The sequence below is a fragment of the Camelus dromedarius genome, chromosome X (genome assembly GCF_036321535.1).
Source record: "Camelus dromedarius isolate mCamDro1 chromosome X, mCamDro1.pat, whole genome shotgun sequence".
Classification (NCBI taxonomy): domain Eukaryota; kingdom Metazoa; phylum Chordata; class Mammalia; order Artiodactyla; family Camelidae; genus Camelus; species Camelus dromedarius.
The window spans coordinates 55,904,376-56,015,303 of NC_087472.1; the positions used below are offsets into that span (position 1 = coordinate 55,904,376).

At 34.8% G+C, this 110,928-nt stretch overlaps 1 protein-coding gene across 2 annotated transcripts; it reads right to left on the bottom strand.

Annotated features, from left to right (window-relative positions):
* Positions 1–407: 407 nt before the first annotated feature.
* On the bottom strand, positions 408–72,343 carry ATP7A (ATPase copper transporting alpha). 2 transcript variants are annotated; one of them, XM_064483015.1, is made up of 24 exons: positions 72,143–72,343; positions 69,771–69,911; positions 62,379–62,441; positions 51,417–51,903; positions 50,167–50,892; positions 44,293–44,499; positions 41,423–41,586; positions 36,691–36,852; positions 34,884–34,960; positions 34,464–34,689; positions 33,332–33,565; positions 32,073–32,164; positions 30,625–30,752; positions 29,462–29,616; positions 29,110–29,244; positions 26,886–27,080; positions 25,132–25,314; positions 23,033–23,234; positions 11,039–11,185; positions 7,887–8,029; positions 6,468–6,671; positions 5,842–5,959; positions 4,547–4,649; positions 408–4,167 (listed from the first exon to the last, which is right to left on the bottom strand). In XM_064483015.1, the coding sequence occupies exons 1-24, from the start codon at positions 72,167–72,169 to the stop codon at positions 3,891–3,893; spliced, it is 4,596 nt and encodes a 1,531-aa protein (XP_064339085.1). In that variant the 5' UTR covers positions 72,170–72,343; the 3' UTR covers positions 408–3,890. The 2 variants fall into 2 exon arrangements, with proteins under 2 accessions (XP_064339085.1, XP_064339086.1); XM_064483016.1 differs by lacking the exon at positions 62,379–62,441 and having other exon boundaries at positions 72,143–72,342.
* Between the last annotated feature and the right edge of the window lie 38,585 nt (positions 72,344–110,928).

Genomic DNA, 110,928 nt, shown 5'->3' on the forward strand with positions numbered 1-110,928 from the left:
TTTCCTTACAAATAGGTTTAAAACCCTTTCCTTAACTCTAAGTGTTTGGTGTGGGAATCTCATACACATTGTATAGGGCTCCCCAAATGCAAGGAAAGCTCTTGTCTCCATTTAGCTCATTGGGGTAGACAATCTATAAAGAACGCTTCATAGACTATAAAAGAAAGGACAACAATTATATTCCTTTTTCTGTTTCTCATCCTCACTAAAAGATACAGCAGGTGGAGTGAAGTTTGAAGGAAAATAGATTTCTTCCCTCTCACTCTTAGTGAATGCATGGTGCCGCTTCCAATCCTGCCCCATTTTTTATTAAAAAAATAACATCTAAAAGCACATGGTAGCTTGGAACTGCTGGTAGAGGAATTGGATGATTTAACAAAAGAGACACTGACAAAAACACATTTTTTTTTTACAATACTATAATTATAAAGTTGAAGGCACATCCTTGGCAGAATATGATCAATTACATGCTTATGGAAAAACAAACTACTGAATATTTTGACTACAGTAGATGATTATTGCACAACATCGTCCACTGCTGTTTTGGGTATCAAACAATGTTTAACAATGGTTAGTTAGACATTTCTTTAACTAAAAGCCTAAGGTTGAGACGCCTGGTTTTGGCCACAAAAGGCATTTATTATCAATGCCATTACAGAAGCTCTTTTAATTGAAGAACAAGAATTCACGCTTTTGTGCTTTATCTGGTTATTCATGCCAGATAAACTTTCAGAAGGACTACAGAAAGTTCGTGTAAAAACAGCTAATAATTTGGCATGAATCTATATTTTTTATATTTGGTAAAATAATATTTTTTAATATAGAAAAGTAAGAAACAAAAAAATCCAAAAGGAGTGATTTTAGGAATGTTTCTATTCTTATGAAAATAACCAGTAATCAAATGCCTCACCCAAAGAAAATTACAAAATAGAGCAAAATAAATATTAAGAAAACAAATTTTAAAGCAAGATCCACATGTAATGGGAAAAAAATCTCTAAGAACATACATTCTTGATTTTTAAGCTGTGTACATAAAGGATATGCTTTAAATTTTTGGAAACATCTTGTCTACACTGCTATTTTAAGCATTCTGAACAAAGAATATGTCCGATAAAAGAGTAACTTTTAAAAAGTTTAAAGCACAATATAAAATTATTTGTTCACAAGGCATCAAATCTAACACTCTAAAATGCTGATACTAAACTAGGAAAAATAACATTTCTATTTTCACAAATGACAACCATACTTCTTTAGACTATAACACTAAATAGTTACATTTTAACCTTTGAAATTTAAAAGGCATCTTTGGATATTTAAGATAAAAGGCGCCCCTTATTTGAGTCTAAGTCAGCACTCAATACAAAAACGTTTTTGTTATCTTTCAGACTGAGGGCATGGTTGCTGAGTGAATACAGAAGAGTGACAATGGAACAACAAACAAAAACCTTCAAATATAAAATTCATATATAAGTCCATTTTCCTTCTATATGGGATTTGTGTATATACGTCATGATATGAATAAACATAGACACATATGCACACATTGATCAAATTTGTTCTCACTAGTAACTCATTACTAAAAGCCAGTTACTAACTGAAAGCAATGTTTTTGATCCCCTCTATATATCACCTCTCTCTCATGTGAATTCAGCTGCTCTATGATGCTAATGGGAGTTTAGAATTGCATGAGATTTGTGGAAGAGAATTCAAAGATGGTTATAGATATTTAAAGCAGGATTCTTCCTAAGGAGCATGTTTTCTGTTCTGGTAGTAAGGGCTGAAATTACATCCTTGATTTTTCCCAGATTATATAGGATCCTTTTCTTATTGCCCTATGCCATGTGTGGTCCATTGGCATGTGGGGCCAAGAGGACAACTCTAACACACACAATAATAAAAGTAGTAACTGGCTATATTTAAGTGCTTCAGAGAAAGAGATAGAGTGAGAATGAGGGGAAGAGGGAAGGGAAAGGAGGGAAGTGGGTAGAAAGAGAGAAAGGTATTTCTTTTTTCAGAAGTCTATATTATGCATTTGTTGTATTAGCTATTTCTTCTAGAAGAAACAAGTTGTGGTATGACAGGCCACTGGAATTAAAATAAGAAACAAATATTAAAATTCAAACTGAAAACACAGACGATGGCATAGGCATTGGCTAGACACACAAACTCATTCATATTTCATAAAAATGGGTTTACTTTTCTTTATCAAGTTTCAGTTCTCTCATTAAGATAGTTGAGATAAAAATGACATCTTTTCCAACTCTGAAAAGTTAGCATGGAATTATGTTATAAACTTTCTTGTGTATGTATGAAAGGACAAGAGAAAAGGTAGGAGAGGAAGACACTCATCCTCCACTCCCAACTGATTTCAGACTCTGCCCTGATAAAATGATTTTTAGTATTTATTAGTGATCTCAAAGGGAAATAAGAACTATCATTTACTGAGTACAAATCTTATGTGCCAGGCATTGTGCTAGCAGCTTAATCTATGGCATGGGAACAAAATATTACGAATTTATTTATGAGTTTTCTTCACTTACATAATTCTGTACATGAAATCCATCTCACAGTTAACAAGGATTTTAAATAGTGATACAAGCACCAGATCTCTGGCCAGTGTATTAATTCCCAGGCACTCACAGGGGAACTTCTAAATTTATATGACAAGGAGAACAAGCCCCTGAATTTGTTGACCACACTAGCTAGCAAGTGCAAATGTTTTAAACTAGAGAAAGTATAGATTTGCCTAAAAGGTATTACAACCTAGGGAAATTTTCATTTTTGTATTACAACTTATTGTGTTTTTGGTAAGAGCAGCTTTGAGTAATAACATTATTTTAAAGTCATTTTGAGAGATTATCTAAAACACTAAAAGATAATGAAAATCTATTAAATTATAAATACCAGCTAAGGTCTTGCATCCTCTCCAAAAAAGGGCAAATTTAGTGAATCCACGTAATTTTATATGACCCGTACATGTTAAAGATGGTAGTGTCAAGCTTTGAAAAAAATCAATTGTAGAAGAGGCTCACAATCTTAAGCTTCTGGACTGAGGCTGACAGACTACGCTAAGAACAACTTACAGCTGAACAACTCAGCAGGAGTGAATTGAAAGCTTGTGCAGAGCTAGGGAGTCACTGAAGGAAGAATCTGATATATTCCTTACAACAATGGGAAGATGGGAAGCATGGAACCCTATGGACCCTTATGGTCTTTTGAGCTACAAGATAAAGAAACGAACAAGATACTGGAAAAGTGTAAGTTATTTCTGTCAATGAGAAACCATTTATACTTAGCTCACTCGAAAGAAGATAACAACAACAAACAACATACTGGGGCATCTAAGAGAGCAACTGCAAAGACAAAGATGCAGGAAGAATGGAGGCAGGGTGAAGAAAGCCTGTAATAAATAAGGCACACCTATTTTGAAGTAGTTTCTACTGTTTTCCTTCTAAAACTAGATGCTTCAGTGCTTTGAAAGCCATTGCTTCCAATCTGGCAGGGCTAGGGCTCAAGAATCTCCTCAAGATTATGTGCTCAAATCTTCAAATTTTTAATTATCTTTTTCTTGAACTTTATTTTGGTCAGAAAATTATCATTTTAGCAGCAAGTCAGCAATCTTCAATTATAGGACTGGTAAACCTCACTGGTCTATCTTATCTGTTGCTAGTGAAAACAAGAAATGCTGGAAATTCATTTTCAATAAAGCTAGGTTCTGAGCTGGTGCCCTGAAAAAGATATTTTTGCCATTAGACACATGCAATTCAAATAGATACCCTAACATAAGAGCATGAGATCAACATAAAATTCTGCAATATTGTAAAAAGCTAAGGTGACCATGAATGCTGTGTCAGTGCAGAACAACTTCATCAAGCAGCACTCTGTGTCTATTACAATGCACTGTCATCATCTTCCCTGAAGTCTCCCACCAGGAGGGAGTGCTTATCAGGTTCACTGGTACCAACGCTGTTTAGTGACCGTTTATCAGACAGTAGTGAGTTTATGGAGGCTCTGCTGTAATTAACAATCCGGTCCAGCAAACCCAGTTTAGGAGAATTTCTTGAGGTATCATCTATTCCAACATGAACGCTTATTTCTGAAGGGCTTTTCTGTCCCATCTGGCTTCGAGCATGCAGTTCATAATTCTCGTAAATTGGTTTCCTGTAACTGGAAAGATGCAAAAGTACACTCGTTTGAAATAACCAAATGTGAAAGAAGCACTTGTTACATTCAAAAATGAAAAGAGATTTGCCTGGTGTGAAATGTATAAAGGTGATCCCTGCTAGGAAAGCAGCTCAAAAGGAGTTGTGTGGGGTCACGTGATCAGAAATCCTACTTCTCAGAGCCAGTGTACTAGATTTCACCCCACTCAGTGCTTGTGGTTGCTATATTTAGACTACATAAGGTGATAATTGCATAGTTAATATTTATTATTAAGAACAGTTTAGGCTTATCATTGATTGCTACAAGAATAAAATCTAGCAAGACTGACTATGGATAAAAGAAGGACTATAAAATAGAAATGTGAGCAAACCATCATACTTACAGTTTAAGGAAGAGAGAAGAAAGTACTACTGAAACAGATGAAGCAGCCATTGCAGCAGATCCCATCCAGGGCTGCAAAATCAAACCAATGGGCATAAAAACCCCTAGGAAACAAGTTTGGATTAGTTAGAGCAGACAGTACTAAACAGATTACCAATGTGTTCCTAATACATATACAGAAATCATTTCCTTGTTTGATATTTATTCAGCAATTTACCCTCCTGTTGGTGGAGATTTATGTCGTTGCCAATTTTCACTAATAGAATGTTGCTGTGAATATGTGAACTGTGTCTCCCAGTCCATGTGTTTGAGAATTTTGCTAGGGTACATACCTAGAAGTGAAACAGCTGAGTTGTAACACAGGCACACCTTCAACTTTAGGTAGATATCCCTCAGTTGCTCTCCAAAGTGTCTGTACCAGATCTTAATCCCTCCAATAGTATATGAGGGTTCATATTCTACAACCTCATCCACACTTGGTTTTGACAGACATTTTAAAATTCGCTCGTATGATGGGGATGAAGATAGACTTACTATACTTTAAATTTTTATGTGCTTATCTATATTTTCTACTTTTTCTACAGTGATCATATATTACTTGTATAATTATTTAAAAATAACTCGTTCTGTGAATTAATCTCTCTGGACTTAATTCTTTTATACTTTGTCCTCTCAGCATCTGTGTGTCCCTGTTGATAAACAGTTCTGTCATTTTTCTCATGTCATTCCATGTCTTTGTCTCTTAAACAAGAGAAAAGAAGAAAGTGATAACTATTTCTCTTATGTTATTACTAATGCCTACCAAGCTCCTAAGTAATGGGGATGATCAGATGCTGATTAAACAATTTTAAACTGCTTTTTCTTGGTCATATTCCCTTGTTCATTTTCTCTCTCTCTCTTATCTGGTACCCAAACTTAAGAAAAAAACTGCTGGCTATTAGCATGTTAAGAAAAGTCTCTGTATGCTATAATTACAACTATGTAACAAGACAAAAACTGATACAGAGTAATTATATCATTTTTCCTTGTTTATGTAGGTTTTAAATTTTTCAAAATACGTAATTGGAGGAAAAAAATAAGGTAAAATAAAATAAACCTGTCAGAATGCATATATATTCTAGGCCATGATGAACATACTGAAAATTTAAATTATTGATTTTAATATTACCTCTTACCATACCAGCAGGCTACATAAAAAGCTGAGCTCAAAACTAATAATAAGAAGACTAAAACTTCCAATATGACAGGTCTCTAATGACTTCAGAAAAAAAGCAATACAAGTTAACTGTCACATACCAGCAGCTATGGGAATTCCAATCAGATTATAAATTAGAGCAAAGACAAAATTTATCCGAATCCTCTTGACTGTCTTCCTTGATAAGTCAATACTCGCCACAACATCCAGAAGATCATTCTGAGAACAGAAATATGTGATATTAGCAAGAGACTCTACTTATATTTGATACTATATATACTGAAGATGATGTGTACCTTAGCATAATATGTGAATTAACTACAAATTTCAGATATTGTCAAAAATTTGAGTCAGCCTTCAAAGATGTTTGTCAGGAATTTTTCTCAGGGCTCTGAAAACACTTTTAGGGTTGTATGCTGGTATAGGGACTAAATCTCATTAGAATAACCTCAGCAAGTATTTGTTGAAGATAATTTTATTGTAAGTATATCCCCAAATCTTATTCACTTTAGAAGCTTGTCATTCTCACTTGCTTCACTGAACTGAGAAGGACTGGAAGTATTAGTAAGACCTCTCAAACTCCCATCTTGAATTCTCCCCATTTCTATGGCTGGGAGCATGGGAATTAGAAGGACAGAATCATTGTGTTCAATATACTTTACGACACTGTCCCTGACCATGTAGATAGCAGTCTCACACTCCTCAAAGTTCAGGCCACAAGACTTACCCTTATCAAAACCACATCAGCTGCTTCAATGGCTACATCTGTGCCTGTGCCAATGGCAATCCCAACATTAGCCATCGCCAGAGCTGGGGAGTCATTTATTCCATCTCCTACCATTGCTACCTGTTTCCCTTCCTCCTGAAGTTGCTTCACCTTAGCAACCTTGTGGGAAGGTAGAACTTCAGCAAACACCTTAGTAATGCCAACCTATGTGAGGAAAAATAAACTCCATTAATTTCAAGAAATATTATTGAGTACCTGAAATATAACTCAGCAATAATGAGCCATCATTTTCCACCTATCAGATGTCCAAATTTTAAAAGACTAATAATATCCAGTGATAACAAGGATATGGGGAGATGAGTTCTCTTATACACTGCTGGTGGGTGTGTAAATTGGTACTGTCTTTTTGGAGGGCATTTGGCAGCATCTATCAAAGTGCACAGATCATTTGGTTCAAGTAATTCCACTTCTAGTTATAGTTTGGACATACATGTGCATATATAAAAGGATGTATATCCAAGGGTGTGTATTACTGCCTTATTTGTAACAATAACATTTCCAAAACCATATAAATGCCCCATTATTAGAGGAATGGTTAAGTAAATTATGATATATCCATACCATGGAATTCAGTGCAACAATGGACAAAGCTCTGAGGCATATATGCTGTTATCTAAAAAAAAGCAAACTGCTGAACAATTTGTACAAAGTGATCCAATTTATGTTGAAAATACCAGAACTATACATTTGTATATGAACATATATGCATATGAAAAAGTATAAAGGGTAGGGCTGGACAGGGAGCTTGGGAAAAGGGTGACTTCAACTTTTTACTTTATAGCCTTCTGTATTTTCATACAAGAATCTATTTATATATTATTTGTGTTATTTAATGGAAGAGGGGAGAAGGCATTCCAAAGTAGAAAAGACCAATATGAGAAAAGTTTTAGAGGTAAGGCAAATGAGTGGGTCAGTAGCAGAAAAATGCTATCAGAGTGATACATTAGGAAGATGGTTCCATCAGTGGTACTTGGGATGGACCAGAGAGAGATGTGCATGGAGCTACGGTAGTATTTCAGGCATGAGAGGATGAAAGCCTGGATAGGGCTGGCAGCACTGGTGAAGACTGTGAGCAACATTTCAAAAGAAGCATCAACAGAAACTGTGTATGATGTCATGCAAGCATCTCATGAACTAATAAGCAAATAGCTTTTTATTTATAACAGTAGAGACAAACCCCAAAGTCCTTCCTGCGCAGTGTGCCAGTTCTTCTTTAAGGAACCAGCTATGGCTACTCAGGGACAACGAAAATAATAGGTAATATAAATTTTTTAGCACTTGAAGGCAAGAAAGAAAATATACATGAAGAAATAGAAGTTAACACAAACTCCCACCCCAACAACTAAGTAAACCCATTACCTGAGAAGCAATAGATCTAGCTGTTTTACTGTTGTCTCCAGTCATCAGAACTACTTCTAAGCCCATAGACTTCAGAATATGGACAGCCAATTCTGCTTCAGGCTTCACTGTATCAGCAATAGCTATCAAGCCACACAGCTCATCTAATATAGGAACACCAGAAAACAGAATTTGGAATATGGTGAAAGCAGAATAATATTCTGACTTAAAATTTCAGAAAGAAATGAATTTTAAGTGAAGTTGTTCAGGGGTTGGCTTAACTCAAAATATCCCCCAAATCACATGAACTTTATACCACAAACCCTGCTGCAAACCTCCATATTTGGTTGTGAAAATTTCACAGAGTGAGGTAGTGATTACTAATGAAGGTAATAGTAAGAAAACAAAAAGAGAGACTTTACTGGATACTAAAAAACTCATTTTCTTTCTCTTTCTTTTCTTTCTTTCTTTCTTTCTTTCTTTCTTTCTTTCTTTCTTTCTTTCTTTCTTTCTTTCTTTCTTTCTTTTTACATTTTTTATTGATTTATAATCATTTTACACTGTTGTGTCAAATTCCAGTGTAGAGCACAATTTTTCAGTTATACATGAGCATATATATATTCATTGTCGCATTTTTTTCTCTGTGAGCTACCATAAGATCTTGTGTATATTTCCCTGTGCTATACAGTATAATCTTGTTTACCTATTCTACAATTTTGAAATCCCATCTATCCCTTCCCACCCTCCGCCCCCTTGGCAAGTACAAGTTTGTATTCTATGTCTATGAGTCTGTTTCTGTTTTGTATTTATGCTTTGTTTTTTTGTTTTTGTTTTTTAGATTCCACATATGAGCGATCTCATATGATATTTTTCTTTCTCTTTCTGGCTTACTTCACTTAGAATGACATTCTCCAGGAGCATCCATGTTGCTGCAAATGGCATTATGTTGTCAGTTTTTATGGCTGAATAGTATTCCATTGTATAAATATACATGTTCTTTATCCAGTCATCCACTGATGGACATTTAGGCTGTTTCCATGTCTTGGCTATTGTATCATTTTCTTTCTTTAGAGAAGTATTAGCCAAAAGCCCCAAACACTTCAGCTAATTTAAAGGCAAATGAAACTGAAAACTAATTAATTTTTTTTTTGTTTTTCTTTTTACGGTGAAGGGGTGGATGGAAACAAAACTGGTATTTTATACCGGGAGAAAAAAATCACTGCAAGGAATTATTTTACATTAAAAACAAAAGTAAATGGTATTTTCTACTTCTTCCTGGACCTAAAAAGCCCATAGTAAGATACTGCCTTCATATTTAGCAAGAATTATAAATGTTGACTAATTAATCTCACAGCTGGAAATTTATCCTAAGAAATAATTTAACAAAAGAAAGCACCTAAAATCTCAAGGATGTTTATTGTAGTGTTATTTACAATAATAAAACATTAGGAATAGCTTAAATTTCCAAGGGAATTATTAAACTAATTATAGTATATAAGTCTGATAAAGTATACTGCATTAAAATAGAATTGGAAAATTATTATTAAATAAAATAAGGTAAAATAAAGTAGTATGTGTACAAGGGATTAAATTTTATTCAATTTTATTGAGGGAAAATTAATATACAATATAGTGCATCCATTTAAAAACAGTATATGTATTAAAGGGGAAAGGGAAGGGAGGGATAAATTAGGAGCTTGGGATTAACAGATACAAACTACTATATATAAAACAGATAAACAACTAGGTCCTAATGTATAGCACAGGGAACTACATTCAATATCTTATAATAACCTATAATGAAAAAAATATGAAAAAGAATATACATATATGTGTATAACTGAATCACTATGCTGTACACCAGAAACGAATACAACATTGAAAATCAATTATACTTCAATAAAAAAATTAAAATAAAAATAGTATATGTACTAATATTGTAATTCTGTACATGTGCATGTATATATACCCAGAAATGGAATATGTGCAATTAAAACTGACCTTGTTAGGATGATGAGATTATGAGTATTTTTTACTTTGCTATAAATTTTAAACTTTGTTGTTTTTTTTTTTAATTTTTAAAATTTTGTTTTTCTTTGTTTTGGGGGAAGGTAATTAGGTTTCTTTTTTAACGGAGGTACCGAGGATGGAACCCAGTACCCTGTGCATGCTAAGCGCTCTGTCACTGAGCTATACCCTCCCCCTGCTATAACTTTAATGTTACATTATTTTTAGGTTGAAAAAAATTCTTGATTAGCCTTTTTTAAAAACATAGCCTATATGAGACTGAACACTGAATAAACCTGACTTGATTGCCTTGGAGTCACCATCTTCCCGCACAGCTTTGCTGGGTGAGAGAAGACGATGGTGGTGGCAAACTCAATGACATGACGCTTGGCACACATTCCTAAACTCTTTGATTGCCCAAGGGCATACAGCACGGCCTTGGATAAGTACAGATTGAACTAAGGACTGTGCTTTCTTAGTTTCTTGCCAAAATTGGCTGTCTTTTGAAAAAGACTATAAATGTAGGAATCTGAAGTCCCTACTACCATTAAATCTTCCACAAAGAGCACCTTTAACTGGAAGGCTTACTGAGGATTTCATTTTAATACTCTGGTTGCCAATTTTGAAGGAGAGAGGAAAAGTAGAATTGGAAATTGATGAAGGAATTCTGATTGAGGAAAGGAGAGGAGGAAGGGCAGGAGAACCTTGATGAGTGATGACATAATTAATATACTTCAGCCTTTGTTTTCTCTAGTGAAGATTCTATGTTCTCCATTGTTTATATTTGGGCATAATTTTAATTAAATAAAGCATAGTCTTTAACTATTGTAAGGGCTGCAGGGCTACAATAAGCAAATTCTGCTCCCAAAGTTCACAGAGTGCAGGCAGCTGGGTACTACTTTGAAAGTCATCAAAAATGTGGAGAATAAAATACTTAAGACCAAAAAACAAAAAAAAAAACAAACGCTATAAAGGAAAATAACAAAACCAGGCAAATGCAAGAGAATTTTAAACTAATCAGTAACAATTATGTATTGCTGATATTTTACTTTGCATTCAGGCTACTTTTGAATAACCCTCATAGTTCAGACGTCTCTCAAAAATACACATAAAACAATAACTGAGATCACGACATTGAGTCATAGTGTACTTATGGAAAACCTTACCATCAATTGCCACCAATACAGCAGTCCGACCTTTTCTCTCATGTTCAGTCATGGACCCATCTACATCATTATTAATGACAAGACCATTTCTAATCATCCACTCCCGGTTACCAATGAGAACTTTGTACTGCTGAGCATTAAGAGCATCTGAAAGAAAGTACAGAAGTAACATTTAGTGAGCTTGTTCAATACTTATAACAACCCTGTGAGGGACATTCCTCCCGTCTAAACTTGCACACTCAGTACATCGGTTTGTTTGTTTGTTTGTTTTGGTAGAACACAGCCTATGACAGTAATTTTCAAATGTTCAAGGAATATACTCTGCTCTTCCATGCCTCTGAGTGTTTAACAAACTCCATTATAGTCTTCAGGAGCCAATTCAAATGTTTCTTTCTTGGTGAAGCTTTCCATTTGATCTTTCACAGCAACTGAATTAAATTCAAAATAATTACTGTGTATCCGTACAACCATCAATAGTTAGACAAGAACACAGAACCATACTGATGTCTCATTTTAAATGTGTGACCACTAGCTTTAACTGGGCTCTTAGTGTTATCTGGCAATTCTACTACATTCTCCTAGTCCATTCATTCTCCATTCCTTCCAGATGGCTATTTAGATCTTCTCTTTTCCCATTCTCATACCACATGACGACTCTGCTTCCTACTTCAGGAAGAAAATAAAAGCCATCGGAAGAGAACTTCCACAAACTCTCACTGCCACATCTACCCAACTACCTGTGCCTGTGTACACACTGATCTAGCTTCTCTGCCTCTACTCCTATTTAAGGCCAACTTCTCTGCTTGTGTACTACATCCCCCTCCTTTGCCTATTTTAGAACATCTTTCTAACAATTCTCCCCTCTACAGCATAATCATATTTTCTGTTTCTGCTATACATAGCCTTATCTTTAGAAAGGAAAACAAAACAACCCTCTCTTGATCTCACTGACCTCTCTAGCTCCTGCCCCATTTCTCTGCTTCCGTAACAGCAAAACTTCTTGACAGTCATCCTTATTGGCTGCTTCCAATTCATACGTTCCCATTCTCTCGAGAACCCACTCCAATAAGGCCTTTGTCTCTATTACTCCAAAGAATCGTTCACACAGTCCACCAGTGATCTTTAATAAATCTAATGACTGATTCTTAGTCCTCAGCTTACTTGCCCTATCAGCAACATTTAACACAGTTGATCATTCCCTCCTTGAAATACTTTCTTTGCTTGGCTTCTGGATCACCACAGTTTTAGAGTCATCTTCTCACTCACCACCTTTCAGTCTTCTTTGCTGACCCTTCCTCATCTCCCTGACCTCTTAATTTGTAGTGTTACAGGGCTCAGTACTGAAACCTTTTTTCCCCTCTATCTACTCTCACTCCTTGGTGATCTTATCCAGTCTCGTGGCTTTAAATACCATCTATAACAGTGCTGTCCAGTAGAACTTTTTGTGATGATGGAAATGTTCTATATCTGCTCTGTTTAATACAATAGCCACTAACAACATGCAGCCACTGAGCACTGAAATGTGGCTAGTATGGTTAAAGGCTGAATTTTAAATTCAGTTCAATTTTAATTAATTTAAATTTAAATAGTCACATATAAATAGTGGTTACCATATTGGACAGCACAGATCTATAAATGGATGACTCCCAAGTCATTACCTCCAACCCAGTTTGTTTCCTTGGAACTCCAGACTTGTGCAGCCAACTGCCTACTTGATATTTCCATTTATATGACATCTCCAACTGAGTATCTAACAGGCTCTCAAACTTAACATGTCAAAAACTGAACTCCTGATCAATTTTCCTCAATATTGCCCCTCCTGTGATCTCCCCCATCTTGTAACCATCCTCCTAAATTGCTTAGGCCACAAACGTTGGCCTAATTCTTGACTCCTGTTTCTCTTATACCCCATTTCCAATCTGTGAGCTTAATCTGTCAGCCAGCTCTCCCCACAAGATACACTCAGAATTTGACCACTTCTTAGCACCTCTACTGTTACCACACTGGTCCAAGCCACCAATGTCTTTCACCTAGATTACGGCAACAGCCCATTAACTCATCTCCCTGCTTCTGCCCTTGTTCCTACCCACTGCAACATTGTATTTTTACTAGACCAGCCCAAGTAATATTTCTTAAACATTAAGTCAGATTCTGTCACACCTATACTCAAAACCCTCCAGGGGTTAGGGTATAGCTCAAATGGTAGAGCACTTGCTTAGTACACACAAGGTCCTGAGTTCAATCCCCAGTACCTCCTCTAAAACTAAATAAGTAAACCTAACTATCTCCCCAACACAAAAATAAATTAAATTTAAAAAAAAACTCTCCAGTGGCTTTCCATCTCAGGGTAAAAACCAAAGTCCTTTCAATGTCCTTACAAGATTTACTCCTGTGCTACCTACCTTTCTGACCTTGTCTCTTACCCTCTTCCTATTTATTTACTCTGTTGTAGCTATACTGTTCTTCTTACTGTTCCTCAAACTAATAAAGCACACTTCTGACTCAAGGCTTTTGTACTTAACATTCCTCCTGCCTGGAATGCTCTTGTCACAGACATGCACATGGCTTTCCCCCGCCCCCTCCTCAGGTTTTTGCTCAGAAATAGCATTCTCAATGAGCCCTACCCTGATCGGCCTAGATAAAATAGGAAGCATTCCCTATACCCCTTGCGATTCTTTTTTTTTTTTATAGCACTATCTCCATCAGACGGACTATATTTTCTTCTTTATTTGTTCACTGTCTTGTGTTCTCCCACCAGAAATGTAAAGTCCATGAGATAGGGACTTGGTCTATTCTGCTCACTGCTGATTCTTTAGTGTTTTGAACAGTGCTTAATAAAAATTGTCAGCTGAACAAAATTACTATGTGTCAGTGTGCCTGATACTAGTTTATAGACAAATAATAAAGAAATCATAGTTTAGTAGAATCAGGTAGGTAAATGAAGAATCATCATGCACTGTGCCTAGTACCTCCAGAGATTAAGTAGAGTTATGACTAAGAAAGAAGAGAAAATATCTCTGCCTATGTATGTCAGTCACTGAAGGCTTCACTGAAGAGAGATGTGAGCTGAGTCTTCAAAGATGAGAAACCAGTAATATGCATGAAATAATGCACTGTAAGTAGAAACTCTAAGTAGTTCCATATGGATGGAACACAGGTTACATGGGTGGCAGTGGAAAAAGGCAAGATGCAGGGAGGCAGAAGACATATCATGGGGAACAGATCTTGAACAAAGTCCAGAGAGGACTGGATTCTATCCTGTAGGAGACAGAAAGCCTGTAAAGCCAGGATCCTTAACAGATTTCCATGGAGGAGCTTTAAGTTATATACAAACCTCCAAAACATAAATTTTCTGAGGGGTGGGCATGGCTTTTACCATATTCCTCCAAAGGTTCATGACTCAAAAATAGGTTATAAACTACTGCAATAACAAGTTATTGGTCAAAAAGTGATATAATCAGGTTTGCATGTTAACAAAAACACTCAAGCACAAATGGGTGGGGAGGTCCAAGTACATTTAGATGTGCATATCATGTTTTTGGTTAGGTGAATAAACCAACAAGAAACCTGAGAAACAGGCCTTGGCTAGAAGAGATGGATTTTAGAGTGGCAGTGGAAACCTACAGGTGGTAGAATAAACAATGAGCATGAATGAGATTGTACACAGAGAGTATGTAAAATGAGAAAAAGACAAAGAACAAAACCCTGAGGACACCCAACATTTGAGAGCAGAAGAAAAGAGGACTCAGAGGAGGATTAGAAAGAACAGCCAGGTAAGGTTCGAGGAGAATCTAGAGAAAGCAGGATCATGGAATCAAGGGAGAAAAAGTTTTTTTAGGAAATTAGAAATGGTTACCATTGTCAAATATCTTAGCGTGGTCATGCATCAATGAAGACTGAAAAGTGACCACTGGAGAGGGGAATAAATGAGGTCATCAGTGGACTTAGAATAGTTTCACTAGTATGAATGGGGCAGAAGCCAGACTGTGCAAGGAAGAAGTGGATTCAGCAAGCCTAGACTACTCTTTCTAGAAGCTTGAATATAAAGGAAAAGAAAGACAGATAAAATCTAGACAGGCATACAGTGATTTTGATGGAAGGAATATTTACACGTTAAGGAGAAAGAGCTACTACAGAGAGCTGTAAAATGAAGGAAGCAAGGGGACATAAGAAAGTGAAGTCCTTGAGGAATCAAGAGAGGATGGAATCGAGATTGGCCAAGATGGTGGAGTAGAGGGACGCTCGTAGCTTACCCTCTCCCACAAATACACCAAAACTCACATCCACGGACCCATCCAGCCAACCAGAGCACCTGCAGAACTCTGACAGAACATCGCCCTCTTCAAAAGATAAAGACGCCAAAAAAAAAAAAAAAAAAAGACAAAGATACCAAGAATCTGGTAGGAGAAAAGGAAAAAAAGAAAGAAGAAAAAGCAGAACAGTGTGGGACCGGTCTCGTGGGTAGGGAGCAGCAAAGGAGGCATAGCATTCATTTGCTGAATCTCCCCATCTCCAACGGAGAGGTCAGTGGGACAGAGGAGGAGCCTCTGAGGCTCGGATCCGTATGGAGCAGCCCTTGACCAACAGAACTAAGTTAAACGAGCACAGAGGGTCTCCGCAACCACCAGCCCTAGAGGCAAAGAGGCAGGTGGGGGATGGGACAGGCTACCCGAGCTGGGTAGAGGACTGGGGCAGGCTGCACAGAGGCAACCCCGGGGGACTGCATGGTACTGCATGCTGTGGATGAGTGGGTACACAGAGCAAAACAACCTGGGCCCTCCATAAAACAACACGGCTGATGTGCCCTGGGGTGCCATAACCCCTAGCTCTGAAAACCTGCAGAAGGTTTTCAGGAGAAGAGAGGTGGGTGTCAGCCACAGTTGACATATCCTTCAGTGCTTAGCACCCAGGCAGAGGTGAGGTCGAAACCTGAATCCGTACCTAAGGGCTTAGCAGCCTCATAGGCGAGATGGAGACTTGTTTACAGCCCAAGGCAGATAGGCCCTTTCTGCCCTGGTACCTCTGAGAACTCTTGCCTCCAATACAAATGAACGAGGAGCTGAGTTCTGCCACAGAGCAGGTGCGGGGCTATTCTGCCATCTTCCCAGAGCCTGCCTAGGGAGCACGGACTGGAGGTGGAGAAGGCAGCTGCACAGAGCAGGGGAGCAATCAGCACCAGGAGAGGGCAGGTTGCCACCCACCTTCCTGGCATGAGTGCAGCACCTGACCATGATGCTGGGACAGGGAGTGACTTGCCCGCCTACCTTGCCTGAGCACAGCATCTGACAGCAGCAATGGGAGAGGAAGTAACACGCCTCCTACCGTACTGCTGGGAGGGGGCGCAACCTGCCTGCCTACCCTATGGGACCACGGCATTAAGGGTGGCGTGACCCACCAGGAAAAAACGTAAGAGCACAGCACCTGACCAGTGTTGGGAGGTTGTGTGATCTGCTTGCCAACCTGCACTGGGAGCAGCACAGACCAGGGGCGCTAATGGAGGGCCTCTAGAAGGAGCAAGCGGAGTTCACGCAGCAGGGCAAAGACAGAAAGATCTCTCGATAAAATCATAAAGAGCACACAGTCTCCACAAGAACACATCCTCCTTTTTCTTTTCTTTTTTCTTTATCGGTTCTATTTTCTATTACTTTTTAATTTTTAGTTTTTAAACAATTGTATATGTCTCCAGTTTTAATCCCTTTAAATTTTTTCTTTTAAAATACTTTTATTATTATTGTTTTTTAAAATCCACCTCATTTCATTTTTATTTCTCTTGGTTTTGATCTCCTGTTATTGATTATACTCAGGTTTCAATTTTTTTTCTATTTTTTTTAAGGTTTTTAAAAGACGTCTCAACTCGATTGCTATTTTGCTTCAACTTGCTGTTCTGTTATTGATTATACACTATTTCAAACCTTTTTTTCCTCCCTTCTTTTCAAATTCTTTCTCACTCTTTTTAACTTTTATTCCTGCATAGGCTTTAGATAGATAAATAAATAAACTCCTTAAGGACCATAATAGATAACTGATACTCCATAAGCCACAGTGCCAGAGACATATGAACAAGATGATGAAGCAGAGGAACTGCTCCCAATTAAAAGAGCAGGAGAAATCCCCTGAAAGAACGATCAATGAAACACACATTGATGGCCTACTGGATCAAGATTTCAAAAAAGGAGTGATCAAAGGACTGAAGGAACTAAAAGAGATAGTGTTTAGAGTATAAAATATGTCAAAAAGGAAACTGAAGGTATAAAGAAGAGCCAAGTAGAATTGGTAAACTCATTTGCAGAGATTAGAGCTGATCTAAAGGCTGTACAGAGCAGGCTAGATAATGCAGAGGAATCAATAAGTGACCTAGAAGACAGGACAACAAAAAGCACCCAATCAGAACAGCTGAGGGAAAAACAAATAAAAACAATGAAAACAATATAAGGGATCTATCGGATAATATAAAGTGTGCCAATCTATGCATAATAGGGGTTCCAGAAGGAGAAGAAAGAGCAAAGCAGATTGAAAAGGTTTTTGAAGAAATCATGACTGAAAACTTCCCAAACCTAAAGAAGGAATCGGATATCCAAGTACAGGAAGTTCAGAGGGTCTCAAACAGGAAGAACCCAAACAGACCCACACCAAGACATGTTATAATCAAGACGGCCAGAGTCAAGGATAAGGAAATGATCCGAAAGGCAGCAAGAGAAAAACAAAGAGTGAGTTATAAGGGAACCCCCATAAGGCTCTCAGCTGATTTCTCTATACAAACACTATAGGCCAGAAGGGAGTGGCAAGATATATTCAAAGTCCTGAATGAAAAAAAGATGCAGCCTAGGATACTTTGTCCAGCAAGGTTATCCTTTAGAATAGAAGGAGAGAGAAAGAACTTCACAGACAAGCAAAAACTAGAAGAGTTTAGCAACACTAAACCCATGCTAAAAGAAATATTGAAAGGTCTACTCTAAATAGAAACGAAATGAGAAAATCATAACTGGAAAGTTGAAAACTACCATGAATTACAAACAGAATAAACATGAAATTGTAAAAGAAGACATCTAAATCATTAAGAGTGGGAGAGGGAAGCAAGAAAATATAGTTTTATTTTCTTTGTTAAATTTTTTGTTCTCAGCAGGATGGGTTTGAGCTTATATTACTATCTGTATAATGCAAACAGTTACAGCAGTGGGTTAAAGACTTACAAAAAAGGGTAACCACAAGCCAAAAACTTACAAGTGAGTCACAAAAACTAAATAAAATCCAAGATAATACAAAGGAAATTTATCAAAACACAAAAGGAAGAAGAAGGAACAAAGGGGAAATACCAAATCAACTGCAAAAATAAGTTCAAAATGGCAATAAACACACATCTATCATTAATTACTGTAAATGTTAATGGACTAAATGCTCCAATCAAAAGACATAGAGTGGCAGACTGGATAATAAAGCAAAAACCTTCAATATGCTGCATACAAGAGACCTGTTTTAGGGAGAAAGTCATATAGATTGAGAGTGAAAGGACGGAAAAGGATATTCCACGCAAATGGAAAAATTAAAAAAGCAGATGTAGCAATACTGATTTCAGACAAAATACACTTTAAAACAAAGGCCATAAGGAAAGATTAAGAACGACATTTTATAATGATTAAAGGAGTAATACAAGATGAGGATATTACACTCGTTAATATATATGCACCCAATATAGGAGCACCTAAGTACATAAAACAATTACTAACAGAAAGTAAGGGGGAAATTGATTGGAATACAACCATTGTTGAAGATTTTAACACTGCATTAACATATTAGACAGATCTTCCAGACAGAAAATAAATAAGGCAACAGAGAAATTAAATGATACAATAGAAAAATTAGATTTGGTGGATATTTTCAGAGCAATACACCCCCCCAAATAGGATATACATTCTTTTCAAGTGCACATGGAACATTTTCTAGGATTGCTCATGTACTTGGACACAAAAAAGCCTCAACAATTTTAAGAAGATAGAAATTATCTCAAGCATCTTTACTGACCACAATGCCATGAAACTAGAAATCAACAACAGAGAAACAAAGGAGAAAAAAAGGAAAGCATGGAGGTTAAACAACATGCTATTAAAAAACCAATGGGTCAATGAGGAAATCAAAGTTGAAGTTAAAAAATACCTTAAGACAAATGAAAATGAAAACACAACCACACAAAATTTATGGGACGCAGCAAAGGCAGTGCTAAGAGGGAAGTTTACAGTGATACAGGCCTTCCTCAAGAAAAGAGAACAATCTCAAATAAACAATCTAAGCCACAAGCTAAAAGAATTAGAAAAAGAAGAACAAAAAACCCCAAAAGGCAGCAGAAGGAAGGAAATAATAAAGATCAGGGAGGAAATAAATAAAATAGAGATTAAAAAAACAGAAAAAAAAATCAAACAAAAAGCTGGTTTTTTGAAAGAGTAAATAAAGTCGTCAAACCTCTGGCCAAATTCACAAAGAAGAAAAAAGAGAGAGCACAAATAAGCAAAATAAGAAAGGACAATGGAGAAATTACAACCAATAACATAGAAATATAGAATATCATAGGAGAATACTATGAAAAACTATATGGAACCAAAATGGATAACCTAGAGGAGATGGACAAGTTTCTGGAAACATACAGTCCACCAAGACTGAACCAAGAATAAAATGACCACTTGAACAAAACGATCACTAGCAATGAAATCGAATTAGCAATAAAAAACCTCCCTACAAATAAAAGTCCAGGACTGGATGGCTTCACTGGGGAATTCTACCAAACATACAAAGAAGAACTCATACCAGTCCTTCTCAAACTCTTCCAGAAGATTGAAAAGGAGGGAATACTCCCAAACTCATTCTGTGAAGCCACCATCACCCTGATACCAAAACCAGGCAAAGACACTACAAAAAAGAGAATTATAGGCCAATATTACTGATGAACATAGACGCCAAAATCCTTACCAAAATGTTAGCAAGTAGAATCCAACAGCACATAAAAAAGATTATACATCATGACCAAGTGGGGTTCATCCCAGGGACAGAAGAGTGGTTCAACATACGCAAATCAATCAATGTAATACATCACATCAACAAGAGAAAGGACAAAAAGCACATGATCATCTCAATAGATGCAGAAAAAGCATTTGATAAAAATCAACATCCCAAGGGGGTGGGGTGTGGGAAGGGACAGACATGGATTTTAAAATGCAGAATATTTAAACAAGATTATATTGCATAGCACAGGGAAATAAAAGCAAGATCTTGTGGTAGCTCATACGAAAATAAAATGTGACAATGAATATATATATGTTCATGTGTGGCTGAAAAATTGTGCTCTACATTAGAATTTGACACAACATTGTAAAATGACTATTACTCAATAAAAAAGTTAAAAAAAATTCAACACCCATTTATGGTAAAAATTCTCACCAAAGTAGGTATAGAGGGAATACACCTCAACATAATAAAAGCTATATACAACAAACCTACAGCCAGCATAGTACTCAACGGTGAAAAACTCAAAAGCTTCCTACTAAAATCTGGGCAAGACAAGGCTGACCATTATCACCACTCCTATTCAACATAGTCTTGGAAGTCCTAGCCACAGTAATCAGGCAAGAGAGAGAAATAAAAGGGATCCAAATTGGAAAAGAAGAGGTAAAAGTGTCACTATATGCCGACGACATGATACTATATATAGAAAACCCTAAAAGGTCCACACAAAAACTACTATAGCTGATCGAAGAATTCAGCAAGATAGAAGGTTACAAGGTTAACGTATAAAAATCAGTTGCATTTCTTTACACTAACGATGAATTAACAGGAAAAAAAAGAAAGAAACAATCCCCTTTAAAATAGCACCCAAAGTAATAAAATACCAAGGAATAGATCTAATCAAGGAGGTGAAAGACTTACACACGGAAAACCATAAACCACTGATAAAGGAAATTAAAGAAGACTTAAAGAAATGGAAAGATATCCCATGCTCCTGGATTGGAAGAATCAGTATTGTTAAAATGGTCACACTGCCCAAGGCAATCTACAGATTTAATGCAATCCCTATCAAATTACCCAGGACATATTTCTTCAGCAAATGGTGATGGGAAAACTGGACAGCAGCATGTAAATCAATGAAGCTAAAACACTCCCTTACATCATACATAAAAAATAAACTCAAAATAGATCAAAGACTGAAACATAAGACAAGATACAAAAACACCTCTTAGAAGAAAATATAGGCAAAACATTATCTGACATATATCTCAAAAATGTTCTCCTAGAACAGTCTACCCAAGCAATAGAAATAAAAGCAAGAATAAATAAATGGGACCTAATGAAACTTACAAGCTTCTGCACAGCAAAGGAAACCATAAACAAAACAAAACGACGGCGTATGGAATGGGAGACAATTTTTGCAAACGATGAAACCAACAAAGGCTTGATCTCCAGAATATATAAGCAGCTCATACAACTTAATAAGAAAAAAACAAACAATATATTCCAAAAATTGGTGGAAAACCTAGAGAAGCAATTCTACAAGGAAGAAATACAAATGATCAATAGGCACATGAAAAAATGCTCAGTATCACTAATTATCAGAGAAATGCTAATCAAAACTACGATGAGGCATCACCTCACACCAGTCAGAATGGCCACCATTGAAAAATCCACAAATGACAAATGCTGGAGAGGCTGTGGAGAAAAGGGAATCGTCCTACACTGCTGGTGGGAATGCAGTTTGGTGCAGCCATTGTGGAAAACAGTATGAAGATTCCTCAAAAGACTAGGAATAGACTTACCATATGACCCAGTCATCCCGCTCCTGGGCACATATCCAGAAGGAACCCCACTTCAAAAAGACACCTGCGCCCTAATGTTCAAAGTAGCACTATTTACAATAGCCAAGACATGGAAACAGCCTAAATGTCCATCAACAGATGACTGGATAAAGAAGAGGTGGTATATTTATACAATTAATACTCTTCAGCCATAACAACCAACAACATAACACCATTTGCAGCAACATGGATGTCCTGGAGAATGTCCTTCTAAGTGAAGTAAGCCAGAAAAAGAAAGAAAAATACCATATGAGATCTCTCATATGTGGAATCTAAAAAAAAAAAAAAGAAAAAGAACATAAATACAAAACAGAAATAGATTCTTAGACACAGAATACAAACTTGTGTTTGCCAAGGAGGGGTGGTAGGAAGGGACAGACTGGGAGTTCAAAATTTGCAGATACTGAGAGGCATATGCAGAATAGATAAACAAGATTATACTGTATAGCACAGGGAAATATATATAAGATCTTGTGGTAGCTCACAGAGAAAAAGTGTGACAATGAATATATGTATGTTCATGTATAACTGAAAAATTGTACTCTACAATGGAAATTAATACAACATTGTAAACTGACCACACTCAATAAAAAATTAAACATCATAATTTGTATCAATTATAGACTGATTACAAACAAAATATTATAATTAAAAAATAAACACACACCAAAAAAAAAAAGAGGATGGGCTCTAGAGCAAAGATGAGGGGATTCATTGGGCAAGATGAGGGATTCTTCTTCCCCTGAAAATGGAAATATTCTCGGAGGGGGAAAAAACTTGAAAGAACACATGTCTTAGAACCTTCAATTTCTGTGTCAAAAGTAAGCCAGGTAATTCACTTAGGGAAGTAGAGGGAAGGCCATAGGAGATTGTGAAGGATACAGAAGGTTTGGAGCAACTGTAGCGAGAAATAAAAGAAGGACAGCTGAACTAAGATGGAAGATCAGTTAAGGCTAGACTTCATCACCTTATATTAGAATCATGGAGCACAATTGGAAACTGTTCTTGAGTAACCTGAGTGAAATAATTAGAAGGCCTACAGTAAACAGCTTTGAGAGAATAAAACCATGATGCCAATTTTTGTTTCTTATGTAAGAGTTCAGAATTACATATGTTAATAACTGTCTCATAATTGGCACTACAAAGAAAATTAGCTTACTTGAGAGCTGAGCATCAATGATCATGGTAGACGAAGGTGATGACTGTTCATTACTTGCATCTATTTGAATAATGTTATTTTCCTCTATCTTCCAGTTATTCTTATGTAGGAAGCCTTCAATATTGGTGACTTTACAGCTAATACCACAGCCTGGCACAACCTGGAAATCTGTACAGGTACCCAAGGTTTCAGTGTCCAGCTCCTAATAAATAAACAGAAGAATTTCCTCTGCTGTACTGATAATCCAAGGTCATCATTAGCAAGATCAAAGATTACTGCTGGTTAATTCTAAATGTTTAGACACATGCTACATGCCTGGTTAATTCTAAATGTTTAGAATAAAACTTCACTCATCATTGCCTATTTGACAGTAGATTTCGATAAGGATGAAGGAACAGAGCATTGAGTATAATGTTGAAAATTACAGGAGAACCTCAGAATCCTTTGTTTTAATCTGACTCTGTGAGATTTATATCAAGTTTAGGGAAAGAAAATGTGGAAAGTTAATCAATATTCTCTGTCCTTTCCAGCAGAGAATTACAAGTTAAATATATAATTCTACTCTCAGGTCAGTACAGGGCAAAGTGTAACAAAGAATGGGGCCTTTAGTTGCCAGAAGGCCTTTCTAGTACGACTCTGTGTCCTTAGTTAGCCAAAGAATTTTGGTGACCATCATTGTTTCCTGGCTCTTTAGATCTTAATCCTCTCAGTTGTTTGATTTGGGTGTAAAAAAGCCAGGTTAGTAATAGGCAATAGGTAAAAAGGAAAGAACAAATAAAGAAATGGCAGCATCGATGGTAGAAATTGCCAGTTTAACTATAAAATTAGGTGAGATGATTTACAAAAAATTTATATACAAATCAATGAGAAAAAGGTAAACAATCTTATGAAAAAATAGGCAAAGGTTGCCAGCATACAGAATATAGAAAAAGAAATTCAAATGGCCAATATACATGAGAAAAGATGCTCAACCTCATTCATAATTTAAAAAATGCAAAGTAAAACATTAGGCACTATATATAAAAATAGATTAAAAACCCCCAAATTTCTTCTGTATAGCACTGGGAACTACATTCAATATCTTGTAATAACCTTTAATGAAAAAGAATATGAAAATGAATATATGTATGTATATGCATGACTGGGACATTACGCTATACACCAGAAATTGACACATAGTAACTGATGGTACTTCAATTTAAAAAATGCAAAGTAAACCATTAATGAATAAATAATTTTTACTTACTAAATTGAAAAAAAAAGTATTAGTAAGAATGTGGGGAAATGGGCATTCAACTTCAGGTGAAAGTATAAAATGGTACAGCCTTCTGTGTGGGTGTTGGTAATATGTGTCATTGTGAGCACTGGTAATATTTATCAAAATGTAACTGCATGTATCCTTTGATCTAGCAATTGCATTGGCAGGCATTTAACATAGAGATAAACTTGCAAAACCTGACAAGAATGTTAACTGTACATTGTAAGAGCCAAAAAACCAATCATACAATGGAATACAATATAGTCGTTAAAAACAATGAGGCAGATCTATATGCCCTGAAATGGAAAAATCAGTTGATAATTTTTTAAAAGGTACCAAAGGTTGGTCATTGTATAACCTTTCCATAAAGTCTAAAAATTAATAAATGCTGGTATATGTACTAGAAATGGTTAACAGGTACACACTTCTGTGAGTATATGAAAAATTATTGAATTGTACACTTTACAAGGGTGAACTTTATAGTATGTGAATTTTATCTCAATAAAGCAGTTATTTAAAAAGACTCTTATCAGGTTACCACTTGTTAAGCTTTGGAGAAAGGAATTACGGAAGCAGGCAGGGAATAAGGCTTTCGTTTTTCATCATGTAATTCTGAACTATCTGAACTTTCGTACCATAAATATGCATTGCCTCTATTTTAATTTTTTAGTCAACAGGGGTTTATCTGTGTGGTAGGATTATAGTTAATTTCTGTTTTCATCTTTATCCTTTCCTCTATGAAAAAATTAAAACATATAAAATAAAATGAGAAAACACAAGTCTCTCTAACCTCATGTCAACTATATACGTAAATCATTAATAAACAAGGAAGAAATTGTACCTGCTTGCAGTATTTGGTTATGGCAGCTCCTAGAGGATGTTCACTGTTACTTTCAGCAGTTCCCACAATGGCCAGGATCTTATTGCGTGATATTCTGTTACTTTCCACTAGAACCTTTACTTGATTCACTACAGGGGTTCCATGTGTAATGGTTCCAGTCTTATCAAATACTACTACCTTTACCTGTAAGAAAATTAAAATACAATGCACCTATATGACTTGATAATCCTTAATATAAGCTTTCCAGAAATGAGAAAAAAGTTTACTTTGACAAACAGATTACTATTTTGTTTCTCAATAAACTGACTTTTCATTTAATTGGACTTAATAAATTGTCTTTGGGAGAATAATAGGAAAAAAGAATAAGGAAAGAAATACCCTTAGTTACACCTAAAAGCCCTCCCTTGCAAATGTACTGTCGATGTATGTTAAACAACTAGAACTAATTGTTAAGGGATGACTGTTAATAGGTAATTAAAAGATGCCTCTAGTGCCTCTAGGAAAAGAGAAAGGCTTTCAATACTAATAAATTCTAGATCTGTAGGGGAAATCCGGGCAGTAGGCAGATGATTATAAGAGAAAGGTAAGTAATTAAGTGTAAGTATGCACCAGAAAAGACCTGCTTGGTTGCTCTGACTTTATTGGATTTAGATGAGAAGCTTGGCCTGGGAAGAGACAGCTCAGGGAACCAATGAGAGAAACAGCCAAGACAGGAAAAAGGAAGAGTCTGGAATTAGAGAACAGTCACCTCACAGTAAACTCGGAAAACAAACCTTGAGAAATGAATAGCTTAAAGAACTGAGGTGAAAAGAGATATGACAACGAAATGCAAAGCATGATTCTGGACAAGAGAAAAAACAGCTATAACGGATACTATAGAGTCAGCTGAGGAAGCTGGAATGTGAACAATAGATTAGACGAAAGTATTACATCAATATCAATTTTTTGATTCTGATCTTTGTACTGTGGTTATGTAAGAGACTCCTTGTTCTTAGGAAAGGAGCCTCGTATTTCAGTAAAGGGCATATAAGAGTTCTTTAAACTATTCTTGCAACTTTTATTTAAGTTTGAAATTATATAAAAATTAAAAATTACTATAAAAATTAATAGCCTGTATTCATAGGCTAGATGAGGTTTCAAATCTGTTCTAAGTTGGATTCTGTGTTTACTACATGCATCTGTATATAGTTTAAATTCTCCTAATAAGAACATACTAAAAGAAACATAGTTTTAGTTGAAGTCAAGTAGCCTTGATTGAGATTGTGATGGAAATTCTAATATTAGAGAGGTCAGGGGCAGAATTATATTCCTGAAGTCATAGTTGCAAACTGTCAGCTGGTGGCAGCAAAAGCAGAGAAACTACAATGTAACTACAAGCACTATCTAACAGCAAAGAAAACAAAACACGGAGTCATGCACAAATAGGTTAGAAGTCTGACAGATTTGGACAAATTTTCCTGAGCAAATACCTGTTGTGTCTTCCTGCCCTAAAGGCTGATCTAGTCTGAGCTGGAATAGGACTTCAGGTTTTTTACATCTTTAGAGCAGACCTTAGAGTACCTTTAGAGCTTTTAGATAACTAAGGCCAAGTCAGAGCAGAACCAAAATAACACCTTATCTCAACCCTCAAAATAGTGTCAGAAGAGGCTCAGCTTATGAACTGTGTAGAAATAATTTAGGATTCTGTGTTTCTCAATAGGGGTGCTATTGCCAGTTTGGATGGGACAACTCTTAGTTCTGGAGGACTACCTTACCTTATGAGCCATCTCCAATGGCTCACCACCTTTGATTAGTATGCCATTTTGAGCGCCTACTCCTGTACCCACCATCACGGCAGTTGGAGTGGCCAGTCCCAGTGAACAGGGGCATGCGATGCACAGAACTGTGATCGAGGCTTGGAAAGCAAAGCGTATTATCGTTTCTGTTCGGGAGATACTTCTGTTGTAGCCCTTGAGAAGAAAGGCATGGATTTGGATTATTGACTTAGAGCTGTATAAAACAAAAGGAACAAAGCTTAACTCTATTTACATAAAACTATAGTTTTGGAGTCACACATAATTCTACTTAACTAACTGCAAACATGTTTTAGTTACTAATAAGAAAGTACTTTTTTTCTTTTATGGTATAAAAAGTTGTGACATAACTGGGCAAACAAGTCACAGTCCTAAAATCAAGATTTCAGTTTTGCTGATTCAAGAATTACAAAACTATGGAGTGAATATGAGGAACATAAAAGTCAGCTTCTCCCACCCATATTGAGAATAAGCTTTTTCATTAGGGACTTTCAAAAATAGCTGCAAACATGGGACCTAATTCTCAACAAGTGTGATCCTGAACAAAAAGAATTCTGTATTTCTATATACACTAAGACCATATCTCTGTCCTTCACACTATTCTTTAAAGACAATGGAAAAAATCACCCAGCTTGAAAAGGTTGCTTAATCATATTTCAATAAAATTCTTTTGGACAAAACAAGGTGAACTGAGTATCTGGTAGTATAGCTCTTAGTGACATTGAATATTTGCTTGTGTGGGTAAATATGATTGACAGTATTAGGGGAAATCTCCTCAGACCCCCTGAACTCATAAGAAAAATTTCTGAAGGATACACATTCCAAAATGCTTTCAGCAATCCTCTTGTTCAATGAGTACTTAACCAATGTGAAACATTTATAGAAACTTTTTTATATTATGGCATAGATACATAGTTGTTACAGTTCTACCTTTTCTTTAATTGAAGGGACAAACAGCATGAAACAGTATACAGCATGGCATTTTTAAAAGAAACACAACAAAGTAAGACTTTCTTAGTAATAATGGTTTTACAGTGCTAGGTTCTTACTAAGTTCTCAAATACTTTAAGTGTTCACCTAAGAGTTTTATACACACACACACACATACATAGAAACAGATTTGGAAGGGATTTTCAGACATCTAAGCTTATGCTTTCATATATGTCATTATGTGTATGTTTTCACCTACACTAATTTCAATCCTGAAATTTAGGTATTATTATCACTATACTGCAGATGACAAAACTGGGGTTAAGAGAAGTTAAGTGACTTCAAGGTTTTATCTCTAATATGAAGCACAGTCAAGATCTACTTTACCACTTTATGTATGACATCATACTTTAGAGACTATCACAGAACTAGAATGAAGAAGACACTAATATTTATAAAGCATTTAATAAATTATAAAGTGTTTCTAATATGATCATCTTATTTAACCTTCACAATGACTGCAAGCTATGTTGGATGTGAATTATTAAAATCTCACTTTACAGATGAGGAAATTGAAGCTCAAGGAGAAATTAAGTTGACCTAAGATCACACTGATGATATGTGGCAGAGCTGAGATCCCAAGGTTTCTCTCAATATTTCTATAGTCCTTTGTGAAAGCAAAATCATGCTGGGACTGAGACTAAATATAAAACGTGAAAGTTCAGTACAGGAATACCTCAGAGATATTGTGGGTTCAGTTCCAGACCACCAAAATAAAGTAAATATTCCAATAAAGTGAGTTACATGAATTTTTAGGTTTCCCAGTGAATATAAAAGTTACGTTTACACTATATTGTAGTCTAGTAAGTGTGCAATAGCATTATGTCTAAAAAAAACAATGTATATATCTTAATTAAAAAATAATGCTGTTGGAAAAATGGCATCAATAGATTTGCTCAACACAGGGTTGCCACAAAACCTTCAATTTGTAAAAAACACAACATCTGCAAAGCGCAATCAAGCAAAATGAAATAAAATGAGGTATTCCTGTACTTCTTTTTGGAAAATCACAAGTCATAATGAAAAAAATCTTTCCAAAAGGAAATCTTTTCTATTTACAGAGATGCTAATGTTTTTCTTTCACTCCAGTCTGTTAAAGATACTAGTCATTACTAAAGTTATTTTCCAATTAATTACTTATGCAAAAGATTCACAAACTGTTTTACATGACAAAGAGGTGTTATAAGTCACTTACAGGAAAGTAGGTTTCCACAATTTCAAAATTCAGAAATCCAATTATAATCCAAACCAAAAGGGTAACAATGGAAATGATAACAATAAAAGGAACAAAGTAGCCACTGAGTTTGTCTGCAAACTGCTGGATAGGAGCCTAAAATTAAAAAAAAAAATAATGATAATAATATGTATATCAAAGTCTCCTTTTTTGATAATGAATACAGGGTATAGTATTGAGCACAAACAAATACTTTAATGAACTTCATATTAATACAACTAGAAATAAAGGAAATTATAAAAACTAGATCAAGATTGATACTGAGTGAGCTTTAAAGCAAATACTTTATGTTTCTCCTAGGGAGTTAAATTACCTTTGATGTTTGTGCCTCCTCCACAAGTTTGACAATTTGAGAAAGGGTTGTGTCTGCTCCAACATGGGTTGCACGGATAAGGAGTGACCCATTCTGGTTAATGGAACCAGCAATCACTGTGCTGCCAGATTTCTTAGCCACAGGCATTGCCTCCCCTATACAAGAAGTAAAGATAGATTTAGGGAGCATAAATAAATACTATCTTGAAATATACCATTATTTGTTTATCGTCAAAAAATATCTCGATAGGAGATTCTTACCTCATGAAATAGAATCTGGACAAATGCCTACGTGAAAGTTGCCCTTTCTTTTTCCTTATGTTAGTTCTGGGCCAAACCCAGGGATGTATATTTTAAACCAGAAAGACCTAATGTGTTAGCTCTTAGTGGCAGGTACTTTTGGAGCTTCACCCTAGTCTTAGAGCACTGGTTTTCAACCTGTTTCCAAGGAGCATTTAGAAATGTAGGAGAGAGTTCTCATTTGTACTAATTACTGGTGGGGCATGGGGTGCTGCTACTCCAATTTAGTGGGTCAGGGACACTAAATGCACCACGTGTACAACAGTCCCACAGAACTACGAACTGTCCCCAACCAAACTGGCAATAGTACCCCTATTGAGAAACACAGAATCCTAAATTATTTCCACACGGTTCATAAGCTGAGCCTCTTCGGCACTATCCTGAGGGTTGAGGTAGGAAAGGTGTTATTTTGGTTCTGCTCTGGCTTGGCCTTAGTCATCTAGGAGCTCTAAAACTACTCTAGACCTACTCTCTTTAGAGCAGGACTTAATGTAGAAAACCTGAAGTCCTAGCCCAGCTCAGACTAGATTGATCTTTAAAGCGGGAAGACACAATAGGTATTTGCTCAGGAAAATCTGCCAAAGTCTACTGGGCTCTACAGCAAAATGAGACAACTTCCTCTGGTCATACATTGCTAGTAACTAACAATGTTGAGTGAAAAGAGCCTTCAATAGCATAACTAAAACCACAAGGTAAATCTACCGAAACTGATTTAATACAGTCTTAAAAAGAAACCATATTCTCTTTGCATATTATTTATTCATTTCATAGTTTCTACAAAAGCTTTTCAACTTTCATGCCTATTCTTAATTAACACTTTGGATTAACTTCACTTTCATGTCATGATCCTCTGAAAGAACATACCTGTGATGAGGGACTCATCCACCATAGAATGGCCTTCAATAACACGACCATCCACTGGAAATTTGCCTCCTGGAACCACTTTAATGATGTCTCCACGTTGTACAAGTTCCACATCCACTTGTTCTTCACTGGATATGAGTAAAAATAAAAAGCATCATGACAATATGCTTCTCCTTCTGATCTTTCCATGTAAGCTTTTTAGTTCATATCAAGCTTGTGGCTCCATAATTGCTACCAATGGAAGTTAGAACCAACATTTAAGCCAGGAACTACAATGGCCGTCCTTTTCACTGTTGGGGAATAGCTCAGTGCCTGGCACAAAGTAGCACTCTAAATACTTGTTGAATGGTCAATGGACAAATAAGTGAAACCTTTATAAATAATATAATGAGTTTTATTTAATAAAACAATTTACTTGTTGTGTAAAATTGCCTAAATCATCTTGTGAGGAAAGAAATGAGAAACACAAAACAATGAAATCTAATCAAGCTTTAGCTCTAACTTCCAGTTTACAGATAGTTACAGGAGTTATAGAACAAGTTAAATGATTCCAGAAGGAAGCAGAGATAAATTCAGACTGTGGGATATTCTACAGGACAATTGATAGATGTTTCTGTAACAAGTCAATTGTATGAAGAGGGAGGAATGGGGTAGGAAGGAGGGACGGAGAACTGGAGGGAGGAGCTGTTCTAGATCAAAACAAACATGTCAGGAGAAAGACAAATACTGTATGATATGACTTACATATAGAGTATAAAAATACAACAAACTAGTGAATATAACAAAAAAGAAGCAGAATCACAGACATAGAGAACAAACTAGTGGTTACCAGTGGAGAGATGGAAAGGGGGAAGGGCACTATAGAGTTAGGGAGTTAAGAGGTACAAACTATTATGTATAAAAAAAGCTATAAGGATTTATTGTACAGCACAGGGAATATAGCCAATATTTTACAATAACTGTAAATGAATTATAACCATTGAAAATTGTTAATCACTATATTGTACACCTGCAACTTATATAATATTGTACATCAACTATAATGCAATACAAATACAGTGATGCAGGGACCTTGTTTGAATTCCATTTCAAACAAAGAAACATTTTGGAGACAACAGAAGAAATGTGAATATGACTGTGTATTAGATCATACTAAAGAATTATTGTTCATTTTATTAAATGTGATATGGTAAGAATATCTCCTTTTTTAGAAATACTATGGGAATATCTGTAGTAAAATCATATGACTGGGATGTACTTTAAAATACTATTGCTACAAATAAAAGAAAGACAGGAATGCATAGATGAAGCAAAGTGTGGCAAAATGTGAATAATTGTTAAATCTGGAAGATAGATTATGTGGATTCATTATAACCTCTCTATCTCTGTGCATATTTTATATTTTTCATAAGAAGTTTAAAAAGAGGAGGGAGAATGAAGATAAATACCTCAAGAGGATATTATCAGAGCCAAGAGTAACAATAGTTGCTTCTGTAGCTTGTAATGAAATTAGTTTGGCAAGAGCCTCTGATGTTTTGCCCTATGAATTTAAAGAAACATGTTAACAATGCTAAGGAAGAAAAAGGCTTATGTAAAATAAAGATACAATCTTTAACATTTACCTAAAAGACAGCTTTAGGAATGTTAATTCATTCAAATTAGAAAATTTTTCACTTCAAAAATAAGAAGTACACAAAATATAAAATGTATTATTAGGTATAATTTATAAATAAATAATGTAAATTAATAAGAAAAACATCACGAACCCAAAAGATACATGGGCAAAGGACATAAATGGGCAACTCATTTAAGAAGAAATATAATACCTGATACATGGAAAAATGTTTATCCCTGCTATTAATGGAAGAAGTGCAAACTAAAGCAACTCTACGATGCCATTTAATGCCTACTAATTTAGCAAGAATTTAGATAAGAGTCAGTGCTGATGGATGAAGTTGTAGCAAAACTACTTCACTAACATACCTGTAATGGCAAAAATTAAGATTAGTAGCATGAGCCATAGAAAGATTTATGCCCTTTATAAATATCCTTATATCCTTTGTAATTTATCCTAAGATACTAATTCAACAGAAATAACTATTAAACATGAATATGTTTAATGCAGGATTATCTAAACTTATACAGTGGAATCAATCTAACTGAGAATAAAACCAGAACAGTTTAGTAAATTAAAGCACACTGATTTGAGAGAATAGTATTCAGAAATACTGAATAATTATCTAGACTGCAAAAATGGGAGGAAAACTTTATAGTGTTAAGGGTACAAAGTGGTAGGTATACAGTGTTTGCCACTCTGTAAAATATAAAGGTATGTGGAACAGGATTAGAAAGTAATTTCCATTACAGCATGGGATAATGGGTAAATTATTTCCCATCATTATTATAAATCTTGTGGGCACACTAATTGTTCCATTAATAATGTGATATAAATAAAACAAGTACTTCTCAAATGTCTCTCCCTTAAAAATAAACATGGACATACTGTACAATCTACAGTACAAATTCCATAAATTTGGTGAATCTTCTAAAGGAATATTTAACCTAAAATACTGCCAAAACAAAAATGTTTCTTTCAGTACATGGTTAACTACATAAATGGATGTATATTTCCAATAATTGGTCTAGAATATACTACCGTCATTTATCCACCCAAGATTTGAACAAATGTCAATCTTTCTCACTTTACCTTTGCTATATGTTCCAGCCACCGGCCTAGTGCAATAAACACAAATAGCATAGGAGGAGTATCAAAGAAAGTAACAGGGTTCACTTTGGCTCTCTCATACATTGCAACCAGAAGAATAAACAAAGAATAAGCAAATGCAATGGTGGTTGCCAGCACAATCAGTACATCCATATTTGCAGTCTTATGCTTCAGTGCTTTGTAGGCCTGAATGTAGAAGTGCCAGCCTCCAAAAAACTGTAATATAGAAACAGTAATCATTGCTTTTTTAAAAATGCTGAAATTCACATATATACCTTAATAACTAAGATATAGTATCAATGGTAACTTCCTTTAGCTTTTATCTAATCCATAAACAATAAGGAGAGATTTTAAGCTGAAACAATAATGTTTGTATTTTAGTAGATATGTGTGTGTAGGGATTCAAATGGCTGTATAAGCCCTTGGCAGCTGTCATCTGTGATCCAATGGATATTCCATAATATAAAGGAAGTTAAATAGTTCTTGGATTTTTCCTTTTAAAGCTAGGAAAAACAAGAACTAGGAAAATAATTCCAATCTTTTAAAAATGATTTTTTTATATAAAACTCACCTCCTTCTTTTCAAAATTCAACCTAAGTGGTGTATCACAACCTATTGGATCTATTCACTGTTTTTGTTGAGAAACATAACTGAAAAGCTTATTTTTCATTAGTACAGAGAAATGTACTAAGATGTTTTTAAAATCTTTATTGCTTTTTATAAGGATCAGAAAAGGGAATATATCTATTAGATGGAAGTGTTCCACAGTAAAAGTTTACCTCAGAAGAAGGGCTGAAAACATACAGAGACTAATGAACTTAAGTGCCATAGAAAAATAACAAAAATAATAATATAATAATTATTATGGTTATTTTATAGAATAAATTAATTATAAATACCTTAAAATAGAATTTATTTATAATATAATTAATATAAATATAATGGAATTTATTATCTACTTTAACCACTCAGTTTAAGGTTCTTTTTGTAAAGCATCCAGCATAAAATGATCATACTTCTGGGTAGTATTTGTTTTGCAACTAAAATAGCCCCACCTGCCACATTTTAGCTATTTTTCATTAGTAACAAATATACTTGCTAACATTTCACTTGCCTGTACAGGTACACACAATAAAAAAGATAGCAAATTCATAATGGACAATCCTGGCAGGATCTGGCGCTCCAGGAACATAGAAGAATGAATGCTGATCATTTCTTCTTGGCTCATGTTCTGATTATGGTGAAAAGTTGCAAGGTGGTGGTCCATAACCATCATATATATCATCAGCCCCATTACAGGAATACAGAAAAACAGGCTCACAAGAAAGGCCCGTCGCCATCTTATAGAAAAGAAAAATCATTTGAGTAGGTAGCTAATGGTTAAAGATCCTATGTACTATAGGGAAATACAAATTGTGACCAATTCCCACCCAGTGTAAGGATGATATTGTAAACATTGACATGCTAACAGAATGTTAAACTTGTAACGAGGGGTCAAAAATCTGCTTTTTGCTGACATTCCAAAAGTACTTACTGTCTTATTTCTCGTTTATGGTCTAGGTGGCTTGCAGACCGGTCCTTCTTAACCAAAGAAGCTTCAAAACCTAAGCTCTAAGGAAATTCATAAGAGAACAATTATTTCACTGAATGTATCAATATCATGTACAGAAATTCTAAGCCATGGTATTGTCATTGAGGACAATGCAATTCAATTACTGAGTGTAAATACCCTGGGGAATACAAAGATGAAGTTGTGCTTCCTTCTCTTAATTACCTTTGTTCCTAATCTTTCATCTAAGAAATAAATATTTCCTCAACTCTAGCTAATGTCTATCCTACTGTTCTCAAACTATTGATCTAATTCAAGTGCTGTTGTTCTCTGGAGAGATTCTTATTATATCAAAAAGTAAATGAAAGCCTCCAATAAGTAATTTTGGAAAAAAGCTGAATCTATAACTTGGTCAGGCTGACAGAGTTTTTGATGATGTAATAAAGGAAGAATTTATCAGTAAAATCATAAATTTTGCTCTTAGACAAGCATCTACTAGTACTGATGAATATTTATCACTTTATTTTTAATTTTAGTTTTGACATCTACCCATCCATCCCCTGAACAAGTACAGAAAACTGAATACTAGGCCATAAAAGCTATCACCATACTAAATATATTATACAAGAATTTGCAGTCTTTACTCTTGTTCTATCAGAAAAAAGGACACAAATGAAAAATTTCCTCAATAAAACAAAACGTTGAAAGAAAGTTACACCTAAGCAAGACTTATATGAGCATAGACAGTAACATACACTATTATTTTGAACTGCTAGGGAAAATGCTGCCATCTTACATTTGTTGGTCATGTAGCACAGTGAAAAGAACAAGCTTGAGCACTAGAGTTAGAAAGATTAGGCTCAGATTCCAGCTATGACACTTACTGGCTATGAGACTTTGGGTAAGTAACTTAACATCTCTTAACCTGAGTTTCCTCCAAATGAAGATGACAGCACTGTTGTGAGAATTAAATCAAGAGTTGAAGCTTTGCAATCTTGGTAACTGGCACATAGTAAATACTCACTAACACTACAGCTTCACAAAGATGTTAATGGTATTACGATCTACATTAACAGGCTCTTATCTGAACTATTAATATGCTTTTTAGATCATCAGAACACCAAATGCTATACCACACTGAAACTTTTAAAACACTTTCACATGTATTACCTCTAAGATTTACTGAAGAATACAGAATGAATTTGTCACAAAGAAAAAGGTTTGGTCTTTTAAATTTCTTACTTTAAATTAAAAAGATACCATTTGTGACAGGGAGGGTATAAGCTCAAGTGGCAGAGCACATGCTTAGCATACACAAAAGTCCTGGGTTCAATCTGTAGTACATCCTCTAAAAATAAATAAATAAGTAAACCTAACTATCTCCCCCTCAAAAATTTTATATAAATAAATAAGAAAAAAATATATCATTTGCTTTGACCTAACAAACAATAAAGCATCTGGCAGGATGCTTTACTTTCTTAGTGATTAATATGAATTTTACTCCTAACAAACTGTACTTTATTCACATTTTCTAGTTTTAAATGATCTGTGGTTCTACCTTAAGTCTGCTCCTGATTAACAGTGCTAATGTGCCTCTGCCTAACTCTTCCTGACAAAGACCAAAAAAAAAAGGACAGACATATTTACATTAAACTTCAAGACAGATATTCTCCACAGAGTAACAAAATAGTCAGATTTTTTCATTGTCTCTATCTGACACAAACCAGAAGTGATTCAAGGGAGTGCTGACTGAATAGGTGAGAACACAGAAATGCAAAGTGTTGGGACTTACTTCAATTGTATGAATAATATCTCTGGGACCAATAATTTCTGGATCATATTTAATATGTGCTTTGTTGGTTGCCAGGGCCACAGAGCAGTAGAAGATCCCTCTGTGTTTTGTGAGGGTAGACTCTATTTTATGTACACAGGAGGCACACGTCATTCCTCTCACCTGTTAAAGACAAAGGCTTTGTTATTTAGAAACATACTTTTTCCCTCTATTAAGTTTGTTATTACTTTAAACTAAAAGAACTCTTGTAAACATGAGATTAAGATACAAGATCTTATCTGCACACTATTAATATGCTTTAAATTTGATTATTAGATCACTGTTTTTATATCACATTAAATAAATCTGCTCCCAGCTGCAAAAGGTTAAATAGAAGAGGATCTCATTAAAAGTCTCCCTCTTCTTGTTACCACTCAGTGATAGAGGACTTGACACCTATCATTGTTTCTTGTATTCAATGTCTTGCTTCCCTCTAAACTTCTTTCATATTGCTAAAGTATAAATATATACATGTGTGTGTATGTATATGTATATATATATATATATATATACACACATATATATATCCTTTAATATTACTTCTGTTGATGGATGACAAAAGTGTTTTCTTTTGTTCAAAAATGTATTTTGCCCTATGTCTTGAATGCGGTTATACTTCAGTTGGGTATTAAATTCTAAAATGAAGAGGCAGGACTTCTGGAGTGAGGAACTCCTCACACAGCAAATCCTTTCCCCAAAGAATGATAAAACTGGCAAAGGTTTCAAAAACAACCATTGAAATACTATGGGAAATAACCAAAAAGAGTATATAGCAAATTACAAAGTATTTATTCAAGAATATCTACCTAAAGGATATCATTAATGGTGGAGTAAGGATTTCTGAAAATTCTCTCCTCCATAAAAGCAATGAAAAAACTGGCAAAAATTGTCAGAACCAAGTTTTTCAGGAAAGTTGAAAAAGAGGGAACCCTGTACACTGTTAGTGGGAATGTAAACTGGTGCAGCCACTGCAGAAAACAGTATGGACATTCTTTAAAAAACTAAAAATAGAACTGCCATATGATCCGTTAATTCCAATTCTGGGTATATATATCCAAAGAAAACAAAAACACTAATTCAAAAAGATACATGTACCTCCATGTTCATAGCAGTATTATTTACAACTGCCAAGACATGGAAGCAACCTAAGTTCTATCAACAGATAAATGGATAAAGAAGATATTATACACACACACACACACACACACTCACACACACAATGGAATACTACTCAGGCATAAAAAAGAATGAAATAATGCCACTTGGAACAACATGGATGATTTGGAAGGTATTATGCTTAGTGAAATAAATCAGAGAAAGACACTGTATCTTAATCATTTATATGTGGAATCTAAAAATAAAACAAATAGATGAATATAATAAACAGAAACAGACTCAGAGAATAAACTGGTGATTACCAATGGGGAGAGGGAAGGGGGAGGGGCAAGACAGGGACAGGGATTAAAAGGTACAAACTACTATGTATAAAATAAATAAGCTACAAGATAAATAACAAGGTCCTACTATATAGCACAGGGAACTATATTCAGTATCTTATAGTAACCTATAATGAAAAAGAATATATATGCGTACAACTGAATCACTATGCTGTACACGAGACCAACACAACATTGTAAATCAACTATACTTCAATTTAAAAAATTATAGGGGGAGGATAATAGCTCAATGGTAGAGCACATGCGCTTAGCATGCATGAGGTCCTGGGTTAAACCCTCAGTACCTACATTAAAAAAATTTATCCTACCATCAAATAAATAAATAAGCTACAAGGATTTATAGTACAGCACAGGAAATATAGCCAATATTTTATAATAACTTTAAATGGAATATAATCTATAAGAATGTTGAATCGCTATGTTGCACACCAGAAACTAATATATTATAAATAAACTATACCTCAATTTTTAAAAATTGATTTAAAAAGAAATCTGAAAATTAAACAAAAATAAAGCATAAATATAGGACAGAAATAGACTCATAGAGAATACAGACTTGTGGTTGCCAGGGGGGTGGAGGGTGGGAAGGGACAGACTGGGATTTCAAAATTGTAGAATAGATAAACAAGATTATACTGTATAGCACAGGGAAATATACACAAAATGTTATGATAACTCACAGAGAAAAAAATGTGACAATGAGTGTGTATATGTCCATGAATGACTGAAAAATTGTGCTGAACACTGGAATTTGACACAACATTGTAAAATGATTATAAACCTATAAAAAATGTTAAAAAAAAAAAGCTTGCAGCAATGCAGGAAGCATTTATTCAGGAAAATCAGATGAATCCCAATAAAACAACAAACTATATGGCATTATAATTTGCCTTATTCCCATCCCCTCTCCTCCAGCTGTGGTAGCTATGAAGACCAACAGGCCATAATCAGGGTGGAAAACAGCATCAAGGAAGCCATCAGAGAGGACAGAAAATGAGTGGAGTGACTTCAAAGCCTCATTCCCAGAGAACTGTCATTATTTGACCTGTCTGATGGTTCTCTAAAATATCCCACTTGCAAAGATGTCTGTGTTTGTCCTGACTGGAGCTCAGTGAGTACAAAAAGGCTTTTCCTCAGGCGAATCTGTCAAAAACAATTAAAGGAAATTATTTAACCTTGTGGCTACCTGAGCCAATGGAAAACAGCTGGGGCAAACAACAGGCTAGCAAAAAAGCCTAAAAAGGAAAGCTGGGCAGCAGATGTCCGTAAGAGCTCCAACATATTCCTAGGAGTCTAGAAGGCCATGCACATGCATAAGGTTGTGCCCATGTCCAGGGCTACGTGCACATTCAGGAAAGAACTGAAAAAGCTTTAACTTCTCACCTCAGGCTGATTTAGGCTCTGTAGAAGCAGGAATTGAAAGCCAAAGTAAAACTGACAACTGCATGGCTGAGTGTTCAAGGCATGCCTCAACATTTACACAGAGCTCTTTAGCAAAGACTGGGGTACTAACTTGTTCCAGATATTTAAGAAAATCACTGTCCACTCATTAGCTGACCACTGTGCAAACCAAGCAGAGACTTCAGTGGCCATAAACAACAAAAAACATAGTTTTTATAGAATTAGTTCAGGAGTCACTAAACAAACAATAATGGCAAACAGCAACAAAGAACAAATCTTGAGGAGAGGGAAAGAATGTTATTTCCAGAGCTGCCACATTATATTTTCAACAAAAAACTGTGAGACATGCAATGAAACAAGAAAGTATGGTCCCTATACAGGAAATTAAGTTTTAGAAGTCTTTAAAAAACCAATCCATTCTTTTTAATAGCTGCTTAGTATCCTATGGTATGGACACTTGGGTTATTTCCCATCTTTTGCTATTACAAATGATACTATAATGCACACATGTCATCTCATACATTTTCAAATATATCAGCTGGATAATTTCCTACAAGTGGAACTTCTGAGGCAAAGGCTATGTGAAATTTTACTTTTGATAGATATTGCCAAATTCCTGTTAAAAGTTTATATCATTCGACATTCCACCAGCAATATATGAGAGATCAAACACAGTGTTACAATTGCTTCTTACCTTTACCAATCTACTAGGTGAAAAAATGGCATTTCAGTGCAGTTTTAATCTGCTTTACTCTTATTATAAGTGAGCCCGAATATCTTTTCATATGTTTAAAGAGGTACTGTTCTGGCTTTTCTGTGAACTGCCACTTCATATCCTTTGCCAGCTTTCTTTTGGGTTGCTGGCTCTTACTGATTTACAACAGTTCTTCATATATTAAGAAAATTAACCTCTACTTATGACATGAATTACAATTATTTTACTTGCCTTTTGACTTTACTTATGGTGTTTTTTCTCCCAAGAAGTTTTTATGTACCTGAATTTATCAATCTTGGCTTTTATGGGTTTTGTATGGTATTTAAAAAGACTCTTTCAACTCTAATATTATTTTTTAAATCATAGATTAGATGTCATCATCAGAAAAAGCTGAGAAGAGGCTACATGGAAGTTCTCTGTACTATTTTTGCAACTTCTTTGTGAGTTTAAAACTATTTCCACAATGGACTGATGTATGATAAAACAAGTACAGTACAATGTTAATTGTAGAATCTAGGCCGTGTGTATAAATGTCCAACTATACAACTGACTTTTCTGATGTCTGAAATTTTTATAGTAATATAGTGAGAAAAAGCTCCAAATATTTCTCCTAGTAATTTTATAGTATCATTTTTTATATTCAAGTTTTTGTTTGAGTTGGAACTTATTTTGGTACAGAGTTAAATTTTTTTGGTTTGTTTTCATTGCTTAAGTTATACAAATAAAACCTGATTTGCTGGGTTGGACAAAATTACCATTTTAAACCAATATGCCTTTCACCTGGCTTTATGACTTCATTTATAAAATTTAAGTCTTTAATTTGTCTGGAATTTATTCTTTTACATGCTACTAGGTAGAAATCATAGTATATTTTAAAATTTGGTTTTCTTTTGTTCATTCAAACCCAATCCTTGTTTTTTGGTTCTTAATAGAGGTATGACAATTATCTTTTACATTCCATGCTTGATAGCCACCATTAAGTTACATCTTATCCTTCCATTTTCCAGTTTCCTTAATTTTCATTTTATGTCTTATTTTATCAACATTTAATTATCTTTGGAACTCTTTTCTGATTCCTCACCAAGTTTTTCTTGGAAATCACACTAGAATTCCTACTTACAATAAGTTCCAAAACACCATCCCCTTCATCGGCATTTTCTATCACAGTAGCTCCAAATCCAAGCTCTCGGATGAACTCAGCTATCATTGGGGGTTCTATAACAGCAGGGTTATATCTTACTTCTGCCTTGCCAGCCATCAGAGCCACAAGCACAGAATGTATTCCTAGAAACATTGATAAGAAAAAAAAAATTCAGATAACATTCTTCATAAAAAGAGTAATCTTATAACAGTTTTAGTAGTTTTTTTAATCGTGAAAGGATTAAAGTGAATGAAGAAATTTATTAACTTTTTAAAAAATTTTGTTTGTGTTTATTATTTGTTTTGAGGGGGAGGTAAATAGGTTTATTTATTTATTTAATGGAGGCACTGGGGACTGAACCAAAGAGAGAACAGCAGAATAAATAGGATGAACTCAGCTCTCAGCTTCGACAATTATCAATAATACTGGGCTGATCTTGTTTCATATGTATTCCTAACTACTCACTCCCTGCCCGTGAAGCAAATCCCAGACATCAGATCATTTCATATGCAAATATTTAAATACATATCTCTAAACAATATTTAAATCATATCTCTAAACAATAAAGACTCTTCCCTTTTAACAAATAACTATAATACCATTCTCAAACCTAAAATAATTCCTCAATATCATCAAATATCCAGGCAGTATTCACATTTCCACAACTGTCTTACAACTCCTTATTTAACACTGTTTGTTTGAACTGGGATCTAAATAAGGCCCCTGAATTGCAATCGGTTGAGACCTTATCGTGAGAATATAAAGTATTTTTACAAACTCAGAAGACAGAGTCCTAGAGAAAGGAACTCGTACACTTAGAAAATCACTGCACTTGTAGCAAAGAATCTAAGAATGTACCAACATATACATTATAATATTATCAAATAATAGTCATTCTCTCTCAAGTTTTACTGTCTGGCACACACTAATCTGAGATGCTCTTATTCCTAGAAAAAAAATGTGCCACACAACTTAACAAAGGAGTTCATTTTATAAACTGCTGTTCTCTGGTGTAAGCATTTTGTTAATAACATCCTACTTCTCTGTGCCAGCTATTAATTACTGTCATTGCCAAGAAGAAAATAAATTCTGGATAGCAGGAATGACAGTTCTTTCTAGGAATCTGTGGCTGTTGGTGGCTATCAGATAGGGAATAGGGATCAAAAGTCCACAGGTCAGCTCTGGGGTTTGATAAAAAAATCACAAATATTTATTTAATAATAGTTTTTAATAAGAAAACAAAGTATCTAATATAATCTAAGTTTTCTATATAAGTGGCTACACTCTGGACTTTGTGGGTACCAAATGATTCGGAGGATCGGATCATGAGAAAGTGTCAGTAATAAGTGTCAGGAGGGTATAGAGAAAGTAGAAAAATCTTTCTGCTTCAGTTGAATGTAATCTATAGCAAAAGAGAAATACAAAGAAAATCTGTTTTTTCAAGTTTTAAAAATACTTTTCATATTTATATAAATTATGGATAATTTTTAAATTCTTACTGTAAACTATAATTAGAAGTTTTTCTATTCATTTTTAGAAATGTAACAGACAAAACTGAGGGAAGACCAGTGCCACTTAGTTTTTAAAAAAAGTGAATGTAGTGAGTGACCCCACATAGGCCAATGGTATTTCTAACCAGATTAAGAGGTGGTAAAGGGGTAGTATAAAGTAATTGGAAGAATCAGCTTAACGGATTAAAAAAAAAGATCTGTAATTGGCATAGGCATTCTCTCATGAGAAAGGCTATTTCTGAATTGCCCAAAAATAGTTTGTTCTAAAACTAAAAAGGAACCTTGCAAACTCCTTTTTGCCTTCATTTGCTTGCAACCTCCCTCCTGTTCTTTTTTATTCACTTAAAGTATAAGCTTTAGCCTTGACTGCATTCTAATTAAATATGCAGGAGGCTGAAATGAAGGATGCAGAAATGACAGAATGTGGACAAGATAATACTGAACTGAAGATGTTCTGTATAACATACATTTAGTTACAGTAATGTTCTGGCCTTTATATCTAAGGTGATTCTACTGGCCACAGGCCTGCATTATTACTCTATATACTTTGAGTTATTTCCCCAATAGTGGGGATAAGCTTATACTAATCATATTTATTTGGCCCTCGTGACTAACAGCATGTATCATTAATATACCTAGGGCTGGGGCTGCCTAAGTACCAATCCATGACTTCAGGCTTATTAAAAATAATCACATATCTCTATGGTTAACACATCTACTATACCATACTGTGAAGTCCATTAATGTGAGTGCAAAATTGTAAGCTAAAATATCTGAGTGTGACTGAATACATAACTATATGTATTATAGATTTTCTAAGATTTTGTAACCTCAGTTAAAACTTGTACACAACATTAAGTAAATTTTGAATAATTACCACAAACAAAAATCAGTGATCAAACTCTTGGAAGAGAAGAATATAATTCTAAACAAACTTGGTTTTGGTCTGGTGCTTGGTACGGGTATAGTAATATTGAAACTTATGGATTCTAGTTGTCAGTTTTACACATAGCTTTATCAGAAAATTTACATTTCTTAAAGTCCATTACAGCCAAGGTCCATAAAGAATAGTAATCTTATGTATTTCCTTCTGCCATTTGACTACAAATTTCACTGATATTAAAAAGTGACCATGAGGTAAACAAGACAGGAACTATAAGGGAACAAAACACTAACAAAAACTGGCTGTCAGGAAGTCAAGGTTGTCCTGCACATCACTGATAGTCTTTATGAAGCCTTAGCAAGAATCATAAACATGGTTACAAAATACATAAGAGGACAAAAAAGACAGAATCCTCACACCAGTACATGAAATAACAGGCTTTAAGAGTGTCTTACCTTCTTCTCGTCTTAAATTCCGTTCAATGTTTGCTACACAGGAAGCACAAGTCATACCAGTGACCTGTATGTAACACTTAGATGAAGTCTTTGCCTCCTCCTTGTCGTGAACTGGTGTCATCATTTTGGTATGAAATTCATTAGTTGCAGTCAAAAGTGGCATTTCTGATGAGGACTGAGCTATTACTACCAACGGCTCATTTGTATCTGGTAGACAGGGAAAGATTCTTTTCATTTGAGGTATTCTTCAGTTGCATCCTTGTCATTCATCACAATCCACACTTCCAGGCACTGTCAATCCACTCCTTTAAAACCAGCATGGACCTAGAGCCCTGAGCAATGTTACCTTTACACTTTCCAGGAAGTGACTTCCAATTTAAATACTGTCCCCTCAGTCAGTTCTCAGGGAAATCTGAACTAACTGAATATACGTTATATCAAGTTTTCCAGCCATTATTTCCACCCCAAATCCCAGGTAGACAGTAGTTTGTAACTACATAGCTCTTATCTTTATAATGAATTTTTATCATCATATTAACGATTTACATACTGGCATTAAAGCAATTCGTGATATAGTACATGGAATAAAAAGCAATTAACAAAACAGCATTGCAGTATAATGTCTTTTAAAAATTGTTAGAGTGTATATATGAGAAACGTATCAAAAAGCCTAGGAGGGTACATACCAAATCATTAATAGGGGCTACTTCTGGGGAATGGGGTTAAGGCAGGAATAGAAAAACAGACAGATGAACAAATTTCCTCTATAGGCACTTCTCTGTATGTTTGAATTTTTAACACTAATCTATAGTATTTTTAAAATTAAAATGTCTCTGTGGACAATGGAAGAAGAGGCAAGGAGTAAGTCAGCAGTAATCTTCATTTTTCACAAAGGAATATGAAGAGAATATCTCTGCAGAATGTTTATGGACTGTGGAACGGTGGAAAGCTTCTGCATCCCAGAAGCTCCCTGGCAGTCTCAGAAAATTTGCTATTTTGTTTTAGTTTATCCACTGCAGTATTAATCATCTCCCAAGAAGAGAGAAATTATTCCTTTTAGCACATCCACACACCTGCAAAATAGCTAAGGATTTTCTACTCTTCTGCAGAAATAAGGATGAAAAGAAGCAGAAATTTCTACTAACCTATCTAACTTGTAATTTATTCCCCTTGGGCAAAAAACTGGTTCAGGTTTATTTGGCTAGCCTACAGAGGAAACCCTGCACATAGGTGAGCTGGCTTTCAGAATGCTGAACAAAGGCATCTTTTAAAGGAACTTCAACAAAAGCCTCATTATTTCCCTAATGAATAATGATCTACACTTCTCAAATCAGTTACAATAATGGCTCAAATTTTAATGCACGTACAATCATTTGGGGGATCTTGTTAAAATGCAAATTCTGAGTCAGTACATTTAGGGTGGAGCCTGAGATTCTACTTTTCCAATAAGCTCCCAGGTAATGGCAGTACTGCCAGTCTGGGTATAGCAAAGGATACTTTGAATAGCAAAGGACTATATTCTCCCAGTTCCAAAATTAGTCTGTCTCTGGTCTTAAGTGAATCACTTTAAAAAAACTGTATTTATTCATTCAGATTACAAGAGCATTATTTAGAACAAAGAGGGCAAAATTTACTAAACAGTATCATTATCTTAACTCAAAAAGGAGGCTCCTTTGCCCAAAGAAAATAGCTTTGGCTTTGGAAAAAACCTTATTTTTATCTAAGCAGGAGCTTATCCATTCTCTCACAATTACTATCAAGACTTAATTTTGAATTTGGACAATGAAAAAAGTTTACACTACCAATTACTGTAAGTCTTGTTCCAGAGTAATTTAGTGATTTCAGGTAACAGAAGTAACCACAATGCCATCTGCAACTTTCTCACAATAGAAGTACAGTATTAAGTTAAGTCATAGAGGCAATCCCTTTTAGCTACATTGGCATGACTTTTCAACAAAAATTCACAAAATTGTGACGTTTATCCCAGCGAGTGTGGCAAAAAGAGCAAAAGCTTCCATCTTCCACAGAGGCGGTGAAGGTGTTAAAAAGCCACAATGAATTAAATGGCTAGTTTTCTTAAGTTAGCTTTTCTATACACTGTAGCAACACTATTTATGCTTAAATGAATTCAAAAGGAAGGCTGACTTCCCTGCACTTGAGGCAACAATCAGAAAAGAGTCCAAAAATTTCAAGAAAGGGTTTCCAATCTGATCCTCAAAACTGGTAGGTTCAGTGTCTAAAGTAATGTGAAGAATAAATACATAATCAGAAAATGGCTTAAGATAATTATAAATATCATGTCTGCAACTTACTCTCAAATGATTCAGAAAAAGATATATATGGGAAAAGATATATATGTGTGTAATGTGTGTTTGAATATATGTCTGTCTGTCGATAAAGAGAATGATAAAACAAATGTTGCAAAGTATTAACCACCAGGGAATCTGAAGGAAATTGGTAAACAGAAATTCTTTGTACTATTCTTGTAGCTTTTCTGTAAGTTTGAAATTAAAGATAAAAAGTTACAAAAAAGGAAAGGAATTTCATTGAGTATTTTGTTTGCTTTAATTGGTTAGTGAAGACTTAACTTCATACATCATATGTCTTTTTAAGAGAATGATGAGATTGAAGGTCAGGACAAAAAGCACCTCCCATTTTTCTCACTATCTCCTTTAACATTTATGGCCCACCTAGGACTAGTATTACATGAAAGTGAAATTCAGAGTAATAGACTGTGAAGCCTGGATCAGCACTAACACTGGCATTCAGAAAATGGGTAGCCACAATTCTGGGGGCATTGTAAAGTCTGATTGATTTCTAGCAGAAACACAGAATGCAGTCATTTGATATCAACCTTTTATCCCAATTATGGGTTATTGCAGTCACAACTCATCAATTATTTTATGGTCACATTCACCGTGCCAAGGTTTTTTACCTATTCATCATGGCCATTAATGTGTTTATGATAAGCCCTAACAGATGTGGGATACATATCCTGGTAATTATCTGCTGAATAATTGATTCCTGAGGCCCTTGACAATAGTAGGTTGAGGTAAAAGCTATTGTTAAAAGTTACTGAACATATCAACATTCATGGTTCTTGAGGACTAGGTAGATAATAGACATGGTGCCAGAGACTATCAAGTATTCTTGAATTCCACTTACTAGATTGACCAGAATTTCTCCTATTGTTTAAATGAGTCCATCTTTGAAGCCACCTAAGGTAACTGGAAAGTTGCTTTTGCTCTGTTCACATTGGTTACATAAAACCTCATAAATACTAGCTATTTTAATTATATTACTTAATATTATATTATTGTTAAATGAACAATGTTAATATAGATATAACTCAGAGATTTTAATCATAGAAATCAAAGCAGCAAAATATTTAGACCAGTGCTTCTCAAACTTTAATGTGCATCTGAATTACCTAGGGTGCTTATTAAAATTAAAATGTAGATTTTTATTTAATGCAACTGCAATGGGTCAGAGAATTTATATTTCTAACTAGCTCCCAAGTGATGCTGCTGTTGCTGATCTGTGAACCATACTTTCAGTTGCAAAAATAAAGACACAAGAGAATAGGACAAATTTCATTTGGGGGTCAGTCTGAAAGTTTGTGAGGTCCTTGCTTACAGTAATAACAGATACCAGATTTGACCATGAAAATATTTCAGTTTTATACCATATGTGGTGTGATTTGATATGATTCCTATATGTAGGAGGCATAAGAATATCACAGTATGGGGGGGAGGGTATAGCTCATTGGTAGAGTGTGTGCCTAGCATGCACGAGATCTTGGGTTAAATCCCCAGTACCTCCATTAATAAATAAATAAATAAACTTAATTACCCCCAATAAAAGATTTTTAAAAAGAATATCACAACATAAGTAACCTCTCTGACTGATACTGATGTAAAGTAAACTTGGTTATGTAGTGTCCATCATTGACACACAGTGCATTATGTATACCAAAGTATTTTAATTTAATAGAAACTCTGAGGAATAATTATGAATTAGTGAAATGCAAATTAATATAATTACAAATATTGTCACTTTTTGAAAAGTTTTTAAATTGTAAACAATAATAGATACAACTAAAATTTTGCTGAAATCAATTTTAGTAATTTTTTATGGCTACCTGATGGAAGTTTCACTTCTAATATTTTCAATTTAAATTTTTCTTCTGGTTTCATAATTATTCCCTTTTGCAATTATGGATTTTATATACTTTCTTCAGACTTTTAATACTGGAGGTTCTTTGACATTTTTGTATTCTGTACGAGTTTTCTAATAGGGAACTGTATATTTCTTTTTTAAAGCACAAGAACCTTAGTCTTTTGAGATTTTCTTTTATTAATGTGAGAATTCTAGGTGAGAATGTAAAATGGTGCAGCCATTTTGGAAAACAGTTTGGCAGTTCCTGAAAACATTAAACATATTCACCATATGACCTAGAAATTCCACTCCTAGACATACCCCAGGAGAAATAAAAACATATATTCATGCAAAAACTTGCAACAAATGCTCATAGCAGCATCATTTATGATAGTAGAGGAGTGGAAACAACCCAAATTTCCATCAGCTGACAGAGAAACAAAATAAGGTATACACATACAATGGAATACTATTCAGCAATAAAAAGAAATGAAGTACTGATACATGTCACAAACATGGATGAACATTTGTTACCTTGAAAACATTATGCTAAGTGAAAGAAGAGATACAAAAGGACAGATATTCTGACTCCACTTACATGGTGCTTAGAGCTGTCAAATTCATAAAGACAAAATACAAAGTAAATAACAGGGGCTGGGGGAAGGGAAGGGGAAATGGGGAATGACTGCCAGCCAGTATGGGGTTTCTTTGTGGCGGCTGATGAAAATGTTCTTAAATTATACAGTGGTAATGGCTGCAAAACTCTGTGAATATACTAACACCCACTGGACTGTGTACTTTAAAAGGGTGAATTTCATGGTATATGAACAACACCTTGACTTAAAGAAGTGAGAATTCCACAATTTCTACCATTTGTCATGAATATGAAAATTAAGAATGTTTATGTCTCTGGGTCCTCCTCCACTGACACTTATCTACCATAAAAATTTGAACATGTGTTTAATTTTTTTGTTTCTCAATTTTAGTGAGCTTGAAAAGAGAATATTGCTGTTCAATATCCTTCATTCTGATCAAAGACTGTAGTCTATGCCTAGTTCTACAGTCAGTTTAATTTAAATGGCTAAATTAAAAACTATGGTTAAAATTCTATTATTTTTTCTACCTTTTCTTTTTAAAATAATGTTTGCTTCTCCTGTTTTATATATATATATGTATAAATACAAACAAACAAACATGCATACACAAAAAAACTTAAAATACATAGGAAAGCACAGTGAAAACTAATTTGTCATCTTATCTTACCACTCACAAGTAACTACTGTTAAAATTTGGTTCATGCCCTATCAGAAATTTTATTCACTCATATACATAAATAACACATACATGGTATAAATCCTTATATGTGTTTATAAAATTTTGATCATACTGAATATAGAGCTTTTTAGCTTTTTTTTTGTTCATTTAACAAAATATCTCAGACACTTTCCTGTGATCATTAAGTATCTTTAATATCATAATTTTTTATGGCTTCATAGCATTTCATCATATGGAGGTAACATTATTTATTTAATGTTTCTAGTTTTAAAATATTGTAAATAATTAAGCAAACATCCTTATGCATCTTTGTATACATTGCTGACTACCTCTATATGTCTTATTTCCAAAAAGTGGAACTGCAGTGCCTATTACTCATTTCTCATTGATAAAAGCCAAAGAATTAGCAAAGTGTAGATAAAAGAAAAAAGTGATAATTACCTGAAAAAGAGGCATCAAATCCCATGTCTTCTATTGCTTGTCTCAAGGTTTCTGGAGAGGTTAGTAAAGGATCATACTCAATAGTTCCATTGCCATTTGCAAGGGATACTCGTATGGATTTTACACCTGGCTTTTTTGATATCACACCCTCAATAGACTGCACGCAAGAATTACAAGTCATGCCATCAATGTTTATCACGGTTTCTTGAGTCAGAGGCTGGCTAACTACATTCAAAGGACTCTTCTGAAGAGATGAGCTGGAGGGAGAGTTTGGGATACTCTCAATTTCACTTATACTACTAACTCTATATTGCCCTGGTGATATGGCCTCTATTGCTTTTCTCAGAGTTTCTGGAGTGACTAAACTTGCATTGTACTTTACTACAGCAGATCTATTCTCTAAAGAAACTACTATGCTGTTTACATATTGGAGGGTAGATAACGCACTTTCAATATTTGACACACATGATTTACAATGCATGCCCTCTATGATGAAAATGACTGTTGAATTATTGGTATGTGAGGGACTCCTTTGCTGTGATCCTTCTGAGGATTTGACTGATGTGTTCTTTAGACGTTCAATATCAATAGCTCCCAATTTGAGGTACTTCGGCTGTTTTTTGATGAATGCTGGAAAGCCCACAGCTTCAATCTGTTTTTTTATTTCCTCTACTGTAATAAGATGAGGTTGATAAACAATAGTAGCTTCTTGGTTGTCCAGGGAAACTAGTTAACAGAAAGAAAAATAATTATTTAATTAAGTTATTCCTGGGCCAGCAGAAAACATGCTGTAGACAAAATCAATACCACCCATAATTATTTCTCTCTCATTGTTGTCATGATCCCTTCTTAAAATAATTCTGTTCTTTCCAGAAAATGTTATTGATACAGACTGGAAAAAAGTAAAAGATGTGCCCTCTATATCTGTGGCCTCCAAGTTTCTGCATGTCTGAACAGAAACATATAAGAGGTAAAGTGGACACCAGGCATGCTAAGAACCCTGAACTCCATGAATCGCCACCCTTGCTGCCTTTTCTGCTAGCTCAAGATTTGTGTAAATTTTAATTATAATCATTAACTTTACTGACATTAATCCTAGTAATACGCTGTACCTCAGACTTCAGTGAAGCAGTAACCGTCTAGTCCCCCAGATTCAAAAGGCATGCTTAAGAAAAATGCAAAAGTGAAAAGGACAAAATAGAAAACTAAGGCTTACAATACAATCAAACAAACAATATCAGACATATTACCTTTAATTCGCTGAACACCTTGCAATTTCCCAACTTTTCCTTCAATGGTGCTAGTACACGAATGGCAGGTCATCCCTTCCACTTTCATCTTCAGCATGACTTCACCTGCCTGAGCCATACTGTAATCTTCGCAAGTTTCTGACTTCTTCTGAGTCCCAGTATCCAAACTGAGATCCGGAACTAGCTCTATTATCTGATTGGCATTCACTATAGAAGGGATTATTCTCACCACTGCAGTTCTCTGCTGAGGGGAAATTTTAATGTCTGTCACACCCTTGGTCTTGAGTAATGTGCTTTGGATATGGTCCCATGGAGGAGCCAGTGAAGCAGTAACAGTCAAAAACACGGTCTCAGTTAAAACAGGGAGAGGCTTAGGATTGTGGAGAATAGCATCAAAGCCCATGTCATCAATAGCTTCCTGTAGGGTCTTTGGAGTCTGTAGTTTAGAGTCATAAACAATAGTTGCATTTTTTTCTTCCAGTGAAACCTTTCAGAAGGAAATTTCAACAGTCAGTTTAATTAAATTACATGACATGGAACTTAAAAATAGCAATCAACACACCACATTCAAGAAGAATGAAACAAATAAGTCGAGTTTCTCTATTAGTTCTCATCCTTACTATTCTCTTTGGAAGGAAACACAAAAACATCTTGTGCACCTACAGGAATGTAAAGCTATAAGTAGGTGTATGTGACTCAGGTACTGATCAGACATTCGATGCATAGACTAACACACTCTAGAATTGCACAATACAGTACAAACTACTCTCTCCTACCATCTCCTTTCACAAATTACTCCAACACTTTACACTCTACCAGTTCAAAAGGTAATATGAGAAACAGGATCAACTATAGAAAACAAAAGGCGATATGAAGTTTAAACTTTTCAAATGTTCAATTAAGATTACTTTGTTGGCAAGAAAAGGTATAAACATGCTAGTTTATGAAGGCAGTACGATTTTGTAGCAAATATTCCTATATCCTTCCAAGTCACTATGGTCTAGTATTACTTTTGTTCAAAATAAGAACATCTCTACTGTTTTACCTGATTTGATTATTTAAAAAAAACAAAAAACAATGATTGTATTCTTAAAGCTCAGCAACTGTATATAATTTAACTACTACCAGGACATCTTACTATGCATGTCTTTGGTTAACACGTTACAAAGATTTATGATGTAGTCACACACACACACACAAACTGGGTTGGGAGTCAGAAGATTTGAGTTCCAGTTACTGATCAACTACACTCATTACTTCTACCATCTGAAAAATGAACAAATGTGCCCTATTATCTTCCAGGGTTGTTATAAAGGATCATATGAGTAAATAGACAGGAAAGTAGTTCTTTGCAGCAGCAAGTTATGTAAAAGTAAACACTGAACAACTAATATTTATCAAGCACATATTATATGTGCCAGGAACTGGGATGCTCTGGATACAAAAATGATCATGACGCAGTTCCAGTGAGCAATACTAGAACAGAGAAAAAACAGACACCTATTTATCCCTGGGAATATGTGTCAAAAAGGCTTCTTGAGGGTGATAATACCTGAATATTAAAGGAAAAACAGAATTCAGCAAGGATATATGAGGCAGAGAATTCCTGACAAATGAAAACACAAAAGTAGAGAAAGATGACAGGTTGGGGAATTAGGCAACTGCCTTATGGGGTTTCCTGTATGCCAATAATGATCTGTAATTTATCCTACAGGTAATACAGGGCCATGGAAAAGTTAAGCAGGGGAATGGTATGATTATATTTGCATCTTGGAGAAGAATCATTTTGGACGCACTGTGGAAGAGGGTGCTGGGGTAGAGTGGAGTGACACAGGAGGACAAGAGATTAGCTAGGAGTCTACTGCAATTGCAATAGTGGTACAATAGAAGGTCTGAATTAAGGCCTGATCACTGAGGATGAAGGGAAAGGGGGCAGTTCTGAGATAAATTTAGGAGGGTAAGACCTACTAAGGAGATTACAGAGAGCAAAGGAGATTACTAGGATGACTTACAGGTTTCTGGTTTGGGCCAGTGGGGAGATGGTAGTGCCATTAACTGATATCAGAGAGGGAAGAGAAAAACTGGAGGAAATTAAGAGGTTGGAGTGGAGGGAAAAGAAAGATGATGAATTTAGTTTTAGACTTGTTGATTTTGAGAGGCAGTAGGGTATTAATGTTCCAAAGGCACTTAAAATATGAGTATTGTTGTTGTTGTTATAGATTCCTAGTGAAAAGCTTTGTTCCATAAAATAAAAATAACTCCAAAATATAATTTAAAATAATTTAGAGTAGGAAATCTCACTTTAAATTGTCCACAGTAGTTATGTAGTTAAATCTTTCACTTATTTTAGTGAACTTCATATTTTTATTTCTTTCTTTAGCTTGGTAATCAATGGCTATGTATTTGGTAAAATCTTGAAATATGCTCATGGCATGGAAAGTTTCTAAGCCTCTGATAATTCTAGTTGGTCAGACTGCTCTTATTTATGGAAGAGATCACTAGCATAAATGATCCAACACAGAAGTGGGAAAATAATTTATATTTGTTTTGGAATACACTGTATAACATTTTCCCTGAATAAGTTGCAGAATAGCAAAACCACATATAGTTCACTTACATACTTTTGAAAGAGATTCAACATAAATACAGTCACTATAAAATGAAGACTTTTGTGTCTTTGTACCTTTAAAGAGAGTCTCTTTTAAACTTTAATCTCACTCCCCTAAGGTCAATGACTTTCTGATTTGGAAAATTACTTTAAAAAATTTAAACATTCAAACTAAAGGGGAAGATGGAGAGCAGACGAGGGATGGGGAAGGACTGACTATAAAGGGGCAGCACAAGGGAATTTTGGGGGGCTCTGCTGTTCTGGCTGTGGGGGTAGTTAATGAATCTATACATGTATTGAAATTCACCAAAGCTATTATTTTAAAAATTATCGTGAACTGTGATCCTAACATGCAAAGATAATCAGCATTTACATTTTTGAATATTTCTTTCAAGTCTGTCCCCTCCAGTGTGTGTTCTTGTGTGTGTACATAGTATGTGGTGTGTTTACTTTAGCTTATTTCACAAAATAGGATAACCTGCTTACATACCATTTTATTCTTTTTTACTTGAAATTATATTTGTAGCATTTAACCCTGTGAATTTTTTCAGCAGCATTGTTTTTAATAATAGCATAATAATCTATTTCAAAAAAAATTTCCCAAAGCTAAAAAAACCCCCAAAACAAACAAAAATAACTCATAGAACTATACCCCCCAAAGAAGCCAATTTTAGTGTATAATTTTAAAAACAAAAAATTAAAAGATCAAAAATTCAGTTCCTTAATGCAAGCACATTTCAAGTGTTCGATGGCCAGAGTGGCTGTCATCCAGGACAGAATAGATACAGAACATTTCCTTCATTATAGACTGTTCCATTGGACAGCACTGCTCTAAATACTACAATACATTTTCTAATGAAGTGCCAAACTTTAAAAAAAAAAGGAAGGGGAATTTTTTCCCTTTAGATTTAAACACATTGTATCTGGTATCTCTTATGACCTAGTTTTAAGCTAATCCCCACCCTACCACCCTGCCGCCAAATTTCAATTTACTAACATACTCAACAAGAAATTGCTCTTAAAACTCTTTTTTTACAGCAAAAAATCATTTTGTCACTAGATGGTTTGCTATACCTTCTACTGCTTTAACCTGGCTTCTATTTACAAGACATAAAGAAATAAGGAAACTATGTATATAAAATACTATACAAAAAAGTTGTATTATTATCCTATGTTGCTTTCGTGCTGCAGACCAGAAAACACTTCCTTATTTAGTAACTACTGTTTGTGAATTTTAAAGCTGGACCAACCACACCTAGCACAAATATGTTCCCCTTTGGGGTAACAGCATTCAACTTTTCCTCTGAATGTTAGATATCAAAGAGACTTTTCAAGCCTAAGATCTCAAAGGAAATAAAAACAAGCAGCACTTTTGTCTCTTTTAAGAGGAAATTCACATAGTGATTATCATAGTACAGTTCTGGATGCCAAATCCTTGGGCAGGAAGCTAAAATAGCATTTATTTATTTATTAAATATTTACTGAGTACCTGTTATGTGCCCAGCACTGTGCTAGCTGCTACAGATATAATTATGAGCCCAAACAGGCACAGACTCCATACAGCCAGAAATTGCTGGTGGCAGTCTGATCCTGGATCTGTGCCACTCTCCTTTCACATGATCCCCACCAACACAAACCACCTCTGCCTATTCCCCACATTGCTCCAAAGTTTCAACAGCTTGTCATTTTCTCAGAGTCTTTCATTAGGAATCAATGCTTTTTTTTTTTTTTATTTTCAGAGGAACTATTTTTCTATTATATCAATAGTTCCTCTGAAAATAAATATCTAACAGTCTACAAGTTAGGAATTTGGCTCCTATGAAGGACTGAATATGGAGGACTATTCACTAAATGTAGATGAAGGCAGGAGTGGAAGAGAAGAAACCAAAACATGCTCTGTGGGCTCAATAGCATGAACAGCAGTGTAGAGGGTGCTAACTGTCCACAGGGATTGCAAAGATCCACTCTTTTAATGTTTACGAAGTTCTTTACTTACTGAAACATCTAAAGTATGAAATTCAAGCATAGCATACTTTATCCGCATGTGATTTCTGTAGCATCATCTATTCTCAAGCAAGAAAGCTAGAACCCTGGACAAATCATCCTAATCAAAGGGCTTCAGTTTCTTGAGAGACTGGATTAGATAAACCTTTTGAGTTCTAACTTTCTATAAAAGCTAAAGACTGGGTTACCATCACTTCTTGGGTTGTCATTAATACATACTTTTTTTGTATTCCTTATCATCTGATAATAAAACGTGATCAAATTTCCTATCTGGAGGCTAGGAAATTGAATAAACTGCCCAAGAAACCCAATGAGAAAATGAAAGAGCCAGGATTCAAATGAAGGTCTGTGTAACGCCAAAGTCCATGCTCTTTCCATCTATAAATGATGAGGTTAGATGATCTTCAATTTCCTTGAAAAACTAAAATTCTATGCCTGAGATTTAAGCAATGTGTGGCTTATAAATAAAAACACCTGAAAAGCATGAGATAGTTCTAGTGTGTGAACCAAATTTTAGTTCTGTGTTTACTTTCCTCCCCTAAATTTCATATCTACTCCCATACCAGTTTAAATTAAAAAATGACTTGGAGAATATATTTCTTTGGGTTTTTAGCAGGATTTGACAATTAGTACATTCTAACATTTCTCCATTTTTAAAAGCCACTTTGGGAAAGGTCCTTTGCTAAATAAAGTTTTAGCACACTGAAATTCCTTTTTATACCCCTAGGAATTAATTTATATGTCATCACAATAAATTCAGGTTAGCATGCTACTCCCATGTTAGCATGCTACTCACATTTATTTCACAATAAATTCATGGTTAGCATACTCCCAGCCAGTGTGGGAGTCTTCAAATAGTTTAAAGCCCACTTTCTAACATTTTCATAACAACTCAGCATAGAGGGATTCAGGGGTTTTTGAGATCTTACAAGGATTCTGTCAATTTACAGACTGAAATCAGAAAAGTAAAATAATTAATGATCTTGAATTTCTAATATGTTTGATTCACCTCCCACAATTTATTTTTGACAACTAAAAACTATATAAAAAACATAATAGGAATTCCATTTATATTATATATGTCTCCATAGAAATTCTATTACTGTGTGTTAAAAAATGTACATATATTAACCCTCTACTTTGATGTTTCAATACAGGGTACTGAAAATTAAAATATGATATGAGGAAGCCATCAAACTATTAATACTTACCCTATTTGACCAACCTAAAATAAAGTTTACCACTTAAAATTATTGAATCAATTTATGAACTAGCAAAAGACAATTCTTAGAGACTAAGACAAAAGTCCAAAACAAATATAAAACTTCAAAAGCCAAATGTTTTAAAATGAAAAAGATATGGAGGTTTTGTTAGTTTAAGTTAAGTTTGTTTTTCTGTAAACTGAGTGCCTTGTCAGAATTTTCATTGCCAGTATAATTTCACTTTGCTTCAAAAATTATATAGCCAATGCATGATTATTCAGTATAAAAATTTAAATACAAAGAAAGGAAATAGTGAAAGTCTCTCTTCACATCATTTCTCCACCGCTTGTTTGTACTTTGGATTTGACACTTCGTTGATTTTGGGGATAAAGTTCAACTAAATCAGAAACCTAAACCTCTTTGAATAACTGATTCTACACTTTCATGGGTGGATATTACCTAAGAATTTATATTAAGCAAAATGCCTACATTACTCTAATGCAACATTTGAAAAAAGAAATGTTCAATGCACTATCATTTGCCAGAGCAAAATTTAGGGGGAAAAAGTTCCAAATAGAAATAAAAAGACTGATTTCTATATGCTGATAGGGAACAATATCTAAGATTTACTTGCTAAGTGAAAAAAGCAAGGTGTAGAACAGTATGTATAGTATGTTTCCATTTACATAAAAAGGGGATACACACACACATATATACAGCTGATCCTTCAACAACATGCAGATGGGAGGGTTAGGTGCGCCCTCCCCCAGGCAGTTGAAAATCCGTGTATAACTTTACAGTTGGCCATCCTTATCTTCAGTTCTACCTCCTTGGATTCAACCAACCATGAATCATGTAGTTCTATACACATATTTATTGAAAAAAATCCATAAGTGGACCCATACAGTTCAAACCTGTGTTATTTAAGGGTCAACTGCACACACATGTGCATACAGGTATACAGTATATACAGATAAATCACTTTATATTCAGAGCCTTTTCTGGAAGAATCCATACATAGTAAATTGATAACTGGTTTCTTTTGGGAGGGGGATATTACGCTGGACATGTGTTACTTTTCCAGTAATTAAAAAAAAAGTTAATTTTACAGGGAGCAAGGAATGTCTGGATCCACAAGATGACTTATTAACTGCTAGTATCTAGGTGGTCATTTTTTAAAAGGATAGTCTGTATTAGGAAAATGGACTGTAGCCATTAGGTGAGTGAAGGGAAAAAGCACTCAAAAAGCAGTATGTTTCAAGGACAAACTAATATGTTTAAAAGGCATTAACCTTTTGAGCCATTAAGTCCATATATCTAATTAAGTTTGTTTTTACATTTCTACTTTCAAAAAGGCAGAGCAATCCCAGAGAAAGACTTTCATATTATCTGTCCATTTTATTTTTCCCTGAACAGAGCACTGGGATGATTAAATAAACCTTCAGGTTAATCACTTTAAAGTCTACAGTCTTGACATTGGCAGAAGAAGAGTATTACACTCATTTACAAACTTCACAATTTAAGACACAATTCCCAACATGTATTTAAATGCTGAAGCTGCAAAAAGATATAATCATATTCATTCTAATTATTCCAAAATTAGAGACTTCTTGACTATTCACTCTCCTTAAATTCTATTAATTAAAGCTCTAATCTGTTCCACTGCAACATTTTTTTAATAAAACAACCCCAATCAATTTAACATCACAATTACATTACTTCATGTCAGAGTTTTATTCCAAATACTACAAAAATTCCTTGATTTAGTCAAAACAATGTCTTCTTTAAATCTGGTTTCTAAATTGACTGCACATGAGTCTCAACTGCAATCTCAGAAACTATGATCCAGAAAGTTTAAACCTTAACATTCTTTAGAAAATGACAAATATTTATGTATTAACATGTGGAGCTGCATTCTGACTACAAATCATGTTTGGACAAGGACAATTTTCTATATGGTACCTAGAAAGAGGTGAATCCACCTTTTGTGGATACACAGAAAGAAACTCAAAATGGATCAAAGACTGAAACATGAGACAAGATACAATAAACCTCCTAGAAGAAAATATAGGCAAAACATTATCTCACATATATCTCAAAAATGTTCTCCTAGGGCAGTCTACCCAAGCAATAGAAATAAAAGCAAGAATAAACAAATGGGACCTAATTAAACTTAAAAGCTTCTGCACAGCAAAGGAAATCATAAGTAAAACTAAACGACAATCTACAGAATGGGAGAAAATTTTTGCAAATGATGAAACCGACAAAGGCTTGATCTCCAGAATATATAAGCAGCTCAAACGACTTAATAAGAAAAAAACAAACAACCCAATCCAAAAATGGGCAGAAGAACTAAACAAGCAATTCTCCAAGGAAGACATACAAATGATCAACAGGTACATGAAAAAATGCTCAATGTCACTAATTATCAGAGAAATGCAAGTCAAAACTACAATGAGGTATCATCTCACACAGCCAGAATGGCCTTCATTCAAAAGTCCACAAATGACAAATCCTGGAGAGGCTGTGGAGAAAAGGGAACTCTCCTACACTGCTGGTGGGAATGCAGTTTGGTGCAGCCACTGTGGAAAACAGTATGAAGATTCCTCAAAAGACTAGGAATAGACTTACCATATGACCCAGTCATCCCGCTCCTGGGCACATATCCAGAAGGAACCCCACTTCAAAAAGACACCTGCGCCCTAATGTTCAAAGTAGCACTATTTACAATAGCCAAGACATGGAAACAGCCTAAATGTCCATCAACAGATGACTGGATAAAGAAGAGGTGGTATATTTATACAATTAATACTCTTCAGCCATAACAACCAACAACATAACACCATTTGCAGCAACATGGATGTCCTGGAGAATGTCCTTCTAAGTGAAGTAAGCCAGAAAAAGAAAGAAAAATACCATATGAGATCTCTCATATGTGGAATCTAAAAAAAAAGAAAGAAAGAAAAAGAACATAAATACAAAACAGAAACAGATTCACAGATATAGAATACAAACTTGTGGTTGACAAGGGGGAGAAGGGTGGGAAGGGACAGACTGGGAGTTCAAAATTTGCAGCTACTGAGAGGCATATGCAGAATAGATAAACAAGATTATACTGTATAGCACAGGGAAATATATACAAGATCTTGTGGTAGCTCACAGTGAAAAAAAATGTGACAATGAATATATGCATGTTCATGTATAAATGAAAAATTGTGCTCCACACTGGAAATTGACACAACATTGTAAACTGACTATAATTCAATTTAAAAATGTTCAAAAGAAAAATAACACAAATATATAAATAACAAAATTCTGTACAGATATAAATATTATAAGTAGGTAACAAAATTATGGTACAAATTTTTAGAAGCTACCAAATACCATAAAATCTATAAAAATAACATTTTTATTAACACCTTTGGCTGTATATATACTCTGCTGCTTCATTTAACAATGATATTGTAAAATCATTTTCTATATTGAGAAGAAAACAATACTACAGTCTTTCCTGTAGGTCAAAATATTTTTTTATTAATGATAGTTTAGAAAAGGTCCTTTAAATGTCACAACTAGATATTTGTAAATTTTTAGAGCTGTTGTCAAATTTGGGAAAACTACTGAGTTTCTTTCACATATGAGCTATAAGATTTCAGGGCATTTCCAAAACTTTACTTGTGCAGTGACAAGTCTTAAATACTCTTTGGATTGATAATACTCATTTCCCACTTTTACACTGGGCCCTACACCTTTATGTCATGATGCTGGGTGAATTGGCACCATTAGTGGTAAGGGTGTTATTAGAAGCCAGTCCTACACCAGAATTTGTAGCAAAAATTTCACTACACACAGAAGAGACCAAAAACTATATATAGCCAAATATCTTACTAACCCCAAACTAAACATATCCTCAATTCAACTTCCCATTACTCAGATTCCCAAAATGCCCATGGCGCATCCAATACCGCCAACACAAAGGGGAAGTCTGACAGAGAGGGGGTTGAAGTAGAACTAGACAATGAACTTATAGGATTGTGGTTAAAATATTTTACTTTTGTAAAAACACATAACCATGTGTTTACATTACTAAGACTCTTTCCATGACTTAGAAGGGGTCAATGCCAGTGAAAGACTCTGAAACTTAAGCTTCATTAACTTTGCTATAAATCTGTCTCTGGGCCTAGAAGACAACACTTAGTAAAATGTTTTTTAAAGGAAGGAGAAAAGAAGAAAGATCACTAGTATACTCTATATCATATGGGCTTTCAGCTGAAGAAGGAGAGGCAGAGCTAGAACAGGCAGAGAAATGTGTCTCCTTTTATCTTCAGCAAACAAATTATGAATGTGCCCTGGAAAGTATAGCCTTAAGTATCTGTCACTGGGATCCATATAAATCACTGTTGATAACACAAAGTGCTTTCATATTATATTTCTGCTACTTTTCCTTTACAACTTAATCCAATTTAATTGCATCTTTCTGACCTTGATTAGACTTTAACAAACAGAAGTGGATTCTGGGAAGATGTAATAGAAATAGCAGCCTTATATATGAGTGGGGTGCAATAGGCTTTTTGAGCAAATTTCTACAGGAATCTACTTGCAAATGTCAAAGCAGAATCTAGTCCTTTAGTTATACATAGATATGTTGGCAAAAAATAATAATCTAAAATAGTCTGTCAGGCAGAGAGTTGAGAGTTTTGGAAAATGCATTAGTTGTCAGTAGACAGTAAGTACCTAAATCACTTGGGAGAAAAATTATGTGAACTAGTTTCTAGATGCATAAGACAGCTTTACTGCAATTAACATAGACACTTAATTAGTAAGATTTAGCTTCTATTCTGACCCCTAACACCAGCCACCTTAGATCAAGTGGAGGAGGTTTAATTTGTTTCATTTGAAGATAAATCAAGTGCAGGTGTCATACCTATTATTCATTGAAATTAAATGATTCATTCTCAGAGCTTTGGGACTGAAAGTTGCAGAGCTACTTTTGCCACTCTCTTCTAATTAGAAAATTGCAAAAATACCCATCTGATTTTTGGATAGTTATGACTAGTGAAAAATTACCAAATGTTTTTATAAATTTGAGTATTTTGAATATAAACACACTTGAGAAAACCTGCAGTATAATAAATAAAAAAAAGTTACCCGCATTCTCTCAGCTTTTCCAACTTGGCTGTCTTCCCAAAGCAAATTAAACGCAGCAGCATCCTTGGGGCAGGGAGAACGGGAGGAGACAATGAGGAAGCCTCTGAGACTGGAGTTATGCCAAGGTAGATGGTGAATACAAAGGAAAATCCTACTTTTGGAGCATGTGAAAGTGAAAATTGATATCTAAGTGTTCACATGGACGCCTACAGGACAGAAGACTCAGCAGAAGGCATATCACACTATGTCAATAAAGCTTCGCTAGACACAATCATCAAAATAGTCTTAGCTGACCAGAGTACAGTTTAGTTAACAAATGAGAAACACTGCTTTTCTCCCATACAAATAGTAAAATGGATACAAAGTTTACTTTGTCTTCCCTGGCCAAGATGAATATGAAATTCAGACATGGGAAAAATTACCTAGAGTTTCAGATATAGAAAAGAATTGCCCACATATTGGCACCACACCACATGACTCTTGAATTAAGGAAATGTATTAAATTTCATCAAGAATCACTATGCACCAATTAACCAATTTTTGTAAGAAAAGCAAGGCAAACTGAAGCCAATTTGCTCAAGATCTTATGAGAAGTCTGAATCACAGACAAGAATACTGCAGGGACAAGAAAGCATGAATTCTGTACTTCGCTGAAAAGCTAAGACCCATCTTGAAACTTCTGAAGAATGAATGGGTAAAACTTAACGTTTAGATTAAGAATAATTAAAAGGCAGAGCTCCCATAAGTATTTGATCTGGAGATACACAAAATATTCTAGTTCCAATTTAATGATTCATGTGCTTAAAATAATAGTGAACTTCTGATTATTACAAAGAATCCCTAATTTTAAATCTTGTGCTAAATCTGATGTCCAGTTGGACAAAACTCCCTTAGAATATTAACATCTGGGGGCAGGGTAGAGCTCAAGTGGTAGAGCACATGCTTAGCATGCATGAGGTCCTGGGTTCAATACTCAGTATCTCCTCTAAGAATAAATAAATAAATAAACCTAATCACCTCCCTCCACCAAAGGAAAAAAAGAGCCTGTTCTCTATTAAAAAAAAAAAAAAAAGACTATTAACATCTACTCTGGGCAGAATGTCTAAAATTTATCTTTTCCATGTGGATCTGAACTAGTCACAGGAAAACCACTTTAGGACTGATGAAAGCTGATCAAATTCCAAAGCTGCATTAACTTTCTGCCATCAGTGTAATGAATATTGTATAAAAGCAAAATTACAGAAAAATTCTGGTAAATAGAACCACCACCAATATAAAGTTATTTTTAATGATGCTAAAAACTTAAATAACATATTAAAATAATAAGTTCACTGAACAAATGAAGACACAACTCAGTTAAAATGACAAACTGACTCATTAAGCCAAGCAGTGAAAATAAACCTGCTGAAGAGTTAGTAATTCACAGTATATTTAAGAAGAAGCATCCATTTATTACTGTCATTATAGTAGGAATCCCCAAACTTTTGGCAAGGAGATACTGCTCATTTTTTTAGACCCTTAGATACCAGTTTGAGAGAAACAGGAGAGAACAGGTAGGGAATCAAACTGAATGAAGCATGGGAGAGAGTCCTGAAGTTAACTACACTCCAAACAGTGCTGAGAATCCTGAAGAGTGACAAGGAAAAAGGTGGGCAAGGGGCAGCACAAAGGCTTGGAAATGGCACAGAGATAAACTAGGAAATTCCAATCCACTAATCAGGGACCTCTACCTTAACAAAGTACAACAGGCAGGAAGGCTTAGATCAAATCTTAAAAGAATTAGCAAAATATATTATCAAATTCAAATAATGAGAATGTCATGAAAATAAATAGCAAGGATTCTCCTGGGTGACAGATACAGGGAGGTTCCTTGTTCCTTATACTAGGCTCTTCATTTTTGTGTATGATTGAAATTTTTCATTAAAAGCATTCTTTGACCACTCCAAGCCCCCATGCCAAGCCATTTTGCCCTCTTATTTGTTAAACCCATCTGCAGTTCAAGGGAAATCAGATTCATGTGTTCTCAATTCAACTTAACTTATTAAAATATTGCTTTTTAAAAGCTAAAAAAAAAATTCTTTGACCAAGGTGGGCTTATCCTGGGAATACATGGCTAGTACAACATTTGAAAATCAATCAGTGTAACTCAACATACTAATAGTCTTAAAGAAGAAAAATAATCTGATCATCTCTAAATGCAGAAAAAGCACTTGAAAAATTTCAACATCTATTCATGATTAGAAATAAAAACTGTCAGAAAACTAGGAAGAGAAAGGAATTTCCTTAAACTGGTATAGGGCATCTACAAAAACCCTGCAAGTAACACAATACTTAATGGTGAAGGACTGAATGTTTTCCCTCTACAGTCAGGAACAAGACAAAGATGTCCACTCTCACCACTCCTATTTAAAACTGTAATGGAGGTTCTAGCCTGAAAAAGAAATAAAAGACATATAGACTAGAAAGGAAGAAACAAAACTATGTTTATGCCAATGACATAATTGTTTATGTAGAAAATCCCAAGGAACCTACAAAAAAAAAGCTAAAAGATTTATTTAATAAGTCAGTTTAGCAAATTTCAGGATACAAAGTCAACATACAAAAGCCAACTGCAATTCTATACATTTGTAATGAACAACTGAAATTAAAATTTTAAAACACAGTACCAGTTAAACATCATTTAAAAACAGAAAATACTTAAAATATAAATCTAACAAAATATATGTAGGACCTGCACACTGAAAACTGATTTTAAGATTTATTATAAAGCTACAATAATCAACATGGTGTGGTATTTATTGACCAAAGGACAGACATACAGATCAATGGAATAGAACAGAGCATACCAAATTATACCCATAAATATATGCTAAACAGATTTTCAACAAAGGTGCAAAGACAATTCAATGGAGAGAGAATAGACTTCAACAAACGGAGCTGCTTAGAAAAACTGGATATCCGTATAAAAAATTAACTTCAACCCATACCTCATCATGTATACACATTAATTCAAAATGGATCAAAGACCTAAACATAAAACCTAAAATGAAGATACAATAAACCTCCTAGAGGAAAACATAGGCAAAACATTATCTGACACACATCTCAAAAATTTTCTCCTAGAAGAAATAAAAGCAAGAATAAACAAATGGGACCTAATGAAACTTACAAGCTTCTGCACAGCAAAGGAAACCAGAAGTAAAACAAGAAGAAAACCTACGGAATGGGAGAAAATTTTTGCAAGTGAAACCGACAAAGGCTTGATCTCCAGAATATATAAGCAGCTCATACGACTCAATAAGAAAAAAATAAACAACCCAATCCAAAAATGGGCAGAAGACCTACACAAGCAATTCTCCAAGGAAGACATACAAATGATCAAAAAGCACATGAAAAAATGCTCAGTATCACTATTTATCAGAGAAATGCAAATCAAAACTACAATGAGGTATCACCTCACACCAGTCAGAATGGCCGTCATTCAAAAATCCACAAATGACAAATGCTGGAGAGGCTGTGGAGAAAGGGGAACCCTCCTACACTGCTGGTGGGAATGCAGTTTGGTGCAGCCACTATGGAAAACAGTGTGGAGATTCCTCAAAAGACTAGGAATAGACTTACCATATGACCCAGGAATCCCACTCCTGGGCTTGTATCCAGAAGGAAATCTACTTCAGGATGACACCTGCACCCCAATGTTCATAGCAGCACTATTTACAATAGCCAAAACATGGAAACAGCCTAAATGTCCATCAACAGGTGACTGGATAAAGAAGAGGTGGTATATTTATACAATGGAATACTACTCAGCCATAAAAACCGACAACATAATGCCATTTGCAGCAACATGGATGCTCCTGGAGAATGTCATTCTAAGTGAAGTAAGCCAGAAAGAGAAAGAAAAATACCATATGAGATCGCTCATATGTGGAATCTAAAAAACAAAAACAAAAACAAAAACAAACAAACAAAAACAAAGCGTAAATACAGGACAGAAATAGACTCACAGACAGAGAATACAGACTTGTGGTTACCGGGGGGTGGAGGGTGGGAAGGGATAGCCTGGGATTTCAAAATTGTAGAATAGATAAACAAGATTACACTGTATAGCACAGGGAAATATACACAAAATGTTATGATAACTCACAGAGAAAAAAATGTGACAATGAGTGTGTATATATCCATGAATGACTGAAAAATTGTGCTGAACACTGGAATTTGACACATTGTAAAATGATTATAAATCAATTAAAAATGTTAAAAAAAAAACCTAAAATGATAAAACTTTTAGAAAACATAGGAGAAAAATCTTTGTGACCTTGGGGAGGCTAAAATATGACACCAAAAGCATGCTCCATAAAGGAAAAAAAAAGTGGATAAATTGGAATTCATCAAAAGTAAAAATTGCTGCTCTGGGAAAGACACTTTTAAGGGAATAAAAAGACAAGCCACAGACTGAAAAAAATATTTGCAAAACACATATCTAAGAGAAGACTTATATTCAGAATATATAGAAAACAACCAAAATTGAATAATAAGAAAACAAAAAACACAGCTAAAAATTTGACAAAAGGTTTGACAGACATTTCACCAAAGAAAAGTATACAAATGCCAAATAAGCACATGAAAAGGTGCTCAATATCATTAGCCATTAAGGAAATGAGAATTAGTGAGCTACCACCACACACCCACTAGAATGTCTATAACAAAAAAAAATGATAATGCAAAGTGTTGGAGAGAATGTGGAAAAAGTGGAATCCTCAAACATTGCTGGTGGGAAGATAAAATAGTATCACCACTGTAGTAAATCTCAAAAAGTTAATCATACATTTACCATATGATGGAACAAATCCAATCCTAGGAAACTGCCCAAGAAAAGTTAAAACATGTCCACACAAAGACTTAGATGTGAACATTCAGAATTTTTTTTCATAATCACAAAAGAAAGTGGAAACAATCCAATGTCTCTCAACAAGTGAATGGGTAAACAAACTGGTATATCCACACAATGGAAAACTCAACAGAAATAAAAAGGAAAGAACCAGTGATATACACAGCATGGGTCAATCTCAAATGGGTAATGTTAAGTGAAAGAGGCCAGACTCAAAAGGCTACATACTGTTTGATTCCATTTATAGGGTGATTTAAAAAAAGTAAAACTTAGAGGAATAAAAAATAAATCAGTGGTTATGAGGGGCTAAAAAGGGAAGGATGATTTCAAAGTAAGGTTACTAAATTTAGCAAATAAAAATACAGGACAGACTCAGTTAAATTTAAATTTGAGATGAATGACAAATAATCTTTAGCGTTAAGTATAGCTCATGCAATACAACAGCTCTCAAGCTGTGGTTCCAGGCCCAGCACCTTTAGAGTTAACTAGGTACTTTGTTAGAAATGCAAATTCTCAGGCCCCATCCAGCTCTACTAAAACAGAAACTCTGAGGGTGGGACCCAGTAATTTACTTTTACAAGTCCTCCAGGTGAGTCTCATCCTGTGGTTTGAGAACCACTGCTCACTATACCTGTCACGGACAAAAAAGAACCATAAGAAGCTAATGCAAAGAGAAAGGGGCACACAAGCCTGTCTGATAAATCAATTCACCATCATCAAATATTAACTGAACAGCCAAAGGGTATAGTAGGTTCTCTGAGGAAGGGTGATAGCCATGATCCTCAACTGAAGGCAGTTTCACACAAAGAGGACATTGGCAATGTCTGGAAACATTTTTGGTTGTCAAAAGTAGGAGGAGAGGATACTGGCATCTGGTGAGTAGAGGCCAGGGATGCTACTAAACATCCTATAAAGCACAGAACAGCAACCCCCCCAAAGAATTGTCCAGTCCAAAATGTCAATAGTGCTGAGGTTGAGAAAGCTGGACTTAACACATTTTTTTTACACCAAAGGCTTTAAAATCAAAGGCATTTTTATGAACATGGAAATAAAAAGATTAAAAAGGTAATGACAAAAAATATAATTCAAAGTGTCTCATTCTAAAAATATTAGAATTATTCTGAAGAAAACTTATACAGACTATTGATAACAGAGCTAAAACAGTAATTTGGTGGTAGGAGGGACATTTATGACAAAAATACTGTGTTGCTTTTTTTTTTTTTTAGAAGTTATGTGAGAGAATAAATTGCAGATGACAAGTCTGAGAACCATATGCAAATTAAAACGCATCTGTAGACACCGTATGACCAGAAAACAAACTGGCCCAGGAATCCTGGAAGTTGAGTTCTAGTTTTGCTTGGTATTAGGCAACTATGTAATTTAGCACAGGTCATTTCCTTATCTGGGCTTTAGTCTGCTGATCTGTAGAATGAGGGGATTAGACTATTTGAGTTCTGTCTAGGATCCCTCACAGCTTTAACATACTATGCCTATGCCGAAAAATGGGCACAGGAAACATTCAAATATATACATACATATATTTTTATTGACGTATAGTCAGTTACAATCAATTCTGTCAATTTCTGGTGTACAGCACAATGTCCGAGTCATGCATATACATACATATATTTGTTTTCGTATTTTTTCATTAAAGGTTATTACAAGATATTGAATATAGTTCCCTGTGCTATACAGAAGAAATTTGGTTTTTATCTATTTTTATATATAGTGGTTAACATTTGCAAATATATTTTTTACAGGATATGAGGAGACATGCTATCACTTTGTTCCCTTTGGGGTAGTCTTGTGCTGACTTTAGTACTTCTGGCTTTTGTGTTTAGAAGTTGTGAAACAAAGCTACTTAGCTCTTCTTGTTTATTTACAATAATTATATTAACAACTCATGTTCACTGCAGAAAAATAAGATTATACAGATAAATCACTCTTTTCACTAAGTAAGATTCTGAGATGAATTATAGCAGGACTGTGTTAAGATGGTCTAACAAAAGTCAATTTTATTTTTGCAATTAAAAATTGAAGTGAAAATGTTTAGAAAATTGCTGTTCTACTTTATATGCATGTTCCTAGGGAAGGCTACATTATTACTAAACAATTGTCATGCTGTAAAAGAGAAAGAAATCCTACAACCCCTTCTCTGAGAACAAATATTTTAGTTCAGTATGAGATTAAGAGTAATAAAAAGTTTAGCAGCATCTATATATACTTATAAAATATAAACTGATAAATATACAACCATAATAATGTCAAGACTCCACTTTCAGATGTTTTTAAATGTTAAAAATATATAATTTCCAATTTTTTAATAAAAAGGTAAGTTAATAGCCCAAAAAAACCTTAATTTAGCTTCAGGGCCAGATGCACGATAGTCTTTATGCCAAACATGTCAGTGTGTCTGCTTCTATCTCAGTGTTAGAAGTAATTGCCCAGAAGAATTCCAGTCAACAGCATTTGACTTTACTAATTTCCAAGGAGCAACTTACTTTAATGTGATGTACACCATTCAGTTTTACAATCTGCTGTTCAATGGTCCAAACACAGGAGCTGCATGTCATCCCCTCAACAGAGATGGTGACAGAATTCACACTCATACTTGGATCCATTTTGATTTCTTCTTTACATTCCTATTAAAAACAATGAACTCATTAATTTCAGCCATGGAAATAATCCTTCCTCAACTTTCCCACCTCCCCAACTGAAAATACACTACTAATAAAATATGCTCAGCATTCTTTTCTCTCATCTCATTTTACTCCCAACCTCAGGGCCTTGCATTAGCTATTCCCTTGGTTTAGGACTTTGTTCTCCCAAATACCTGCTTTGCTAACTTCCTCGTCTCTTTCAAGTCTTTATCCAAATCTAACTCTCCTAATGAGTCTTACACTGACCATGCTGTTTAATATTGCAGCCCATATCCCTTCGACACACACATACTCTGATTCCCCTTAACCTGTGCTCTATTTTTTTCATAGGATGTCTTATCATCTTCTAATATACTTCATAATTTACTTACTGTGTTTATTGCTTATTATCTGTCTTCCTGTGGTGGTTTTAAAATATGTTCACAAGTTCTTTACTATTCTTTCTTTCAAGAGATGGAATTTAACTTCTTTCCCTTTGAGTGTAACCTTGACTCAGTGATTTGCTTCCAACAAATAGAATACAGTGGAAGTGACAAGGTGTGATTTCCAAGACTGGCCATAAAGGGCACTGCAGGAGGGGGCAAAAAGTAATTGTGGCTTCCTCTTTGTCCTCTCTCTTGAATCACCCGATTTGGGGAAAGCCATCTGCCACATCATGAGGACACTCAGGCAGCCTCATGAAGAGGTTCTTGTGGTGAAAAATTGAGGCCTCCCATCAACAACCAGCAAAGACATGACGCCTTCTGCCAACAACCAGGTGAGTGAACTATCTTGGAAGCTGATCCTTCAGACTCAGTCAACCCTTTAGATGCCTGCAGCTCCAGCTGATATTTAAACTTAAAAACTCAAAAGAGACCTTGAGCCAGAACCACCCAGCTAAACCACCCCCAAATTCATGACCCACAGAAATTGTGACACAGTAATGTTTGTTGTTTTAAGCCACTAAAAAATTTGGAATAATTTGTTACAATAATTAATATTACTTCCTACTAAAATGAAAATTCCATGAAGGCAGGAATCTTTTTTTTACTGGTATTAGTTTGAATCAGTTGAAATTCCCGTTTTATTGAGATATAACTGACATACAACATTGTATTAGTTTTGGGTGTACAATATAATGATTTGATATATGTAGATATTGCAAAATAATCACCACTATAAGTTTAGTTAACATCCATCATCATGCATAGTTACAAATTTTTTCTTCTGATGATAACTTTTAAGATCTACTGTCTTAGCAACCTTCAAATTTACAATACAATATTGCTGACTAGTCACCATGCTGTACATTATATCCTCAGGACTTATTTATCTTATAACTGGAAGGTTATACCTCTTTAATCACCTTCATCCATTTCATTCACTCCCTAACCTCCACCTCTGGCAACCCATCAATCTGTTCTCTGTGTCTATGAGTTCATTTTGCTTTAGTCTTCATGTATAAGTGAGCACATACAGTTTGTCTTTCTCTGTCTGACTTATTTCACTTAGTATAATGCCCTCAAGGTTCATCGTGTTGTTGCAAGTGACGGAATTCCTTCATTTTTATGGCTTAATAATGTGTGTATATGTATATCACATTTTCTTTATTTATTCTTCTATTGATAGACACTTTAGTTGTTTGCATGTCTTGGCTATTGTAAATAATGCTGCTATGAACATAGGAATGCATATATCTTTGAGACAGTTATTTCATTTCCTTTGGATAAATATCCAGGAGTGGAATTGTTAGATCACATGGTAGTTCTATTTTTAATTTTTGGAAGACCCACCATACTGTTTTCCATATCCATTTTTAAAATACAAAAATCTTAGAAAAGCTGAAAGAACAATTCATCCCTAGGAGCATCATTCTCAATCTTAAATTTAACTAGCACTAATTATGGAACAACTATAATGTATAGTGTGATCTGATCTGAAATAGATTAATAATTATTAGTCTATTTTTGTTATTTACTTTCAAAGTTAGAGCTAAAGCTATTCCAAATACTAACAATTCAGTATGTCCACTGATTCTTCTTATGAAATTAGTATTAAATTATTACCTATTTTTACATAAAGAGACTTACAGTATCTATTCAATATAAAAGAATATGTTTTGTCTAATTTTTGTTTTTAATGATTTGAAACAGTCTTTATTAAAAGCCAAAAAATAATGATCTCTAATGAACCACACTGCCAAAGGTTTTCACATTATGGTATCTATGACTTACAATCTGTATGTAAAAATAAGCTGTCATTGCTCTGAGAACTGCATCTTCCGTCCTCTAATCAGAACAGCTGCTGCCAATAGGACAAAAATCTGAATCTTTGAATGAATGATAAGTGTAATAGAGAAGAATTAGTAGAACTGAATTAGTTTAGAGGACCTAGAGCTAGCTGCTCCAGCTCAAAAAGAAGTTCTCCATATTGCCTGAATTCTCCATTGCACAAAATTTTACAATTTAAAGATTATTATATTAATGAATATCTTCCTTTTTGTTTCCAAATTTTTATTATGAAAAATTTCAATCACACAAAAAAGCTGAAATAGTACAATGAACATCTAACTGTATATCCTCTGAATGAATTCAACAATTGTTAACATTTCTCTATATTTACTCTATTTTTTCTGTTATTGATAAATTTTGGAGATCATAATATTTCAGCATGCATTTCCAAAGAATAAGGACTCCTGTAAAACCACAATACTATTATCACAGCTAATAAAATTAATGATTGTATATCCTGTAATACAAATTCTCTAAATTTTCCCAAATGTTCTAAGAACATCCTTTACAGCTTGTATTTTTTCCAAATCAGGATCCAGGCAAGGTCCACATTTTCCATTTGGTTGTCTCTCTTCTGTTTCTTTTAATCTAGAACAGCCTCTCCCCCATATTTCTTCTCCCCCATGAAGTAACTTTTTAAAGAATCTAGATCAGTTATCTTAACAGACATTGTATCCTCTTTTTAAAATACAAACTCCTCTTTGATCATTTAAGGAGTTGATAGCTGGAACTACACCTCCTAATACCTAGGTAAGATCAGTTACTACAATAGAACAGAAGTCTAGATGAGACAGGAAAGGCAAGTAGCTGTGAGCAAAGGATCCTTGGGATATAGGGAACTCCCAGGCCTAGATGAAAGGTCCAAGGTGGGGTACTTAAGGCAAGCGTGAAAGCATTAGGGGCTAGGGAAAGGGTCACTGTGAAGTGGTAATGGTAAGGTAAAGGTATGAAAAGGTAAGTGGAATAATGTCTAAAACAAACAGATCCTATCAAAATTTTGCTTACCGTTAGTCCTGTACCTAAAAAAGAAGATGCTTCCTCTTTCCTCTTGTAGCACATGGCTGTCTGTCTCTGGGTCAGAACACTCAGACTTAGTACCTATATGGCTCAGAAATGTTATGGGTCAAAATGGGGCTTTTGAGGGGTGATCTAGGTACAATCCCAAAACTGACTAAATAGTTTTATAAGAAACTGTCAAAAAAAAAAAAAAAGAAACTGTCAAGTTCAAAAAACAGAATTGGTAACAAACTTTTGGAATACAATACACTCAGCAGATGAAAGATAGTTTACCTGGTTAGTTAGGAATGTAAAATCAAAATACAGTTTTATTATGCGGTACGCCCCAGACCAAAGTATTAGAACATCTCTCAGGGTTACTGAGGAACTGAGAGAGACTAGTTAAGCAGAAAGGCACTTTTAAAGTGACTGGATAATTCACCCTGGAAATATATATTGGGGAGGAAAGAAATGAAATGAAACGAATGAAAATTACATTAATACAGCCACTTTTCCCACTCCATCCTAATTTAAGCATGTGAAATCTTCTATGAATAATATGTATTTTCTCTGTCTTCAAAACTCACCTGCATTTTTTTCTTCAAAATAGTACTTAAATTGGACCTTAGACTCAACTGAAACCTCAGAGGACTTTGATCTTCCTGTACTACTCTATTATACACACACACGTAACTTTAATTGATTTTGTAATATATGTTACATCCATCTTTTGAATTTTAAATGTCTCAAAGATAGGTACAAAGTCAGGAACATCTTTTGTAACCTTTCATTACATTTTTTCAAAATGACTCAGAAAACAGTGTAAGCATAAACAATTTCATATAGTGTAGGCCTATGAGAGATGACAATATCAAAGAAACACATCTGGCATGCAGCTTTTAGTAATGAGGCAACTCTGAGAAAAAGAGCATTCAACAACATTGAGGGAAATGAGTTCTAGTTATTAAAGTATTTTGAACCATTCCCTAGACACAGATGCTAATCATCATCAGTAATAATATTTTCTATGACGAAGAACAGTATTATGACTAGATCATCATCTCTGGTTTGGAAAGAAAAATTGCAAAAGTTGAGTACAAACAAACAAGACACATATGAAGTCTGATTGCTCAAAACCACTTCTTAAAGCTGATCACAGAAGCTCAAACATTATTTTTAAATCCCCCTAAAATAATTAGTCCTCAAAATTTGAGAAAGGTTTCTGAATTCTTAATAAATTTCATGGTAAAACTTATTTATTTTTTTTGGACATAGTTCTACTTGGATAATTTTTATCACTACAGTAATCAAGGAAATGCAAATTAAAACCACAATGAACATCATTTACACTCATCAGGTAGACCAGTATTTCAAAATCTGACACTACCAAGAGTGAGAGAATATGGAGCAACAGGATTTCTCCTATTCAGCTGGTGAGAGTGTAATCAGTACAACCATTATGGAACTGCTTGGCAATACCTGGTAGAGTTAAAGACACGCATATATTAGAACTCAACATTTTAACTCCTACGCATACTACCCTAGAGAAAGTCTCACATGTGTACAAGGAAACATGAATAAGAATGTTTATTGCAAAGTGTTCCTTACAGTTAAAACTTTGGGGGGTGGGGAGGGTATAGCTCAGTGGTAGAGAGCATGACTATCATGCACAAGGTCCTGGGTACAATCCCCAGTACCTCCATTAAAAATAAATAAAAACCTGGATGCTCCTGGAGAATGTCATTCTAAGTGAAGTAAGCCAGCAAGAGAAAGAAAAATACCATATGAGATCGCTCATATGTGGAATCTAAAAAAAAAAAACAAACAAAGCATAAATACAAAACAGAAACAGACTCAGAGACATAGAATACAAACTTGTGGTTGCCAAGGGGGCGGAGGGTGGGAAGGGATAGACAGGATTTCAAAATTGTAGAATAGACAAACAAGATTATACTGTATAGCACAGGGAAATATACACAAGATCTTATGGTAGAGCACAGAGAAAAAAATGTGACAATGAATATATATATGTTCACGTATAACTGAAAAATTGTGCTCTACACTGGAATTTGACACAACATTGTAAAATGATTATAAATCAATAAAAAATGTTATTTTGTTAAAATAAATAAATAAATAAAAACCTAATTACCCCCGAAAAGAAACTTTGGAAATAAGCTAGTCTATCAAGCAGAAAATGGAAAAATAGGTGATGGTATATATATGATGGATCATGACTCAGTAGCTAACATGAATGAACTAAAATAGTGGTTCTCACTGGGAGGAGGTGAGATTTCACCACCAAAGGGACATATGACAATATCTGGAGACATTTTTGGTTATCATAACCTGGGGTGAGGAGGGAGTGCTACTGGTATCTTGTGGGTACAGGCCAGGGATATCGCTAAATAGCCTATAGCCTACAATGGACAAGAAAGCTTCTCACAACAAAGAATTATCTGGCCCTAAACATCAACAGAACAGAGGTCGAGAAACACCAAACTAGAGCTACAAGTAGCAACATGGATAAATCTCATAAACATAGTTTAGGAAATAAAAAGTTTCAGAAAGATACAAAAGTCTAAAAATGTAAAGCAATATCATACATTGGTTTTGTATGCACATATATATATATAGTAGTGTTAGTTAAAACACAAAAATATGCATGAGAATAATAAACTCAAATTCAGGCGTTTGAGGAGGGAAGAAGGGATTGATTGGAATACAAAGGGGAACTTCACTTATATATGTAATGTTCAACTTCTTAGGCTGAGTAGTTGATACACACATGCTATATAGGGTTCCCTGTGCTCTATGTAGGCCTCAGTTATTTGATTTTAAGAATTTTTAAAAGGAAAATAAATGAATGGACCTGGAGGACATTATGCTAAGTGAAATAAGCCAGACACAGACAAAAAAAGATAAAAAATACATGATCTCACTTATATGCAGAATCTAAAAAAGTTAAACTCTTAGAAGCAGAGACTAGAATGGTAGTTACCAGGGGCCAGGGAATTGGGAAAATGGGGAAATGTTGCTCAACAGGCACAAGGTTTCAGTTATACAGGGTGAATAAACTCTGGAGATCTAATGTACAGCACAACGGCTATAGTGAATAATACTGTATTGTACACTTAAAACTTGCGAAAAGAGATCTTAGATGTTCTCAACAACCAAAAATGGTTAACTATATGAGGTGATGGATATGGTAATGAGTTTTATTGCAGTAATCATATCACTATGTATACATATATCAAGATATCACACTTTACACCTTAAATATATACAACTTCTATTTGTCAATTATACCTCAGTAAAGCTGGAGGAAAAAAGATTTTTAAAAAACCTAGCCCATTTTAGGGGGAAATAAAGAAGAAAAAAATATGAGGAATATGTAGCAGTTAAGAGAAAAGTTACCAAAACTGAAATAATTCAATAAGTGAGACCAATGCTAAACTCAAACATATAAACAGCCAAAAACCACCTAGTATATAACAACAGGGCTATAAAACACCCCTGTTTTGTTAGACAAATTGGTGATTTCTAGCTATGCAAACAACATTCAACTAGTTGCCTTCGGGGGGTGTGTGTGTGTGTGTGTGTGTGTGTGTGTGTGTATAAAATATTTCCAAATCAATTTATTTAAAAATTTTTTAAATTATTTTTAGTTTTTTAACTTAATTTTTTTCTGCCCATTTTATTTAAAATCTACCACCTCTAAATTGAAAACAAAAGGGGTAAACATTAGCTTCTCTATTATTTTATATGAAGCATCTTTTTTTAAAATTGTGTGAGCCTTTAAAATGAAGATTGATCTTATTCCTTAATTTGTTTTCAAAATATTGAGTGTCGAATCTCTTTCATCAGACAACTGTCATTATACAAACAGAGGACTAAGATTCCAGATGAAACAGCTGGAGTAGACAAGTGTATGTTTCAAAGCATAACTGTTCTTTTCATTTGACCGTTCCTGAAAGATTGGGAGTCAATACTTAAGATATATTAGTAAGGTCAAAAAAGAACAGAATAATCAAATTAGGAAAAGGCAATGTGCTTTGCCAGTCATTTTTTGTGACTCCTGGACTAATCATCACCTCTTTACAAAAAAGTTGTCCTTGTAATAACAACACAGATATTTCAGATTCCGACAGCATTGCACAGTTGACAAAACCTTCATACACATCAATTTCACAAGAATCCTGCAGTATAAGTAACGCAGTAGCCTCCTTTTAAAATTAAGGAAGCTAACACTCAGACTTATCCCTGCTCATACGCCAAGTCAAGCTGGAGTCTAGAGCTAACAATAGCTTCGAAGGGATTAACTTAATAGGGCAATGTTTGCAAAAGGTATAAAGTAAAACCAGCCAAAGATGGAGGTAGGGTGAGGAAAATGCTCAAAACATATCGTTACCCTGCAGTGAACACAAGGTAAGGGGACAAGTTATTCAGAAACTAGAAAATAGACCTCAAGTTATTACTAGGTGCCTTTCCACCAGGGGCTGAACATTTGCTGTCTTGTCAATTCAATAACAGACCAGAGGAAAAACATGTTTTTAGTATGCGTGAAACTTTTGCCTCAGACAAGGCCATTTTTATTTCCGGAAAGTAGAAGGAAGTAGGATTCAACTATTTGACATTAAAACTTGTCAGTTACTTTTCAACCATATATATTATGGGTTAAATATGGCCGTGCAGTAGTCTTAGATCTAAGACTGTTTGTTGTTGGGATGCTTTTTCCCCCATCAAAACAGTCATCAGATTCAAGCTTGTCAGATAACAATCTGTAGGTAAATTATGGACCACTTGTAATGCTATAGCTCTCTTCATAAGAAAAAGTCCATCTTACAAAATCAGTTCTAAGACAAAATAGTGCCCCAAACCACTGACGAAAAAACATTAAATGCCTGTGAAAACCAAAAACAACTGTCAGTAGTTAACCACTACACAAAGTTGAAAGAACACTTATTTTATATTTGTTATAACTGATTAAGAACTATGAAATAAATGATAAAATTTTGAACAGACTGAAAATGACAACTCAGTTTGACCAAGCTTTTCAAGTATGTCATTTATTTTACAAAAGCCATCACTAAAAAGGATAATGATGCTAATCACTCTATCAGACATTAAAATGTCTTTAAAAGTTTTACTTTTTGTAAATTGGTTTATAACATTATGTAAGTTTCATGTGTACAATATCATATTTTGACTTCTTTAAAAAGTCTTGTACTAACGTCAAAATAGACAGATCCTTTGTAATGGAACAGAAAGTCCCAGAAACCAACATTTGTGTATATATAAGAATTTAATTTATAAAAAGGGAAGAATTTTAAATAAATGGGGAAATCAATAACTGGTGTTCACATAATGTGCTAACCATGTGAGGCAAACACGTTTAGATCCCATCTTACAGCAAAATTCTAAACAAGTTAGACTGAAATGTGAAAAAAAGGTTTTTAATGCTACAAAGATATAAAAGTGGGTAATAATTAACACCAACAGCAACAACAAAACTTGGGGTGAGGAAGCCCTTTATAAGCCTAAGCCAAAGCAGAATCCATAAAGAAAAAGATTTTTAATTTAATTTATATGACTTTTCAAAATGTCACGTGGCAAAAAAAACCCCACCCTGTAAGCAAATTACAAAAACATCTATGCATGGAGTTTCTTTTTGAAGTGATGAAATTTTCTGGAATTAGACAGAAGTAATGGTTGCACAAGTCTGTGAATACAGTAAAAACCACTGAATTACACACATAAAGTTATAATGAATTTTATGACATGTAAACTATATCTTGAAAAAGCCTGTATGTGTAATATGTATGTCAGACAATTGACAAAATAAGAAATCCAAAATTCAAATAAACATCTGAAAATTTACATTTAAAATTATAAATTAAAATGATTAAGATACAATGTTTTCCACCTACTAGATTAGTAAAATGTGTCTATTACCACATAATTTAAAACAACAAAATAGGAAACAACCTAATTTTTTTTACAGTAGGGCCTTGCTTAAATAAACTCTACATATCCACACTATTACTGATAGTTGTCCTTTCTGGCTACCCAGCATCCAAACACACAACCTAGGTTGAGGAAATTTCCTCCTGTCAGTGAGTGTCTTGGTAACAGGCAGTAGGACTCTACCCTACTATTGAAGCCAAAGTGGAGGGGGAGATACTTCCTTTCTCTTAATCCTTGAAACTGAGATGCTGCTAAGTGATTCTAGACCTGTCTGAGCAGATACTTCTGCCCAGGGTTTTGAATTCTGAGGAAGTGACACAAATAGTCAGTGACAGTTAAAGAGAATTCCTGACTGTTGCAGCAGCAGAGTCAAGATGCCAGCAGTGGTGGTGGCAAAAAGTCCTGAGAAAGTCAGTGTCACTGGAGAGGTCTTCACCAGACTGTTTGTGGGGGTGTGAACTTAACCTGTTTTAGCCTCCCTGGATTCTTGCCCATTTTTCCAAGCATGGTTGACTATCTTTCCTGTTGACTCTATAAACAATCTTAATAGCCTACCAATAAATTCCTTGTCTGGTTAAGTGAGTCAGAACTGCTTTATGCTGTTCACAAGCAAAAACGCACATAGTACATGTATAATAAATACCATGTGGCCATTAAAAATGATGATGTAGATCTCCATTTACAGACAGGAAAAATGTTCAGGATACATTTAGTAAGAAAAAGCAAATTTTCACTGTGCAAAAAGTTCTCTTAACCAACCTCCAATGGATTAACTGATGGTTTCTACTCTATTACTAAACTATTCAGATGCCCACAGCATGCTTAAGTGCACTCCTTGTTCCACCAGTAGTGTTGGCATACTTACTTTCAGCTGTGTTTGCTCCCAAGCCTGTTTATGCCGACTGAAATTCTTATAATCATGTGATTTAGTTAAATATTAGGTAAACTGATGAAATATAAGTATAAAAGAGAATTATTCTTTCTATGAAAACAGAAGTCAATGCTTTAGAAAAGTCAATAAAGGTGAGCAATAAAGTGCTGAAAAATAGCTGTACATTAAGCAACTTTAACAGAATGTGGGGTGAGAAATCATAAAAAATCTAGAAACATTATGTTCTCTACTTTCATGAAAGCAAACTAGAAATTGGAATTCTGGAAATCTGGAATGAAACAGTATGGATGTGCTTTATACAAGAAAGAAAAGGAGGGATTTCAAAGGACCCACATGCAAGGAAAAAGCCTTGGCCCTACATGAAATATTGAGGAACAAATGAATATATGCTCTAGGTCTTTACAAAGTGAATAGGCTACATATACAGTTATTATGGTTCCATTCTTCAACCGACCAACCACTAGATAGTTTAGGAGAGTTTCCACCATGTTTCCATTTTCTATAAGGAAGATTCTGGAATATATCACAGAACAAAGAGTAAAAAACATCTGATTCCACTTTGTTTTAAAGGGCCCTAGTAATTTACATTTTCAACCTTGACTAAAACCTGTCATAAACCAACAATTATAAACAGTTGAATAAAAGGTAGGATTGAGAATGTGTATCCCTAGCAAGGACATTGCTAACATTTAGACTTCGAAGAATTTTCTTCCCATCACTGAATTTCCTGCTTGCCCTATAAAGCCATGAAATGCAACGGCCTGTTATGTTGCCTATGTCCAATACTTTATGCCATTTTTTTCACCTGGAACATTATGTTATTTTCTAAAGTCGTTTCCATTCAGAACCCTCAGTGGAAGTTAGAGACAATTTTCCTCATACACAATTTTATATGACATTTCTTCTTCCTCTAAATGTATTTATGAACTTAGTAAAATCACTATTTCCTGAGAAAGGCAGACACTTTAAAAGTTTGTGTGTTTGTGTGCACATGGTAAAATACATATAACACAAAATTTATCATTTTAACTAATTTTTCAATTGAAGTAAAGTTGACTCACAATATTATATTAGTTTCAGCTATAAAACATAGTAATTTCGTGTTTTCATAGAATACATCCCATAAGTAATTGTCATAAAATATTGACTATGTTCCTTTTGCTGTACATTACATACTTGTAACTTATTTATTTTATACCTAGTAGTTTGTACCTCTTAATCCCCTCTGGCTATTTTGCCCCTCTTCCCATCCTTCTCCCTTCTGGTAACCACTAGTTTGTTGTCTATACCTGTGTGTCTGTTTCTGTTCTCTTCTATTTGTTCATGTGTTTTATTTTTAGGATTCCACATGTAAGTGAAAATGTACAATATTTATCTTTGTCTGAGTTATTCCAATAAGCACAATATCCTCTAGGTCCATCCATGTTGCAAATGGCAAAATTTCATTCTTTTTATGCTTGAGTAATATTCCACTTTGTATGTATACCACAACTTCTTTATCCATTCATCTGTTGATGGACACTTAGGTTGCTTCAATATAGTAGCTACTGTAAACAATGCTGCTATGAACATTGCTGTGCATGTATCTTTTAGAATTACTGTTTTATTTCTTTCTGGATATATACCCAAAAGTGGAATTGCTGGATCATATGGTAGTACTATTTTTACCATTTTAAGGAAACTTTATATTGTTTTCCATACTGGCTGTACAAATTTACATTCCCATCAGCAATGCATGAGGGTTTCCTTTTCTCCACATCCTCACCAATACTTGTTATTTCTTGTCTTTTTGATGATAGCCATTCTGACAGGTGTGAAGGGATACTTCATTGTGGGTTTTTTGTTTTTTTTTTTTGCATTTCCCTGATGGTTAGTGATGTTGAGCATCTTTTCATCTGTCTGTTGGCCATCTGTATGTCTTCTTTGGGAAATATGCCTATTCAAGCCCTCTGCACATTTTTAATCAAATTTTTAAAATATTGAGTTGTATGAATTATTTATATATTTTGGATTTAACCCCTTAGCAGACATATTGTTAACAAATGTCTTCTCCCATTCAAGGTTGTCTTTATATTTTGTTGATGATATCCTTCACTGTGTAAAAGCTTTCAAGTTTCATTAGCTCCCATTTTTAAAGTTTTGTTTTTGTTTCCCTTGCCTGAGAGAAGACAGATACAAAAAATATTCTTAAGACCAGTGTAAAAGAGCAAACTGCCTATGCTTTCTTCTAGGAGTTTTATAGTTTCAGATCTTACATTAGCTCTTTAATCCATTTTGAGTTTATTTTTTGTGTATGGTGTGTGAAAATGTTCTAGATTCATTATTTTACATGTAACTGTCAAGCTTTCCCAATACCACTTATTTTTTAAAAAGACTTTATTGTTTTAGAGCAGTTTCAGGTTCACAACAGAATTGAGCAGAAAATACAGAGTTCCCAAATAGCCCTCCCCACCCACACATATATACACCCCTGCCCTCAAAATCCCTCATCAGTGTGGCATATTTGGTACAACTGATGAACCAACATGGACATGTTATTATCAACCAAAGTCCATAGTTTACATTAGGGTTCACTCTTGATGTTGTACATTCTATGGGTTTTGACAAATGCATAATGACATGTAGCCACCTCTATAGTATCATACAGAATAGTTTCATTGTCCTAAAAATCCCTCGTGCTTCATCTATTAATTCCTCCCTCCATCCCTTTCCCCAAACCCCTGGAAACCACAATCTTTTTATTGTTTCTGTAGCTGTGCCATTTCCAGAATGTCATTTGGTTGGAATCATACAGTTTGTAGCCTTTTCAGACTGGCTTCCTTCATTTAGTAATATGCCTTTTAAGTTTCTTCCATGTCTTTCATGGCTTGATAGCTCATTGCTTTTTTTTTTTTACTGCACCTATATTTTTAAATTTACATATATGTACTATTCGTTGTTTCTAACAACGATTAGAGCTTTAGCTTTTTAAATGTACATAGTTATCAAAGGAATAAAGCCAACCACAAAATAAAAATTCATTCAAAAAGATACATACAGCCTGCTATTAACACCAACATTACTTATAATTGCCAAGATATGGAAGCATCCGAATTGCATATCAATAGCTGAACAGATAATGAAGATGCAGTATATATAGATATAAATATAGATATAGATATAGATATAGATACACACACACACACACACACATATATATAATGGAATACAACCCACTCGTAAGAAAGAAGGATATTTTGCTCTTTGTGGCTCTTTGTTCACTTTTTTTTTCACTTCAAAAACCAGAATTTTATAACTGGCAGAGACATTTCCATTACATCAAAAACAACAAAATACCTAGAAATAAACCTAACTAAGGAGGTTACCTATACTCTGAAAACCGAAATGACAAAAAGAAATGGAAAGATTTCTTATGCTCTTGGATTGGAAGAATCAACACTATCAAAATGGCCACACTACCCAAAGCAGTCCACAGATCCAACACAATCCCCATCAAAATATTTACAACATTTTTCACAGAACTAGAACAAACAATTCCAAAATTTATAAGGAACCACAAAAGACCCTGAACAGCCAAAGCAATCTTTTGTAGGTCTTTTTTTTCTCTTTCTTCTTTTTGTTCTCTTTTCTTATGGTTTGATGACTAGAGAAGGTCCTTTAATATTTGTTGTAAAGCTGGTTTCGTGGTTCTGAAATCTTGTAGCTTTTGTTTATCTGTGAAGCTTTTGATTTCTCCATCAAGTCTGAATGAGAGCCTTGCTGGATAGAGTATTCTTGGTTGTAAGTTTCCCCCTTGCATCACTTTAAATATGTTGTGCCACTCCCTTCTGGCCTGTAGAGTTTCTGCTGAAAAATCAGCTGATAACCTTATGGGAGTTCCCTTGTATGTTATTTGTTGCTTTCTTCTTGCTTATTTTAATAATTTCTCCTTGTCCTTAATTGTTGTCAGTTTGATTACTATGTGCCTTGGTGTGTTCCTCTTTGTGTTGATCCTGTGTGGTACTCTCTGTGCTTCCTGGACTTGGGTGACTGTTTCCTTTCCCAGGTTGGGGAAGTTTACAGTGATCATCTTTCCAAATACTTTCTCAAGTCCTTTCTCTCTCTCTTCTCTTTCCTGGACCCCTATAATGTGAACATTAATGCACTTCATGTTGTCCCAGAGTTCTCTTAAGCTATCCTCATTTCTTTTCATTCTTTTTTCTTTTTTCTGTTCTGCAGTAGTGATTTCCACTAATCTGTCTTCCAGCTCACTGATCAGTTCTTCTACCTCATTTAGCCTATTCTTGGTTCCTTCTAGTGTATTGGTCATTTCAGTGATTTTATTCTCCAACTCTGTTAGAGTATTCTTTATATTTTCCAACTCTTTGCTAAAAACTTCACTCTGTGCATCTATATTCCTCTTGAGTTCTCTGAACATCTTGGCCATCATTACTTTAAACTCTTTCTCAGATAAATTGTCTATCTCCTCATCACTTATCTCTTCTTCTGGGATTTTATCTTGTGCCTTGGCCTGGGAGATATTCCTTTTACACCTCATATCGTCTATCTTTCTATGTGTTTGTGGATTCCTTCCACAGGCTTTGGGATTGTTGTTTTCTTATTTCTAGTATCTGCCCCTGGTGGATGAGGCTAGACTAGAGGCTTATGCAGGTTTCCTGGCAGGAGGAACCAGTGCCTGCCCACTGCTGGGTGAAGCTTGGTCCTGGACCTCTGGTGGGTAGGGCTGTGTCTAGAGACCTTTGTGGCTTTGGAAGTCTGATGATGGGTGTGGCTGTGTTCCCACCCTGTATGTTGTTTGCCCTGAGGCTTCCCTACAGGCTCTTGGGTGGGGCTCAGTCTTGGTGCTAATGATCCAATCAAGATGTCAGCCTCCAGGAAAGCTCATTTAGATTAACATTCCTGGCATGTTTGCCATCAGCTTTTATGTCCCTTGGGTGAGCCGCAGCCGTCCCCTACAGCCCCAGGAGATCCTCCAAATCCAGCAGGCAGGTCTGGCCCAGGTTCCTATGAAATCACTGTCTCTGCCCTCAGACCTGGTGCTCATGAGTTTCTGTGTATACTTCCAAGTGAATGGAGTCTCCATTTCCTCCAGTTCCATGAGGCTCCCAGAGCCAAGCCCCACTGGCCTTCAAAACCAGATGTCCTGGGGTCTCCTTCTCTTCCCAGTGCCAGAACCAGAGCTGGGGAGCCTGACACGCGGCTTAGAGCTCTCACTCCTGTGGGAGGGCCTCTGCGACTTAACACATCTTCAGCTTGTGGGTCACCCACTCAAGGGGTATGGGGCCCAATTATATCATGAGCACACCCCTCCTACCATCCTGCTGTGGTTTCCTCTTTATGATTCCCATTGCAGAAGATCTTTTTTGGTAGGTTCCAGTCTTTTTTCAATGGTTGTTTATCATTCAGTTGTTGTTTCATTGTAGTTGTGAGGAGAGGCAAGCTTGTGGTCCTACCACTCCACCACCTCCCAATACCACTTATTGAAGATACCACTTTTTCCCCATTATATATTCTTGCCTCCTTCGTCATAGATTAAATGACCATATGAGTGTGGGTTTATTTCTGGGCTCTCTATTCTGTTCCATTGATCAATGTGTCTACTTTTGTGCCAGTACTATACTGTTTTGATTACTGTAGCTTTGTAATATAGTCTGAAGTTAGGGAGTATGGTACCTCCAGCTTTATTCTTGGTTTCCTGGATCTTTTCTACTGTTTCTTTGGTCTTTATTTCTGCTTTGATCTTAATAGTTTGCTTCCTTTTCCTGACTTTGAGCTGGATTTGTTCTTCTTTTTTATAATTCCTTTAGAGTTGGAGGGCTGGAGACAGGTATGAGCCAGGGACATTTTAACCGTTTTAAGTGTACAGTTTAGTAGAATTAAGTATATTCACACTCTTGTGCAACAATCCATCTCCAGACCTTGCTCATCTTCCTAAACTGAAACTGTGCCCATTAAACAATAATTACCCATTTCCCCTCTCCCCAGCCCCTGGTAACCACCATTCTACTTTCTCAGTCTATGAATCTGACTACTCTAGGTTCCTCATATAAGGAGAGTCATATACTGTTTGTCCTTGTTTGTCTGTCTTATTTCACTTGCATAATATCTTAAAGGTTTACTCATGTCAGAATGTTATTCCTTTTTAATGCTAAATAACATTGTTTTTATATATATATATATAGTAAATTGTTTTATATATATATAAATTGTTTTATATTTATATATATGTGTGTGTGTGTGTGTGTGTATTTGGGCTATTGTGAATAATACTGCTATAAACACTGTTATACAAATATCTGTTCAAATCCCTGCTTTTAATTCTTTTGGGTATATACTCAGACTTGGAATTGCTGGATCATTTGGTAATTCTAAGTTTAATATTTTTTAGGAATCACCATAATGTTTTCCACATCAACTGTACCACTTTTCATTCCTATCAGCAATGCACAAGGTTTCTATTTCTCTACACCCTTGCCTTGTTATTATTTTCTGTTTTTTTAATAGTAGCTATCCTAATGGGTATGAGTGGTAACACACTTTTTTACATCTCAGAAATTTCAGTGAAGAATGGAGAATTAAAGCTAAAATATGAGATAGACGGAAAGCCATAACCTTTCATTATTAGCCCTTTCATTGTTATTTTATTTCATTTACAATGCATTCTTAACAATTTTCTCAATAATTTCCCCCATATTCTGATTTTTTGGCAAGAACTGGTTATAACACATATTTTAAATGTGAAACATTATGCTGTCAGCTCTATTTTATGATTAGTTTTATAAGTAAGTACAAAAACTTGGAATGAGTTCAAAGGGATCAGGATAAAAAGATGTAACAACTGGTCACTAGTAAGTGTTCTTGGTTCATAATGTGCTTATTTTTAGAGTGGATATAAAAAATGGAAATATGAATCTCATTTATATCAATTCTTCAGAAACCTAGCTTTCATATTTAAACACATTTCTCCAAATTTTTTCCTAAAGCTAGTAAGAGTATATATACTAAAGGGGTAGAGTATACTAAAGGGTACAATATTGTACTTTGAGCACTGTAAATTAATAGCCAAAGAATAATGAAACAATAACTAACCACAATTACTACAACAAAGTAGACTGATCAGTAAAGATGATATGGGCAATAACTAGAATCTAGTAACATATTACTCTATCACCCTGAACAATTTGTTTGTTATATCTACTTTGGAAAGGAATACCAGAGGGACTGAACCCTATCATTAAAAATTACTTAATCAAATACTTGTCCTCAACCCTCATAAGCATTTATATAAATGTCTCCCACACAAGAATGAAATAACTTGTAATACATTTAGGACCAATGAAACTGCATGAAATCTCAGAAAATTTAAGTAGGAAATTATGCCTATTTTAAACCAGGCAAATGTATATAAACAGTACCTAGCACTAGTTACTGCTGTATGTGTCACTTATAGGTATATAATAAGTACTATTACTATACAATAAAAAGTCAGAGATTAATGACATGAGCCAAAATCACATATACATACTTAGTCAAACACTGACCCAAAGATAATCACTTTTTTGTGTCTTCATAGGGACTCCAACTAGTGGGAGACAAGGCTACAGTATAAACATATGCCTGTACTTTTCTCCCTCTTACTTACATGAAAATCATCTATTTCAAATATTCCAAATATGAACTGAGAAGAAAACCAGATTGGGAGAAGAAACACCCAAAGAGAGAAAGAGACACCCAAAGCAGCTGTTCAAGAATTTTTTTGTTGTTGGGCGGAAGATCAGTTGACTGGATAGACAGACAAACCAACTCTGAATCCTCCTATAAGATAAGAAAGCTGAAAAGAGGAAAGTGATTTCTTCTTGGTCAGAAGACCAAAAACAGTTGGAAACTACTAACTCTCTGAGATATTTTCCACAAACTCTTTACTCTTTCCCTGACTGCAAAATGAAAACTCAAAGGAGTAAGTCCACCTTAACTCAGTGATCAATATTAGCATCACTAATAGTGAAATGACCAGGCATTCTATGCCTCTTACGTACCGCCTCTGAAGTATTCTCATCAAAAATCTTTAACTTGTATCTAATAAAGCCATGAGAGGTAACTTCCAATGTACAGGAAATAACAGGGAATAAAGGATGATGTTAAATGACAACACAAAGAAATAATCAGAAAAATCCAGATGTGACAAGAGCAGCAGTGTCCAACAGAAATTTTTGCAATGCTGGAAATGTTCTATATCTATGCTGATCAATAAAGTAGCCACTAGCCACATGTGGCAATTGAGCACCTGTAATTTTCCTAGTCAAAAAATGAGACATGCTACAGGAGAAAATATATATACTGGATTTCAAAGACCTAGTAGGCAAAAAGAATGCAAACTATCTCAATGAGTGTATATTGATTAGATACTGAAATAATGATAACTTGTATATATTAAGTTAAATATATTAGTAAAATTAATTTCCCATTTCCTTTCTTATTGTGGCTATTAAAATATTTTATTTTATTTTTTGTCTATACTATAATTATGAACCTATTTCTCCTTTTAGTTCTGTCCATTTTTGTCTGATATATTTTTAGGCCATGCCATTAGCTTCATAAAAAGGAATATTATGTCTACCTGTTAAATTAATCTTTTTATCATTATAAAGTATTCTCCTTCTCTCCAGTAGTATGGCCATACCAGTTATTTTTGGAAGTATTTGCATAAAATATTTTTCATACTTTTATTTTCAATCTTTCTATGAATGACACATAGTTGTATGTTATATCTTTGAATATCATTTAATTTTTTTGCATTCTTTTTTACTGAAGTATAGTCAGTTTACAATGTTGTGTCAATTCTGGTATACAGCATAATGTTTCAGTCATACATACATACATTCCTTTTCACATTCTTTTTCATTATGGGTTACTGCAAGATATTAAATACAGCTCCCCATGCTATACCGTATAAACTTGTTGTTTATTTTATATATAGTAGTTACTATCTGCAAATTTCAAATTCCCAATTTGTCCCTTCCTACCCCCTCTACCCCCTAGTAACCATAAGTTTCTTCTCTATGCCTGTGAGTCTGTTTCTGTTTTGTAAATAAGTTAATTGGTGGGGATATTTTTTTTAGATTTCACATATGAGTGATATCATATGGTATTTTTCTCTCTTTCCGGCTTACTCCACTTAGAATGACAATCTCTAGGTCCATCCATGTTGCTGCAAATAGCATTATTTTATTCTTTTTTATGGCTGAGTAGTATTCCACTGTGTGTGTATATATATACCACAACTTCTTTATCCATTCATCTGTTAATTAGCATTTAGGTTGTTTCCATCTCTTGGCTATTATAAATAGTGCTGCTGTGAACACTGGGGTGCATGTGTCTTCTTGAGTTATAGTTTTCTCTGGATATATGCCCAGGAGTGGGCATGCTGGTTCATATGATAAGTCTATTTTTAGTATTTTTAGGAACCTCCATACTATTTTCCACAGTGGCTGCATCAGTTTACATTCCCACCAATAGTATAGGAGGGTTCCCTTTTCTACATACCCTCTCCAGCAATTATTTGTAGACTTTTGAATGATGGCCATTCTGACTGGTATGAGGTGGTGCCTCACTGTAGTTTTGATTTCCATTTCTGTAATAATTAGGGATACTGAGCATCTTTTCATGCACCTGTTGGCCATCTGGATATCTTCTTTGAGAGCTTGTTTGGAGGTTCTAGCAGGGGAGCGCAGCCACTTGTATGCCCTTGACTGAGAACAGTCCTCCTCTATTGGGGATGGTTGTCCTCTTCAACTGAGCATGCAGCTTCAGGAGGGATGCATATGGAGCGGTGAGGGAAGAAGGGGACACCTGCTTAGCCAGCCAGATCAGCCGAATCAACCCTGGCGATTAGTGGGGTGACAGATGTCACAGCCAGATTGCCCTAACATCCTGGATATCTTCTTTGGAAAGATGTCTATTTAGGCCTTCTGCCCATTTTTTGATTGGGTTCCTTGTTTTTTTGATATTAAGCTGTATGAGCTCTTTGTATATTTTGGAAATTAGTCCCTTGTCAGTCACATCATTTGAAAATACTTTCTCCCATTCTGTAGGTTTTCTTTTCATTTTGTTGATGGTATCCTTAGCTGTGCAAAAGCTTTTAAGTTTAATTAGGTCCCATTTGTTTATTTTTGCTTTTATTTCCATTACTCTCAGGGCTGGTTCGAAAAAAATATTGTTGAGATTTATGTCAAAGAGTGTTCTGCTTACATTTTCCTCAAGGAGTTTTATAGTATCTGGTCTTACATTGAGGTCTTTAATCCATTTTTAGTTTATTTTTGCATATAGTGTTAGAGAATGTTCTAATTTCAGTCTTTTACAGGTAGCTGTCTAGTTTTCCCAGCACCACTAATTGAAGAGACTGTTGTTTCACCATTGTATATTATTGCCTTCTTTGTCATAGATTAATTGACCATAAGTGCATGGGTTTATTTCTGGACTTTCTATCCTGTTCCATTGATCTATGTGTCTGTTTCTGTGACAGCACCATACTGTTTTGATTACTGTAGCTTTGTAGTATAGTCTGAAGTCAGGGAGCGTGATTCCCCCAGCTCCATTCTTGTTTCTGAAGATTGTTTTGGCTACTTGGGGTCTTTTGTGTTTCTATACAAATTATATTTTTTGTTCCAGTTCTGCAAAAAATGTCATTGGTAATTTGACAGGGATTGCACTGAATCTGTATATTGCCTTGAGTAGTATGGCCATTTTAACAATATTGACTCTTCCAATCCAAGAACATGTTATATCTTTCCATCTGTTTGTGTCATCTTCAATTTCTTTCATCAGTGTCTTATAGTGTTTGGAGTACAGGTCCTTTACCTCTGTAGGTAGGTTTACTCCTAGATATTTTATTCTTTTTGATGTGATAGTAAATGGAATTGCTTCCTTAATTTATTTTCCTGCTATTTTGTCATTAGTATATAGAAATGCAACTGATTTCTGTATGTGAATTTTGTTATCTTGCAACTTTAGCAAATTCAGTGATGAGCTCTAGTAGTTTTCTGGTGGCATCTTTAGGATTTTCTATGTATGGTATCATGTCATCTGCAAACAGTGACAGTTTTACTTCTTCTTTTCCAATTTGGATTCCTTTTATTTCTTTTTCTTCTCTGATTGCTGTGGCTAGGACTTCCAAAACTATGTTGAATAAAAGTAGCTAGAGTGGGCATCCTTGTCTTATTCCTTATCTTAGAGGAAGCATTTAGCTTTTTTTTTAATCTTTCTCACAAGCTCTGCTTGGAACTGTAATGTTGGGTCCATTTACACTTAATAAATTATTGATATTTTAGGGTTTATATTTATCTTCTTGATGTTTTCTATTTGTCCCAAGTATTCTTTAAGCCTTTTTCTCCTTTTTTGTTTTATTTTGCATTCATCAAATATCTTTCATTATTCCCCTTTTCCCATATAAAATATAAAATCAATTGTGCTTCTGTACATTGATAATGAACAATCTGAAAAGAAAATTAACAATTTCATTTATAATAGCATTAAAAAAGAATAAAATACTTAGGAATAAAGTTAGCCAAGAAGATGGAAGACTTAAAAACTGAAAATGACAATATATTGCTAAAAGAAATTAAAGAAGATACTAAAAAATGGAAAGCCATCTTGTATTCATAGATTGAAAGACATAACAGTGTTAAGATCCATCCAAAATGATCTAAAGATTCAGTGCAATCCCCATCAAAACCTGAAGAGTATTTCTGCAGAAATAGAAAAATCCAACCTAAAATTTACATGGAACCTCAAGAGACCCCAAGAAGCCAAAACAATCTTGAAAAAGAAAAAAAAATAGAAGTCTCATACTTCCTGGTTTCAAAACGTATTATCATGCTACAGCAATCAAAACAGTGTGGTACTGGTATAAAGATGGACATATAGAGCAATGGAATAGAACAGAAGCCCAGAAATAAAGCCTCACATGTAAGGTCAAGTGATCTCCAACAAGGGTGCCAAGACCACTCAATGGAAAAAGAACAGTCTCTTCAACAAAGGTGCTGGGAAAACTGAATATCTACATGCATAAAAATGAAGTAAAACTCTTATTTACACCATATACTAAAATTAACTCAAAATGGATTAAAGACCTAAACTTGAGAGAAAAAACTATAAAACTCTTAGGAGAAAACATAGTGGGAAAGTTTCTGAAATTGGATTTGGCAATGATTTCCTGGATACAACACTAAAAGCACAAGTAACAAAAGAAAAAATAGATAAACTGGACTTCATCAAAATAAAAAACTTTTGTGCATCAAAGGACGCTATCGAGAGAGTGAAAAGACTCTCATAGAATGGGAGAAAATATTTACAAAGTATTTATCTGATAAGAGATTTATAATCCAGAATGTATTTTGTGCAACTCAGCAACAAAAAATACAGTTGAAAAATGGGCAAAGGACTTGAATAGACATTTCTCCAAAGAAGATATATACAAGGGCCAACAAATACATGAAAAGGTATTCAATATCACTAGTCATTAGGAATGTAAATCAAAACCCCAAAGAGATACCAATTCATATCTATGAGGATGACTATAATTTTTTTAAATTGAAAATAACAAGCTTTGGTGAAGATGTGGAGAAACTGGAACCCTTGTGCATTGTTGGTAGGAATGTAAAATGGTACACTCACTATGGAAAAGTTTTGAAGTTCCTCAAAAAGTTAAACAGAATTACCATATCATCCAGCAATTCTACTTCTAGGATGTACCAAAAAATATTGAAAGCAATTCAAACTGAAACTTGTACATCCAAGTATTCTTTTTAATATTTAGCAATATGGCAAGTAAAATTTTATTCTCTATGTTTCCTAGATTATTAATGAGGTTGATGGTCTTTTCATACATTTGTTAACCACTCACTTTTTTTCTCTTGTGTACTGATTCTTTGACCATTTTTCTGTGTTTATGTGTGGCTGGGAGAATATTCTAAATGAAAACAAAAAGTACTTTGAAGGTTCTTGACACATGCTGGCAAATTTTAATAGCTAATATCTCTGCTTTTACAATAAAGCTGATTCACTCAGCATTTATTTAATTTTTACTCTACACAGGTATTAAAGTAGAGTATGGGGGAAGAAACAGCCCATGTCTTCAGGGATTTACCAATTAAAACTATTTTCTTATCAATACATGGATGTATAAGTTTGATTACCTCATCTTTTTTGACAAATATGTCTATGATTGAAAAGCAAAATCTAATGAAAAAAAGCTTTAACATATATGAACATATAGGATGAACTCAGGAGTTGGAATTACCCATCAACAGATCTTGAGGTTACAAGAGTTTAACTCATCATCAAAAAGACAAGAGATAATAAATCTTGGCGAGGATGAAAAGGAAACTGCTTGTGGACTCCTCATGGGACTGTAAACCGATACAGCCACTAAGGAAAATAGTATCAAGCTTCCTCAAAAGATTAAAAATAGAACTACCATATAATCTAGCAATTCCACTTCTGGGTATATATCCAAAGGAAATAAAATCACTATGCCAAACAGAGATCTGCACTTCCACGTTCATTGCAGCATTATTTACAATAGTCAAGACATGGAAATAGCCCAAGTGTCTATCAACAGATAAATGGATAAAGAATGTGATGTGTTTGTGTGTGTGTGCATGTGTGTGATGGAATACTATTCTGCCATAAAAAAGAAGGAAACCCTGCCATTTGTGACAACATGAATGGACCTTGGGGGCATTATGCTCAGTGAAATAAGTGAAACAGAGAAAGACAAATACTGTATGTAGAATCTTAAAAAAAAAAAACTCAGAAAAAGATCAGAGTTGTGGTTACCACAGGCAAGGGGTAAAGGGTAGGGAAATTGAATGAAGGTGGTCAAAAGGTACAAACTTCCAGTTACAAGATAAATAAGTACTAGGTATGTACTGTACACCATGATAACTATAGTTAACACCACTACATGATATATTTGAAAGTTGCTAAGAGAGTAAATCCTAAAAGTTCTCATCACAAGGAAAAAATCATTTTTTTCCTTTTTTCTGGTATCTATATGAGGTGATAGATGTTAATTAAATTTATTGCAGTAATCATTTTGCAATATATGTAAGTCAAGTCATTATGTTGTACACCTTAAATTTATACAATGTATGTCAATTTTATCTCAAAAAAAACTTCAAATCACACCTCTTGATGGACAGTAAAAGTTAGAATTAAATCTGTATCTGTTCTTTAAAAAATACAATCCGTAGCCTTAGAAATATAACAATATGGAATCTTAAAATAAGTCTTAATAAAAGTCAGCAAATAAAATGCCTCATGTGAAGGCTGTGTTATATTGTAATCACTGGAAAGAGAAGAATCTGCCAAGTTTTTGAAGCTTCATTGAAGATAACATATCACAGTGACTCACAACTTACCATTCTAGTGTTGACCTACTGGGATAATTGGGCAAATTACACTTGTGCTTATTTGGCTCCGTGATTTTACTGTGTAATTCTAGTCAATTTAGTGCATATGCCTACAGGGACTGTGGCCTACAAACAGAAAATAAATAAAGAGCCCTTGTGGCAGATTGAGGTTAAATAGTGCACTAATCAATCATCAGGTTAAAAAAGATTTATAAAGTCAAAAAAAATTAGCCCGCTCTCAGGAATGACATAACTGTATGCAAAGCTAAGTCACTCTCACTGGCAGACTTGAGAAACGGCCTGTTTAGGCAGATAACAGGTGAGGGAGTAGCCTAGAAAAGAGACACTTGCCTTATCAGCCCAATACATTCAGAAATCTACCAGTTGGGATTTCTTTATATGCACCTAAGATTGCATGCTTTCTTCTAACATGTACATTTTTTTCTTGCTGAAAGCTTATAGTGTATGCTTACAAACCTTTTTATTTAACATCTAATTTAGTTGTTAAATGAAAAGATGTTTAACTAAACTAATTAAAATACAAATTTGGGAAGTACAAATTAGATACAAACTAAAACAGTGACACCATGTTTCTGACTTACCATGTTGGCAAAAACTTCCAAGACCAATGTATCTATTCAACATGGTCAAGGATGCAGAAAAATATTTTACCATATTGTCGACAAAGAGTAAATCACTATGGCCTTTTTTGGAGGGCAATTTTGCAATACCTATCAAGATATCACATGAATATAACCCTTGACCCAGCAATTGTACTTAAACGAAAAATATACAGAGGGAAGGTGGGAGAGTATAGCTTAGTGATAGAGCACATGCTTAGCATGCACAAGGTCCTAGGTTCAATTCCTAGTACCTCCATTAAACATAAATAAATAAATAAATAAATAAATAAATAAATAAATAAATAAATAAATAAATAAACAAACAAACAAACAAACAAACCTAATTACCCCCCCAAAATACACTGATGTTCAAACCTATAGGGTAAGCATACTTAAAAATAGTTCAAACTTGGAGACTCTCTAAACATCTATCAACAAGGAAATAGATAACTTATGATGCATTCATACTATAGACTACACAGCAGCTAAACAGAATAAGCTAAATCTGTATATACTGACATGGAAGAATATCCATGAATAGAAAAAGGTCTAGAATGATACAAACCATTAAAAGTAATTACCCTTTAAGGGGATGACTTTCTTTTTTTTACTTTATATATATATCTGTATTATTACAATTTCATTAAAATAAACGTATATTATTTCAGTATTCAGAAAAAAAATAAAGAAAAAGCTAAAATTGGCCACACATATTTTTTTTGCTTGAACTAGATGCACCTATTCTTTCTGGAGCTTTAGATTTGCAGATAGTTTTTTGCAAACACAAGAAGAAGCAGGTCACATACAGTTCCTGTTTTTTAAGACAAGCAAAGGTTAAGAACGACAAAGAAAAAGGAGATTACAGAAAATGAAGTGAGGATAAGAGAAGTAAGACAGGGTGGATAGAGCAGTGTGGGGAAAGGAATTCTTTTAGTACTGGGCATGAAAATCATGAACAGAATATGATTCTTTAATCTTAAATCAGAAAGAGAAACAAAAAATAAAAACAGATAGTTTTCTTCAGAGAGGGAGAGTTTAAAATGAGCAGCAGCAACAACAAATTCACTACAATTAGTTTTATCTTTTTATTTATTTTTTTAATTAAGTTATAATCATTTTACAATGTTGTGTCAAATTCCAGTGTAGAGCACAATTTTGCAGTTATACATGAACATATATATACTCATTGTCACATTTTTTTTTGCTGTGAGCTACCATAAGATCTTGTATGTATTTCCCTGTGCTATACAGTATAATTTTGTTTATCTATTTTACATTTTGAAATCCCAGTCTGTCTCTTCCCATCCCCCGCCCCCTTGGCAATCACAAGTTTGTATTCTATGTCTATGAGTCTGTTTCTGTTTTATATTTACTTTTCTATTTATGGTTTTTTTTTTTTGAGATTCCACATATGAGCCATCTTATATGGTATTTTTCTTTCTCCTTCTGTTTTAAAAGACTAGGAAAATCCAACTGAGATCAGGAAATTATACATAATCTCAGAAAAAGAGGAACAAACCAGTTCCTAAACTGGTTGAGAATCTTTGGGATAACAAGGAAAACACACAGCATGTCCCAATAATCTGACTTTAGGGATCAACTTGAGACAAAGGAATTTGTAAAATTTCCATAAGCAAAATGAATTAAGTCTTCCATAAGCAAAATGAATTAAGTCTTCTCCAATTTGATAGAAAGTCTATCAAATTAGGAATGAGACATACATAAATTACGTATAAAACTCTATGAATGAGTAATTACAGAGGGTTGCATGTTAAATAAAGAATTTGACATTAGGAGATAACATGGTGGTTTGGTTTTGAGAAAATCTCGTTTTTTGGACTCAGCGACAAAAAATAACATCAATAAATCTGCTTTGGGCAAAATGACTTTAGAGGTCATACTTAAAACATTAGTCATTTCAACCTGCCTAAAAATGGTAAAACTGAAAAATCACTTTTATGACCATTCTTTCTACTCAGAAGGCTGAAAGAGCTGGATCTCTAACCTGTCACATTATTTCCATCCTGAAACTTAAAAGGTTGACATTGTTCCCAGAGAAACAAATTCCTTTAGTGCAATATACTTAATAAGCAAAGGAATATGGTAATTTATTCTCATAACTTTTAAGGTATCCAATATAAAAGTATTTTATATTTAGATTACATAGCATGTGATGTTAGTTCTCATATCCACTCAAGAGAACTTTTAAGACAACTAGGAAGAAGTGAAAATAACTTATGCCTGAATTATATTCTAAGGATACAAATAGAAACTTTATTATTATTTTCAGAATCACACAGATAGAACAGACAGATGTGATGAGCATAAACATGGAGTTAGGAAACCTGGGGTCAAGAATAAATTATCTATGTGAATTTGGGGAAGTCACTTAATTGCTCTCAGAGCCTCAGTTTTTGCTTCAGTGGTTCCCAAACTTCAACATACTTAAGAATTAACTAGAGAATCTTTAAACTCCAGATTCACAGGCTTTCCACCCAAAGATCCTCTTCATTAGAAGTAATATTAAGGAATCTGCATTTTTAATGAACACGTCTGAAGATTCTAATACAGTGTAGACAGACACTATACATTGACAAACGTAGTCCTACATAATATGGGAGTGAATAGCTACTTAACCCACATCAGAGTTGTTATATGGATCTAATGAAAAAAGCATGTAAAATAAGTAGAAACATTTGTACTAATTTATACATTTTATAGAAAATGTATGTATATTAGATGATATGCTTATTTTCCTGAAATATCCAATCTAACTACAGTGTTTATTAAGGTTGAGTTAATACAGAGAGGTATTAATGAGTTTAATAACATTGGCAGTTAAATATATCAAATTGCTTATACACTGACAATAATCAAATAGAAAATACAATGGGAAAAGATTCCATTCATATAGCGCTCTACATCTTCCTGAAAAAATATTTTAAAGACTCAGTAATAAACTTAATAAGAAATGGGTAGGAAGATATTGTTAAAACATGTTAATTCTACCCATATTAGTCTAAAATTTAAGAGAGCAGATGGAATTTTGAGGTACAGAGAACCTGACACAGTGATCCTAAGGTTCATATAAGAGAATAAATATTTGAGAACACACGGACAAATTTTGAAAGGGTGATAAGGAATATATATATATTCCTTTATATATATATATATATAAAACACATAAAACTCTCTCTATATCACTATATATAAAATAGTGACAGCATTACCAGTAGGTAAAGAAACAGTGGCTCACTTAACAAATGGCTTTGGAACAACCAGTTATCCATTTTGAAAAAAAAAAAAAAAGTTGTTCCCAATATAATATACTTAAATCCTACATGAACTAAGGATTTAAAAGTAAAGTACCAAAGGTACTGGAAGAAAGCATAAGCATTAATGAGTATAATTTGGGGATAAGAAAAGCCTTTCTTTTAGGGTTTTCTATATATAGTAACATGTCATCAGCATATACTGACACTTTTACCTCTCCTTTTCCAATTTGGATCCCTTTTATTTCTCTCTCTTGCCTAATTGCTGTGGCTAGGACTTCCAAGACTATGTTGAATATGAGTGGTGATATTGGGCATCCTTGTCTTGTCCCAGATTTTAGTGGGAAGCTTTAGAGTTTTTCACCATTGAGTACTATGCTGGCTGTAGGTTTGTCATATATAGCTTTTATTATGTTGAGATATGTTCCCTCTATACCCACTTTGGTGAGAGGTTTTATCATAAATGGGTGTTGAATTTTATCAAATGCTTTTTCTGCATCTATTGAGACGATCATGTGGTTTTTGTCCTTTCTCTTGTTGATGTGATGTATTACATTGATTGATTTGCGTATGTTGAACCACCCTTGTGTCCCTGGGATGAACCCCACTTGGTCATGATGTATAATCCTTTTTATGTGTTGTTGGATTCTATTTGCTAATATTTTGGTAAGGATTTTTGCATCTACGTTCATCAGTGATATTGGCCTATAATTCTCTTTTTTTTGTAGTGTCTTTGCCTGGTTTTGGTATCAGGGTGATGGTGGCTTCATAGAATGAGCTTGGGAGTGTTCCCTCCTTTTCAATCTTCTGAAAGAGTTTGAGAAGGACTGGTATGAGTTCTTCCTTGTATGTTTGGTAGAATTCCCCAGTGAAGCGGTCCAGTCCTGGACTTTTATTTGTAGGGAGGTTTTTTATTGCTATTTCGACTTCATTTCTAGTTATCGGTTTGTTCAAGTGGTCAGTTTCCTCTTGATTCAGTCTTGGTGGACAGTATGTTTCCAGAAACTTGTCCATCTCCTCTAGGTTATCCATTTTGGTTCCATATAGTTTTCCATAATATTCTCCTATGATATTCTGTATTTCTATGTTATTGGTTGTAATTTCTCCATTTTCCTTTCTTATTTTGCTAATTTGTGCTCTCTCTTTTTTCTTCTTTGTGAGTTTGGCCAGAGGTTTTTGATTTTATTTACTTCTTCAAAACACCAGCTTTTGGTTTGATTGATTTTTTTCTATGGTTTTTTTAATCTCTATTTTGTTTATTTCCTCCCTAATCTTTATTATTTCCTTCCTTCTGCTGCCTTTTGGGGTTTTTTTTTTTGTTTTTTTTTTTTGTTTTGGGTTTTTTTTTTTTTTTTTTTTGCTCTTCTTTTTCTAATTCTTTTAGCTGGTGGGTTAGATTGTTTATCTGAAATTGTTCTTCTTTTTTCAGGAAGGCCTGTATCGCTATAAACTTCCCTCTTAGCGCTGCCTTTGCTGTGTCCCATAAATTTTGTGTGGTTGTGTTTTCATTTTCATTTGTCTCAAGGTATTTTTTAATTTCAACTTTGATTTCATCGTTGACTCACTGGTTTTTTAATAAGGTCCACACAAAAACTACTAGAGCTGATCGAAGAATTCAGCAAGGTAGCAGGTTACAAAATTAATGTTCAATAATCAGTTGCATTTCTTTACACTAACAATGAATCAACAGAAAAAGAAAATAAAGAAAGAATCCCCTTTAAAATAGCACCCAAAGTAATAAAATACCTAGGAATAAATCTAACCAAGGAAGTGAAAGAATTATACACAGAAAACTATAAACCACTGAGGAAGGAAATTAAAGAAGACTTTAAAAATTGGAAAGATATCCCATGCTCTTGGACTGGAAGAATCAATATTGTTAAAATGGTCACACTGCCCAAGGCAATCTACAGATTGAATGCAATCCCTATCAAATGACCCAGGACAGATTTCACAGAACTAGAACAAATCATAATCAAATTTATATGGAACCATAAAAGACCTAGTATTGCCAAAGCATTACTGAAGAGAAAGAAAGAGGCTGGAGGAATAACTCTCCCAGACTTCAGACAATACTATAGAGCTACAGTCATCAAGACAGCATGGTATTGGTACAAAAACAGACATATAGACCAATGGAACAGAATAGAGAGCCCAGACATGAACCCACAAACTTTTGGTCAACTCATCTTCGACAAAGGAGGCAAGAATATACAATGGAATAAAGACAGTCTCTTCAGCAAATGGTGTTGGGAAAACTGGACAGCTGCATGTAAAACAATGAAGCTAGAACACTCCCCTACACCATACACAAAAACCAACTCAAAATGGATCAAAGACTTAAGCATAAGACAAGATACAATAAACCTCCTAGAAAAAAATATAGGCAAAACATTATGTGACATACATCTCAAAAATTTTCTCCTAGAAGAAATAAAAGCAAGAATAAACAAATGGGACCTAATGAAACTCACAAGCTTCTGCACAGCAAAGGAAACCAGAAGTAAAACAAGAAGAAAACCTATGGAATGCGAGAAAATTTTTGCAAATCAAACTGACAAAGGCTTGATCTCCAGAATATATAAGAAGCTCATACAACTTAATAAGAAACAATCAAACAACCCAATCCAAAAATGGGCAGAAGAACTAAACAAGCAATTCTCCAAGGAAGACATTCAAATGATCAACAGGTATGTGAAAAAATGCTCAATATCACTAATTATCAGAGAAATGCAAATCAAAACTACAATGAGGTATCACCTCACACCAGTCAGAATGGCCATTATTCAAAAATCCACAAATGACAAATGCTGGAGAGGCTGTGGAGAAAAGGGAACCCTCCTACACTGCTGGTGAGAATGCAGTTTGGTGCAGCCACTGTGGAAAACAGTATGGAGATTCCTCTAAAGACTAGGAATAGACTTACCATATGACCCAGGAATCCCGCTCCTGGGCATATATCCAGAAAGAACCCTACTTCAGGATGACACCTGCACCCCAATGTTCATAGCAGCATTATTTACAATAGCCAAGACATGGAAACAGCCTAAATGTCCATTAACAGATGACTGGATAAAGAAGATGTGGTGGTCTATTTATACAATGGAATACTCTTCAGCCATAAAAACTGACAACATAACGCCATTTGCAGCAACATGGATGCTCCCGAAGAATGTCCTTGTAAATGAAGTGAGCCAGAAAGAGAAAGAAAAATACCATATGAGATCGCTCATATGTGCAATCTAAAACAAACAAACAAACAAACCAAAAAAACAAAGCATAAATACAAAACAGAAATAGACTCATAGACATAGAATACAATGTTGTGGTTGCCAAGGGGGTGAGGGTGGGAAGAGATAGACTGGGATTTCAAAATTGTATAATAGATAAACAAGATTATACTGTATAGCACAGGGAAATATATACAAGATCTTATGGTAGCTCACAGAGAAAAAAATGTGACAATGAATATATATATGTTAATGTATAATTGAAAAATTGTGCTCTACACTGGAATTTGACACAACATTGTAAAATGATTATAAATCAATAAAAAATGTTAAAAAAAAAAGAAAAAAAGATATGTTAAATGAAAAATGCAAGATGCAGAATAGTGTGTATATAGTATGATCCCATATGTGTAAAGAGAAAAAAGAGGGGAGACAGGTATTACATAGGCTTGAAAATGTACTGAAAATTTCTAGAATACACAATAAACTGCTAACACTTTGTGGGGGAAGGAGCTGGGAATTCAGAGCATTTTACTTTTTGTACCTTGTGACTTTTTGTTACTATGAATACATATATTGCTTTTGTTATAAAAATATAAGCTTAAAAAAGCTACCACTCTCGGACCTGGCAGTACTGCTTTCAGGGATATATTATAAGGAAATAAATGGAGAGATACCCAAAGATATAAACATAAAAATATTCATTACAAATAAAGTGGATACAAGTTAAAAGACTAAAAATAAATGAAGATTAGTAAAATAAATGATAACCCATGTATTCAATGGAATACTATATGGTTGTGAAATTTAATTTTTCTGACATACAAAGACAGTTAATAATATACTGAAGAATAAGTCTTTTTTGTTTTAAAAGGAGACAAAGTATGCATGTTTGCACAGGAAAAACTTTGGAAGATTATGTAGTTATCTTGGAGAGTAGTAAAGCTGGAAGCACTGTTATGATCTTTTGCTGTACTTTACAAAATTTTCTACAGTGAACATATTGTTTACTGAGAGTGACTGACAACCCATGTGGGGTAAACCCATAAATCCTAGGAATCAGACAATTCAGCTTGCTGCCAATGTACATTCCTACAAGAAGTTCAAATCCCTCTTTGGTTAATCCAATCTTGTAAGAATCCTAGGATACATATGTCTAGTTCTAGGAATCTGTTTCACAAGGGTCATATGATACCTGATGTTTATGAGAAGATTTAAATTTATTAGAAGAAGAGGCACTAAAACTGAATGAGCCTTTTGAAAACACGTTAAAATCTTGCTCTCTATAACATTTAAAATATCAGGATACTTGTGAAAGGAAAGTAGTTATCCTGTATTAGCACCTTCCATCTGGGCCATCTGGACTGCAAGATAAATGCTTTTCTGTAAAGAGTCCAAGAAGCTCAAGTAGATATTATGCTCACAAAATTTATCATTAACGTATACAAATGGTATACTGAATCATCTAGCAGTAGTAAAAGTTCTGGTATGACCAGCAAATTCCAGTGAAGTGAGAAGGAGTCTTTTTTGTTTGGTTTGGTTTGATTTTTTTAAATATATGATTCCCCATTTTTTAACTGCAAAGGGCATTTCTATGACTTTCCGTGTGACATAAGATTTAATAAGTTGCATTTACTTTCCTTAACTGAATTGCACTTTACATGCCACAAAGTTGATAATATAGATCTTGAGGGGATAATTAGTTGCCTTTATTTCTACCTGTGAGAGCTGACAGACCAGAACAAATATTAACATCAACCAACAGCATGCCTATTTGGTAAGAGTTGGCAAGAGAGGTATGGGGGGAGGGTGGGAGGGAGAGAGAACCATCCCATCACTTTCAAACTTCCCTCATGCCATTCCTTTATAACTAACACTTTCCAAAATCTGCAAACCCTGGCACCCACTATGTGTTTTCCTCCCTATAGTTTTGTTTTTTCAGATTGTCATATAAATGAAATTACACACTATGCAGCCTTATAAGTCTGGTTTCTTTCACTTAGCTAAATGCATTTTAAGATTCACCTATGTTATTGCATGAACCAACAGGTAGTTCCTTTTTTGTAATAGAGTGGTATTCCACAGCATGGATATACAACAATCAGTTTACCCATCAGTTGAAATAATTGGGTTGTTTCCAATTTTTGGTGATTAAGGCTGAATAATGCTGCTATAAATATTCACATACAAGTTTCTGTATGAACATAAGTTTTCATTTCTCTTGGATAGATACCTAGAGGTAGGACTGCTGAGTTATATGGTAAAAATATGTTTAACTTTGTAGGAAACTAAAAAACTGTCTTCTAAAGTGGCTGTAGCATTTTTCATTTCCACCAGCAATGTATGAAAGTTCCAGTTGTTCTGCCTTGCTGACATTTGGTACTGCCAGTTTTGTTTTGTTTTGACATTCTAATAGATGTATTATGGTATCTCATTGTGATTTTTTTTAACTTTATTTTTCAGAGCATTTTTAGTTTCAGAGCAAAATTGAACTGAAAAGTACAGAGATTACCCATTTACTCCTTGTGCCCCCATGCACACCTCCCCCACTATCAACATCCTGAATTAGCTTGGTACATTTGTCACAATCACCACTGTGGTTTTAATTTGCATTTCTCTAATGGTTTTAATTTTCATCTGCTCAATCTGCATTTCCTTTATTTGCTATTTGTACATCGTCTAGGTGAAGTGTTTATTCAGATCTTTTGCCCATTTTGTTATTGCGTTATTTTCTCATTGTCAAATTTGAGGGCTTTTAAATTTTATTCTGGATGCAACTTTTTGTCAGAAATGTCATTTGCAAATATTTTATCCCAGACTGTGACTTAACTTTTCATTTTCTTTCACAGAACAAAAGTTTTTGATTTTAATAAAGTCCATGTACTCATGTTATCATTTATGGATTGTGCTTTTGGGGTAATATAAATTTCTAATCTCATTTCTTTGTTCACGTCTTTCTTTATATAGTGTAATATTTCTCCTAACTAGCAGCCTTGGTCACAAAGCTGAGAAAAAAAAAAGCTGCCAACAATTTTGTTTAATGAGTACAGTTTCACTTTGAGAAGATAAAAATAGTTCCAGACATGGATGGTGATGATGGTTGCATAACAGTGTTAATGTACTTAATGCCACTACACTGTACACTTAAAATTGGTGAGTTTTACTATATAATTTGACCATAGCCAAAAAAATTGCCACCAAGCAACAATATGTCAGGGAAGTCTATGTTCTAAAGTTCATGTACACTACTCGTTAGAACATTTTAGGCAGTAGTGAAACCAAAACAATGGCGCCAACGCTTCACTTTGGATCCATATGGATGATGAATGAGGATTTATTTCCAAGATGAGAGGTAGCCAGCCAAAATGGACACTGTACAGCACTTTATAGAAAGGTTGTCTCATTTAGTCCTCAGATTCACAAAGAAGATACTATAATCTGCTTCCTTCACAATTAAGGGAACTGAGGCTTGGAGGACAAAGTTGCCTGTTCAAAGTTATGTTTGAGTCAGTAAATCAAGGAGCAAAGATGAAAGAAAGCCACCAGACAATCTGCCCCCAGAGCTCTCACTCCAGACCATTCTCATACTATTTCCAAATCCAGGAAGAAAAACTCTCTCTTCATTCAGCTTTTATTGAGAAATATAAAAGTTAGGAAATCACAAATAATTTAACAAACATCCCTTGGGGATTGTTACATGTAATTTCACTAGATTGGTTTCCCAAGGTATACTGAACAAAGGTAAGCTGTATGCCATCTTTTACTTTGCAGTGGAGGGGGAAACAGCTCTACATCTGAAGTCAAATGGCCTGGTGTCAAATTCTGGCTCTGGCTTTGTGTTGAAATAACTTATGCCTATATTAGTTTATGTGAATAAAATTTCCAATTCGGGGTGAGAAAATTATATAGCAGTAGATGCTTATTCACTCAAAATATGTTACTTATCGTATCTTGAAGCGTCAAAATATGCATAAGCTTCTTTGATATTGTGAAGACCTAGTAAAGTTTAGAACAGTATTTTGAATCTCTATAAAAGTTAGCCATTATTGTTCGTAAAAAAGAGTCAACTTGGACAAGTCACTTCACCTATAAAATGGTAAGTATTTAAGAATAATGGCTCTGGAATCAGGCTACCTTGGTTTAAATCCTAGCTCCGCCACTTGCTGAATTTAAAGTCCTGGGCCTATCGCTTTTTCTCTTTAAGCTTCAGTTTTCCATGGCTAAAAGTAAGAGTAATTTTAACACTGCTATGAGATTAAAATGAGACAATCCATGCAAATTGCTTGGTATAATCCTTCATTCACAGTAAGCCCCTCAATCAACATGAACTGCTGTTGCTTTTTATTAGCAATATTAAAATGTATGGGTAGCATTACGAATCAAATCATGGAAAGGGTATTTTGCAAATCTGCAGAGACAGCAATACTCTAATCAGTTCTTAGAGAACTGTAACTTATCTCATCTGGTGTTCATAAACATTGACCACTCCACCGAAAGCTACCCTCTACCTGTCCCTCTGGATCACAATCCTCTTGTTTTATATTCTATCATATCACTTATCACTATCTGATATTTATTCTCTCTGTTTACTTATTTATTGTCTATCTTCCCCTTCCAAAATGTTAAGTTCTCTGAGAATAGGGAGGCATAACAGTTAAAAAGAAGGACTCAAGAGCCAAACTGACTGGATTTGATTCCTATCTCTGCTGCTTGCTAGCTGGGTTACCTTGGGCATGCTACTTAAGCTTTGTGCCTCAGTTTCCTTATCTGTAAAACAGGAATAATAACAGCATGTTTCATAGAGTTGTTATAAAAATTAAATGACTTTATATAAAGCACTTGGGAAAACTTAGCACACAGTAAGTACTCAGTAAATGCTAGCATTATCATTGACCTACTTCACCTCTGTCATTCCAGCAGCCTGAACAGTCCTTGACACAGAGCAGGCAACCAATAAACATTTATTGAATAAATTAATAACAAGTGTTCAATGCTCCAATTGGAGTCAGTCTTACAGCTCAAAAATGTTCCTAAAAGAAAGAGTTGGGGATGAGGGAGAGGGGCTGTGGTGAGGTACCTTCTGTGGGGTCAACGACTCTGTACAGACGCCATCTTCCACCTTAAGGGAAAAAGGCTGCTGGTCACCACGGAATATGATCTAAATTCTAGAACTGCCTTTGGTAGCTAGGGAAGTCCCTGGGTACCATCTCTTTCCTCAGCTAACATTTATTGAGCGGTTACTTTGAGTAGTACTTTGCATGTATTAACTCATTTAACCCTTACAACAACCTTGAGGTAAATACTACAATTACCCCCATCTTACAAATGGGAACACAGAGGCACAAATAGGTTAAGTAACTTTCACAAGGTCACAAAGCTAGTAAGTAGCTAAGTCTGAATTCAAACTCAAGAAGTCTAGTTCTAGAGCCCATACGTTTAGCAGCTGTCTTTTTCATTGTAGAGACTGTCATGCTAGTATCTGGAATTCTTTTCTCTAAGGTCATTCGTTTTTCAAGAGAAGAATTCTCCAATCTCCTGCCTGAGAAGCATATACCAGGACCCTATATTTGTAGCAAGGTGAGGGGAAAGGGCTGACCATTCAGTCTGCAGACTTTCACGGAAGCTCCCTGTTCTCAGCCCTGTGTTTCACCTCCACTCTGCCCATCGCCCAACAGCTCAGAGCCTTTCACGTTTATTTAGGCCAGAGACTCTCCTCTTGATCTCCTACCACCCAGGGCAGGTGGGAGTAGGGGGCAGGCGGGGGGATCACCTCACTGCAGCAGGAAAGGGAAGAGACCTGAGGGGTCCAACCCCATTCTGTCAGTTTTAAAAACATTTCACTTATTTTCAGCCCTGGGTTGCCCCCTAACCTCTCAGGAAAAGCCACTTGCCTTCAAGTTCAGAGCCTCTCATAGGTAATATGAAAGGAAAGAACTCACTTCTCATTGATATCCCCCTCTGCAGGCAGGCTCCCCTTCTTCCTCTGCTCCCTACCTTCCAGCGATGTCTACAAACCACTCTTTTTTTTAACATTTTTTATTGATTTATAATCATTTTACAATGTTGTGTCAAATTCCAGTGTTCAGCACAATTTTTCAGTCATTCATGGACATATACACACTCAATGGCACATTTTTTTCTCTGTGAGTTATCATAACATTTTGTGTATATTTCCCTGTGCTATACAGTGTAATCTTGTTTATCTATTCTACAATTTTGAAATCCCAGTCTATCCCTTCCCACCCTCCACCCCCCGGTAACCACAAGTCTGTATTCTCTGTCTGTGAGTCTATTTCTGTCCTGTATTTATGCTTTGCTTTTGTTTTTTTGTTTGTTTTTGTTTTTGTTTTTTAGATTCCACATATGAGCGATCTCATATGGTATTTTTCTTTCTCTTTCTGGCTTACTTCACTTAGAATGACATTCTCCAGGAGCATCCATGTTGCTGCAAATGGCATTATGTTGTCAGTTTTTATGGCTGAGTAGTATTCCATTGTATAAATATACCACATCTTCTTTATCCAGTCTCTTCAGCAAATGGTGTTGGGAAAACTGGACAGCAGCATGTAAAACAATGAAGCTAGAACACTCCCTTACACCATATACAAAAATCAACTCAAAATGGATTAAAGACTTAAACATAAGACAAGATACAATAAACCTCCTAGAGGAAAACATAGGCAAAACATTATCTGACATACATTTCAAAAATTTTCTCCTACGAGAAATAAAAGCAAGAATAAACAAATGGGACCTAATGAAACTTACAAGCTTCTGCACAGCAAAGGAAACCAGAAGTAAAGCAAAAAGAAAACCTACGGAATGGGAGAAAATTTTTGCAAGTGAAACCGACAAAGGCTTGATCTCCAGAATATATAAGCAGCTCATATGACTCAATAAGAAAAAAATAAACAACCCAATCCAAAAATGGGCAGAAGAACTAAACAAGCAATTCTCCAAGGAAGACATACAAATGATCAAAAAGCACATGAAAAAATGCTCCATATCACTTATTGTCAGAGAAATGCAAATCAAAACTACAATGAGGTATCACCTCACACCAGTCAGAATGGCCATCATTCAAAAATCCACAAATGACAAATGCTGGAGAGGCTGTGGGGAAAGGGGAACCCTCCTACACTGCTGGTGGGAATGCAGTTTGGTGCAGCCACTATGGAAAACAGTGTGGAGATTCCTCAAAAGACTAGGAATAGACTTACCATATGACCCAGGAATCTCACTCCTGGGCTTGTATCCAGAAGGAAATCTTCTTCAAACCACTCTTGTGCTGATGTCCCTCTCCTGTTCTATTTGTCTTACAGGTTTAAGCCTTTTAAAATTTCTTTACTGTCATATTAGTGGAGTCTAATATGGAGTCTTGTCTCTATATTAGTGGAGTCTTGTCTCTATATTAGTGGAGTCTTGTCTCTATATTAGTGGAATCTTGTCTCTTGGGATGGACAAGAGCTAAACATGTATAGTCAGCTGACCATGTTTAATCCCATTCACTACTTTTATAATGATATTTAAAGGGTAGATTTCAGTTATCTGGAAAATTAACCTCTGCAAAATACATCATTCCTTAACAATACTCAGTAAAAGGTAGTATACATCACGAAAGACCATGGGCTGCTCTGAAGGTTGTTTCACAGGGTTCCCAGAAGCTCACCTAAAACTTCTCTACTCGGTATAGAACCCACTAAACCACCAAAATTTGTTTCATTTCAACTCCAAAACACAAATATATAACTCTAGAGACATTTGTTGAGATCACTTTATGAGATGAAAAAAAAAAACCCTTATTACTTTCCACAAATGTATATAGTGAGACAAGGCTTTCCTTTCATTCTGAGACCATAAAGCTTTCAGACAAAAGAATCTGGAGATAAAAGCAAAAAGGGATCTAGAGTTGAAACCAGAGAGATACTTTATGATTAGAATATTCCAAAAATCCAAAGAGGTAAGTTTCTAAGTGCAGCCTCCATTGTTAAGTGATACAATGAAAATACGTACTATGTGTCTGAAAGCCTGGATATTATAGACTCTTCCATCAAAAGGACAAAGGTATGGTTATTGATGATGTTTATTTTGCTGAGCTATTTTTTCTCTGGACTAGCCTCCCGCTTAACTAACAAACTGCATTCAGAAAACTGTGCAGCAGAGTTAGACGTATAGCTAATGACTCCAGAGGATAAGTGCCTCCCACAGAGATGAAGTCCATTAACTCTGGCTTCATTAACACTATTTAATCAGTCAAATCAAAAAGGTACCAGCAAGGTTTATACCACCAACCCCATACACACTAGCATTCAACTCATGTTGGAGAATATGGTGGTACTCAGCATATGTGTACAACCCACCTTGCTGATTATGCAAAGATATCTCCTCTATCAGGTAAGAATATAATTAGTCTTGCCACTACTTTTTTTTAAAAAAAAAGCAGTTAACATACTGGTCAAAAAACTATTTGGTCTTAATTTTTAGAATTGAAATATTCATGTAGTATGATTTTAAAAATAACATATGCATCTGTTTTTCAGAATCTTTCGACTTTTCCTAACGTCTGTATTTATCATAAATTTTCTTTTCATCAAACCAAGGTCTAAAGTACAATGTTCAGCATGAAGTAGTCAAACACTCCATATAGTCCAGATCTGTATCCTCATGTACACCCTTTAACCCTCAAATCCTTTAATGTCCTGTTTTATAGACTTTAGTTAATAAAGGTGAAAATATGACAACGTTCTCTCTTGTCCAAAGTTGAATCACTATCATAAGAGATAAGGATGAAAAATTATATACTGGAAATGTGTATGAGTTCAGCTTATAAAAAGGAAACTAGCAATCCAAAACTGTCAAGGACAATTGTTTAGCCAGGTATTTTTCTACAGATGAATGAGAACAAATTCAGAGAAAGCCTATATCATTCCACACCCTTAAGAGTTTTTAACTGGCAAGTTCCAAGTGCTTTGTTATCACAAGTAAGCAGAAGCCTTAATACTGATGGCTGTATCAAATCTACTGAATTGCTAAGAAAAAAAATATTTTAAATTCAATGCAGTTTGTCAGACAGAAATCTAAATAAACAGCCATCAACAATATTTACTATTTTTAGAATTTCAAGTGCAAATTCATTACAATTTTTTCAGGAAGATTTTTTTTTTTCCATTCCTCAATCCTGTGATTCTGTGCTTTCTTCGAAAGCACGATGATGAACTTTGTCATTTCACAAAACTAAGACTCTAAAATAGGCTGAATCTTTAGAAAGTTGGTTCTGGTAGAGTAAAACAAATATGCTTTACTACAAGAGAGCTATTTTTTCCCCTTTTTAGACATGC

What these genes read in the sequence shown, in the direction of transcription:
- ATP7A (XM_064483015.1), bottom strand. Translation starts at nt 72,169, where the DNA reads ATGACAGCTTATTTTTACATACAGATT. An exon ending in CATAAACGAGAAATAAGACA is followed by an intron (nt 34,690 to 34,883) that starts GTAAGTACTTTT and finishes CTTTTCTATAAG; the next exon opens with ATGGCGACGGGCCTTTCTTG. An exon ending in TATTGTGTGTACCTGTACAG is followed by an intron (nt 33,566 to 34,463) that starts GCAAGTGAAATG and finishes TCTATATTACAG; the next exon opens with TTTTTTGGAGGCTGGCACTT.